This window comes from Ostrea edulis, chromosome 6 (assembly GCF_947568905.1).
Source record: "Ostrea edulis chromosome 6, xbOstEdul1.1, whole genome shotgun sequence".
Lineage (NCBI taxonomy): Eukaryota > Metazoa > Mollusca > Bivalvia > Ostreida > Ostreidae > Ostrea > Ostrea edulis.
In genome coordinates this window covers 9,827,192-9,971,370 of record NC_079169.1, presented here as the reverse complement: position 1 = coordinate 9,971,370, position 144,179 = coordinate 9,827,192, and the positions used below count along the sequence as shown (strand labels likewise).

Below are 144,179 nucleotides of genomic sequence, written 5' to 3'. Positions count from 1 at the left end.
TGAAACTAAAGAAAATTGTAATTGTTCACTTCATTGCATTTAGAAAACTATTACATATATATCAATATAATGCATTCATGGTGTTGTTTGGTCTTGAATAAAACATTGCTCTATTATGTGAAGAACGTAAATTAATTTTGTTTTGTAGTGCATAAATCTTCTCAACAAGTTGGGTCTTTGTTTGTCACCATCTGCTGCGGCAAAGAAGAAGTCTGATTTGATAGCAAGGCAAACTGACCACATACAACGACTGATGATTTCAGAAAAGAAAGCCCTCGAAGAAAATACAGGTGAGGATTGCGTGCCGTCTGAAATCATTGGAGATAATTTCGACATTATGAAAAGTCCATCTCATATGAGCAAAGAGAAGCAGCGACAAAGTTGGCATTGATTTTTAATGGTTGGTTTGCAGAGAAGGGTTTTAAACCCTAACTTAAGTACAGATGCCCCTGTTACATCCATATCAGAAGCTGAGAACAGCATATTCATTCCAAGTATTGAAAATTGCAGGTCCCTAGAAAATAATTTTGTTCACCATATTATGAAGGTGTTGGTGAAATATTTTCCCTGCTTTCAAAAATATGGTGCATATATTCCCAAGTGTATTGAACATTCTCACATGCAAGAATTATCCAAGAAATCTGACTTTGTGATAATAGATCTACTTGACAAAAGTGAAAATAAAAATGAAGATATGATCAGTATCTTGGAGCATATTCATGAGAATTATATCCCACATACAGCTGAGGAACACTCACATGTCATCCGAAAGAAAGTATTTGGGGGGATGTTCTTACAAATGAAAGAGCATATTCTGCACAGTTAGCTATGTTAAATGGAGCTACAGATTTTGAGCAGATAGCAGGTGTCATACATAGGCCAGAAGGACTGCATAGAATGATGAATCTATGTCTGGTAACAAATTAACTCCCTGTTGACGTTCAATTTGAAGTTACAGTTCAAGGTTTCAAATATGTCAGGTAGACATTTTTTTTTACAAGTTTTGTTTTACCATTGTATAGTGTCTTCTGGAGCTTTTAGTCCTTAAAAATTCATTGTTTTTTTTTAAAAACTAAATAGGAGATTTTTCTCAGCATTTGGGTGGGGGTGGTATTTTAGTATATTGCTTGGTTCTGAATGATTCAATTATGGCCATGTGACCTTTATCTTAACCAGAACAGTCAGTAAGGTCATATTGGTTTTGAGGCACATCTGTATTATGTGAATTCATTTTCAGTTATTTCGTGATCCTTTGGGACTAGGTTGGGGCCAAAAATCAGAGGTTAAAAATTTTTATGGGAAGAAATATTGATTAAAATTCTTTTAAAATTACAACTGCTTGCCAACGACAGGGCCAAGGTCACTCAAGTGAGTGATGTGGCCCCTTGTCCATTAATACAGTATAGCTACAGAGGACCAATGGTTTTATTGTTTGCTGTGGGACATGCTTACTTCTCAGCGCATAAACTAATATTTCAGTTTGAATTCACTTATATAATTTTATTGCATGATGTACATGTTACAATCTAATTAGAATTAGCTGATTTGAATTTTAAATCTGCTACTGCTTTGGTAGCAGATTCTAAGCAGCTATTTAGATTTTAATTAGATTGTAGATGTTCAATTTTATTGTTTTTATTGCATGTTGTATTACATTTGATTTTAGTTTTAATATAGTTAGGTTGTTTACTAGAATAACATGCATTGAATAAAATGCTGCATGTTCTCTTCTCAGATGTACTGTTAATGACCAACAACATTAATTTTTAAATTATGCCATTTAAATGATATTGATAATTATGTATTTTTGGATATTTAGATTATCGATTGTAAAATTAAGAATTATACATGTATTCGAATGAAGACAATGAAATGTTTTTTTATGAATAACCAACATTTTCAATTGTTTAATGCAGATTCTCTACCAGCAGTTTTACAAGGCTTCATCTACCAATGACCGGGGAACTCTTTCCCAGCTGAGAAACATTGTTCATCGAGTTGATGTTAAAGGAGCAGAAAGAGTTATCGAAAGTTACAGGTATGAAAAAATCTATGTTGAGGCATTCATCCCTTTCTGCATTTTCGCAAACCAAGCAGACACTTGGCTTGTGAAGATGCCCTTTCTGGTCAAATATTTCAAGTATTTATAGTATTTAATAATATATAATAGTATAAATTTATAGTATTTATACTACAACAGTATTTAAAAATTTTGTAAGAGTGCTGGTTTTTGAGGAGTTTCTGATTTGATATATTATGGATTTGATATATTATGGCTTAACCTATGCTGTGTATTTCCTTGATTGCTGTTTCAAACTATTTACAAAATAATAACTATGTACCCTGTGTATGTTTTAGAGCACACTCTGCTTTCATTGATGATTGCTTAGATGCTTTCATTGTTGGTGCCTGTATGCATCACTTGAAAATGGAGAGCATTGAATGTGAACCACAGTCCAAACAGATTCTCTTTGAGGCCATCTCATCAGAGGATAAGATGCAGTTCATTGCTAACATCGCATCAGAAATACAGAAAAAGTACATCAATCTGGAAAACGGTATGCTGCTCATTTTAATCCACAAACAAGGTCCACAGGCCTTGTTTATCATCTGAATATTTGTTAAAAGTATCACAGGACTATAAAATCTGGAAAAAATTCTAGTTCTGGATACTCTTATTCAAGAACAGTATAAAACAAGATATATTCTTTAAACTTAAATGCCCCTGAAAGTGCCTAAACTTATGAAAGACTACATTTACATAATATAAAATAAATAACATTAACACAATATGACTGATTTCGAACCATCTACCTCTACTCCAGGGATTATGAAATTTACAACTTTGGTAGAGGCCTCCCTGCTCTACATGAATATGCATTTAGTTTTTGTTAGCTCACCTGACCTGATAACTCAAGTGAGCTTTTCTGATCACCCCGTTGTCTTATAAGCTTTTTACATTCCCGACTTCTTCTCCAGAACCACTGGGCCAATTTCAACCAAACTTGGCAAAAAGCATCCTTGGATCAAGGGCTTTCAAGTTTGTTGAAATGAAGGGCCATGCCCCCCTCCAAAGGAAAGATAATCACAAAAATAGGGTGGGGTCATTTGAAAAATCTTCTCAAGAACCACTTGGCCAGAAGAGCTTAAACAGTAACTTACATGAAAGCTTCCCGACATAGTGCAAATTCAAGTTTGTTAAAATCATGGCCCCTGGGGGTAGGTTGGGACCACGATAGGGGATAGAAGTTTTACATGCAAATATATAGGGAAAATATTTAAAAAGAACCACTGGGCCAGAAAAGTTTATATGAAAGTGTCTTGAGATAGTGCAGAATCGTGTTTGTTAACCCAACCCCCCCCCCCCCCTCCTGAAATTTACAATTTATGTCCACCTTGTACCAAAAATGCTTCATACCAAATTTGAAAAAAATTGGATTAGTAGTTATCAAGAAGTTGAAAATGTTAAGATTATTAACACACAATGACAGATGCAGACCAATTGCAATATGTGACTCGACCACTCAGGTGACCTAAAAATGTTCTGGGTGACAAAGGTGATTTAAATTTGCATCTATTTCATTTTAGTTACTCTGAAAAGAGACCACTCTATTTCAGCTACATTACTATATTCAAATCTTCTGGTATCAAATTGAGAAGTGTGAAGGTGATTTATATCAGAATTTAAAGAAAAATTCCTTAAACTCATTGACAAGTTAATAAAGTGATTATGAACCCGAAGAGCCATTGTTAACTGCACAGGTCTTATAGGAATCAAATCATTTTGTTTAACAAATTTTGATGTCAATTTAAATTCTAATTGCATACTTAGTTTTCTACAAAACTAAAAGTTATTTGAGCATAGAAACAGTTTAAATAGTAAATACTGAACAGTCTCATGTTGTCAAACACAAGTCCATGTAACTATGGGCTTCTTTAATTTCTTTATTTTTCTAGAAACTTTGTTCATATGTAACCATGGTAACTAAGATTTTAAGTTGTTTTATAGATTTGCACACCTTGGAACATGCTTCTGAGAAACTGGATATGCAAGAGCAACAAATCAAAGATATGTTTGATGCCACTGAGGGATTATACCACTGTGTTGATTGTCGGCGCCCATACAAGAAGCAGGGACACCTTAAAAATCATCTTAAAAAAGAACATGATTGGGAATTTCATCATCAAGATCAAGAAGCTGGTGAAGATCATGATCGAGTGGCCCTTTACAGAGCATCATTTATGAAATGTGCTCTTCTACTTAGAGACACAAGTGACGCTTATAAATTGGGTGATGGAAATAGAATTATGGACAATTCCAAATTTCAAATGCTTCTCTCAGGGATTGCACATCATACAAAATACCAACTATGGCTATTCAGATTTCTAGCAAATTATCACTGCTTGCTAAGTCCAAGGGAAGCATTTGAGTACAAATGGAACTGCACAACAAATATGAAAGGTGGATGTGGGCATAACATTCCGAATGATAATTTGGTAGAGATTCTAGTCCATCAACTTAAATCAAAGTTGCAATCGCAGGGAGCAAATGTGACATTTTCAAGTGCGCGGAAGGCAGCTTTGACTCTTCAAATACAAGATGAGATCAAGGAAAATTTAATTGAGAAGTCTGGCATGAAGAAATCGGGGACCACTCGTTCAAGCACTTCAAAGGACAAAGACATTTTACTTATGGTGACTGAACTCTCTGCTGCCAGTGTGTTTGATTACATTCCTGGTAGAAAATATGACAATTTCAAAAACTTTAATGATCTGTTTTCCAGAATTAATATCCCAGAATTACACAAATGGTTAAGTAAACAAAAGGAGAGACTGTCTTATGAAGCCATTTAAATACTGTACATTGTATATGCAGTATAGATTGATGTAAGTCAAAGCAACCATAATGAAATGAAAAAAAAAAAGAGCAGTTCTCAATTTATTGCATTAACATATTAACAAAATGTTTTCTGACAGTGCTAAATAACAATTTGTGTACCAATCTAATTAAAATTAGATCCTATGATCCGCTCATCTACTATCGCTACACATGGGTAGATGAGCGGATCATAGGATCTAATTTTAATTAGATTGATTCGTGTACATACATGTACTTACATGTCATTCATTATAGTTACCTTCATCTTCGTCTTCAGTATCTAAAACACTGTACATAACATCATCTCCGAATATTTCATTGATAACATTTGAGATTTGGTTAGCAACATCATATGACCATACAGCACAGTTTTTCAAAATATCTTCAGGTGTAAAAATTTGATCAACATGCTGTACAACATAGTGTATAACATCATTAGACAAACCGTGAATTAATTCTGATTTCATCAGTGTTGAAAAATTTGACAGTTTAAATTGTAATGCATCTAGTTTCTGCTTTAATAGTACCCTGTCAGCTGAATTGACATCTCGGCTCATGTGATTCGTATTTTTCTTCTTGCAGTTCAAACAATAGTGCTGGATGGGTGTCCGTACAGTTAAGTTCACATTTGCAACTTTTTTCACAGACATCACAACACATATGCATTGGAATCACCTTCTCAAGTTTACATCCATAAGACGAACACAAAATTTCTCGTCTACACTTTGAATCTTTAGCCAATTGAACAAGTTCCTCTTCAACTCGTTTTAATTGTCCCTTGTGGAATTTGTAAATAATAAGTTCATGCGCAAATTCTCCATCCCTGCCTGCCCTACCCATCTGTTGAACAAAAGTGTCCATTTCTCTTGGGAGGCCATAATGAATAATATTATGTACTTTGTAGAAATTTACACCCATGCCTGCCGAATTGGTACATATCAAAATTCTAATGTTTCCATCTTTTGTCATATCTGACCTAATGTATTCTTTTCTGCCTTCTACAGTTTTGCTATGAAACATTTCATAATGTTCACTTTTTCCTATCCTTTTTCTAAATATTGCATAAATTTTAGACACATCACTTATTGATTCTGAAAATATTATATGTCTTGGAAGTGTTTCCTTTTTCTTTTCAAATTCATTCAACAACCAACCCATTACATCTTCAATTTCACTGTTGTTAGGGACACACATTGAGGATATTTTAATGTTTTTCCTATCGGGAGACTCTGATATGATCACAGTTTCAGATGTCCTGAAGCAAAGACTTCTCGTGATTTTGCGACGCTGTGCAGGACCTGATGTTGCGGTTAAGGCAGCTATAGGGACGTCTGGGCAAATTGCTCTCAACTCTCCTATTTGACTGAAATGTTCCCTAAAGGCCTTATGGTGATCATTTCCTTCACCCCTAAATTTAAAAAAAATACAGTTAAGTATATTTAAAATGTGTCCTTGATATGTCTCACTTAACTCTCTCAGATTATCAAGCCCCAAGACCATAAACTTGAATCAAAATTTTCATTATATTTCAAGATTTATCTTGCACAAATGTTTGTAAAACTGCAGGTTTATAGGGGGATCAAATGCAAACATATACTGAAAATATTATTTGTTTATGAAAATCATTACAAAAGGTAGCTGGATTTGAAATTTAGACTTAAGAATATATTCTCCGTTTATGGTCTTGACTTGAGGCCTGGTATATATGATGCAGGTAGATTGGAATAGTAAACAATGACTCATTTAAGGGTGACATTTTGTAAATATAGTTACACCTGTGTTTTAACAAAACATTTACTATCATGTTGGTGGGGAGGGGTGTCATAAACAAGCTTGATTACCATTGAACAACTGTGTGGGCCTCGTCCACGACGATGACTTTAATTTTCTCTCTTAATTTGGATACCATATCCCTCCACTTCTTCTCGCCAACCAGTGCCTCCGGACTGCCAAAAATAAACTGAAATCCCCCTTCCTGTAACACATCATCGTCGTCTGGGTCCTTTCCAATATATGTACAAGTGAAACCTAGCTTGCAGAGTCTTTCCGTTTGTTCTTTCATTATGGAAACAAAGGCTGTCACAACTATGACACAAGCGTCATGACAAATGACGGGAATGCTTTCGTAAATCATAGATTTCCCGCTACCCGTCTTCAATCCTACGAATACATCCTTTCCATTACAAACCGCTTTGATCCCATTTACTTGATTTCCCCTCAAACACTCTATGCTAAACCTGTCTTCAATCTGTTTTCTCTTTTCATCCGTCAACTCCATTTTGTAAACATACACATGTACCAGAATTTATAACGCGTTATCTGATTGGTTAGTATTTGGTTCCCTCAAGAACGATAACTCGCTCGATCCATTAGATGGCAGTTCAGTCGCGACTAAATCTGCCAAGGGGTAGATGAGAGTAAGCGAATCGGACACTTGGCTTGCGAAGATGGCAGGCGTCATGCTCAAGATGTCCTCTGTGTGCCTATCGCGGTAGCTCCCGCCACTTTTCCTATTCTTGGACATGGTCCACGTGCAGAGCTGGAGCACACTGAGGATTGTTCTGATGACGGGCCATTTTATACAGTGTAGGATTAAGGGGGATGGACATTTATAATTGAATGAAAGTAATTTAATATGAATAGTTTGGGGTGGAGCATTGACGTCAGACAATAAAATTGCACGAAATATGTTTTTTTAATTTCCGGCCACTGAAGGAAAAAGCTAAACAATAACGCATTCTGAAAGTTAAAATATAATTTAATTCTTAAAATATACATAGTTCTGTCTTAGTTGTATAGGTGTCTATCTTTTGACACGACCGTCTATGTATTCATACCGTCTAGCACTAACGTTCCATGCATACAGACTAATTTCTACCATTTGTGAATAATGTGAAAATTTGTACGAAAATGCCTAGTGATATAAAAGTAAAGACGAATAATTTTTAACGCATTACTTTTAATTAGCCTTACCTTAAAAAAAAAAAAAATGCATTAAAGTGGTTGAGAGCCGATGAATCCCTGGCCAATCCCATTAACGTAACCCATTCCATGAAAATCAATGGGTTTAATCCATTAATGAACACAAATGTGGAAATTAAAATCCGCTGCCATTGCTTCAGACACGGTGTCCAAAACCATCTCCTCTTAGAGAGGGACCATTCCTTGGGTGGTCCTATGATGTCCTGTATTAACATCCATTTTTCATGGATTACGGTGTTTCTGGGCGCCATTTCTTGTGACACACAACTTTTTCTCTCTCTTTTGTATAGAAGACAATAGAATTCTGCTGTGTAAGAGTTTCTTTTGTATGTTTTGATATGACATTTATTAAAAATATGAATGAAATCTTCTCTATTGCTGTTTTTCAGTATTGTAAGTTCTTGCAAATTTGTATTTTATTCCATTAAAAAGAGAATGCGCCACACAAAAAAAACCGCGAAAATTTATAGTAAAGAGTGATTGTAAGGTGCTCTGGTGGGTGAATGGAAGAATGATGGAAGGGAAATAAAGGGTTTGAAGTAAAGTTAAAGTAATTGAAGTATATTTGAAGGAATGTACCATTTAATCGGTATGTAATGTAAATTTCATTTTTTCAGAGCTAAATTTATATCCGGATAAATGTATTCACCCACCAAAAACATTCTGCAGAAATGTATCGTTTATTCTGTTATAGAGAAGGGGGGGGGGTGAAGCACTATAAATGATTTGGGAATACGAGTGTGCAGAAATGTACAGTTTGTCAAAAGCGATTGATTGATTGATGCTTTCCGCCACACTCAACAATTTTTCAGTTATCTGGTGACGCCCAGTTTTTATTGGTGGAAGAGAGAACCCAGATACAATCTACCTGGGAAGAGACCACCGACCTTCCGAAAGTAAACTGGGAAACTATCTCACTTACCGGTGCGAACGGGATTCGAACCCGCGCTGACAGAGGTGAGAGGCCGTGTGATATTGAGCGCGATCCTCTTACCACTCGGCCACACGATTGATTGATTGTATCTTGCTTAACGTCTCGCTCGAGAATATTTCACTCATATGGAGACGTCACGAAGACCGGTGAAGGGCTTTAAATTTAGGCCTATGCTCGGCGCTTACGGCCATTGAGCAGTGAAGGTTCTTTAGGGTGACCGCCCAGTATTCCGACGGTCAGGTAGTCCGAAACTCCGATAATTTGTGGCCACATATAAGAGATCGCTATGTAATAGGCAGCAGAAAACAGGATTAAGTGCCGTGTGCCAGAGCGATTTTTTACGTCACAAAAGCAAAACATCGCACAGTGGGAAAACTTTGAACGGATTCGACCTACATCGAGTACCTGTAAAGTGCGAAACAAAACGAAATCTACCGAAACGAGACGAAACAAATTCTATAACCGAACTCTATTAATTATAATAATTAAAAATGGTGTATAACCGAACTCTATTAATTACAATAATTAAAAATGGTATCTTAAGCCCCTGTTAAAGTCACCACATATAAATAAAATTTGTCTCCCCATTGTGGTAAGCTTTCGGCTTGAGGCCTACTTCAAATTTTAAGACTGAGCAGGGTGTAGGGATTCCTACCATTTTTAGCTTGTTATTTCAGGGGTTGGGGGTGATTATGTATGTTACCGTCGCCATCTTCATGACGTTTATATGGTAAATTTTGGAATTGAATCCCATTTTAGCATGTGCCCCAATCTAAGTTTTGTGCTCTCCTACCAACACTTTACGATGTTTGACTACGGCATTGGCGTTGCCTTATAGCTAATAACAAATTCGTCCGAACAAATTACTAATTTGTCCGAACAAATCGGTAATTCGTCCGAACGAATTACTAATTTGTCTGAACGAATTACTAATATGTCCGAACAAATAGCTAATTCGTCGGAACAAATTGCTAATTTGTCCGAAGAAATAGCTAATTCGTCCGAACAAATTGCTAATTTGTCCGAACGATTTTCTATTTCGTCCGAACGAATAATATATTTATATATGGCCTTTCTACGCCGCCGTAAGTTCACACTTGAATGATTTTGGTCAGAAATTGATTGTCTGATTTATAATCAGGCCGTGTCGATTTTGGCAGTTTCTGGTAATTTCCTTAAAATAATGCCTGACATGAATAAATTTTAACTCTATTAATTAACATTTTTGGTGATGGTCAACATGTCGGAATATTGAACCGTCGGACTACCGGACCGTTGGAATACTGGGGCTTGAACCGTTCTTTAGCGTGCCACACCTACTGTGATACAGTTCATCCGTTTTTAAGGTCATCTCCGAGGACCCGTGACATTCACATCTCATGCGGAGCGTTTGGCGATGGAACTGTCACTACCTGTTTTAACAACTTAGGTCTGTCGCGGTCGATGATGAGGAAATTAATAACGACTTAATATGAAGTAGTATCAAACTACTGAAATATTTTCAGATTTGCACACATGTATCTCCGAAACTAAACTTTTAACGGAATAAATGTATCCTGTATATTTTATTGAAAGTAGACATTAACGGCAAATTGACAACTCAACTGTATGATAAACGGGATGATTTCAGCTTCTCCATCGTCAACTTCCCATATTTATGTAGCAATATTCCATTATCACCTGCATATGGTGTTTATATCTTTTAACTGATTCGATACCGTAGACCTTGTTCTGCGTATGATCGGTTTTTAAATCAAGGCAAGCTACTGGCAAAGAAGTTGATGGTACAGGGGTGTCAACAGTCTTGATTAGAGTCAGCATTTAACAAATTCTGTGGTCGTTATATCGATCTAGTTCGTCAATACAACCTATCATCGAGTCAAATGCTGTCTGACGTGTTTCATACCGTTTGTTAGGCCGTTCTTGGCATACTGATTTTGACTACAGATAACTTCGTTTACCTCATCAGGATATAGGGCTCGCGGCGGGTGTGACTGGTCGACAGGGGATGCTTACTACTCCTAGGTACCTGATCCCCACCTCTGGTGTGTCAAGGGGTCCGTGTTTGCCCAACTATCTATTTTGTATTGCTTGTAGGATCTATGAGATTGATCACTGTCGTTATCTTCATCTTTCGTGCAGGTGATAATGGAATATTACTACATAAATATGGGAAGTTGACGATGGAGAAGTTAAAACCATTCCGTTTGTCATAAAGTTGAGTTGATAGTTTGCCGTTAATATCTATTTCCAATAAACATTTTGTAAACTTAAGTCACAAATGGTAATATTGCAAAATAAATTCGTTAGTAAAATTGTAACCTCCTTATATGTTTCTCTTTTAAGCACAATGTCTTTGTAGGTTTAAAAAATGCGGAAAGAGTTCGTAATGCAGAATTTGAAATCGAGGCTAAACCGTTCATTCCTCTCAAGGCGTTCCGTTTTCTACCTAAACTGTTCATTATCCATCTTCTAACGTTCTGTTCTCGAGAAGAACTGTTCCGTTGCTGGTTGTGTAACTTTGCTCGTATTGCGATGCGGAGGTACTTGTACTTCCGATTATTGTGAGTGATAATTGAACCTTCAAATATTTAATTACTGGCAGATTACATTGCATTTTGTTTGCTCTTGTGCATAAATATTGAGATTATTTTTTTCACGTTTTATTGATTGAGCACAAAAGTACAGTTGAAAAATTGCTGTCTTCCTTTGTCATCCAAACGAACCTTTAAAATAAATATACACATTTTTTTGTAAATAAACTATATATAATTAACCTTTTAACTAATGAAAGATATACACTGTACATCATAAACGTTTCACTCATTATTTATACCATTTTGACATATGAAAACGAATTGAATTGGAAAGAATATAACGTTTTGGCCAGTATCAAACGAAATACTGAACGTTCCAAACTGACTAACATAAGATATTTACCACGATTATGGATGCCTCCCCGTACTGACCCATACTTTTCCACCCTCTCCTAGTGCTCTAGCGCCCTCGCTATCTCCATAAATGTCATCCCCGTTGTCATCATTCTGGGGATTAGGACCATTTTGACCATCGACTTCAATTACGTTGGCAACCAAGAAAATAACAGCGAGCAAAAACAGGAATCTCTGCAAGAAAAACGAGATAGTTCTGCTGATCTGAAGAAATTATACTCAAGTAAAAATTGTAGTACTTATAATCCTATCACTATATGCATTCTTTCTCTACAAACTAGTTTCACAGGTTTGTTATATAAAAAACACCTCGAAAAAAAAAAGATAATGCAAACGACAGAAAGGGAAACTTCAATGATTTACTTTGAAATGGAAAACCAATTACACTGAGAAAATTAACACCAGTTAATGAAATGTGAAGATAACGAACAGTGACCAATCTCATAACTCCTATAAGCAATACAAAATAGAGAGGTTGGCAAACACGGACGCCTGGATATACCAGAGGTGGGATCAGGTACCTAGGAGGAGTAAGCATCCCCTGTTGACGGGTCACACTCGCCGTGATCCCTATATCTTGATCAGGTAAACGGAGTTATACGTAGTCAAAATCAGTGTACCCAGACGGGCCTATCAATCGTTATGAAACACGTTAAACAACATTTGACCCAATTATAGGTTGTTGATTGATTGATTGTATCTTGCTTATGCGCTTATGGCCATTGGGCAGTGAGGGTTCTTTAGCATGCCGCACCTACTGTGACACGGGACATCCGTTTTTAAGCTGATCTCCCGAGGACCCGTGACATTCACGGGTGTTGCTAAAACGCGGAACGGAACGGAATTTAAGAATTAGAATGATTAGTATAGATAAGATAATGCCAAATATCGGGGGGAAAGGATTCATTTTGATTAAAATCAACAATTTGGAATTTATTTTTAATTTTTTTTTCACAAGAGATGAAACAACTTTATCTTAAAAGGTTGCATCATCAATTGATTAAGCGAGTTAAGTTAAACGTTTGTATAAGAATTTACAAAGCGCTGTAAAAGAATTTTGAAATTTCGGCATTGACAGGTGTCAATTACAATTCTAGTCTTTTTCAGTATGTTTATCTAACTTTCTCACTTACCGGCGCGTGCGGGATTCCAACCAGCGCCTCTCACCTCTGGTCGGCGCGGATTCGAATCCCGCTCGCGCCGGTAAGTGAGAAAGTTTCCCAGTTTACTTTCGAAAGGTCGGTGGTCTCTTCCCAGTTACATTGTATCTGGGTTCTCTCTTCCACCAACAAAAACTGGGCGCCACTATATAACTGAAAAATTGTTGAATGTGGCTCAAAACAAACTGAACAAAACAAATCATTTGTGAAACAACATAGTCACAATATGGGGGGGGGGGGGGGTGACAAAGGTGGGGGAAAGGATGGTACCAACAGGCACTTGCTTAATATATTTATCAAAACTTATTATGCCAAATATTAAGCAAGCGCATGATAGTACATTCATCCATAAAATCCACCGTTTTAGAATACATAATGATGCCTTTGTATGAGGTATTGATATGAAATGGTGGATTCTGAGAATGACTTCATGTTCTCTCTGTAATTTCTGCCTCCCTTGTTCATAATAAGCCTTTTGATTTTACAAAATGCTGACATCCTCTTTACATTATTGCATAAAATATTTTCCGTTCCGTTCCGTCTTCCGTTCCGCGTTTTAGCAACACCCTGACATTCACACCTCTCACTACCTGTTTTAAGGTAGTACTCTACATCGTCATAATGACTGACTTCCTGTAAAAACATGGATGAAAAAATCGATATCAGCAATATTTAACTTTTCCTTTTCAATTTCAATACCTAGCCGAGTAGCTCAGTAGGTTTGAATACCAACTGCTTAACTGTAGGTCGCAGGTTCGAGTCCAGCAGGGGTTTTATTTTTTTTTTTCCAGATTATTTTCTACTAAAACTGTATTTGTTGACAAAAGAACGTAAATTTGAAAATTTTTAACTTCAAAATATTGTTGTACATATCCTCCACTTTTCATTTACATCAACTTTCTCTGGTGTAGCATACATCCTTAACGACTTAGGTCTGTCGCGGCCGAGATTCGAACCCCGGCCTTCCGCATGTGTGGCGAACGCCCTAACCTCTCGGCCAACTAGATTGTTATAACGACCATAGGATTTCTTATAACAACCGTCGAATTTACGAAATGTTGACTTACTATTAATGTTTTGAATACGTGCAAATTGTGTAAAGGAATTTTTTTAAAGCAGGTAACTTTCAAAAGAATGAGGAATCGTATATTACCGAAAAAATCAGTCAATTAAAGTGTTTAGTCTTATTTAATATAACTTCATTTAAAACGGATTCCTAATCTCAGAAATAATTGAGAAAATTATATAGACTTACCATATTCAGTTATCGCTTGGTGTATTGCATGAAAGATTGGTTATACAGGGGAAAATATCATCCTTTATATAGCGTATAAAGTCAACTACGTCATAAAGAATGTGTCGTGTGTGTATTTTGATTAGCTTGTTGAGAACGCCCATATGCTTTGTATTCTGTTTTAGAGAAACAAGCAATCATTAACAAAAGGCATTGTTATCGAAGTGACAAATCATAGAAACATTGTTTTCAAAGCCTCTTTTCTCTTGATGTTTTCTTTTCACCAATACCATTGATAGTTTTGTGAATATTCAAAATCGATATGAAGATTTGGAATTTGTGGCGGATGAAAAACATTCATGGCATTGGTATACAAACACTAGCTTCATGTTCTCTTTTATTTATGCTAGTTTTGAATTGTGTAAAACGAATTATAATAGAAATAAAATGATGTCCAACCCTGTTCCTGTTAAATACAATACTTGTGTACAGATATGACTGATGTTAATATTATCATAGTATAAAACTTGAACTGAACAATAGAAATATTCAGAGTAGACAGAAATTTTGAACCTTCTTTTACTTCAGCAATACGACTAATGTGAATTTTCCATCCAGGCCTGAACTTTAAGGAAAATATAAACCACGAAGGGACACGACAGTTGTCGTTATAAAGAGGGACTCTACAAGGAACATCTTTAAAAGATTGGGTTCCTTGGACAGCATCACGTATCGCATTCAATATAATTATGCAGATACAATAAAAACAATGCTATCGCAATACTTATAAAACATCTTGATGCAGTAAATAACAATGTTTTTCAATATTGAGGCAAACAATTTCCTCTACGTCTTTAATTTGCAAAACACTAAATCAGTAGTTCTTAGGATGACAACAGCCTGTGGAAGTTCAGGGGTTTTCTTAGATTCACGATGTGATGATACTTTTTTATTTTCTATTCGTCTTGCGGATGTCTAGGGCCCCGTCTTACTCTTGGTTTTGTATTCTTTATGGGAATTATGAGAGTGATCACTGTTCATTATTTTCACATGCATTCATAATCTTAAATTATTAAATGAACAACCATCATAAGTGCAACTTTTTATGAAACAATTACATTGTAGTTTTGTATCATTAGTGGACGACAATATGCATATTTCCTTTCATAACTTCCATTAATTATGAATGACTCAACTGACGTTTCCCATTAATAAATGAATTATTTTTAGTAGTAATGATGGTGCATCATTAGCGAAAGTTAGTGCACACTTAATTAGGGCCCGCATGAAATGCAGGAAGTCCTACAGTAATCACATTGTCCGGCCTTCCCTCTGTCCGTCAACACTTTCTTTGTGACACGATAACTCAAACAGTTTTTATCGTACAGTTTTCACATTTTGTACAGAAATAATTTATAATAAGAGGAAACAGTCTATTAATTTTGAGGTCATTTCACTTTGTCTGTCTGTCTGTATGGCATGATTTTTGTTATTATGAACACTTTATTGTGACACAATAACTCAACTGAAATAGTTTTTATTGTACAGTTTTCAAATTTTGTACAGAAATACTTTACAATAAGAGGAAGAAGCCTATATATTTTGGAGTGTCACTTTGTCTGTCTGTCTGTATGTGTGTCATCATCTTTGTTATGAGGAACAGTTTCTTTGTGACACGATAACTCAGTTTTCATTGCACAGTTTTCAAATTTTGTACAGAAATACTTTACAATAAGAGGAAGACACCTATAGATTTTGGAGTCATGTCACTTTGTCTGTCTGTTTGTATGTCATCTTTCTTATTATGACTGTATCTATTTACCACTGTCTAAGGGAGATAATTCAATTTGAATTATGATTTGCATTGTATTGATATATAGAAAATTTACAAGAAATAACTCTACAACATTGGATATATATATATATATATATATATATATATATATATATATATATATATATATATATTTAATGTGATATAAAAAATGCTTGATGTTACATGTATATTGAATTAATACGTCATTCCTAGTCAACAACTTTCGATCGGGATCGGAATACGAAATAAAATTTCTTACATCCGGTTGCAAAGTGAAACTGCTTCAAGAAATTGAATTATGTAGTAATTGCACGTTACACCTTAGAGAACTGTTCCTTTTAATAAAGAAAGTCACAAAATTGATACAATATGAGTGTACCTATTCATTACTGTTACCGAGCTTTCGTCGGTGAAAATCTCTAAATGGCGTGTTTCACTGCGCTTGTTGACGGTAAGGTCCACATTTTCTACGTGAGTATTTTGATATTAGCTTCTGAATTTTTTTTAGCGCCTACATGTTATGTCACGGCTAGGAATAATGGAAACTTTCTCACCTATGTATGTAAAGACATATTCTATAAATTTCTATTTTTAAAAATGTAGAACACTTATCAAATGACAATGTGTTTGAAAATGCTTAAAGCCCCGATGTCAGAATTTCCTTTTCCAAGACATCAATAAGTCAAATTCATAATCCTTTTCGAATAGTATGTACCGTATTTTGTACCAGTTATCCATTTGAAGGGATTTAGTTGCACTCTGTTGTCTGTGAGTGGATGAGTGTATGTCAAACAGATGTAATTTAAATTGCATAAGTCTCTCATAAATATGCTTCATGATTCCCTTTTCACAAATTTGCATTCCAATGTATCTTTGAATATTATTAATTCTAACATATATACCAGCCCCAAACATTGCTATATCAAATACACTTTCCTCTAATAACTCTAATAACCCTCAGCGGGGCCCTTGATGACCGTGTCAGTTTTCTAGTTTTCGGAGGATTCGTCGTTGCAGCAAATATGGCGAATGGCTCATTTTTAGTTCAAAATGTAAAAAAAAAAAAAAAGGTTAGATAGGGCCATTGGGATAATAGAGGATTACCAATTCCATTGTTTATTGCAGATTTCTATTTTATTTATGTATCCAAATGTAATCAGAGTTGGTTTTAACGTAGTTCCACCCTCCTGTGACGTCTTAAGATTTTGCAAAATCAATTATAAATATATTTAGATTTATACACGATAGGAACATACATTTGGTTGGAGTTTATTCCAATGGTTATTGTAAAAAATCTTGTTAAACATAAAAAATTTCAAAAGTCGAACGTAAACATAGGTAGTCAATAATGTTTAAAAATTTTGAATCCAAGGGAAATAACTTTTCATTGAATCCTTTATCAAGTTCATTATGCGATAAATTTTCTTGATTCTTTGTAGAAATTTTGAATAGTTTAGTAACGAAACAGTTTCATGGAATTATTATGAATACTATTAAGTATCGTTTTAAGCAGTTTTTGTGAAATTTTTATAATGCTGTTAAAGACAAATTGCAAGTTTCTGACATTGATATATGATTTTTTATATGTATGTCTCGCATCTTAAAAAGTGTGATGACCTATATATTTTCTTTGATAATTTATTAGTTTTAACTCTAATGAACTGAAATAAATAAAGATTTTAAACTTTTATCAGATAATACTGCGGGTATGGATTTACCTTAATTACAAGTATCATTAATCAACTTCCCTGCGCTGAGTGAGTGTGTTGTATGCGAGCATTACGTACCCATCGATATAGACAGACATGTATGTATGACCAGTTCTAACCCACGTCACGATCAGACACTCGCCTGGTACTTGCTGTACTAACAAGAGTGAGTTATTTTATGCCACCAAATTCATTTCTAAAAGTTTTTAATAGTATTGTTTTCTACATTTTACTAACTGCCGTACTACATGTATTTGTCTTTCTGTTCAAAGTATTAAACAACCAAATGCCAAATTACTTTTTTTAATATACAAGATATGTCAGTTGTCGCCAAACCAATTAGAATGATCATATGTCAAATTTATATTCACCAAGGGCTAAAATTGAACCTTATAAATCTTTATACAGTTATTCATCTGCAATTTTTGGGGAATAAACTGGCACAAAATGTCCAAAACTCTGGTTCGGCTGGCATTTCTAAATCTGTGTATCTAATGGGATAACAGAAGTAACATTTAAACACCGTGCGTTCTTTGTTTTTACTTTAGGTAATTGATAGTGTGCTTAAAATTCTTAAATGCAGTTGCGATATGACACTGTGTCTATATACATATCTTATGCTATGATTGTTTTTCATTTCTATCATGTATTCATATTCAGGAACTAATTTTAAATGTTAATTTTATGTAAGTGTATGTTTTAATGCAAGACCATAATGAAAACTACCTGTATGCTTTTTTGTGTCATTGTTATATTCAGCCAAAATTGACATTCATGCGTAGCAGTAATTCTGGTAGTTTAAGGCTTTAACATATCATTGCAATTCTTCTTAAATATTTTGCTTAAATATTCGTCAAAATATACATCAAAGTTTAAGAACGTTAATGTTTCGGTTTAATTGCATCTATCTTTGATTATAGACAAAGCCATATGTAAGTTAAACTTTGAAATTACAAAAAAAAAAATGTTTGGTGCAATAGCACACCGTAAGTGTAGATCACAATTTCATGTAATGATTTGAATTATAAAGATGAATTCAGGTCTTAATAGATATATACAATTCACTGAAAGCATTTCATATCTAATATATCAACCACTATCTCGTTTATATCATAGATGTATCCAAATGTAATTTATTTATATGGTTTAATTTTATGGGTAATTAGCTAATTTTAATGAAAATAAATATTAAAAAATCAATGAAAAATAAGAAACATAAAAATGAACGGTACACACCATAACTGATAAAATAGTACTAAATTACTAGTATGTTTGGAAGAGTTATCTCACGAAATCGAACTCTCCATTCAAGCACGGGAAGAAAATGACGAGCAGACGATGATTATGATCCTAGTTTAATACGATAGTACTTATTATACCCCCCGCAAACGAAGTGTTGCGGGAGTATACTGGAATCACTTTGTCCGTCCGTCTGTCTGTCCGTTTGTCCGTAGACACAATTTTTCCGAAGTTAATTTCTAATACCGCTAGACATATTTCATTCAAACTTTATGCACATCTTCTATATATTATGTAGTTGTGTATCCCCTATTTTCATTGAAATATTTTAACAGTTATAGAAGTTACGCACATTTTCTTTTCATTTTGGGGGTTGCGCACTTTGTCCAGAGTTTAATTCTAATACCGTTGAACAGATTTGATTCAAACTTTATTCTCATCTTATATATATAATGTAGTGGTGCATCTTTATTTTCATTGAAATATTTTAACAGTTATGGAAGTTACGGACATTTTCTGGTTTGGTTGTACTTGTAGTAATAGACACAATTTGTCCAGAGTTTATTTCTAATACCGTTTTACACTCATAAGTCAATCAGGAATTGAAGAAGTGGAAAGAAGTTCAACAATGAAGTTCAACTACATTTCTTCTCATCCGTCCGTCCGTCCGTTTGTCCGTAGACGCAATTTGTCCGAAGTTTATTTCTAATACCGCTGGACATATTTCATTCAAACTTTATGCACATCTTCTATATATACTAATGTCATTTATTTACTGACAAAATCAATGACAAAGTAAAGTTGGCATAACATAATGATCTTTAACAAAGTGAATATATAAACTTAAAGACTAGAAGAGTTGACCAGGGATTTGCAATCATACAGCCTAAAATGTGCCAAATAGTATTCATTGTTTATATTAAGCATATTTTTAATATTTCGTGTACTGCTGTACTGTAGAATATACACTTCTGCATTCACTTTGATTGCCCTGTAGATAATGTGAAAATATCCAATGTGATTGCATTAAATATTTCCCATAATCTTATATGCCCCGCGGGGGTATTAGTTCCATTAGGACAGTTCTAGTTGCATTTAGTATCTGTGATTTGAGCGGTTTTTCAAACACTGCGTGTAGTGATGACCATATATTTGAAATACCGGTACATGAATGCACTATGGATATGTCATGTCACGTGTGACTATCATAATGCTCTGAACGATATCTTGAACGGTATTGTAAATATGTGGACGGCCATGAGGCAGTCCTTGTGCTATTTACAATAGGAACAGTTGCACATTAAAATTCAGATTCTTTCAAAAGCATCGATTAGGTTACAATGGAGCAGAATTAAAACTAAGTGCTGTCATCTAGACCACAATGCAACGCACAAAGTAAAGCTAACCCAGCCCGAGTGATCCGAACACATATTTCATAAATCAAGAAGGATCACCATTGATTCAGCATACAGTATACATATTTTTGAAAAGGTGAAGATAACGATAAGTGATCAATGTCATAACTGCTAGAAGGTATACAAAATAAAGAGTTCGGCAAACGTGATCCCTGGATATACCAGAGGTGGGGTCAGGTGCCTAGGAGGAATAAGGAGTCCCATATCCACCGGTTAAATCCATCGTGAGTCCTGTATCTTCGCAGTGGGGTTAAGGTATCCCGGATAAAGTTAAAACAAAAGTCACAAAATGTACCTCAGTGCACTTAGCACTATATGACGTCACAATATAAAAGTACGTCACGGCGGACAGGTGTATAGTTGTATCGAGAGAAAATTGTAATATTTTGTTGTTATTTACTACCATGAATAAGTGTTCAAACTGCGTACCTGTTAATCAGATTTTTATAGTTCTCTTTGATATAATATGAGTCTCATGTTTTATATAAAAACATCACATTTTATAAAGACACCACTTCTGCTTCGTACTTAAATATTTTATTGATAGTAGATAACGAACAGTGATCAATCTCATAACTCCTATAAGCAATACAAAATAGAGAGTTGGGCAAACAGGGACCCCTGGATACACCAGAGGTGGGATCAGGTGGCTAGGAGGAGTAAGCATCCCCTGTCGATCGGTCACACCCGCCGGTCCGCATGTATTTGCATAAAGTAACTAGAATAGCACCTTCACATCATTATTTTCCTGATCCAGATACTATGGAATTAAAAGCAACACCTGCCGTGAGCCCTATATCCTGATCAGATAAACGGAGTTATCCGCAGTCAAAATCAGTGTACCAAGAATACAAATACATTGTACCTTAATGATGGCTGATAGTCAATAAGTCTGGATATCTACAGTATGAATGAGCTGCAATGGCATGCTACAGTTTAGACAGAGCTTTAAAGCATCTGCCAACACCCCTAATTCAACAGCTCTACTTCCATGTCTCCAATTATTAGATTACATACTTACATAATATAATACCAGCTCGTTAGAGTTATCCCGCTTTGATGATTCTTGTGCGTCATTGGTAAGAAAATGCACAAGTCTCGCGAGCAATTGCGAGATTACTGGGACATAAACGAAACGTTCATAGCACCCCCCCCCCATTTTTAAGAGTTAAAATATATGGTGTATTTTTAGGTTCCCTGAGTTTACTCAGGTGACCTATTGCAATCGGTTGTTGTCCGTCGTGCGTTAACAATTGAACACTTTTAACTTCTTCTTGATAACTACCATCCAATTCTTTTCAAATTTGGTATGAAGTATCTTTGGGACACGGGGAACATAAATCGTAAATTTCAGGTCTCCAGCACCCCTAAGGCCTTAGGGACAGGGCAAAAACTGCCCAAAATTGACCAATTTCCAAAAATCTTCTTCTTAAGAACCACACACGTGTTAGAAAAACTAAATGCATGGTGATGGAGAACAGGAAGGCCTTTACCAATATTGTAAATTTCATGATCCCTGGTGTAGAGGTTCTGACCTCAGGGCGGAGCCAAACTTGTTATATAGTGTTTATGTGTAAAACACTTAAATAACATCTTCTTTAGTGCTGTTGATACTATATTGAAACTAAATAGGGGCGGGGGAAAACTGCCCAAAATTGACCAATTTTCAAAAATCTTCTTCTCAAGAACTACACACGTGTAAGAAAAACTAAATGCATGGTGATGTAGAGCAGGAATGGCTCTACCAAAATTGTAAATCTCATGATCCTTGGGGTAGGGGTTCTGATTCCAGGGTGAGGCCAAACTTGGTATATTGTGTTTATGTGTAAAACACTAAAATAACATCTTCTTTAGTGCTGTTGATACTAAATTGAAAGTAAATGGATAGAGCAGGTAGTCTTTTACCAAAATTGTAATTTTGATGATCCCCGGAGTGAGGGTTCTGACCTTAGGGTGGTGCAACACTTTTATATGGTATTTATGCGTAAGTTTGCTGATACAGTATAAAATCTAAATGCAAACTTAGGAATAGCAGAAAAGGATGTACAAAAATGGTGAATTTCAATCAAAACTTAAGGATGAGTCCAAAATAGTCATATGTTTTGATGTTTTAATGTTAATGCACCTATTATTTAAAGCCTTTCGTCAGTGTATGCACTTTATAAGGCAGTAAAGATTTAAGACCACATCTTGTTTTATACTGTTGCTGAAAATTTAAGGAATGACTTTAATTCTGGGGCACGTTATACGAGTATAACCTGGTTTGGGTCAGTTTACGCTTTATAATCCGCTAATTCTGGGGCACGTTATACGAGTATAACCTGGTTTGGGTCAGTTTACGCTTTTTTATAATCCGCTTCGCGGATTATAAAGCATAAACTGACCCAAACCAGGTTATACTCGTATAACGTGCCCCAGAATTAAAGTCATTCCTTATAATTTAATGCAAGAGAAAAAGATGCTATCCTTCGTTTATCAAAATGTACATAAACTCGAAAAAATACAAGTCAACTAAGCCGCGCAATGATTTACTTAGCAACAGCGACACGAAACGTCGAGCTGCAAAGCCGAAGGTCGCCATCTTTAATCTTAGTTCTACGGAGCCTAGCCATTTATCAAAATATTGTATCGAAAGTGAAGTTTATCATGATAGAAAATATGTGTAGACTGTCCATATAATGCGTATTTCGCTGCCCTTTAGAGATAGAGATCGACTTTGAAGTCGCTCATCTCCGACAGATGAGAAAATACGGGAAATTTCATTGTTTAGGCCTACCCAAAATAAATCTTCAAATATTAGAAAATACAATAATCTACGGCTTTCAACTCTGTGAAAACTTATATAGATGAAAACTTAACCATTGTATGCAATATTGTCGCTAATAGTAAATTCGACACAAGAAAATATATAAGCAAGTAACAAATAGCGATCCACATGTCAATGTGTCTGACGTAATGTGATAAAATGTGACGTATGAATTTTTGTTTGCTTTGTTGAAGGACGGATCAAGGAATGAAACAACGCACCCCTCTCCCTTTTCCCAGTGAGAAATGTATTTCAAAATGAACAGGGTAATGTTTACTTGGCAAATCATGAATTCGAATATAATATCTTTGTTTTAATCTATATATATATAGTATTATTCGACCATACATATAGAGAACGATGTTTTACAAAAGTGATTTGCGTACAAGTAGGCCTAGATGCTAATATCGACAACGAGAAAACAACATGTGTATTTCAAAGTTCATTATGGATATTTTTATCACTTTAAAGGTTCGTTTGGATGGCATAGGATGACAACGATTCTTTTGTGCTCTTTTAAAATGAATAAAAACGTGAAAGAAAACAAAATGTCAATATTTTCCTCAGTATTTATGCACAAGAGCAAAAAAATTATCACGTTAAGAAATCTGTCAGTAATCAGATATTTGCAGGTTCCATTATCACCCATAATAATGGGAAACACAAATACCTCTCCGCATCGCAATACGAGAAAAGTTACAAAACCGTCAATGACAAATTTCTTGAGAACGGAACGCTTGAAAATGGACAATGAACAGTTTGGGTTGGGAACGGAACGTTTTGGGCCAAGGTGGGAAAGAACGGTTTGGCCTGGATTTCAAATTCTGCTTTTTGACTCCTTCCGCACTTTTACATACATAGCTATTGTGCTAAAAGAGAAAGAAATAAGGGGATTAAAGTTTTACCAAAGAATTTATTTGAACATATCATTTGTGACTTTTTTATTAGTTTCTCATTAACATCTATCTTCAATAGAATATCCAAGTACAAAGCAGTTGCGAAATACTCTATGGAGTCTTTTATTTTGGGGTTTCTAGAATATATCGAATAGCATATGAATGAAAAACAGTATCAGTAATACATAAAACGCCATCGCTTTATCTTAAATGTCGAGTGTTACTGCACAGCAAGACAGTTTTGCATATATAGAAACGTTGGAATAAATCATGCCTCAAAAGAACACAAAACAGGTCAGCTAATAAGAATGCAGAATGCGTGGAAAATCCCGCAGACTGTTGTAAGATCTGATCAATTTAGAATACGTAAAAATTATCAATGTGGAACTTCGGCATCTTTTTAATACCGATTTTCAGAATAGGTAGAAAGAGAGTTGTGTTTAGCAAAGCAATCTTTAGAATTGACTGCATATTTCTGTGTTGCATTTTTATTGACGAAGCAGTTTTCTATGATGTAAAAAGGCTGGAGTTGTATGCACAAATACTTCTCAAATATGTTAGTTTATTCTTGAATATGATTGATTAATTGAATATTGTTTATAGTTCCTCCCTATATTTGTTCCTCCCGAATTAAAGCTGCTGTGAAGGAGAATTGACATCATAGATAGTTGTTTCTCTAAAAAACTGGGAAAAGCAAATACGGTTAACAGGGGATGCTTACTCCTCCTAGGCACCTGATCCCACATCTGGGGTGTCCAGGGGTCCGTGTTTGCCCAACTATCTATTTTGTATTGCTTGTAGGAGTTATGAGATTGATCACTGTTCGTTATCTTCACCTTGCATATATTCATATCTTGTGGTCAGTGATATAACAAGCAGTATGAAGCAAGACAGACAGCATTTGACCTAATGATATGTTGTATTGGCAAACTTGATTGTTATAACGACCATAGAATTTGTGAAATGCTGACTTTAAAAGATACTGTTGAAACCTCTGCACCATTATCTTATTTGTCAGTAGCCTGCCTCGATTTAAAAACTAATCATACATAGAAGAAACTCTTGCGTATCGAATCAGTTGAAAAATATGTGCAGGTGATAATGAAATATTGCTATATTAAGTTGACAACGAAGAAGCTGACATCATCCCGTTTATCATAAAGTAGAGTTGCTATTTTGAAGTTAATATCTATTTTCGGTAAAATATCTAAGTATGAAGCAGAAGTGTCGTGTTGTATTTCGAGTTCAGAAGGATATATCGAAACGTCGTCGATATATCTAAATGTCGCATTCAAGGCCACAACAAGACATTTTTCACGTAAAAGTTTTTTTTAATAAATTCTGCTTCATATGAATATCAATACAGGCAGCTAACAAAGGAGCATAATTCTTGCCCATGGGAATTCCAACATACTGTTGGAAGACCTGATCCCCAAAGACTACGGAGATATTGTCGATGAAGAGCTCTATCATATTGTTCATTTCAACTTCAGAGTAGTTGTGCGTGGAATCAGAGTGATGTTTAATAAAGTAATTTTTTGGATGACTAATACTACATTGTAGATATGAATATTTCCGCTTTCCATTTTTTGTTGAGGAAGCAACTCTCTATAATGTCAACAAGAGTAACGCCAACAGTATAATAATCGCCCGTCGGACAGTGATATTCAACCTGGAACCATATTGTGCACTCTGAATTGATACAACACGCATTCTGAATAGAAAAGCCTTAAAGTAGTTCATGGTGCACCAATCCATGTGAACTGATTATGTACTTCTCCGAGAGTGAGGTTGAAACAAAATGTTGGTGCAATCTATCTATGATGATAAAAAGTCAATGAAACCATTTGATCTACTTTTAGTCCTGAAGTAGGTCATGGTGCACCAATTAAGTTGCAATGTTGGAAATGTGAACTGATTATGTATTCCTTTGAAAGGAGGGTTGTGACTAAATTTCAGAGAAATACCTGTGACCATACCAAAAACTGTTTGACCTACTTCTACCCCTAAAGTACTGTAGGTAATTGTGCGCCAATCCAGCTGAAATTTTAACTGCAGTTGTCTTCCTCCGAGAGGAAGCCTTTGACTAAATATCAGGGCAAAATATGTATCCGTAATGATAAAAAAGTCCGGAAAACTGTCTGACCTATTTTTAGTCCAAAAGAAGGTCAAAGATTGACCAATCCAGCTGAAATGCACACTGAACTTGTATTCCTTTGAGAGGAAGCCTTTGGCGAAATATCATGGCAATATCTATATCCATAATGGAAAAATGCCCTGAAAACTGTTTGATCTATTCTTTCCAAAAAGTAGGTCAAGGATGGAACAATCCAGCTGAAATGCATACTGAACTTGTATTCCTCCGACAGGACTGATTGATTGAATATTGTTTAACGTCCCGCTCGAGAATATTTTACTCATATGGAGACGTCACCACTGCCGGTGAAGGGCTGCAAAATTTAGGCCTATGCTCGGCGCTTATTGCCTTTGAGTAAGGGGGGATCTTTATCGTGCCACACCTGCTGTGACACGGGACCTCGGTTTTTGTGGTCTCATCCGAAGGACCGCCCCATTTAGTCGCCTTCTAAGACAAGCAAGGGGTACTGAGGAACTATTCTAACCCGGATCCCCATGGGGGCCTCCGAGAGGGAGCCTATGACTAAATATCCTCCGAGAGGAAGCATATGACTAAATATCAGGGCACTTTTTGTTTCCGTAATGAAAAAAGCCTGGAAAATTGCTTGACCTATTCTTAGCTGAAAAGTAGGTAATGGATGGACCAATCAAGCTGAAATGCAAAACTGAACTTGTATTCCTCCAAGAGGAAACCTATGACTAAATTTCAGGGCAATATCTTTACGCAGCTCAGTTAATTAACATAGCTGCGTATCCATAATGGAAAAAGCCCGGAAAATTGATTGACCTACTTTTAGTCCTAATGTAGGTCACGGACGGACGGACCAATCCAGCTTAAATGCAAACTGAACTTGCATTCCTCTGAAAGGAATCTTATGTGTATTTTTAGGGCAATATATGTATCTGTAACGAAAAAAGTCCGGAAAACTGTTTGACCTACTTATAGCCCTAAAGTAGGTCAAGGATGGACCAATCCAGCTGAAATGCAAACTCGCTCTTACAATTTCTGAGCGAGATATTGTGACCAAATGTCAAAGTTGTACATACATCCGTTACAGAAAAAAGTCCGGAAAACATGACCCTGGACGGACGGACAGCCAGCCGGACAGACGCATGTACAGCGCCATAACATAATAACGGGCGTATAAAAAGTATAGTCTTTAATTGATCGCGAGGAATGGTCGTGTAAAGTCTTGAAAAGTCAAATGTTTTGATGTTGATTTGAGAAAAGTTTTGAGGGATTTCAAATTTACTAAAAGTTCTTCAGAGGTTTTTAGAATTAACATTTATACCACTTCTGGCATATGTAGTACAACATGTGCGTGTGAAGTTTCTCCTTCACAGCTGTTAATATTTTCGTGAGGAGCAAAGACAGAGGCTTGATAGAACACTTACTAGATCCAGCAATGTATCTTTGTAAGCGTGTTATGAACTTTAGGAATCCAGTATAGGTACGGTAATTCATATTCATGAAAGGTGAAGATAACGAACAGTGATCAATCTCATAACTCCTACAAGCAATACAAAATAGATAGTTGGGCAAACACGGACCTCTGGACACACCAGAGGTGGGATCAGGTGCCTAGGAGGAGTAAGCATCCCCTGTCGACCGGTCACACCCGCCGTGAGCCCTATATCCTGATCATGTAAACGGAGTTATCCGCAGTCAATATCAGTGTGCCAAGAACGGCTTAAAAATCGGTATGAAACACGTCAGACAGCATTACCCAATGATAGGTTGTATTGACGCACTAAATCGTTATAACGGCCATAGAATTTGCGAAATGCTGACTTCAATCGAGACTCATTCACTGGGATATCAAATGTGTATAAAACTGAAGCATTGTTTTGAAGAATTTCATCTTTTGAAAAGGCATTTGGAGTATAAGTACGAATACCAAAAGTGGAATGAATGCCAGGTTCGTTTAAAATGTTGTAATAATGAGCCAAGCAAAGAGAAAGAATGTTGTTACAAGATTTGTCAGCTGGAACCAAAACATACTCCCCACGTAACCTATCTAATTCTTTTATCACTTCTTGTTTATAAAAACATCAGGATATATTGTACGTACTTTTGTTTTGATGTACCTAATGCGGGATTTAATATTCCTCTTATACTTTTAATCTATTCTGACAATGTATCAAGTTCTTTTTCATAATTTGCCAATCGTCTGGCATAATCTTTAACAGAATTCATATTTGAAATGAAGTTCTGTCGCCAATTGAAAGATCCAGGTTCTCTGTATTTAGGACCTTTTAGAATAAGTTATTTGAGGTCCTCATTTTCAACTATATCAAAATGACCAGTAATGACATGTCTAACTGGACTATATATCAACATGACCAGTAATGACATGTCTAACTGGACTATATATCAACATCACCAGTAATGACATGTTTAACTGGACTATATATCAACATCACCAGTAATGACATGTCTAACTGGACTATATATCAACATCACCAGTAATGACATGTCTAACTGGACTATATATCAACATCACCAGTAATGACATGTTTAACTGGACTATATATCAACATCACCAGTAATGACATGTCTAACTGGACTATATATCAACATCACCAGTAATGACATGTCTAACTGGACTATATATCAACATCACCAGTAATGACATGTCTAACTGGACTATATATCAACATATCAATACTATATACTAAGTTGGGTCCCACCCTGGTGTTAAAACCCTTATTCTGGGGAAAATCAAAGTTACAATTTTGGTAAAGGATTACCTGCTGTATCCATTTAGTTTCAGTTTAGTATCAAAAAGTATCAAAAGCACTAAAGAAAATGTTATTTAAGTGTTTTACACTATATAACAAAGTTTGGCCCGGCCCTGGGGTCAGAACCCCTACCCCGGGGATCATGAAATTTACAATTTTGGTAGAAGCCTGCCTGCTCTACATCACTATGCATTTAGTTTTCCTTACATGTGTGTGGGTCTTGAGAAGAGTTTTGAAAATTTGTCATTTTGGAGCAGTTTTTGCCCTGCCCCTAAGGCCCCAGGGGTGCAGGAATCCTGAAATTTACAATTTATGTTCCCTTTATTCCAAATATATTTTATTACTAAATTTGAAAAGAATTGGAATAATAGTTATCAAGAAGAAGTTAAAAATGTCTATTGTTCACACATTTAATAACTGAACATTTTGGCCCCACCCTGATACCAAAACCCCTACCCCTGGAATCATCAATTTTACAATTTTGGTAAAGGACTACCTGTTCTTTCGAAATATCTATTTACTTTCAATTTAGATTTAATAACACTAAAGAAAATGTTATTTAAGTGTTTTACACATAAACACTATATAACAAGTTTGGCCCCACCCTGGGGTCAGAACCCCTACCCCGGGGATCATGAAATTTACAATTTTGGTAGAGGCCTTCCTGCTCGACATTACTATGCATTTAGTTTTTCTTACATGTTTGTGGTTCTTGAGAAGAAGATTTTTGAATATTGGTCATTTTGGGGGCAGTTTTTGCCCTACCCCTAAGGCCCCAAGGGTGCAGGAATCCTTAAATTTACAATTGATGTTCCCCTTGTTCCAGATATGTTCCATACCAAATTTGAAAAGAATTGGAATCATAGTTATCAAGAAGTTAAAAATGTTCAATTGTTAACGCACCACGCACGACGACGGACGAAAACCAATTGCAATAGGTCCAATGACCTAAAAAAAAATTGATGTATGGATATTTCATATGCAAAATAAGAAAATTCGGTCACCTGAATACTGGTGAAAACGTATCACTACTTCCAAGGGCTATGAAATCGAGAAAAAAATCCTGTTCTGAATATCTAAGCTAAATTCTAATGTTCAGCAACGGTATAAAACAAGGTGTGTTCTTAAAACTTCACTGCCCTCAAAAGTGCATACACTGATGAAAGGCTTTAAATAATAGGTGTTTTAACTTTAAAACGTCAAAACATATGACGAATTTGGACTAATCCTAAAGTCATCACCCTGGGTTGTGAATTCACCATTTTTGTACATGTACATCCTTTTCTGCTATTCCTAAGTATGCATTTAGATTTTATACAGTATCAGCAAACTTACACATAAATACTATATACTAAGTTTGGCCCCACCCTGGGGTCAAAACCCTTACTCTTGGGAAAATCAAATTTACAATTTTGGTAAAAAACAACAACAAAAAACTACCTGCTGTATCCATTTAGTTTCAATTTAGTATCAAAAGCACTACAGAAAATGTTATTTAAGTGTCTTACACATAAACACTATATAACAAGTTTGGCCCCGCCCTGGAAGTCAGAACCCCTACCCCGGGGATCATGAAATTTACAATTTTGGTAGAGGCCTTCCTGCTTTACATCACTATGCATTTTGTTTGTCTTACATGTGTGTGGTTCTTGAGAAGAAGATTTTTGAAAATTGGTCATTTTGGGGCAGTTTTTGTCCCACCCCTAGGCTCCTAGAGGTGCTGGAGTCCTGAAATTTACAATTTATGTCCCCCGTGTCCCAATGATGCTTCATACAAATTTTAAAAAAAATGGACGAGTTATTTAGTTAAAAATGTTCAATTGCTTACGCACCACAAACGACTGACGACGGATGAAAACTAATTGCAATAGGTCACCTGTGTTTACTCAGGTGACCTAATAAAGTTGATCTTACTTTCCTTATTCTTTTAAGAAATGGCTGACCATATTTGATATATTTCTGCTTCATGAAGTATGCTGGTGGAAAGCGCAGCAGTTCATGCCCTCGTGTATTTTCAAAAATGAAAATAAGAGTTGTATTCCCCCCTAGCGATTGCCATTCTTATGTCACATAAATACATGTGGGTTTTTTTTATTACGAAACATTAACTACAAGAGGTTACCATAGCGTCATAGTTAGCCTGAAAACTATAGCGGATACTTTCACGATGTGTGTTTACTATTACCAGATACAGCATATTATAATGTTTTGTAAATTTTCAATGACACTTGGAGGCCCCGTCATAAAGCACCGCGACCCCGCGCTATCTATCTTGCGGACGTTCCTTGTAATCCCGGATATAAAAGTCAAATTATAACATCTACAAGTGATAAGAATGATAATATTATCCCATGATTTGATTTTGTCGCAGTGTTCTATCCCCCGCATTGGAGATCCCTATATATATCTAGAAAGTCGCCATTCATATCTAGTACTGCTTTATCAGAGAAAGGTAAGATCTGCGTATTGAAAGTTTGTCCCAATATAAGTTAGTATTGTGTCTGGTTTTCTCAAAGTTAGAGTTCTTAAATTGTGAAATGTACATAATTTGTTTATGAAAAATATTTACTAATCACACTTCTTCAAATTCCCTACATATTCTGTGGAAAGAATGCTGACGTCAGTGTTCTTTTACCAGTATGACAGTTAAATATAAACAACAGTATTTCGAAGATGAAGTGTTACCAACACACATTGTATTTTATTTCCCCTGTACATTTAGATACATTAAGTAAGGTTAGTGTTGTCTTTGTTGTTATGAGAATTATAAAATTCGTGGACGTAGGTTCAAATTCTAGGCCTTAGAGAAGTGCTCTGTGAACTCACTGAACCATATACTGAAAATGTAATTAAGTTGAGAAATATCTTCTTTAGTTCTGAACATCTTGCAGACAAACTGGGTATAGCTACATTGTATATTCTATTATGTAATTATGTAAATGGACGCCTTTATAAATATATCACGAGCCCCTCGTCATGATTAGTAGAAATAAAAGACACCACAGAGTCGTCCAAAACTAACAACTTAACTTTATGTCAAGCGAGATGATTTCAACTTCTCCATCGTCAACTTCCCATATTTATGTAGTAATATTCCATTATCACCTGCATATGGTGTTTACATCTCTCTACTGGTCAGTTTTTAAATCGAAGCAGGCTACTGATAAACAAGTTGATGGTGCAGGGGTTCCAACAGTCTCGTTTAAAATCAGCATTTCGCAAATTCTATGGTAATTGTTAATTTCATATATGTCAATTATACTGTAGGTAACATGCTGAAAGTATGCACGATTTTCAAGTTTTGCAAGATTGGTCCAAAAAAAGTACTTTTAAAAGTCTAGGATTTAAACAAAAGTTGTTTTCTTTTGTGCAAGAAAAATGTAGATGCACACGTAAAAGTAAATCTTTTTGGAAAACCTCGTCAAGTTTAGGATAAGCTGCAAAATAAAAATGTACTATAACTTACGTATACCGAGTTCATACGACCTTAACTTGAGTACGAATTGTTGTTTCAATATCGACATTAAAAAGTTAGGGAACTGCAACTTCATACAGCCAGAATGGTTACTGGCATTTCTACAATAGCATCATGAGAAAAACTTTATTATGAAACTATGTGGAAACCCTTTTGTGAAAGAAGGAAAATAACAGGTTATCGACTATGTTGAAAATGTGTGATAATTTAGTGCCTGCATAATTAGAAATCATGCGAAGCAATACACAAACATATTTCAAATGCAGATTGCAATCTTACAAGTCTTATTTTATCCCAACTGTAATCAATAATTGAAATTCTTCTCTATTCATATTAGAAATGATCATTTAATTTTAAATTTTAATCCTCACCCCGGAAATTAAATGTTCACTGTATTATCTTAGCTATATCGGACGCTTACATATTATAAATACTATACTTATATACTTCGTTATGATTGTGGGCTGAATAATTGTTAGCTGCTGGGGTTCCTCATTGTCAATATCTTCGTAGATTTTGGTGATCAGGTCTTCCAACATCTGTTGAAATTCACATGGGCACGAATTGTGCTTTTTTTTGTTTTTTTGTTAGCTGACCTGTTTTTTATTCTTGTGAAGCAGAGTGTATTTAAAAGCTTTTATATGATAAGAAAAAATGTCTTGCTGTGGCCTACAACTATATCGACGACGTTTAATGAAAGAAGAAGATAACGGACAGTTATCAATTTGATAACTCCTATAATCCCGTGGGGATCCGGGTTAGAATAGGTCCTCAGTACCCCTTGCTTGTCGTAAGAGGCGACTAAATGGGGCGGTCCTTTGGATGAAACCGCAAAAATAGAGTCCCGTGTCACAGCAGGTGTGGCACGATAAAGATCCCTCCCTGTTCAATGGTCATAAGCGTCGAGCACAGGCCTAAATTTTGCAACCCTTCACCAGCAGTGGTGACGTCTCCATAAGAGTGATATATTCTCGAACGGGACGTTAAACAATATTCAATCAAATCAATCATAACTCCTATAAGGAATACAAAATAGAGAGCTGAGCAAATATGGACCCCTGGATCTATTTACAATATTCAATTTCATTTATATGTCGCTTCAATAAACTCCAAATAAAAAACACCACAGAGTCCTTAACACCTGCTTCGTACTTAGATATTTTATTGAAAATAAATATTAACGACAATTTAACAACTGCTGAACTGGACGATTTTGGCTTCTCGTCAATTTCCCATATTTATGTAGCAATATTCCATTATCATCTGTGTATATATATATATATATATGCTGTTTATGTCTTTCAACTGATTCGATACACAAAAGGTTATTCGTATGATAGGTTTTTAAATCGAGACAATCTACTGACAAACAAGTTGATGTTATGGGGTTATCAACAGTCTTTTTCTATGTTAGTATTTCGCAAATTGTTTGTTCGTTATAACGATCTAGTTTGTTACTTTAACCCTTCATCGGGTAAAATGCTGTCTAACGTGTTTCACACCTATTGTTAGACCGTTATTTATACACTGATTTTGACTACCAATTATTCCGTTTACCTGACCGAGACATACAGTGTAGGACTCACAGCGGGTGTGACCGATTGACAGGGATACTTACCTCTCCTAGGCATCTGATTCCACCTCCGGTATAGTCAGGGGTCCGTGTTTTCCCAACTCTCTTTTATGTATTCCTTATAGGAGTTATAAGATTCATCCCTGTTTGTCATTGTCACCTTCCCATGGCTAAAATAAAGAAAATAATACTTTTACCGCCACTCAAAGTACATTGGTTATGGTGAATAGAATATTAGTGTATTCATACCTAGACATAGCACATGGGCTGTGATAAACTAAATATTAGTGTATTAATTACCTCTCATAGCACATTGGCTAAATATAGCATGTTGGCTGTGGTAAACTAAATATATTTATAAACATGTAGCATATCGGCTATGATGAACAACAATACAATGCGTTAACAATCAGTCGTAGAGCACCACGTCACATACATAGCCCAACCTTTAATAGGCTACTGACAAACAAGTTGATGGTGCAGGGTTTCCAACAATCTCGTTTAAAATAAGTATTTGGCAAATTCTAATGTCGTTATAACGATCTAGTTTGCAAATAGAACCTATCATTCGGTGAGATGCTGTCTGACGTGCTTCATGTCAATTGTTAGGCCGTTCTTGAACAGGATATAGGGCTCACAGTGGGTGTGACCAGTCGACAGGGGGTGTTTACTCCTCCTAAGCACCTGATTCCACCTTGGGAATATCCAGGGTCCAAATGGTTTTATGAATCTATCTTAGAGATACATACCAGCTGCTGCGGTGATCTAGAGGTAGAGCGTTCACCCTGCATGCGGAAGGTCGGAGTTCGAATCCCGGCCGCAACAGACCTAAGTCGTTAAAACAGGTTGTGACAGTTCCATCGCCAAACGCTCGGCATCAGGTGTGAATGTCACGGGTCTTGGTGACGTCTCTATATGAGTGGAAAATTCTTGAGAGAGATACGTTAAACCAAATACAATCAATCACACCACTGTAATATAAGCACATTGACAAATGAAACAAGCTTACATTGCAAGTTTTAAACAAAAGCAATGCCAAGAAATACCCACGAAACCTCTGTCTTCAATGTTTTTAAAAGTCTCTGGACATGGTGAGTAGAATTCCCCTAATCTGATGTAAAGTTTGTAATGTTAGCTGAGTTAGCTAAATACTTCAATAGTTGATTACTTTGTGTAACTCTGACATTATCATCGCAGACCAATTTTCCTACAATGTCAATACTTTAATTCTGGAAAGGTCAAAAGGACCACTAATTTGAGTTAGATAGGCTACCAGTGGGATAATAACACAATCTACTTATTCCATCGGGTCCAAATCGTCTCCGTCATGAGAGGATCCGGGTTAGAATATGCCCTCATTACTCCTTGCTTGTTGTAAGAGGCGATTATCTGGGGCGGTCCATCTAATGAGGCGCAAAAACAGGTGTGGCACGATGAAGATTCAGACCTGCTTATAGGCCGTAAGCACCGAGCATAGACCTAAATTTTGCAGCCCTTCACCAGCAATGTTGACGTTTCTATATGAGAGAAAGATTCCCAAGAGGGACGTTAAACAATATTCAATCAATCATGCAACCAAATCGTTTCCACCCAGATTCAGTATCATGTCATGTGGTCTGCATAAATCCCCCCACCGTATAGGATAATGCTTGTATGTCTTGATCATTGTTGATTGATGCACCAGTGATTAAAAAAAAATCAAATCTCATTCATTTTATCTATATTGAATCCGGTCGAGTAACCTTTAATAATTAAAACATGCTTGAACCTTCGAATATTAGAATCACCGATGATAAGCGTCATAACTGTTTTCACAATGCCTGTTGTCACCTAAGGGTCCAGCGAATCACGAAGGGACCTATTGACATTACAGTTAGATTCATACGTATATGGTTTTAAATACGTGTTAGAAATGTTCCGAATTTCACATTCTATGATGCTAGATCATTTACATTTGAGGGGAATCAATGATCCAGTATTGTTTCCGATAAGCCTGCTTCTGGGATGCAATGCAGACAGTGTTTCCAAATGCATAAACTGTAATGCGCAGGGAAGAGGAGAAAAAAATTCCAAACCATCAAGGCCCTGTACATAAGCAATGACTTCGATTCATTCTGAAATAGTTATCGATACAACCAACATAAACACTTTGTTCACATGAATCTGTTTTGTGATGATTGGATGACCTAAAAGGTCTAGATGTGCCTAAAGTTTTTTTTTCCATTTCTATTTTGTATTGACTGTTCTTTCCACTCCAACCAATTGTATCTCTTTGGCAGAAATACAAAGAATATCTTCGATGCTTAAGGAACTGATATTTCGTGTTTTTGTTCTGGGTGTGATCTTAGGACAATGCGCAGCTGGGAGGTTGGTATATATCAATATATATCTTATGAGATATAATCAATTATAATTTTAATAATCACCTGCCAATACATCAACTCTTTCTAACTAATCTATTTATTATGTCTGGCCTGGATTTCTCGTAATAAGTTTAAGTCAAAACTTGGACTTAAGTCTGAGATTTTTACTCAAATATTGACATTCTCTACCCAGAGTTCCGTGTGCTCTTCGCACTACACCTCTGTCAACGGCTTTTTACAGAAATCTTGTAAAAGTTTCTATTATCCAACATTTATGTTTTGGACTAAATATTTAGTCATGTTATGATACGTTTTTGGTGCAGTTAAATTGATGCTTACTGTAAATTGTTTAAAATCGCCGTTTTCTGATCATAAATTTGGAACTACTTCGTAATATGCGTATGAATGTAGGACAAACACGTGGTGGAGATTTAAATGTAAACATGGAATCAAAAGTAAGAAAGGCTGTAAAAATACGGAAAAACTTGTAAAATAAGAGGCAAACAGCTAAATGGTAAATATGTACTTATTAAAGTGTCAGTGGGCTATGAAAAGAGCCTGATGTATCACCTGTTGCCCGGACTTTTAAAGGGAAAGGAAACCGAGAATGATTGTTTATATCATGTGATTATATTGTCACGTGATTCCAAGCGTTGACAGAGGTGTATGTAAAGCTTGCGTAACGCGCCCTCTGGTGAGAGAATGAAATATTGACTGCTCAAATGAAAGAAAACTCAAACTTAATTAAGTTGAGATTTTAACGAGAAATCAAAACCTGGCATGGTATAGTCCTCTTGTTCAATCGTTGTATCTATGTTCTCCAAAACTTGTAAGCAATACAGTAAGCTTCACAGTTGATTCAAGGTTTACCTGAATCTTAGAGAAGTGGAACTGGCTTGGATTTCTCGAAAAAATCTCTCAAACAGGATAGAGTTTTATTTTATTTCAACAGTCAAAATTTTTAGCAGAATCTCAGACTTAAGTCCAAGTTTCGATTTACGTTTCGTTTGAGAAATCCATGCGTATTCTCCATTGATCTATGGGCTTATTATCCTTTTTTTCAGCTCGTACATAATTCTGACACCTAAGGTCATTCGGCCTGGTCTTGTGGAGAACATCACAGTCACAATAATCAAAAGTAACATCACTAATGCGATAATAAAGGCCACACTTGAGGACCATCATAGCAACATACTGTCGGAAACCAATGACACCTTCCAAAGTCGTAAGAAATTAATTTCTTCAAAAACGAAAATGATCAAACTGCAGTATTTGCAAATGCGGCAATTTTTGCGAAATAAAGTTATTCTTTACTTTTCAAAATGAGGTGATAGTTTACTTTGTACTAAAATATTTAATGACTTATAAAGTAATACAAAGAATGCCTATTGTAGATGTACCCAAAGCCCTGCAACTAAAGGTACGTACACATATGTATATAACTGTACATTTTGACATTGTCCGGTTTGATCCTCATGGTTCTCGTAGACATGTTTCTGATATCGAGACAATTAAAGAAGATTAAACAGTTGACATGTTTCTGATATCGAGACAATTAAAGAAGATTAAACAGTTGTGTATGAAAAGTTGATGCATTTTGAACAACTATGCACTACATAGTATCCTGTTTAACAGATTCCAGGAGAAATAAAACACCCAAATACAAACACCAGAAACTACAGGATCCGCCTCCAAGGAAGTGGTAGTCTTTCTTTTATGAACGCCACTGATGTCTTCGTACAGAGTCAAAATATCTCCATTTTTATCCAAACAGACAAGGGAACGTACAAGGCTGGACAAACACGTATGGAACATTTTGAGATTGAATTAGTCATTTTAAAAACAGCTATTTATAGTAATAACCTACTGTGTCCGATATCTAGATACATTGTATTGGTATTTCATTTTGGATACTTTACCCTAGCTTAAACCTAGCTTTAGTACATGTACTAGCGTACGCTGTCGACATTTGGTTCAATATCTGCATTGTAGAATGTTCGTAATATAAAGTTAATTCTACAAAGTAAGTATAGAAATTGATCTTGTAAGATGCATACAATTACAATATATATATAATGTTAATGTCGTTGTAGTTCAGATCCGTTGTTTTGCACTACATCCCAACAACTCGATTTATACGGGAAACTTCACATTAGATGTACAGGTAGGAGCAAATGGGATTCCTAAATGATATGCAGGACTTCTGTATTTCATTATTTATCTAATTTTTTTTACAAATAGAGATTTCGAGACTTATCAAATGTCAATCTTTTATTCAATGTTTCCGGTTTAAGCCTATGGTTGATACTGAGAGTTATTTTTTCATCAATAAGATAAAGGATGAGCATTTTCAACATAGGTAGTAATTACTCTTCCTTCTCCAAACGTCCAGCATTAGAAATGATATATAAAAGCCACATGTCTTTCTAATATGCACTGAAAAAAGAATATAAAACCCTCTCTGTTACGGCTTTGAGCTCCATACATAGGTTAAACTTTGTGCCACTTCACCTACAGTCATGAAAAAATAAAACAGATCAGTAGGAGTTATGCCCCTTGGGACTCTTCATGTCCAGATATTTCTTATTTAAAGGACCCAAAGGCCAACATTATCAAGCACTGGAGCAACCTACGGAATGAAAGCTATGGAGTGATAGTGAAATCTCTGGATTTGGACAGTCAACCTGTACTTGGAAACTGGGTCATAAAGGCCACAGTCATGGGGGTCACAAAAAGGACAGAGGTTAAAGTGGACGAATATGGTATATATGTTTTATTGTTTAATACAATTGAAATATCCGTATCTGGTTTGGTTCACTCATAACCGTTCTAGATTGTCACCTGAGGATCAGTAAATGTCGATACCCCTAACATGTGGACAAAGATGCAAACGTTTAATGATGTACTGGCATGATGCACGCATTGTTTACGCATTTTGAGTTCTATATGATGAAAGGGTGATGACAGTGAACAGTGATGTTTGTAATGTTATTTATCCGGTCTTAATACTCCCTACTTGATATACATTGATTTACAAAACAGTTATTTCTAGCAACAATAAACATGTCATTGATACATGATACAAGTATTTGAATTATAAAAATGGGAATCTGAATATTTGCATGCAGATAAAATACTACATGTATGTCATTAAAACGGATAGTAATTGTTCCATCACCAGACGGGTGACATTTAATGTTAACGTCACGGGTCTTTAATGCGAATATCACTTTCACAATTGACGTGCCTTGTTGCAGTAGGTGTTACAAGTTTACAGGGGTTTCAAGGCTCTATATTAAAGTAAGCATTTCGCAAATTCTATGGTCGTTATAACGATCTAGTTTGCCAATACCACCTATAATTGAGTCAAATGCTGTCTGACGTGTTTCATACCGATTGTTAGACCGTTCTTGGCACACTGATTTTGATCACGGATAACTCCGTTTACCTGATCAGGATATAGGGCTCACGGTGGGTGTGACCGGTCGACAGGGGATGCCTAGTCCTCCTAGGCACCTGATCCCACCTCTGATGTGTCCAGGGGTCCGTGTTTGCCCAACTATCTATTTTGTATTGCTTATAGGAGTTATGAGATTGATCACTGTTCGTTACCTTCACCTTGCATATGCAAATATAGGTGGATGTAACCATTCGACAGGGGATGCTTACTCATCCTAGGCTTCTCGTCCTACCTCTGGTGTGTCCAGGGGCGCATGTTTGCCCAACTATATATTTTGTATTACTTGAAGGAGTTAGGAGATTGGTCACCGTTCGTTATCTTCATCTTTTCATCGTAACCTTTCAAAATCTGGAGAGAAAAACAAATAAACAAATTCGTAGTGGTAGGTCTGCCTTAAAGGTCTTCAGAATCAAAATTGGTACTTAGATGGAGAAAATGCTGTTTATGTCAACTTTAATTTCAACATTTTAGATACCACATTATAGATGAAAATGTTTACAATTCATATATATGTGCGACAGAATATAACTAAAGAAATTTGATTTTCCCCGGAAAATTATTCTCCTCCCTAGGTTTTGTCTTTTGTTTTCCCGAATTGATCCTTTGTATGAGATGAAATATGACAAACAAGTTGATGGTACAGGGATTTCAACAGTCTCGATTGAAGTCAGCATTTCGCAAATTCTGTGGTCGTTATAACGATCTAGTTCGTCAATACAACCTCGCATTGGGTCAAATGCTGTCTGACGTGTTTCATACCGATTGTTAAGCCGTTCTTGGCACACTGATTTGACTGCGGATAACTCCGTTTACCTGATCAGGATATGGGGCTCACGGCGGGTGTGACCGGTCAACAGGGGATGCTTACTCCTCCTAGGCACCTGATCCCACCTCTGATGTGTCCAGGGGCCCGTGTTTGCCCAACTATATATTTTGTATTGCTTATAGGAGTTATGAGATTGATCACTGTTCGTTACCTTCACCTTGCATATGCAAATATAGGTAGCACCACGTGGTTTGTTAAACATGTGGATTTTAAAATTTACGATTTTCGTTCAACAGTACTCCCTAAATTCAAGTTGGAAGTAACTTTTCCCCAGTCTGCTCTGGTCAGTGATAGAGAGGTTTCTGGCTCGGTGGTCGCAACTTACACTTATGGACGCCCCGTCTCAGGACGTGTCAACATTTCTGTGACGATTCCATCATTATCTGCAAGTTTCAAGCCTTGGAGTGGGGACATGTTCACGGACTCTAGACACGTGAGGATCCCAATTCATTGTTACAATATTTTCGTTGTTCTTGTTTCTTTTAATTTTATCTTTTCAACACTTTGTAAATGTATGATGCAGTAAAAACACTTTTATAATGAACAAGCTTATGACGAATTGAATTCGCACTTACTGCGAAGTAATTTTTTTTCCGACTTGGAAGGAAAATAACGAACATTTTAATGGATATTACGAAGATTGATTATGGTTTTTTTTTTTTTCGTTAGCTCTGAAGATTCGCTATAATCGTATTTTATTTTAGTATCTTTATATCTACACTAATGAATTACATTTACGAAAGTAAAATGGTGCACACGCTTTGGCGGATCTAAGATACTTCGATTTTGTTAAACAACTTAAAATAATACGATATTAATTAAATCCGTAAATAGTGGTTATGTTCATTGATGGTTTATTGTGATTTTACATAGGAAATAAGTTTTGAGTATTCATTGTTAAATAAATAAAATTTGTCTGTTTGTTTCTTCAATCGTGATTTTAGTCTTGAATTAACTGTATGGAAATTTCCTAAACAAAACTCTCAGAACGTAGGTACATTCTCGGGACTCTCTAAAATGCAGACAAACAACCCGAGAAATTACGATTGGTCAATAGCATGATTACTATAGTTTGTAGGTGTTCAGAGTTATTGTTATACTAATTTTGACTAGGCCTATATTTATCATTTTATGAAGATTTATAATTGTCTTAATCATATACATCTCATTCACCGGAGAAAAATCCATTATACCAATGGTCTGACTCGTTGATAAATTTGTAAATAGTTAGATACATGTATGTACGAACGCCGGCATTTTTGAAATAGTGAAATGAAATCCAACTCGTTATAACGAGTTAGTTATTATGTTTTAAAGGACGCATCGCATGTTTTTAAAGTTTTTATTTTTTTCAGCAAAATTAATTCATTTCATGCCTAAAACTACTTTACGTGTGTTTTAAAGGAAACAGTTTGCGTAGTTTTCGAGTTTGAAAGCGATGAAATTCAAATCTTGCGATATGCATATTTTCTTCGATATTTTACGCGCCATTATCTGTGACGTCATATGCGACCGCGAGCGAGACGATTTGAAAACAGTTGTTAGCCATTTCATAAACAGATTAGATTTAATTGACAAACAAACAATTATCACATTAACGGCTTGTAAATAACACTGCATTAGGGTGCTTTGTGCCGTTTAAGGGTGTACTTGCTGTCAGTAGAGAGGATTTGGACTGTGTTTTCTTCAATTTTCGAAGGAAGGTATGAGTGACAAGACGTGAATATTTTTTGTGGTCACAACGATTTTGCCATTAAAAAACCGAGTAGAATTGGTCCCTGTACTTTTTCAAACAAGCACTTGGACAAAGACGTAGATAAACTGCGAGAAAATGGTTCTATCGAAGCTACGCACTGTTACATAAAGGCCTACGGCATATGCTTTCCGTTCTGCTCTCAAATTCAATACACACTCGTTCCAACTGACCTTCACCTTGTAACAACATATAGGCAGAACTTTGCTAGCCGTGTCTACCAACTGGTAGTTTAAAAATAGAAATTTAAATATAAAAAATAATTGAACTTTCAATTATAAATAATAAAATATGATATTTCCCAACTTTGAATTGAATTATAATGCTTTCATTTTTTAAAGGAACGCGTGTACGTGTTTACAACAACAGCATGCCGCGCTCCCACTTCCTAAGTAACAACGTGTAGATAAAAAATAATGATTAATAAAATTGCTTGAATAAATAATTTAAAAGTATTGTGATTTTCACAATAAGTTTGATCATTTTTTTCCGAAATGCGCCCGTGACAGTAGCTAGTTGCCAATGATACGTAATCGTATCATAATTTAGGCCTATCGAACTTCTCCAAAAATAAATTTAATAATAATTGCACTGTTTATTTTAGAGAAGCAACAACTCTAATTACAGTTGTTTACAGAAATGATATTACCAAATAGTGTTTAGACAGTGATCCCATGTAAACATCATTTACTCGCAAAATGCAGATTTCATACCCGCTTTCCTCGCTACATTTGGGTCGTTATTTGTATGCACTGGTGGCTAAAAGGTATAAGACTCAGGAAATTTGTCAACATCGAAATAAATGTTATCCATGATAAATAAATTAGGCCCCTAAAACCCGAGCTTTTAAACATATCTAACAATACTTTTACAACAAGTTGATCGACGAAGGTCGCATATGACGTCACTGTACCACGTGACTACCTATCTAATTAACTAGGCTTTTTGAAATCAGGGCTTAGATTTAAGTCCGTATTGTGGCTAATTATGGCAATACTTCAGCGAACGAACTATTTCAATTAATTTCTATAAGCATAAGGAAGACAAAATACATATAATTCTGTATACTTTGAAAACACAAGATATATTCAGGGCCTTCTCCTGTTCCCGAAATTCATGATTAGTTCTTAAATAAGGTGTACAAGTAGTTATAGTATAACCACATGTACATCAACTAATTTAAAAAATCATCAGTAAAAGAAATTGAACTTTTCTTCTTAATCAACTTGTAGTTCTTAACTCCATCTTCATATTGGTTTTGATTGTTTTTGAAAATACACGTTATAAAAGCCATCAACATATATTTTGAAGAAAATCGTTGACGTAGCTGAAGTCGAACATGTGATAATATTTTCATAAATGTTGGGGTTTTCTGTTAAGATTTTCTGTGCCTTTTTTTTAACAAAACCAAGGTGAAGCTTTGTGCTAGGTTGGTCGATTCACTTTTTCATTCGAAGGAAATTTAAAATTCAAAATCAGGCACGTAGAATTAAAAGGGGGAAGGGGGCTAACCCCCCCCCCCCCTTGTTGACAATGAACATTACCTGTTAATTTAATATTATGCAAATAAAGATATACTGGGTGACAGCCCTCGCCAATTATTTTTTATAGCAGTAGTGAATGAGAAGACTGGAAGCTTGAAATTTATAAATTGAAGCCCTATAGCGAAGGATGAGCGCCCCAACGGGTACCTGTAAAGTGCGAAACGAAACGAAATCTACCGAAACGAAACCCACCGAAACGAAACAGATTGTATAACCGAACTCTTTTAATTATAATAATTAAAAATGGTATCTTAGACCCCAGTGGAAGTTACCACATATAAATAAAATTCGCCTCCCCTTTGATGTAGGCTTTCGGCTTGACTGTTACAAAGTTTTAAAAGTTGGAAAGGGGGGGGGGGGTAAGCACAAAGTACATATCCGTAGTTGATTAAATACCATGTACAATTAGTTTCGGATTCATAAATTTCAGAACCATGGGTTCCAGTCTCAGAGATCTGGGGAAACACACTATACGAGGGGTGGGGTCGCCGACGTTGGACCCGCCTTTGGGCATAAATACATTGTTTGAAGAAGCTGGTGTCTGAGAAAATTGAAAGCAGGAAGAGCTCTTAACCTCTTATTTTATCTTTAACTGCTGAGGTGCGAGTACTTTAAATAATAGAAAAACTCTATACATTTGGGGTGTTGCTAAGACGGGGACTTGTAAACGGGACGGAAAACGGAATTTTTTTAATGCAATAGTATTAGGAGGAGGTCGGCATTTTGTAAACTGAAAAGGCTTAAGAACAAGGGAATTTTAAGCACAAATAACAAAGAGAACGGGAGGACATATTCAGAATCCACCGTTTGATATACTACAAACAAATACACAATATCCACATGTATACATATATGTGTCTTTAGAGCAATAAATACTAAAACATGTATTTATACCCAAAAGCGGATCAAACGCCGACGACCCCATCCCTCGTTTAGTGTGTTTCCCCACACCTCTGACCTGTAACCTTCCGTTCTGAAATTTATGGATCCGAAACTAATTGCACATGGTATTTAATCAACTTCGGATATGTACTTTGTGCTTACTCACCCCCTTCCAACTTTTAAAACTTTGTATCAGTCAAGCCGAAAGCCTACATCAAAGGGGAGGCGAATTTTATTTACATGTGTAAACTTTCACAGGGGCCTAAGATACCATTTTTAATGAATATGATTAATCTGTTTCGTTTCGTTTCGGTAGGTTTCGTTTCGGTGGTTTTAGCTGAGATAATAACTTAGTACATAAATATTGCATGTAGTTGAGGGAAACACTGAAAATTTTCACCCCGAGAAAAACATTGCCAACCGAGGTGTAGCCGAGGTTGACAATGGTTTCTCGAGTGGTGAACATTTTCAATGTTACCCTTAACTACATGTACATTTGTTTTTTATATTGAAATTTATTTACAACAAAGCAGAAGAAACTTACGTCTGTTGACATTTGATCAATCACTGTCATGCGATGTTTTGCATATCAATGCACGTATTCGCGTTTATTACAAAAGCCCAATCGACTTCGTCTAACAATCTACGGCAAAACATGCGTGCATAAATTTGATGCATTTGATTTTTTTATGATATCACCCATTGTCAAGTAATGTTACCCGTTGCTAGATACCATCACCCCGGAGCGCGTGCTTTGTATTCTCAGAGGGACCTGTTATGTTTTTCAAATGCTTCTCGACCAATCAGATTCGAGTATTTTACATAGAAGTATGATAAAACGAGATAACTAGTTCTTTATATTAATAACGAGATAACTTAATTGTTATAAAGAAATAACTAGCTCGTTATAACGAGATATGACTTCGTTATAATGAGATACTAACTCGTTATAACGAGATAATTAATTCGTTATAACGAGATAACTAGCTCGTTCTAATGAGATACTACATGTAACTCTAACGAGTTAAATTTTGTTTTAAAAATGAGCCTATTTGCTTTTCGTAGCCCGACATGTCAAACAGTTAAAGTTAAACAATATACCGAATTTAGCTTGTTACGCTTCAATTGCATTACGTACAAGCAATCAGACCAACGCTTACAATGTAGTTGTATTCTGTTTGTCATTCTTATAGTGCATTATATATCTTGTTTTCGATTATTGCGTTTGAGGAGAAGAAACGACGTGAATTCATAATTCTACCCTTAAAATCGTCGTACTGGGTAAAAACTACCTTTATGTGTACATTCGTAAAAATGAGTTTTAAATTTTCTCGAATCATGAAGGATCTTTCAATTTGTCTTTGGTGGATTACGACTACATTTGTAGAATTATTATCTAATTTTCAATACGGATATGAATAATTAATGCAAGGTGAAGATAACGAACAGTGATCAATCTCATAACTCCTACAAGCAATGCAAAATAGATAGTTGGGCAAACACGGACCCCTGGACACACCAGAGGTGGGATCAGGTGCCTAGGAGGAGTAAGCATCCCCTGTTGACCGGTCACACCCGCCGTGAGCCTGATTAAGACTAACAATTGGAGCTCCGAGTGACTTCTTAATAATCACGAATAATTTACTGTATATGGTATCAATAGCATAATTAATGCACGCAATATTTCAAATATCTATTCAACTCATGTGTGCAACAAATGAAACATGCATTTAAAACATCTTTCCACTTAATTGTTTGTATATTGTAAATTTCCAGCGTTTGCATGGGTGTTTATTTAGTCTATATAGTGTGCGGTACTTTGTAAGAATAATTGTTTTCTACATCAGATAACAAAACAAGAAAAGTTCACCATCCCAATGCGCCATCTCAGAGATCACGTGTTACACGGGGACCGAGTTTCCGATCATGTTAATGGAGCCCAGCTGAAAGTTGATGTGTCATTTACTGAAGACAACACTGATAAAACCGTGTCTGAAACATCATACATTACACTACAGAGTAAAGCCATACAGTTTTCCATAAGCCATAAAGGTTCTAATAGATACATCCCAGGATTTGATTTCCCAATTCAGGTAAGGAAATATATACTAGTAATGTACATACATGTACATGTAGAGTATCGATATTTTGTTTGCTTGTTGTTTTAAGTCCAAGTTCAGAATTTTTATTCATATTAAGACGTAACCTGGTTTAGGTAGCGTGCCACAATTTTGCCGTTAAAGACACTATGGCAGTGAACGTTCTCCATCGTGCCAAATACTACTTGACATTGGTTCTCCGTTTTCAAGGCCATATACGAAAGACCCGCTTAGCGAATAAACAGTCACTATCTAAGATAAACGTCTTAGGTTTGATGTGGGCCCCATGATCGAGAAAGGAGCCCGTGATATCCCTGTTGCGAAGCAAACGTCCCAACTATAGTAACTAAATTGTCAGTGAATGAATTTTATATTCTCATGTTCTTTTACGGGTTGTTTATTAAATTGTAACTTCATTCAAAAACCTTTAAAAAGTATCAGCCTTACGCATTAACCAAAATTAGATTAAGTTTTTAAAGAAAGTTCAGGTACATGTATATTCTTTTTACCCTGATCCGTCCGTCTGTCAAATGTTCTTCCTCAAACTCCTCTTTTTTAAATGTAATAGCCAATCAATCTTTTGGAATATTATAGGTGATGTCCTGTAGATATGAAATAATGATTACTTGAGGACAAATTGGGGGCCAAAAGCGATGTTTACCAAAACCCAAGTTCCCAGAACTCATACATTTTACGCAATAGTGAAATCACCTTTTGGAATATGATTGTGCCGTCCTGTAGATGTAGGTTTCGGAATTTTCATTGTTACCCTGGGGGTAAATGGGAGTCAAAAACGACGTTTTTTCTTACAAACACCTATCTTCCAGAGCTCTTACATTTTTTAAAAACAGTACCAAAACAATCTGTCTGGAAGATGGTTGATGGTGTCCTGAATATGTGCAATACGTTTTCGGAATTTACTTTTACACCCTGTGATGGAAAAAGAGAAACAAAAATCTGGTGCACAGTACACTGTGTCATGTGGTGGTAGTAGGGACGTTTTTAAAAACAAAAATCTTCCTTCCACAACACCTATTCAAACATAATTTATTATTCATTAAGTTATGAATTTATCCGTAATTAAGTTATGAGTTAAGTATATGAAATGCTAACACCTAGGTTGGAACAGGTTCTCAGTTCCCTTGCTTGTCACAAGAAGCAACTAAATGGGGCAGACCTTTGGACGAGACCGCAAAAACCGAGGTCCCGTGTCACAGCAGATATGACACGATAAAGATCCATCCATATTAATAATAATAATTATTAATTTGTATTCACCTGAGGATGGATGTTAAAATCCAGAAAGCGCTAGTGATTGAAATATATTTTGGAACTGTATATTTTCTTGCTTTTTATTGAATTATATATATATATATATATATATATATATCATACAAGAGGTGATGAAATTCTAGATTGAAATTGGGATAAATATTGATAATGATTGAAATTATGTATATATAACTTGAGTATTTAGTGTGTATACTTTATCAAACAAAAAAACATGCAATAACTTTCGAATCACCAACACTACAATTACTATATTACTGATAATCTTTATTAGGTAGCATTTTCGGACAACGAAGGTAGACTGCCAAGCAAACATCTTCACCCATTGCACCTGACTGTTAACTCCTACAACACTGCTGACGCTACTGTAGAGGAAGATCGACACATTTCTATTCCTTCCAATGGGATTGTGGAAATAATTCTAGATACTCCAAATAAAACGGAAATTAACAGATTGGAAATAAAGGTAACCAATTTAGTTTTTTAAAATGGTAAGTTTACTTCATAAGGCTTAGGTATTGAAAATAAATGTTCGATAATGAAGGTACATATTTATTACATGTGAATACAGGTATAATGATTAGATTAGCAGTGTTTGATGACAAAATATCTGAAAATTCTCACTGGACTAATCTAAAAAGGTAACAAGAAACATGTTGTGGTGATTTGTTTTTACTTTGACGATTTACCTTTGATATACATGTACCTCCGTATATATAGTTGGAGTATAATGAAATTACTCAGTGCGATTGTAGAAATGTTTTGTTCGGGCATTTTTAGTTCAATTCTTGTAATTTTGATGAAGTCTATTTTTAAAGAAATTTCGTTTGCACCAAAATAAATTCCTTCTATCCAGCGGTCCATTTTACCGTTAATTCAGAAACACAATGTTTGACCTCTCATTTCGACCAATTTACAAATAATAGCATATTTTCTTTAACCAGGGTCAATTACGGGGAACGTTCGTACAAATATAGTTTTTTTTCACTCAGCTACTGCTATCAGATATGCTAAACTTAATTTTTGCTCGGAACAACTGCAGGAATGTTGATTTCTCATCAGAATATACATAATGGCTTAATATATTATGAAAAAGTGTAGATAAAGAACAGTGATCAATCTCATAACTCTTATAAGAGATACAAAATCACGAACCGTGCAAATGCGAACTCTTAGACATATCAGAAGTGGGATCAGGTGCCTAGGAGGAGAAAGTATCCCCTGTCAACTGGTCACACCCGCCGTGAACCCTATATCGTGATCAGGTAAACGAAGTAATCTGTAGTCAAAATCCGTGTGTAAAGAACGGTCTAACAATTGGTATGAAACACGTCAGACATTTCAATTAATGTCAGGTTATGTAATTAAATGAGTTTGAGAAAGGCAATAAAGCAGAAACTGGTTCGGTTTTCTACTTTACAGTTGATATATATCAGCCAAATATTAATTATACCTACTCTTTTTAAAGAAAGTTCTGGCATACTGCTGTTACACGTATGCTGGTCCATCTATTCATCTGTCACAATTTTTCTTCCTCAAACTGCTTTATTATTTTAGGCAGTAATCAACTAATATTTTGGAATATGATAGGTAGGGTCCTTTAGATGTGCAATAAAGTTTCGGAAATTTGAATTTTGTGGAGAAAAGGGAGTAAAATATGTTTAGACCCTGGTTCTCAGAACTCCTTCATTTTAGGCAGTAGCCAAATCCTATATTGGAAAGATGATTGGAGGTGACCTGTAGATGTGAAATAAGAATTTTCAATCTTACCCTGGGGCCAAAATGGGGGGAAAAACCGAGGATTTTTGACAATGAACCCCTGGTTCCCAGCCTTCTCATTATTTGCAAAGTAACTTACCCATTTTGAAAGTTATTTAGTGGTGTCCTATAAATGTGCAATAAGGTTTCAGAATTTTCATTTTCAACTTGGCGGTCGATTGGAAGATAATACATATAAAACGTTTTGAGGAAACCCCTATTATTTTTCATGCAGTTGCGAAATCACCTTTTGGGAGATGAGCGGTGGTGTCCTTTAGATGCGTAATAGCAATAATTTTTCTTTTCCTTTTTCACCTTGAGAGGTAAATGGAGTGGGAAAACGATGATCTGGTGCTCAGTGCAATATGTCATGTGCAACAAGAATACATTTGCTTTAAAGGATGAAATCTAAATCAATTTAAAGATATCAGTTATTGGAGTTGGAATGACCCTGGGGCACCAGTCCATCAGAATAATCAGTGGATCTTGATATGTGGAAAAAGAATACATATATTGTTTAGTTGTCAGGACCTCAATTGTTTTAAACATATCTTAACTATTATGAAATAGGGTTTGGGATGATCTCAGGGCATTTGTCCAACAGAATACTTAATGCAGATTGACACATGCAACAAAAATTTGAAAGGTGAACATAACTTACAGCGATCACAGATATAACCAGTACTGAGTTGACAAGGTTCTTAGATAAGGCCAGTACTGAGTTGACAAGGTTCTTAGGTATGACCAGTACTGAGTTGACAAGGTTCTTAGGTATGGCCAGTACTGAGTTGACAAGGTTCTTAGATATGGCCAGTACTCAGCAGACAAGGTTTTTAGATATGACCAGTACTCAGTAGACAAGGTTCTTAGGTATGGCCAGAACTGAGTTGACAAGGTTCTTAGGTACGGGCAGTACTGAGTTGACAAGGTTCTTAGATATGGCCAGTACTGAGTTGACAAGGTTCTTAGATATGGCCAGTACTGAGTTGACAAGGTTCTTAGGTATGGCCAGAACTGAGTTGACAAGGTTCTTAGATATGGCCAGTACTGAGTTGACAAGGTTCTTCGATGTGGACAGTACACAGTAGAGAAGATTCTTAGACATGACCAGTGCAATATGAAAGGTGAAGATAACGAACAGTGATCAATCTCATAACTCCTATAAGCAATACAAATTAGAGAGTTGAGCAAATACGGACCCCTGCACATACCAGGTGGGATCATGTGCATAGGAGAAGTAAGCATCCCCTGTCGATCGTTCACACCTACCATGAGCCCTATTTTTTGATCAGGTAAACGGAGTTATTCGTAGTCAAAATCAGTGTGCCAAGAACGGCTTAATAATCGGTATGAAACACGTCAGACGGTATTACAACCAATGATAGGTTGTATTGGCACAAACTAGATCGTTATAAAGACCATACAATTTGCGAAATGCTGACTTTAAACAAGACTGTTGGAACCCCTGCACCATTAACTTGTTTGTCAGTAGCCTGCCTCCGTGGCCGAGTGGTTAGAGCATCGCGCTCAAAATCACAAGGCCTCTCGCCTTTGGTCGGTGCTGGTTCGAATCCCGCTCCCGCCGGTAAGTGAGAAAGTTTCTCAGTTTACTTTCGGAGGGTCGATGATCTCCTCCCAGGTAGATTGTATCTGAGTTCTCTAAGTTGAGTGTTGCGGAAAACAGCAAAACAATCAATCAGTAGCCTGCTTCGATTTAAAAACTTACCATAAGCAGAACAAACTCTTGCGTATCGAATCAGTTAAGAGATATAAACCCCATATGCAGGTGATGATGGAATATTACTACATAGATACGGGAAATTGACGATGGAGAAGCTGAATTCATCCCGTTTGTCATAAAGTTCAGTTGATTTAAATTGTGGTATATCGTATGTTATATGGTAACTATGGTGGCCTCTTTGTAAATTTCACAAGTACGACGGAGAATATATTTAAAGGCAATTATTTGTGTGCGGGTATTACTGTTGTATGGCAGCATCTAGTTATTTAGAACGTATTTTCTTTAGGTTACACACGACAATGTAGTCAAAACACTCATCCTGTACCCATATGCCAATAATCAAACCCACATTAAGTTACGAGTAACATCGTCCCACTACAAGGTAAGAGTTTTCTTCATTTTGTTCCGATTGAAAGGGACTAACTTTGTTCAGATTATTTGTTTGTGTGTATGTTTTAAGTTTTAATACTCGTAAAGAAATGGATAAAAGCGATTTAAGTTTTTATCTTTGACAAGTTGACTTTGTTTCTTTGAATTAGAAATGGTAGATAATTTCTTGCTCTAACTGTAGGTTCCTTATTCCCCATACGCGAGATCGAATGTTGCACATACTTTACAAGTGTGCCGACAGAATATACATTCCCAATTGTTGCCATCGTTTGTCTTATTTTATATTTGATGTATATTGTTTACGTTTTAGCTATAACCAATCTAAGTCCCATCATGTATTTTATTGTTTAGGTTGGGGAAGCTGCTAAATTACAAATACAGGCAAACAAACCGATAACGGAAGTGTATTACCAGGTAGGTTGGGGGAAGCTGCTAAATTACAAATACAGGCAAACAAACCGATAACGAAAGTTATTACCAGGTAGGTTGGGGAAGCTGCTAAATTACAAATACAGGCAAACAAACCGATAACGAAAGTTATTACCAGGTAGGTTGGGGAAGCTGCTAAATTACAAATACAGGCAAACAAACCGATAACGAAAGTTATTACCAGGAAACGCAAACTAGAAGTTCTCAGACTCCGTGTTGTATACAATATTTCATGTAAAGCGGGTTTTCTACAAAATAGCACTAAAAGAACATTATTTAATCAATTGATCATTATTTAAAGTTTCCCTTATATTATAATGTAATTGCTCTACAGTTTGTCGCCAGGGGAGTTCAAGTGTTCTCAGGGAGGTATGACATGAACGGCATGATGAACTCCAGCTTCGATGTTCAATTGAACGACGAGATGACACCGGAGACATCGATCCTTGTTTACAATGTCGATTCGGACACCGACAATATATATGCCGACCAGACTTCTATTTCTGTCAATGGAATGTTGAAGAATACGGTCAGTAGTCTTTTCAAATAATGGACGTTTATAGCCGAATATTTTATGACAATATTGTGGTGTTTCAATAAACATTGAGGAATAGTACTTGCGTATGGTAGAATTAAAATGATGTTATCTTATGTATTACTAAGCTGCAGTGGGGAAAAAACCCATTTGTTTAAGACAGATTCGTGCTAGTGACAATCTAGTTAGAGTTTTAAAGTAAACTATATTATATTGGAAAGTACGTCTCTTGTCTCTGTCCATTTTCTAGAATATTCATTTGATTGAAATGAAAATTTAACACACACCCATACAAATAAAAATCTAAACAAAATGGTGTTGAAAGAAGCTAGCTTTTTTCAGAAAGGATTTTCTAGGGAGAAATAATAAAATATCTTTTTTTAAAACCTGCAATTACATTTTTATATGATATTGTCCAATTGTTCTGCTGAATTAAATCATATAGCAAATATCAATATTTTGTGAATTTCAAACTTTTATCTACGTTTTCGGCTTTTCCTTAAAAATGAAAAAAATGTACCACTATGATGAAGACTCCCAAACATTATTGTACAAAACTGATATCTGAATGAACAAATTAGACTATTATTTCCTTCTTTGTAGCTGAAATTTATTCAAACTGTACAAATTTACTTGTGTGTAAAATATTGTAAAATTACAAGTTGTATGTATTTTAGGTTTCTGTCACTTTTGGACAGACACAAGTACAACCCGGAGACAAAGTTAATCTGAATGTTCACACACTTCCACAGTCGATGGTCTACTTATCTGCTGTTGATTCGTCATCGTTGATATTGGGCAATGATAACGTCATAACGGAACAATCGGTAACGAGAGAGAGAGAGAGAGAGAGAGATTCTACGATATATAAAATATATTTCGGGTTCGGAAAGATTAACCCACTAAGATGATGTGTACATAACCGATCCTTTGCAGACAAAACACAATAACCATAGTTATTATATACTTTCAATTTCATCTCTTCTTTTTTCTTTAAAAGTCTGCGGGCACATATCACACGATATATGCCCGGAAACATTCCGGCCCGCAAACATTACGTCACAATCAAATTTCTACGCCGTTAATTTTCAAATTTTTCGTGTTTTTCATCTTTTACTCAGTTAAACCGATAAAGTTATTGTTAAAAATAAAATTATTGTTAGTTTCTAAATGAAATTGAAAGTATATAATAAAAAGGTTATAGACTTTGTATGGGAAATATGACGACCTCGTTTTTTGTCGCGGACGGACCTCGCAAGCTCGGTCCGTCTACGCGCCAAAAAACTCGGTCGTCATATTTTCCCATACAAAGTCTATAACCTATAACTATTGGTGGTGAATTATCACCGACTTCACTTCCAGAAACACTCAATCAATCCAAAAACGTGTTCACAACATTGCACGATTACATAGTCCGAATCAGACAATGTATTGAAATTATGAAATGTTGAAGTATTCATTTTACATGTTTTATTTTCTAATTATCTACCATTAAATTGTGAAAATGCAATGAAATGATTGACGAGGACAGATATTTGTAATATTTGCTTTTATTGTAGATTGTGGATAGTATGGGGGAGTACAAACCCAGTATTCAACAAAAACTTTATTTCTATAAAACGAATTGTATTTCCCCATCCGCAGTTAAAGTGGACCATGACAACACATACTCAGCTTACAGATTTGAAGTGAGTGCAATGTGGCTGTTGTTGTTTGTGGTTCGATTTATTAAGGACTATATCATTATAAGTTGCAGAACGTGGTAATTAATCTTGTAAAACAGAATTTAAGGACTATATGAAATGTATATTGTTGAACTAAAATACTCAACTTTTTGGTATGAAAAACCTCTACTTGCCTTGGCTAAAATGAGTTTGTACAATTTGCAATGAGCAATCTTGCAATATGATATCACGTAATCAAATTCCAGATTCAGTAATGGCTCATGTTTGTATATTCGTTGTTCTCGTTCAAAAATATTTGGTTAAAATGAGTAAGAAAATTCTTACTAAAGATTGTTATTCATATGTTATGCTATGAAGATATGAGAAACAAGGAAGCATATTATTACAGATAGTACGCATTAATACGTAATTCCATTGCTCGTATCAAAGCATCGATGACTCGATGTTTAGAAAAGCATAGTTGAAGCAATATGAAATGTAATGAGCGGAATTTTTTAAAAGTTTAAATTCAAGTCCACACCATTATACTCAATCAAGAAAATGACATTAAAGATGAAATAACAAAATTTCACTCTTTGCAACATTTGTTTTCGAAAGAAAAATAATGACTTTTTTTCAAGGTCTTTATGACATAAACGTGGTATACAATGACCTTAGGTCAAGCGTTCGGAGAAGTTTTGTGCGTGCACAAGTTGTTGACGTTGAAACACTCACCGGAAAAACTAACTATGACGACATAATATAAAGTATAAATCCCAAGTTTCGAGGACTTACACAATTTATATTGGGTATCAGTACTTTATGAAAGGTGAAGATAACGAACAGTGATCAATCTCATAACTCGCATAAGGAATATAAAATAGATAGTTGGGCAAACACGGACCCCTGGATATACCATACCAGGGGTGGGATCAGGTGCCTAGGAGGAATAAGCATCCCCTGCTAACTGTTCACATCCACTGTGAGCCCTACATTTTGTTCAGGTAAACTGAGACAAAATCAATGAGCGAAGAGACGGCCTAACAATCGGTATGAAAACCGTCAGACAGCATTTGACCCAATGATAGGTTGTATTGGCAAACTAGATCGATCATTCCAACGACCATACATGTAGAGTTTACGAAATTCTGACTTTAAACGAGAACTCCTCCTCGACACCTGATCCCACCTCTGGTGTGTCCAGGGGTTCGTGTTTGCCCAACTCTCTATTTTGTATTGCTTATAGTAGTTATCATATTGATCACTGTTTCGTTAGCTTTACCTGCCAATGTTGAAACCTCTGTAACGTCAACCTATTTGTCAGTAGCCTGCCTCGATTAAAAAATCGATAATACGCTGAATAAGCCCATGCGTATCGAATCAGTTGAGAGATATAAACGCCATATGCAAGTGAAAATAGAAATTTGTTACACGAGTATGGAAAGTTGACAGTGGGGAAGCTTAGATCATCCTGTGTGTCATAAAGTTGAGTTGTTAGTTTGTCGTTGGTAATTATTTTCAATAAAATATCCAAGTACAAAGCAGATGTGTAGGACTCTGTGGTGCCTTTTATTTTGAGTTGACAGGGATATATCGAATCAATATATGAATGAAAATTATTATCATTAATACATACAGCATCGTCGATATATCTAAATGTCGAGTTGAAGGCCACAGTAAGATATTTTTCTCCTGTAGAAGCTTGTTAATAAACTTTTCTTCATAAGAATATAAAATACAGATCAGCCAATAAAGAAGCACAATTCACTCCCATGGAAATTTATCTATAATTTTATATGATTTAGCAAAATTTTGTACACACAAAAGATACAAAAAAACAAACAACGTATGTTACCCTCTGATTCTATCGTCGATACCAATTTATTGTAGCATCTCGCACATGCTTGCTTGACGATCCGCTATATTTGTAACACTCGTCGAAAGAAAATGAATGATTGTATATTCGAATTAGCGGACATTACAGGGTTGTATTTGGCCAGTTTACACTAATTATATGCGGAGTAAAATTTCGTAACCATCAGATTACTTCTTCCCAATGAACATAGAGCAGCGGATTGCATAAAAGCCGCATTAGAATGTCACTGATAACAGCTCATATTGCTTTAAGAAAGGAATTCCATTTCTGAAATATACATCAATGTATGAACTACGACGCTTCACGCCTGTACACTGCATGGGGCGAGTTAGCGTTCTTTTAGTTTATCTTACAATATATATTTATTCATTATCTGTTGATGTTTAAACTATTTGCAATTGATTTGTTTTCCAGGAGGCTGGAACAATGGTGATTACTGATGTGAACAACTATGACCCAGCTTCGTATAAGTTCCATCCCTGTGAGCTTACTTAACTAATATTTTCAATATATTATAGCAACTCGATTAAGCTCATGTATTTTGCCCAAAGTTTATTTTTATGCAAATATATTCAGTGTCAAATCTTCAAAACACCGGCACAATGTGTTACAGATATAGATTGCTTATAGAAATTAACAAATCCCTTCCTTTTGAAGAAAAAAGTAAACTTTGAAAATTCTTTAATGATAGATATCTTGATACAATTTGCTGCACATGTACATGCATGTGTATGCATAGAATCGTTATTGTGAGAGGGTTAACCGTCTTTAAACTTGTAGAATAATGACGTATTTAAGCAATCTAACTTTATTCTATTTAGATTATGATCTTCCTAAAGTGTGGAAAACATGGCAGGATTCCTGTGGTGGATGTTGTGGTAACAAATTGGTTTTTTCTTACACAGATTGCCTTAACTCATAATAGCATCATGTCAAACGGTCAATAACGTATTTAGTCACTTGTTGCTCTGAAACATAGGCTACATTTTCATTGAACTCTAACCTGTAGAATATTTTCTGAACAGATATTACATTGTGTAGAGATTTCACCGTACCATTTGCATGGTACATATGTTATTGCAAACAATTTTTGAATTTTGTAATTATCGAAGATTTTCTGATTGATGTAGATATTTTTTATACAAATAATTCATAAAATTGTTTCGATCAGAATGTTTCTTTTCCGTTAATCGTCAACACTACCCCCTATTCATATTTCTTATCAATTTGAAGATTAGAATTCCTGGTTATATGACAATATCATAAAAATCACGAATCGGGATTCATCGTTCTCATAGCGGTAATAATGTGTTTTAATGAATGTATAATTTTTAGGAGCTTACCCCACTACGACTTCCACAACGCTGCCGATACCATTTTACACCAGTAAGTATGAATGTTCAGAACACATAACTACAGCCATAGGAGAAAATTATTTTGCTAACAAAAATTCAAGATTCGAATTTCTGGATATATGACAATACGATAAAACTCACGAATCGGGATTCATCTTACTTATAGCGGCTAGAATGTGTATTAATTACGGTATCATTTACAGAGCCTTATCCCACTATGCCTCCTACAACGCTGGCGACACCATATAATGGCGGAGGTATGAAAGAATTCATGTTCAGTACATGCCACTACAGTAAAAGGAGAAAATTATTCTGAAAGAAAATGAACATAATACGATAAACCGCCAACTGAACTTTTCCCCCGTAAAAGTGTGTATTGAGAAAGAATGGGAAGATATGAACGGTGATCAATCTCATAAATCCTATAAACAATACAAAATTAAGAGTAGGCAACCACGGACCGCTGAACGTACCAGAGGTGGGATATGGTGCCTGGGGGGAGTAAGCATTCCTTGTTGACCGGTCACACCCACCGTGAGCAGTATATCTTGATCAGGGGTTCCAACAGTCTCGTTTGAAATCAGCATTTCGCAAATTCTATGGTCTTTATAAGATCTAGTTTGCCAATACAACCTATCATTGGGTCAAATGCTGTATGACGTGTTAGGCCGTTCTTGGCACACTGATTTTAACTACGGATAACTCCGTTTACCTGATCAAGATAAATGGCTCACCGCGGGTATGACCTCCTCCTAGGCACCTGAGCCCATCTCTGGTATATCCAGGGATCTGTGTTTGCCCAACTCTGTTTTGTATTCCTTATAGGAGTTATGAAATTGATCACTGTTCGTTGTCTTCGCCTTTCATCAGGTAAACGGCGTAATCTGTAGTAAAAATCAGTAGGTAAAGAATAACTTATGATAAGTCAGTATGAAGCCTGTTTATCAATATATAAATCACAGCGTTTCTTTACGAAGTTGGTTTTATTATCTTGTCTGAGAAGAGTTATTGTTTTTACGATTCAATTATTGATATATTAACATAAACCTGCATTAGTTGACATTTATAATTTTCTTTTTTTGTTTGTTTCTAAAGTGAGTTGTCATTATTCTTTCGTTCACGTGTGTATCAAATAAAGATTTCACTACTTGGTATAAATTACAGTTGCAGATGAACATAGGGTTAGGGTGAGATGTAATTCATAAATGTTGATACAACTTTTATTCGTAATCACTTTACGGATTACCAGAAATGAATTTACGTTGGAACAAAGCAAAACTGACATGAAAATATTTGAGTAAAGATAACAATGAAAATTCAAATTCCCACGCCGTAGTTTTAGAATGATAAGTCGTTAAACAGTCGAACAAATATGAAAAATATTATGCAGTAAGAACTCCTCGGAAACATATGCAATCAATTACACATTTTGTCGCATTGATATGTAATAGTCTTTATGGAGTGTTGTTTCCAGTTTGACCATATCGTGACTCCAGGAGTCAGCACAGGGCCATATAAGGAATTCAAAGTTTTCAACAGGAACATCAGGGCCGTAAATTACATGGAGGCGGAGGAGGCAGCTGCCTCCTCCAACTTTTGAGCCAAAAAAAATTAAAATTTAAAGTTCATTAGAATTTATATTGTTTCCAATAACTAAGAACATGATACCTCCCTTAAAAAGCATTCCAAATCTTTCTTTTAGAATGAGTTAGTCAAGTAACATCTTAGAAGGCCCTAGAATCAAGGATTTTGCACGAAACGTGTTCAGTGTGCACAAAATGTGCTCAGCGTCTGGGGGCCTGGGCGACCCCCAGACCCCCACCTAATTTCCTGCCTCCTCCAAATTGAAGGTTAATTTACGGCCCTGAACATCCACACAAATACGAACTGTCTAAAGAATAGTTTTCTCAAACCTGCAAGGATAAAAGCCTGTCAAATGAAAATGTAAATATTTTCATACGTTGAAGATTCAAGTTTGTTCACTCCAAGATCCATGGGGACACGGTGGGATGCGAGACGGTTCACATTATTTTATGATCAGACAAAATTTATTAAACCGATATTAGTAGTAATTATACGATTAAAGATATAGCATCACTATAATAATTATATCTCTATTGGTGATTCGGTAGCGTAGTGTTGATTATGTGCAAAAGGATTGGATTAAATGGCACATGGTTCTTTGATACGAGTAGATATACAATTTTTTTCTCTCTATTTTTTTTATATATAAATTATCACAAATGTGCATGTACGTGCATTCGTTGATATCAAGCTATACTTTGCATGTTTATTTTTCGAAGAGAACGACTTCTCATTAAGGGTATTATGTTTTTTTGTGTTTGTACACGTTTTGTAATGAAAAATATTTTTTATAATTTTAAACTTTTTTCAATTATTGAATTGGAGACAGAGAGGGGTGATATAAGATATGTAGTGAGCCAGGTATCAACTCTGACCTTCTTATACTCACAGGAGTAGTAAAGTTTGTATATCAAATTTCTGTTTCATTGTAAAAAGGATTTGAAAAATCATGTTATTAACTTTATTATATTTTAGAATGAAAAAAAAAAGACAAACTAAAAAATTAATGAAATTCATTTTGAAAGGATCATGGAGGCAAGGAACTGTAAGGGAAGTCTCTGGCTGAAATTCTGCTCTAAGTTTATCTTTACGTTTGAAAAATAATTAGATCCTTTTCCAAACTCGCTATGTTCCAGTAAATTCAAGATGAAAGACATCGCGGAGTCTTACCGATTTCTTTTCCATATATACATATAGTGTAGATGCTTTATTGAAGATAGATGTTAATATCAAACAAAAAATCAAGTTTATAACAAACGAATAAGCCTTTCCTTCGTCAACTTCCGTATTTACGTAGCAATATTCCATCAGGAGCTGCACAATGTGTTTATGTCTATTAACTTATTTGATATGCCAGATCATGCCCTGCATGTGATTATTTATTTTTAAGTTAATTCAGGTTAATGAAAAATTAGAAAATGTTACAGGGGTTTCAACAGTGCTCCATTGAAAGGGGATATACTTAGCATATGTTAGGTTAGGATGGGGTAATTAAAAAACTTTTCAAGACCCACTGTGCCAGAATAGACAACACTTATGCGAAAGCTTCCTTAAAGAGTGCAAATTGTTAAAATCACGCCCCTTAGGGGGATCAAAGTTTTCAATTGGGGTACGTACAAAAATTCGTTAAAAACCTTTCTCAAGTACATTAGGGCCTTAATAATCTATATTAATATGCTACATCCTATATTTGTTCCTCGCGAAAATATTAACAGCTGTAAAGGAGAAACTTCAACGTACTGATCCACAGTATGCCAGAAATGGTATAAATCAAATGTGGATTCTAAACATTTCTAAAGAACGTTTGGTAATTTTGAAACCGCAAACCTTCTTTTTCAAATCAACAACATCAAAATATATGACTATTCAACACTCTACCTGACCACCCCTCACTAATTAAAGGTTTTACTTTCTGAAATCATTGACAGTTGCTTCGTCGAAAAAAATGGAAAAAGAAAACAGATCTAGTTATCAGCCATCCAAAAATTACTCCGTTAAACATTTTACTAAACATAGACGTTAACTGCACAACTCGACATTATGACATACGGGATTACTCGTCAACTTCCCATATTTATGTAACAGTATTCCATGATCATCTCCATATTATGTCTTTCAACTGGTTCTATACGCAATAACATATTCTGTATATGATCAATTTCTAATTGTAGTCACTTCTGATAAATGATATTATGTTACTGAAATTTTTAGTCTCAGCATCAATTCAGAATTTCGCAAATCATATGGTCATTGCATAATGATCTCATTTGCATATACAAGTGATTATTAGGTTATACGATATCTGACGCCAATTGGTAGGCCGTCTCTTCATACTGATTTTGACTACACATTCCTCCTTGTATCAACATTTCATTGCAGCATCACATAAAACTTGATCCACACAGTATGATATCATATGAATAACATATTCCAGCAAATAATTTACTGGACGATAGCAGTCATATAAAATCATATAGTACGGAGAAGTGGATTTTTCCATGATGCTAAAATGAAATTCTGATAAACAGCATTTCCTGTTGCTTTGTTTTTCCTGTCTGTTTAAATAGATTAATGACCCAATTTGACTTGCTCGGTTTTCTTTGAGAGACCCTTCTTCACTAATTCATCGAATTCTGCTTGGTTAAGTGGTTTTAAAAATCGCTCTACATACACAACACTTTGGCTAGCTTCTACTGATATCAGAACAAATCCAGATTTACATCAAATTGTGGCTTGGTCCACTATTTTCTTTTTCCATGTCCAATATATCGCTTAAAATCCCGTCTGTATTTACGTTATCCTCGGTATCCCTGTATTTTGATTGCTTTAGAAATAAACTCTCTCCATCTGATGATGACATGTTCACTATGACAGTTTGCATGGGAAGTAGTCAGAAATCAAGTGAGATACCATTATCTTCACTTTTCATGCGATACTTCATGAGAGTACTACTCACAGACGATTTGAAAGAAGACACTATACTGAGTATCAAATTAGGATTAACGTAAGAGTTTGGGATTCATTGAGTTGATCATGTGACCAACTGCACACCACTGCATTTAACTATAGTGAATGTGCTTTGTAAATGTACTTAATAAGTATAATAAATGTTGTTTAAAGTAACAGTACTGATCAAGATATAGGGATCACGGCGGGTTTAACCGGTCGACAGGGGATCCTTACTCCTCCTAGGCACCTGATCCCACCTCTGGTGTGTCCAGGGGTCCGTGTTTGCCCGACTCTCTATTGTGTATTGCTTATAGGAGTTATGAGATTGATCACTGTTCGTTATCTTCACCTTCAAAAGATATAACCCAGGTTTAAGATTTTTCCTAAAAGTGTGACGACACCGAGGTTATGATAATAGCTCTCTGGACATTTGTCCCGAGACATCTTTCCTTTTCCTTTTAAGGAGTTATAAGATTCGTCACTCGTCGTTATCTTCGCATTTTCATACTGACGATCAGGTAAACGGGTTATCCGTAGTCATAATCAGTGTGCCAAGAACGTTATGCTGTTGTGAACTATGCCAATTTCTATTCATTGAAGTAAAAACCAATGAAGCATGGATATGACTAATATTGAATAATTTTGTTATTTTACAGGAAACCCAGTCCGTATGTATTTCTTACAACTCTATTCTTAATTTTAACTTCATTTATCTGTTTGGTTGAAAGCTTTACACTTTTATTATAATTTTAAACAGCCTTTGTCATATTTGCTAAGTGTATTTGGAGAGTACCTACACCATTGTTACATGCAGTTGCGTGTATGTACGTTTAACATCATGTAAACGGTGTTGTGCAGGTAGTCACATCATCAACTCATATATGTGACATTTTTAAAGCTTCACCTCAAGAACCACACGTCCAATGTTAATCAAACTTAGTACAAATCATTCTTGGATAATGGAAATGAAGGATCATGTTTCCATCAAATTGGAGATAGAATGGAGGCATTTCAAAATCTTTTCAAAAACTATGGGGTTAAAAAAGTTAAAAACTTAAAGCCTTCTGGCATAAGGTAGATGTAAGTTTGTTTAACCACGTCCCCCGGAATAAGGTCGGTGCATAATAGTGGTCAGAGTTTTACGATATCTATCTATCTATCTATCTATCTATCTATATATAAGTTATATATATAACTTTTAGAATATCCTTCTCAAGAACAATGTTATAGATAATGATATTGATAGGTACACATCTCCTTATTGTGCAGATTCATGTAGGTTCAAATCAAGAACCTTGGATGTAGGTTGGGTCCACAATAGGAGACAAAAGTTTTACATCCGAATTTGTGAAAAATATTTTTAAAGACTGTCATGTGAACAGCAAAACGGCCATGATTAGTTATATCAATATACGAAACAACTGCACAAATATTGCAACGAACTCTTAGATAAACAGTCCTGGGCTAAGTGATATTTTAATATAAAGCAGAGAAATTCACTACTATATGTATACCCACTTCCACCCCTGCCCAGGATTGAATACACAAGCCGCAAAACCAATCTCCTAGCAGCGTGTGATCACAGTAAAACACTTCCTTTCAATGACGATGGAATTCCCGCCACACTGGCACGTCATTTGACGTAAATTTAAGAAGAGCATACAAGATACACACATTGCATTTTATATATTACTAATATTGAATACTTTGGCTTATTTTACAGGTCCGTTTCTAACACCTGGTATGTATCTCTTCCTATTCTATTTCTGATTGGAATAACGCCCGTTTCTCTTTATTGTTTCAAAATGTAAACTTTTTATTTTCTACTTTAAACAATCTTTGCCACACTTACCTAATATATTTTCAAAGCGTCAACACTATTGTTACATGCAGTTGCGTATATCTACGTTTAACATCATAAAGCACGTGTGAAAACATATCTCGCCGGGAAGCATGACTCTTCTTAACCTATCACTTTAGTCCAAAAGGGAAACGGTTTTGAAAAATAGGTCAAAGTCCTAAGTTACTAGGTCAAAAGTTTTGATACCATATCAAAGGCCTTGTCATGAGGCATCTAAATATGAAATAACAAATCCCTATCACATTGGTTCAAAAGATATAGCCAAGGCCAATGTTTTTGAAAAGTAGGTGAATGTCCAAGGTCAATAGTTATGGTAACAAAAGAAATGTCTTCTAATGAGACATCAATATTTGAAACATCAAAGCCCTATTCTCTTGCTTTAAAAATATAACCTAGGTTAAAGTTTTTGAAAAGTAAGTCAAAGTCCAAGAAACAAAGGTTTCTTCATTAGGTATCTACATGTGAATTATCAAAACCCTATCCTCCTTGGTTCAAAGTATATCCCCCAAGTTAAAGTTTCCAAAAAGTAGGTCAAAGTCCACAGTAAAGGTCCCTAGGTCAAACGTCGTGGTACAAAAAGAAAGGTCTCTTCATGAGATATCTACATGTGAAATTATAACTCTATCCCCCTTGGTTCAAAAGAAATGATAAAATTGCACTCCAAGTAACATAATATAATGGTTTCTTTTGCGAGACAAAACATCGTATAAATGATTCGACAGAGAAAAACGGAAAAAGGAAGCAAAGTTAAAGCTACTTCAATATACAATTTACAATATGGATTCGTCCTGTAACTATAACTGTAAAGATGGTGTGCAGGCATAAGATCTAAAAACGAACTATTACCGATACTTCCATCTTCAATAGCAATTTGTTTGCAGCATCTTCGTTAACGATCGGCTATATTCGTAACACTCGCTGAAAGGTAATGAGCAATTTCAAATTTTAAATGGTCACCACAGGGTTGTACCTGGCAAATGTCCGCGAATTGGTTGAAGAGTAAAATATTGTATCCATCAGATAGCCTCTTTCTAAATAGCATAGCAGAATGAATTTCATAAATCTGCCTACAAATTGCCATCAGTTACAGCTCTTATTGCCTTTAGATTACTATTGCTCTACAAGTGATCTTGATTGCTGTGAATATATTGCTGATACAAACTATATGTATATCCATATATTTTTTTCTTTTCAATGTAATATACCTACTGAGCTAATTAAAGTATTTTCTATATAACAATCATACAATAATACATCACTATAGGTTAGTTGTATATTGACGATTTCGTAGTCTACACTTGAGTGTTATGTGAATCCCTACTAACTGAATTAAGAAAAATGGAAACAGGAAAATATCACATTACTAATATATTTTTGTGATTTTACAGTTACAGGATCATATGGTAAGTATCGCTTCCTACATGTATATATATTCCTGAGTTCAACAGCGTTCATTTCTCTTTACTGTTTTAGACTTTAACTGTTTATAGTTACTTTAAACAACATTTTGATATACTTATTAGGTACATTTACAAAGCACCTTCACTATAGTTAAATGCAGTTGCGTATATGTACGTTTGATAACATGTAATGCGTGGTGTGCAGTTGGTCACATGATCAACTCAATGAATCCTTAATCCTAAAACCTTAATCCTAATCTGATAGTCGGTAGGATTTCTTCTTTTAAATCGTCTATGAGTAATACTGTCATGAAGTATCGCATGAATTCAATAAATCAGGTTTTTCTTTGCCCTTGACATCACTTTTCTATTGTAGATTTCAGATTGGTCACACATTGACCTATTTAAATGTTTGATGCACATATTATGAAATTAATCACTCTTCGTTATCTTCAACTTTCATGTAACTGGCCAGTACAGTCTTCGAGTCCCTTAGTCTTTCTTACTCGCGAATATACACACCATATATGTACATAACTGTAAAAATTATGAATATGATAAAATACTCTGTATATTTTTGCATCATTACTTTTCATCGCAAACCATTTAACGCTAGCAATGGTAACGTCTCCATATGAGTGAAACATTCTCGAGAGGGACGTTAAACAATATATAATCAATCAAGCGAACCATTTGATCGAAACATTCTATATATTGTACTACAACACCACATGGTAATTTATGGAGGGATCATATAAAAAGATTTAATATATATTCACAATTTCCTCTTCAATCTTAATGTTCTATACTTGCTACATGTACTGTTTTCTATCGCCACATAGTGAAACCCTCTGTACTTGATCTCACTAAATCTAGATTCCTCAGAAAAACATGTATCTAGAAAGACTAATTATTTCTTTAAAAGAATATTACCCTTCTATCAGTCATTAAACAAGAGTTGTCAGAAGAAAACATAGCTCGCCGGGAAGCATGGCTCTACTTAACCTATACCTTTAGTTCAAAAGGGAAAGGTTTTGAAATATATGTCAGAGTCCTGCGTTACCAGGTCAAAAGTTTTGATACCATTTCAAAGGCCTTGTAATGTCGCATCTAAATATAAAATATCAAATCCATGTCACCTTGGTTCAAAAGATATTGGCAAGGTCAATGTTTTTGAAAGTAGGTGAATGTCCAAGGTCCTAAAAGTGTGACGACACCGAGGTTATGATAATAGCTCTCTGGACATTTGTCCCGAGACATCTTTCCTTTTCCTTTTAAGGAGTTATAAGATTCGTCACTCGTCGTTATCTTCGCATTTTCATACTGACGATCAGGTAAACGGGTTATCCGTAGTCATAATCAGTGTGCCAAGAACGTTATGCTGTTGTGAACTATGCCAATTTCTATTCATTGAAGTAAAAACCAATGAAGCATGGATATGACTAATATTGAATAATTTTGTTATTTTACAGGAAAACCAGTCCGTATGTATTTCTTACAACTCTATTCTTAATTTTAACTTCATTTATCTGTTTGGTTGAAAGCTTTACACTTTTATTATAATTTTAAACAGCCTTTGTCATATTTGCTAAGTGTATTTGGAGAGTACCTACACCATTGTTACATGCAGTTGCGTGTATGTACGTTTAACATCATGTAAACGGTGTTGTGCAGGTAGTCACATCATCAACTCATATATGTGACATTTTTAAAGCTTCACCTCAAGAACCACACGTCCAATGTTAATCAAACTTAGTACAAATCATTCTTGGATAATGGAAATGAAGGATCATGTTTCCATCAAATTGGAGATAGAATGGAGGCATTTCAAAATCTTTTCAAAAACTATGGGGTTAAAAAAGTTAAAAACTTAAAGCCTTCTGGCATAAGGTAGATGTAAGTTTGTTTAACCACGTCCCCCGGAATAAGGTCGGTGCATAATAGTGGTCAGAGTTTTACGATATCTATCTATCTATCTATCTATATATAAGTTATATATATAACTTTTAGAATATCCTTCTCAAGAACAATGTTATAGATAATGATATTGATAGGTACACATCTCCTTATTGTGCAGATTCATGTAGGTTCAAATCAAGAACCTTGGATGTAGGTTGGGTCCACAATAGGAGACAAAAGTTTTACATCCGAATTTGTGAAAAATATTTTTAAAAACTGTCATGTGAACAGCAAAACGGCCATGATTAGTTATATCAATATACGAAACAACTGCACAAATATTGCAACGAACTCTTAGATAAACAGTCCTGGGCTAAGTGATATTTTAATATAAAGCAGAGAAATTCACTACTATATGTATACCCACTTCCACCCCTGCCCAGGATTGAATACACAAGCCGCAAAACCAATCTCCTAGCAGCGTGTGATCACAGTAAAACACTTCCTTTCAATGACGATGGAATTCCCGCCACACTGGCACGTCATTTGACGTAAATTTAAGAAGAGCATACAAGATACACACATTGCATTTTATATATTACTAATATTGAATACTTTGGCTTATTTTACAGGTCCGTTTCTAACACCTGGTATGTATCTCTTCCTATTCTATTTCTGATTGGAATAACGCCCGTTTCTCTTTATTGTTTCAAAATGTAAACTTTTTATTTTCTACTTTAAACAATCTTTGCCACACTTACCTAATATATTTTCAAAGCGTCAACACTATTGTTACATGCAGTTGCGTATATCTACGTTTAACATCATAAAGCACGTGTGAAAACATATCTCGCCGGGAAGCATGACTCTTCTTAACCTATCACTTTAGTCCAAAAGGGAAACGGTTTTGAAAAATAGGTCAAAGTCCTAAGTTACTAGGTCAAAAGTTTTGATACCATATCAAAGGCCTTGTCATGAGGCATCTAAATATGAAATAACAAATCCCTATCACATTGGTTCAAAAGATATAGCCAAGGCCAATGTTTTTGAAAAGTAGGTGAATGTCCAAGGTCAATAGTTATGGTAACAAAAGAAATGTCTTCTAATGAGACATCAATATTTGAAACATCAAAGCCCTATTCTCTTGCTTTAAAAATATAACCTAGGTTAAAGTTTTTGAAAAGTAAGTCAAAGTCCAAGAAACAAAGGTTTCTTCATTAGGTATCTACATGTGAATTATCAAAACCCTATCCTCCTTGGTTCAAAGTATATCCCCCAAGTTAAAGTTTCCAAAAAGTAGGTCAAAGTCCACAGTAAAGGTCCCTAGGTCAAACGTCGTGGTACAAAAAGAAAGGTCTCTTCATGAGATATCTACATGTGAAATTATAACTCTATCCCCCTTGGTTCAAAAGAAATGATAAAATTGCACTCCAAGTAACATAATATAATGGTTTCTTTTGCGAGACAAAACATCGTATAAATGATTCGACAGAGAAAAACGGAAAAAGGAAGCAAAGTTAAAGCTACTTCAATATACAATTTACAATATGGATTCGTCCTGTAACTATAACTGTAAAGATGGTGTGCAGGCATAAGATCTAAAAACGAACTATTACCGATACTTCCATCTTCAATAGCAATTTGTTTGCAGCATCTTCGTTAACGATCGGCTATATTCGTAACACTCGCTGAAAGGTAATGAGCAATTTCAAATTTTAAATGGTCACCACAGGGTTGTACCTGGCAAATGTCCGCGAATTGGTTGAAGAGTAAAATATTGTATCCATCAGATAGCCTCTTTCTAAATAGCATAGCAGAATGAATTTCATAAATCTGCCTACAAATTGCCATCAGTTACAGCTCTTATTGCCTTTAGATTACTATTGCTCTACAAGTGATCTTGATTGCTGTGAATATATTGCTGATACAAACTATATGTATATCCATATATTTTTTTCTTTTCAATGTAATATACCTACTGAGCTAATTAAAGTATTTTCTATATAACAATCATACAATAATACATCACTATAGGTTAGTTGTATATTGACGATTTCGTAGTCTACACTTGAGTGTTATGTGAATCCCTACTAACTGAATTAAGAAAAATGGAAACAGGAAAATATCACATTACTAATATATTTTTGTGATTTTACAGTTGCAGGATCATATGGTAAGTATCGCTTCCTACATGTATATATATTCCTGAGTTCAACAGCGTTCATTTCTCTTTACTGTTTTAGACTTTAACTGTTTATAGTTACTTTAAACAACATTTTGATATACTTATTAGGTACATTTACAAAGCACCTTCACTATAGTTAAATGCAGTTGCGTATATGTACGTTTGATAACATGTAATGCGTGGTGTGCAGTTGGTCACATGATCAACTCAATGAATCCTTAATCCTAAAACCTTAATCCTAATCTGATAGTCGGTAGGATTTCTTCTTTTAAATCGTCTATGAGTAATACTGTCATGAAGTATCGCATGAATTCAATAAATCAGGTTTTTCTTTGCCCTTGACATCACTTTTCTATTGTAGATTTCAGATTGGTCACACATTGACCTATTTAAATGTTTGATGCACATATTATGAAATTAATCACTCTTCGTTATCTTCAACTTTCATGTAACTGGCCAGTACAGTCTTCGAGTCCCTTAGTCTTTCTTACTCGCGAATATACACACCATATATGTACATAACTGTAAAAATTATGAATATGATAAAATACTCTGTATATTTTTGCATCATTACTTTTCATCGCAAACCATTTAACGCTAGCAATGGTAACGTCTCCATATGAGTGAAACATTCTCGAGAGGGACGTTAAACAATATATAATCAATCAAGCGAACCATTTGATCGAAACATTCTATATATTGTACTACAACACCACATGGTAATTTATGGAGGGATCATATAAAAAGATTTAATATATATTCACAATTTCCTCTTCAATCTTAATGTTCTATACTTGCTACATGTACTGTTTTCTATCGCCACATAGTGAAACCCTCTGTACTTGATCTCACTAAATCTAGATTCCTCAGAAAAACATGTATCTAGAAAGACTAATTATTTCTTTAAAAGAATATTACCCTTCTATCAGTCATTAAACAAGAGTTGTCAGAAGAAAACATAGCTCGCCGGGAAGCATGGCTCTACTTAACCTATACCTTTAGTTCAAAAGGGAAAGGTTTTGAAATATATGTCAGAGTCCTGCGTTACCAGGTCAAAAGTTTTGATACCATTTCAAAGGCCTTGTAATGTCGCATCTAAATATAAAATATCAAATCCATGTCACCTTGGTTCAAAAGATATTGGCAAGGTCAATGTTTTTGAAAGTAGGTGAATGTCCAAGGTCTATAGTTATGGTAACAAAAGAAATGTCTTCTAATGAGACATCTATATTTGAAACATCAAAGCCCTATTCTCTTGCTTTAAAAAGATGACCAAAGTTAAAGTTTTTGAAAAGTAAGTCAAAGTCCAAGAAACAAAGGTTTCTTCATTAGGTATCTATATGTGAAATATCAAAACCCTATCACCCTTTGTTCAAAATATATCCCACAGGTTAAAGTTTTCAAAAACTAGGTCAAAGTCCACAGCAATAATCCCTAAGTCAAAAGTCTTGGTACAAAAGGAAAGGTCTCTTCATGAGATATCTTCTTGTAAAATATCAAAACCCTATCCTCCTTTGTTCAACGTATATCCCCCAAGTGAAAGTTTTAAAAAAGTAGGTCAAAGTCCACAGTAAAGGTCCCTAGGTCAAACGTCTTGGTACAAAAAGAAAGGTCTTTTCATGAAATATCTTCATGTGAAATATCAAAACCATATCCCCTTTGGTTCAAAAGAAATGATAAAATTGCACTCCAAGTAACATAATATAATGGTTTCTTTTGCGAGAAATAACATCGTATAAATGATTCGAACAGAAAAGACGGAAAAGGGGAGCAAAGTTGAAGCTACTTCAGTGTACAATTTACAATATAGATTCGTTCTGTAACTGTAACTGTAAAGATGTTGTGCAGGCATAGGATCTAAAAACCAACCATTACCGCTACTTCCATCTTCAATAGCAATTTGTTTGCAGCATCTTCCTTAATGATCGGCTATTTTCGTAACACTCGCTGAAAGGTAATGTAGCAATTTCAAATTTTAAATGGTCACCACAGGGTTGTACCTGGCAAATGTCCGCGAATTGGTTGAAGAGTAAAATATTGTATCCATCAGATAGCCTCTTTCTAAATAGCATAGCAGAATGAATTTCATAAATCTGCCTACAAATTGCCATCAGTTACAGCTCTTATTGCCTTTAGATTACTATTGCTCTACAAGTGATCTTGATTGCTGTGAATATATTGCTGATACAAACTATATGTATATCCATATATTTTTTCTTTTCAATGTAATAAAGCTACTGAGCTAATTAAAGTATTTTCTATATAACAATCATACAATAATACATCACTATAGGTTAGTTGTATATTGACGATTCCGTAGCCTACACTTGAGTGTTATGTGAATCCCTACTAACTGAATTAAGAAACAATGGAAACAGGAAAATATCACATTTCTAATATATTTTTGTGATTTTACAGCTGGAGCAACATATCGTAAGTATCGCTTCTACATGTATATATATTCCTGATTTCAACAGCGTTCATTTCTCTTTACTGTCTTAGACTTTAAATTCTTCTCGTTACTTTAAACAACATTTTGATATACTTATTAAGTACATTTACAAAGCACCTTCAATATAGTTAAATGCAGTTGCATATATGTACGTTTGATAACACGTAATGCGTGGTGTGCAGTTGGTCACATGATCAACTCAATGAATCCCTAATTCTAAAACCTTAATCCTAATCTGATACTCCGTACAATTTCTTCTTTCAAATCGTCTATGAGTAATACTGTCATGAAGTGTCGCAAGAATTCAATAAATCAGGTTTTTCTTTTTGCCTTGATATCATTTTTCCATTGTAAATTTCAGTGTGGCCACACGTTGACTTATTTAAATATTTTATGCACATATTATGAGATTGGTCACTCTTTGTTATCTTCAATTTTCATGTAACTGGCCAGTGCAGTCTTCGGGTCCCTTAGTCTTTCTTACTCGCGAATATACACACCATATATGTACATAACTGTTAAAATGATGAATATGATAAACTGCTCTGTATATTTTTGTATCACTACATTTCATCGCAAACCATTTAACACCGGCAATGGTAACGTCTCCATATGAGTGAAACATTCTCGAGAGGGACGTTAAACAATATATAATCAATCAAGCGAACCATTTAATCAAACGATTCCATATATTGTATTACAACGCTACATGCTAATTTATGGAGGAGTCATATAAAAGATTTAATATATCCACAATTTCCCCTTCAATATTAGTGTCCTATACTTGCTACATGTACTTTTTTCTATCGCCACATAGTGAAACCCTCTGTACTTGATCCCACTATGTCTAGATTCCTCAGAAAAACATGTATCTAGAAAGACTAATTATTTCTTTAAAAGACTATTACCCTTCTATCAGTCATTAAACAAGAGTTGTCAGAAGAAAACAGAGCTCGCTGGGAAGCATGGCTCTACTTAACCTATACCTTTAGTTGAAAAGGGAAAGGTTTTGAAAAATAGGTTAAAGTCCTACGTTACCAGGTCAAAAGTTTTGATACCATTTCAAAGGCCTTGTCATGAGTCATCTAAATATAAAATATCAAAATCCACATCACCTTGGTTCAAAAGATATAGCCAATGTCAATGTTTTTGAAAGTAGTTGAAAGTGCAAGGTCAATAGTTATGGTAACAAAAGAAATTACTTATAATGAGACATCTATATTTGGAACATCAAAGCCCTATTCTCTTGCTTTAAAAATATATCCAAGGTTAAAGTTTTTGAAAAGTAAGTCGAAGGCCAAGAAACAAAGGTTTCTTCATTAGGTATCTATATGTGAAATATCAAAACCATATCACCCTTGGTTCAAAAGATATCCCAGAGGTTAAAGTTTTCAAAAACTAGGTCCTAGTCCACAGTAAAGATCCCTAGGTCAAACGTCGTGGTACAAAAGGAAGGGTCTCTTCATGAGATATCTTCAAGTGAAATATGAAAACCCTATCCCGCTTGGTTCAAAGTATATCCCCCAAATTAAAGTTTTCAAAAAGTGGGTAAAAGTCCACAGTAAAGGTCCCTAGGTCAAACGTCTTGGTACAGAAAGAAAGGTCTCTTCATGACATATCTTCATGTGAAATATCAAAACCCTATCCCCCTTGGTTCAAAAGAAATGATGAAATTGCACTCCAAGTAACATAATATAATGGTTTCTTTTGCGAGACAAAACATCGTATAAATGATTCGACAGAGAAAAACGGGAAAAGGAAGCAAAGTTAAAGCTACTTCAGTATACAATTTAGAATATGGATTCGTCCTGTAACTATAACTGTAAAGATGGTGTGCAGGCATAAGATCTAAAAACGAACTATTACAGCTGCTTCCATCTTCAATAGCAATTTGTTTGCAGCATCTTCCTTAACGATCGGCTATTTTCATAGCACTCGCTGAAAGGTAATGAGGAATTTCAAATTTGAAATGGCCACCACAGAGTTGTACTTGGGAAATGTCCGCGAATTGGTTGAGGAGCAAAATATTGTATCCACCAGATAGCCTCTTTCTAAATAACATAGCAGAAGGAATTGCATAAATCTGCATACAAATTGTCGTCGGTTGCAGCTCTTATTGCTTTTATATCACTATTGGTTTACAAGTGATCTTGATTGCTGTGAATACATAGCTGATACAAACTACATGTATATCCATATATTTTTTTCTTTTCAATGTAATATAGTTACTGAGCTAAATAAAGTATTTTCTATATAAAAATCATACAATAATACATCACTATAGGTTAGTTGTATATTGACGATTTCGTAGTCTACGCTTGAGTGTTATGTGAATCCCTACTAACTGAATTAAGAAAAATGGAAACAGGAAAATAGCACATTACTAATATATTTTTCTTTTATTGTACAGCTCCAGCAGTAACACCATATCGTACGTATCGCTTCCGACATGTATATATATTCCTGATTTCAACAGCGTTCATTTCTCTTTACTGTTTTAGACTTTAAGTTTTTATCGTTACTTTAAAGAACATTTGATATACTTATTAAGTACATTTACAAAGCACCTTCACTATTGTTGAATGCAGTTGCGTATATGTACGTTTGATAACATGTAATGCGTGGTGAGCGGTTGGTCACATGATCAACTCAATGAATCCCTAATCCTAAAACCTTAATCCTAATCTGATAGTCGTTACGTTTTCTTTTTTTAAAATCGTCTGTGAGTAATACTCTCATGAAGTATCATATGAATTCAATTAATCAGTGTTTTTTTTTTTTTGCATTGACATCACTTTTGCATTGTACATTTCAGTTTGGTCACACCTTGACCTATTTAAATGTTTTATGCACATATTATCAGATTGATCACTCTTCGTTATCTTCAACTTTCATGTAACTGGCCAGTGCAGTCTTCGAGTCCCTTAGTCTTTCTTACTCACGAATATACACACCATATATGTACATAACTGTAAAAAATGATGAATATGATGAACTGCTCTGTATATGTTTGTATCAGTACTTTTCATCGCAAACCATTTAAGGTAATTTCCCATACCACATCTTAGTATTGAAAACCCTACATATTTCTATCAAAATTTGCATGTATTTTGTTGAGGATGTATATTGACCAAATTCCCGAAGAAAAAGATGTTTAGCGGCCTTTCCCAGAGTACAACCACTTCTAAAAATAGAACATATGACTTTAAAACAAGCAGTGTTAATATACATACATTTTAAGGCACTGTCTTTATTTAAACGATAGAAATATGTTTCTTTCATATGAATTGAAGAAAATGTATTGCATTTGACAGTTTTCAATAATGTTTCATTTACCGAACCATGTTCTTGGTTTCAAGGTGATGAAAATGCACGTATAGTAGTCAAATTTTGACTAATCATAGCCTACTCTATCCGGGAAATTGTGTTTTAGAAAACCTTCAGATGTTTTAAAGATTTCAATATGTTACCTTTACACTCCAGCAATCATTTGACATAAGAAGTAGATAGGGTATCGGATAATTTGAGAGCCCAATGACCCCCTCTAGGTTAAAAACCTTGTAAAAACGGATATTGGAAAATGGTGTCTAAAATTCCTATCTCTGCAAACATGTTTCATTCATCATTTACATTACTAAATTACCATTTCAAGAAATATTACAGGGTGGTTTTTGAAAAACAGTTTAAAACATTAAAGCTTCAAATAGCTAAAAACCACTTTCATTGATTGCCGTAAGCTTTAGGGATCGGGCTTGAAGTTAGAAAAATCCTAACTTTACTATGGAGCTTACTAAATCCATAGCTTACGTCACATGAACACTGACATGACGTCACAATAGATGAAAAAATTAAATTATGTCGCCAGATCTAGTTGGAACAAAGTGATGTAGATCAGAATGATTTTTACATTTTTAACGCACATTCAGAAAATGCTAACCTATGCTCAAGTTAAATTTTGGGAAATTCGAATATTTTAAAACACCCAAATTCTGCATTCCTCACCCACTTGGTAATTTTTAGTTCCTGCTAGTTTTTAACAATACGATACAGCCATGTGATGTTAGTGTTAACAACATGTAACTACCGCGTACATTCCGAGTCGTTTTAATCAAAACATCAGTAAGGGTCATGTCTGGCCAGAACACCCATGATCCATACTGTACGTACAAGAACACAAACGTACGACACCTAGGCCTAGAAATAGGGCCTAATATGTAACAAATCTGTCAGCGTATGATCTAAATTGAACACCCTGAAATCATTAGACATAACAGAGATATGCACATACATTGTACATGTACATGTATATGCACGTTTATTATGGATTCGGTGGGCCTCGAAAGTGATTTTTGTCGGGTAAATAAATATTTTAAAAAATTTGCAAGGAGGGGGGGGATTACAATGTCAGTATAGCTTTAGATTATGCATATATTTTATTTAGATCATGACAACATCGATCGTATTCTTTCAGGTTTAGATAAATTATAGGGAAAACAAAACAAAAATATGTGACTGTCAGTACATGTAGCACACAAAAATTAGCATTTTGTGAAGGAGATTCGATATTTCTACCCATCATTGATGATCAGAAATCACACAAAAGAAATGGCCTACAATAGATACATTGAAAGTTGGCAACACGATTTAACATCATAATCTGTAATATTTGCAGAAATCTCACGGGAATTATTGAACGACTATGTGTCATAACGCAATGTGTATGGAGAGTTTACGACATCGCGATGTATAGGGTATAACTATAAGCATTTTCTCTCCCGAGCGTTATCTTATATAAAACCGGCTTGTTTGTATTATTGCGATTCGTATGTTGTTGTTTTTTTAATTCTAAATTTTTGTTGTTTGCTTTCAAACAATCAGTCCTAATACGGTCTATAAAATTCACCAAAATGCCATCGGGTTCGTTGAATGTGTGATAACATTCCTGACTCGTGAATAACGTTTCTAACGTTATTTGACTTGGTCTGGGGAATTACTTTAACACCAACAATGGTAACGTCTCCATATGATTGAAACATTCTCGAGAGGGACGTTAAACAAGATATAATCAATCAATCGAACCATTTAATCGAACCATTCCATATATTGTATTACAACGCTACATGCTAATTTATGGAGGAGTCATATAAAAGATTTAATATATCCACAATTTCCCCTTCAATATTAGTGTCCTATACTTGCTACATGTACTTTTTTCTATCGCCACATAGTGAAACCCTCTGTACTTGATCCCACTATGTCTAGATTCCTCAGAAAAACATGTATCTAGAAAGACTAATTATTTCTTTAAAAGACTATTACCCTTCTATCAGTCATTAAACAAGAGTTGTCAGAAGAAAACATAGCTCGCCGGAAAGCATAACTCTATTTAACATATCCCTTTAGTTCAAAAGGGAAAGGTTTTGATATATAGGTCAGAGTCCTACGCTACTAGGTCAAAAGTTTTGATACCATATCAAAGTCCTTGGCATGAGTCATCTAAATATACAATATCAAATCCATATCACCTTGGTTCAAAAGATATAGCCATGGTCAATGTTTTTGAAAAGTAGATGAATTTCCAAGGTCAATAGTTATGTTAACAAAAGAAATGTCTTCTAATGAGACATCTATATTTGAAACATCAAAGCCTTATTCTCTTGCTTTAAAAATATAACCTAGGTTAAAGTTTTTGAAAAGTAAGTCAAAGTCCAAGAAACAAAGGTCTCTTCATTAGGTATCTACAGGTGAATTATTAAAACCCTATCCCCCTTAGTTCAAAGTATATCCCCCAAGTTTAAGTTTCGAAAAAGTAGGTCAAAGTCCAAAGTAAAGGTCCCTAGGTCAAACGTCGTGGTACAAAAAGAAAGGTCTCTTCATGAGATATCTTCATGTGAAATATCAAAACCATATACCCCTTGGTTTAAAAGAAATGATAAAATTGCACTGCAAGTAACATAATATAATGGTTTCTTTTGCGAGACAGAACATCGTATAAATGATTCGACACAGAAAAGACGGAAAAGGGAAGCAAAGTTAAAGCTACTTCAATATACAATTTACAATATGGATTCGTCCTGTAACTATAACTGTAAAGATGTTGTGAAGGCATGAGATCTAAAAACGAACTATTACCGCTACTGCCATCTTCAATAGCAATTTGTTTGCAGCATCTTCGTTAACGATCGGCTATTTTCGTAACACTCGCTGAAAGTTAATGAACAATTTCAAATTTTCAATGGACATCACAAGGTTTTACTTGGCAAATGTCTGCGAATTGGTTGAAGAGTAAAATATTGTATCCATCAGATAGCCTCTTTCTAAATAGCATAGCAGAATGAATTTCATAAATCTGCCTACAAATTGCCATCAGTTACAGCTCTTATTGCCTTTAGATTACTATTGCTCTACAAGTGATCTTGATTGCTGTGAATATATTGCTGATACAAACTATATGTATATCCATATATTTTTTCTTTTCAATGTAATAAAGCTACTGAGCTAATTAAAGTATTTTCTATATAACAATCATACAATAATACATCACTATAGGTTAGTTGTATATTGACGATTTCGTAGTCTACACTTGAGTGTTATGTGAATCCCTACTAACTGAATTAAGAAAAATGGAAACAGGAAAATAGCATATTACTGATATATTTTCGTTGTTTTACAGCTGCAGGAACATATGGTAAGTATCGCTTCCTACATGTATATATATTCCTGATTTCAACAGCGTTCATTTCTCTTTATTGTTTTAGACTTTAATTTTTTATCGTTACTTTAAAGAACATTTGATATACTTATTAAGTACATTTACAAAGCACCTTCACTATAGTTAAATGCAGTTGCGTATATGTACGTTTGATAACATGCAATGCGTGGTGTGCAGTTGGTCACATGATCAACTCAATGAATCCCTAATCCTAATCTGATAATCGGTACAATTTCTTCTTTCAAATCATCTATGAGTAATACTCTCATGAAGTATCGCATGAATTCAATTTTTTGCATTGACATCACTTTTGCATTGTACCTTTTCAGTTTGGTCACATCTTCACCTATTTAGATGTTTTATGCACATATTATTAGATTGATCACTCTTCGTTATCTTCACCTTTCATGTAACTGGCCAGTGCAGTCTTTGAGTCCCTTAGTCTTTCTTACTCGCGAATATACACACCATATATGTACATAACTGTAAAAATTATGAATATGATAAACTGCTCTGTATATGTTTGCATCATTACTTTTCATCGCAAACCATTTAACACCGGCAATGGTAACGTCTCCATATGAGTGAAACATTCTCGAGAGGGACGTTAAACAATATATAATCAATCAATCGAACCATTTAATCGAACCATTCCATATATGGTACTACAACGCTACATGCTAATTTATGGAGGAGTCATATAAAAGATTTAATATATCCACAATTTCCCCTTCAATATTAGTGTCCTATACTTGCTACATGTACTTTTTTCTATCGCCACATAGTGAAACCCTCTGTACTTGATCCCACTATGTCTAGATTCCTCAGAAAAACATGTATCTAGAAAGACTAATTATTTCTTTAAAAGACTATTACCCTTCTATCAGTCATTAAACAAGAGTTGTCAGAAGAAAACAGAGCTCGCTGGGAAGCATGGCTCTACTTAACCTATCCCTTTAGTTCAAAAGGGAAAGGTGTTGAAAAATAGGTCAAAGTCCTAAGTTACTAGGTCAAAAGTTTTGATACCATATCAAAGGCCTTATCATGAGTCATTTAAATATGAAATATTGAATTTCTATCACCTTGGTTCAAAAGATATAGCCAAGGTCAATGTTTCTGAAAAGTAGATGAAAGTCCAAGGTCAATAGTTATGGTAACAAAAGAAATGACTTATAATGAGACATCTATATTTGAAACATCAAAGCCCTATTCTCTTGCTTTAAAAATATAACCTAGGTTAAAGTTTTTGAAAAGTAAGTCAAAGTCCAAGAAGCAAAAGTTTCTTCATTAGATATCTATATGTGAAATATCAAAACTCTATCCCCTTTGGTTCAAAAGATATCCCCCAGGTTAAAGATTTGAAAAAGTATGTGAAATTCCATAGTAAAGGTCAGGAGGTCAAAAATCTTGGTACAAAAAGAAAGGTCTCGCTATGAGACATCTACATGTAAAATATTAAAACCCTATCTCCCTTGGTTCAAAGTATATCCCCCAAGTTAAAGTTTTCAAAAAGTAGGTAAAAGTCCACAGTAAAGGTCACTAGGTCAAACGTCTTGGTACAAAAAGGAAGGTCTCTTCATGAGATATCTACATGTTAAATATCAAAACCCTATCCCCTTGGTTCAAAAGAAATGATAAAATTGCACTCCAAGTAACATAATATAATGGACAGAACATCGTATAAATGATTCGACACAGAAAAGACGGAAAAGGGAAGCAAAGTTAAAGGTACTTCAATATACAATTTACAATATGGATTCGTCCTGTAATTATAACTGTAAAGATGTTGTGCAGGCATAAGATCTAAAAACGAACTATTACCGCTGATTCCATCTTCAATAGCAATTTGTTTGCAGCATCTTTGTTAACGATCGGCTATTTTCGTAACACTCGCTGAAAGGTAATGAGCAATTTCAAAGTTTGAATGGACATCACAGGGTTGTACTTGGCAAATGTCCGCGAATTGGTTGAAGAGTAAAATAGTGTATCCATCAGATAACCTCTTTCTAAATAGCATAGCAGAATGAATTTCATAAATCTGCCTACAAATTGTCGTCGGTAACAGCTCTTATTGCCTTTAGATTACTGTTGCTCTACAAGTGATCTTGATTGCTGTGAATACATAGCTGATACAAACTATATCCATATATTTTTCTTTTCAATGTAATATAGCTACTGAGCTAATTAAAGTATTTTCTATATAAAAATCATACAAAAACACATCACTATACATTAGTTGTATACTGACGATTTCGTAGTCTACACAGGCATTGTTTTTATGTGAATTCCTGTTAAGTGAATCAAGGAACAATGGAGAGCTGGGAATGACATAGTACTAATATTGAATACTTTTGCTATTTTACAGCCGCATTTCCAGCAAATGGTATGTATCTCTTTCTATTTTATTTCTGATTTGAATAACGCCCATTCCTCTTTATTGTTTCAAATTGTAAACAATCTTTGCCACACTCACCGAGTATATTTTCAAAGCGCCGACACTATTGTTACATGCAGTTGCATACATGTACGTTTAAGATGTAACACGTGTCGTGCAGGTAGTCGCATAATCAACTCAACGAATTCCTGAATCTAACATAAGATTTTTATGTGTAACCACCCTAATAATTTTACACGTAATAGATATTTTGATTGGTTCATTTGAATTTATCGACATTCTTTATCATTCTTTACCCATAGTTCCGTGCGCTACTTGCACTATGCTTATGTCAACGGCTTTCTATAGAAATATTGTAAAAGTTTCTAATATCCAACATTTATTGTTTGGAGTACATATTTCGTCATATCATGAATTGTCTTTGGTGCAATTAAATTGATGCTTACTGTGAATTGTTTAAAATCTGTTTTCTGATCCTAAATTTGAAACTACTTCGTAATATGCGTATGAATGTAGGACATTCAAGTGGTGGAGATTTAATGTAAACATGGAATCAAAAGTAAGACAGGCTTTAAAAATACGATAAAACTTGTAAAATAAGGGAAAACAGCTAAATGGTAAAAATGTACTTAATAAAGTGTCAGTGGGCTATAAAGGAACCCGATGTATCACTTGTTGCCAGAACTTTTAAAGGGAAAGAAAACGAGAATGACTGTTTACATCATGTGATTATATTGTCACATGATTCCAAGCGTTAACAGAGGTGTAAGTGAAGCTTGCGTAACGCGCATTCTGGTGAGAAAATGCATTCTTTATATCGTATAAACAAATTTGCCGTTAAGTCCCTCTAAATGACGTTCTAGAAATGACGTTACAATACGTATGGCTGTTCAGTTTCCATTTTGTTGCTACGGTTATATTGGTCCGCATCATATAAAATTCATGTTTTCTTTAGATTTATTCATCAAATAATATCAAACGCGATTTATTAAATTACAATGTAAATTATATAAGGAATAAAACTACTTTTTACTCATTTCATATGTTATCAAAGTACGTTGGGACAGATTGCGCTATTTTATATTTTCCCGCTCCGCTTCACTGTTTATAATGCGTAAACTGTCCCTACTTACTTTATGTCACCTGATCCCACCTCTGGTATATCCAGGGTTCGTGTATGCCAAACTCTATATTTTGTATTGCTTATATGAGTTATGAGATTGATCACTGTTCGTTATCTTCACCTTTCATAGTATAAAATGATAAAAATGACTTTCAATCCTTAAGAGTCTGTTTAGCAAAAAATCATGCACTACTGTCCAAATCGTAGGTTACCACATCTTGATGAAATTTGGTGTGTAGGTAGACATCCAACAAAGTAATTGAAAAATACTCCCCAAAAATTGCTATTTTCAACATGGCCGCCATACGCAGCGCCATCTGTATTTTGCACATATTCATCAATATTATATATAAAAATCCAGAAAAAGGGTAAAAATCAAATGTAATTTATTTCACTAAAAAATTAAATTTATTTTTTTCAAAAGTATTTCAAAGTTCCAACAGATACTCCTCTTCCAAAAACGGCATAATCAAACATGAAACACATCAAAGGACAGACAACTCCTAAAAATTGGCATATTGCCAACTTTTCAGAAATGAAGAAAACGTACAAATTGGAAGGGTCAGATCTTCCAAGAGCAGGCTCGGAAATAATTCATTCTTATACTACTGTCAAAATAGACTACTAAACATCATTAAATCATATTATTGAGCTTGGCATTTAAAAATCATATGAGATATTAGGGTTTAGATAATGCCTGTTTTTTAAAAAAAATCTAGAAACAGTTATGTGTATACATGTATCTATATTTTTCAGCCAAAATTAAATTTAAACATCATGGAATGAATTGCATAACAACAGCAGACAATAGTCTTCCAAAATTGATATACGTCATAATCAAACATGCAAACATATCAAAGGGCAGAAAACTCTTAAAAATTGCCATATTACCAATTTCTCAGAAATGAAGAAAAAGTAGATATTTGAAGGGTCAAATCTTTCAAGAGGAGGTTAGGAAATAATTTTTTTTACAGTTATGTCAAAATAGACTACTAAACATCATTAAAGCATATTATTGAGCTTGGCTTTTAAAAATCAAGTGAGATACTAGGGGTTAGATAATGCCTTTTTTTTTTTAAGTATTCACAAAATGTTATGTGTACATTTATGCTATTAAACTCAAATTTAAAATTATACATCATGCAATGAATTTCATAGTTATAACTGACAATAGCCTTCCAAAATGACAATAGCCTTCCAAAATGGCATAAGTCATAATCAAACATACAACACATCAAAGGGTAGACAACTCTTAAAAATTGGCAATATGCCAATCTTTCAGAAATGAAGAAAAGGTACATATTAGAAGGGTTAAATCTTTCAAGAGCAGGCTAGGAAATAATGCATTTTCACACTACTGTCAAAATGGACTACTAAACATCATTAAAGCATATTATTGAGCTTGGCATCTAAAAATCAAATGAGATATTAAGGGTTTAAATAATGCCCTTTTCTTCAATAACATCTACATAAAAGGTTAAATTAATGTACCTATACATTTAGGTTATTGGACTAAAATTAAATTCATACTTCATTCAATGAATTTCATAGTTACAAATGACAATGGTCTTCAAAAAGTAACATTAGTCAGTATTAAACATACAAGACAATATAATACAAAGGGCAGACAAGTCTTAAAAATTGTCAATTTTGTACAATGACTGTACTTCACATTAACAGCCATTTTTTTAATTACAAGCTGGGTAATAGATGTTTCAAATAGTACGTTTAAAATAATACATTTAATATTACTGATACAATTAGTAAGTTTGGCTTAAAGTTTAAAAATCAAGTGATACATTAGATAATTTAATTCTTCAAAATTGTTCAATTCACATAAATTCATTGACTACAATTATATTTGTAATTTTACAACAGATTTCAAAGCTATAACTGACAATGACCTTAAATATTGACAAGTCAAAATTACATATGTAAAACATAAATGGTAGACATTATGCCACAACCAGTTTTAAAACAGGTCAAATAATCAAAAACACAGTCACTCCCATTTTCAAGTTCCCAATCAGAATATGATCCTTGAGTTAACTCAGTTGAAAGGGTAGGTTGGGTGGTACATGTAGTACTTTCCTGAGAGAAATCCTGTTACACATAATCTGCAAAAGAGAGGACAAAGATTATATAACACAATACTATTTTTGAATAATTCTAGATATAAAACCCCAGAAAGTGAAACCTAAATGGAGAAAAAATGAGATAATACTGCATGTGTGATCTTCAATTGCCCGGGGTAGGGGGTAGAGTTCACAAATTAACAATATTATGTAGGAAGTTTCTCCCATCTAGGAGCTTTCTACAATCGAAGGGGAAAATGTTTTACCTGTAAAAGGGGTACCAGTAGTATAAAGAACCTTGATAATGATATATACCAATCACTACATATTATCATATGACATTCACAAATGACGTCAAACATACATTACATTTTTAAGTTATACAACAAATTCAGCAAATGTTCGACTTTCACAATAAAGATACCAGAAATTACAGTTGATATCATAAATAATCATTCATAAAAATTATAGCCTATTCATATTCTGTTATGTGTAAATTGATTACGAATAATATGATGTCACATAATGAATGCAATCAAAATCATCTATCCTAACTCGCTGACAGACGTAAATTATTGTATGTGTGAAATGCTACATGTAGTACATAGTTTTCAATATACATCACTTGTTAAGGTGGGTCCTTAGTCCTGGATTTTTGGGGTTTAGGTAGCATTTTTTTTGTTTGGAATCAATAAATTAACATTCAGAGTAATGAAAAAAGGCAAAACAGTTAAGGATTTCCATATTAATTTTCATTACATACACCACTAAAGTCATGTACCCCGATGTAGATTTTTATGAAATTCATTGGAAACAGTTATTTGTTTTTATTTTAATATAAAAACAACAAAATGCTTTTTGAATTGCATCTATTTATCGGGAAACATGTCAATAACTAAAACACATGTCATTTTCAATATGTTCATCAAGTTTTAGAATAATATGTGCAAAATTATTGAATTAGCGTTATTCTCCAAAATGTTAAAAAACAAACAAATGTGGACGCACTTTCCTTATAGCATGGTTTACATATCATTTTTTCTGTTTATATTATTAGAGTTACATCTGTTATAGTTAATCATGGGGGAAAATCCATACCTTTCCTTAATAATTTCAAATCTATAGCTTCCAGATTATTTATACCCCCATCAAAAACTGAAGTATGGCACCATAAAACTGAGCTATTTAAAATCATTCGGGATTAAAAAATTTATGTAATTTCATGAAAAGACACAGATAATCATTCCTTATCACCTTGGTAAAATGTGTGTCAAAAATAAAGGAAATCTATCGCATTATGGACTTGATAAATAATTTAATGAGAACAGAGTTATTGTCCTTGGATTCAATATTTTGAAACATATCATTGACTATTCAAATATAACTAAGACTTTTGAAATATTTTATGGCTAGCAAGATTTTTTACAATAACTATTGAAAAAGATTCCAACAAAATTTATGTTCCTATCATTTGCAAAATCCTATGACGTCACACGAGTGTGGAACTACGTTAAGCATTATAAAATACAATGTGCATGACTTTGTCTTGTGTATCTCCGTCATTGATGACCTTTCAGTAAACTGCAAGGATTGTGTTTCTTTATTTCTCATTGTACTCAGTTATACTAATTTATAGAGTTGAAAATTAAATTCCTCACTGTTTTGAATATGAAATACCATTAGTAAACTTAGTGTTAAAAAAATAGAATATAAACCATAGTTCTCATGGAATAATTGAACACACTTTATTGATGTTAAAACAATGTTATTGACTGTCAGATGTAGACTGGTAAAATACATTTCTCAAAATGTTGTGAAAAAAGTTATGTATGATATAAGCAAAACAAATCTATGTTGTGTGATGTAAGAATATCAAATATGTAGCCCTAACAAAAATTTCAATATATGTAAGAGTTGACATGTCAGGTTGTGACAGTATATTTGTTCAGTGTGTGCCCTGCTGCTAACAATTGTAACAAAACCCAACCCTTTCTATTTTCGAGAAATATATGGGCTTTATAACATGAGTACTGTAGTCATTTATCAGAGACCTGCACAATGCCATGAATGCATATTTCATTTGTAAATAAACATGCAGCCTATCAATTCGTATTACATTTAAAATCCAACTCATATGATATTAGCATTTTCTGTAAAATTCTGTTTTTATGTCTTACCGGTTCCCACTGTAATTAGTTGTCTTTTATGCAGTCTGGCAGTATTCTTTGCATGGGGATGGCTGTGTACTTCTGCTCGCTTTCGCCTTACTGATTTTGGAATGGCCTTCACATTGGCATATTACTTTGTTGACTCTCCAGTAAATATGGAACTCATCACGATGTTAAGTTTTAAACAAGTAAACTGTCTATCGTAAATATTCCACTTTGGTACTGTAAACAAAAAATGCTGTGTCGCCGAAATTTCCAGACCTGTTTGAGTGTCTTAAATGAGTTGTGGTTTCTTTAGAACACTCATATATCTTTAACACACCATTTTCACTTTCGTAGTGCAGCGATGTTCCACAACAACTCCCGTAAGTTGAAAAATAACATGAAATATTGAGATTACCTCCTTGCATCGTTTGTACTACCGCTTTTTTCACCAAACAATATTGAAGAGTTCTAACAAGGGGAGATAACAACGCCCAAACCCTCAATAATACATTTTTTGTAGATTTTTCAAAACAGCGCTTTACAAAATCCAAAAATCAATTATATTTTAATGTATTTTAATGGGAAAAGTGAATAAGGTTCTAAAAAATATTTTCCAGCAAAATGATAAGCAGAGGAAACATTATTTTTACAATCATCTTTAATAATCAAAACATACTAAATTGTAGCTATATACATAGTATTACTAATTCAATTTTCGCCATGTAGATATTATATAAATTGAAAGGAATTGATGTCTAGTTTTTATAGATGCAATCACTGAAAAGATGATTTCTACATGCAAATCGCACCATGTTTCCATACTGCTATTTCTTACCAACCAATACACAGTAGATAGGCTACTCACTCTGTCAGATATTTCACCAAATTTTCAATCCTCTAAAATACGCTTTCGATATTCAAAAGCAGACGACAGGAAGCAAACAAAGTAAAAGTGGAGTTGATGTATCACTACTATTCCCCTTATTTACATAATATGACTTTTATTTGCAACACAAGTACATATGTGATATAATGTTTGATGTGGATATATCTACCTCTCTATCGGAGAGAACTGAAAACGTTTTAAAGACTGGTTTATTTGAGCCAATCGTACCTTATATATATAAGCTGTACCGACTGCTGCAATGGTTTACACGCTGTTTTCAACACCATCGCCTGTACATCCTTTGGTTACGGCTAAACATGTCCGCTCGGAATTTCCAGAAACTTGGTTATGGACAAGTCAACATGTTGGGTGAGTTACATGCATTTATCTATATGTACACATTTAAGCATGTATTTACAAAAGTAGTATCTACATTCAATCGTTAAATTACACATACATACAAAAATTTATGATTTGCATGATTTTTTACGATAAAATTTTCATTTGAAGAGCTCGGAAACTGATCGTCACATTCTGTCTATCATATTTTAGGGATTCCGGAAATGCAACTATTTCTTCTAATGCCCCTGATTCAATAACGTCATGGGTAGCTAGTGCTTTTTCTATGAACAAGGGTGCAGGTATTGGAGTGGCACATTCCGCTTCAGAGGCAAGTTCTTTATTCTTTACCGGTCGCGGTAGCTTAGTGGTTGAATGCTCGTTTAGTAACGGGGAGGACATAAATAAGCTATAAAAGAAGAAAGATTGGTTGATTATTTCATGTCCCTTTAGATACTGATAATGAGACGTCACAAGCTGTAGCTGAAGCACTACAAATGCAGGTCTGTGTTTAGTGATCAGGGTATGTTAACGTGCTAACGCCAGTTGAGACACGGGAACTCCGTTTTGAAGGTCATATCCCAAAGACCCTTGATTTTCACTTTTGAATATCAAGGGTTAAACGTTTGGCGAAGGAGCGATCACTACGTATGTTTTCATCTTATTTTTGACCCAGCAATGACACGAGCGGGGCTCGAACTCACGACCTCCCCGTTATAAAACGAACGATTTAACACTGAGCTACCTGTTTGACCTATGTGTGTGCATTTAAAAGATGTTACGCAAGGGAAAGAAATCCATTGTTCAAATGCAAATCTACTGCTTATATAGGCATTTCATTGCTTTGCAGTTGAATGTTTTTAGACCTTTCTTCATCAACATCAATCTGCCATTTTCTGTCATCCATGGCGAGGAGGTAGTTTTACAAGTAAACGTCTTTAACTATATGACGGAAAATCTTACGGTAAGCATCTTTATATGAAATTGTGTTCAATAGGTAATTTTGTTCTGCATGATGCATGTATATATAAAGCATGACTACGGATTACTCAGTTTAAATGATCAAGATGTAAGGCTCAGGGCGGGTGTGGACGTCAACATGGGGGTGCTTACTTCTCCTAGGTACCTGATCCCACCCCTGTTGTGTCCAAGGGTCCGTGTTTGTCCTACTTTTAATTTCGTATTCTTATACAGGATGTATTAAATTGATCACTATTCTTTACTTTTTTACATTTTAGGTATTAGTGACCCTTGATCAGAACTCGGACTTTCAAAACATAGTAGTTGACAACCTGGGATATACACATTATGAATCCATCACGAAGGCAACAAATGTGCAGGTAATCAGATGTAATACATGTGCATACCTTTGCCTTCGATCGAGTGGTTCAACAAACTTACATGAACGTTGATCAGGGCTTACTAGGATATGCTTTAAAGTTTCACTAGACGGACAGATCCACGTTTTTTGTCAGAACTAGAACCACGCACTGATATATATTGAATGCGCAGAGATTATTCAAAACAAACTTTCACGATTACAAATACAAGATTGTGTGTAAGTGCACACATACATCCATGTCCTAAACGTCTTTAATGCATATAGTGTTTGTTATACTATTTACATTTCATTTAACCAGTAACACAGGCACATCTCACCGCGTTATAAGATTTATCTTTTTTTCAATCTTCAAACATAAGTTTCACTGCATAACATATAAATTATGAATCAAGACTACTGCAGATATTGAATAGTGTTAACCTTTTACATGGATATAGCTTTTTTTGGCAATAGCAAGATTGTTGAAAATCAGGTTTGTGCAACCTGTCACAATCTTGATAAAAATGGAGAGAGAAAAAAAACGGATACGAAAGCAGATATTTTATCTATGGGAGCGCAGGGATTTGGTTGGGATAGCTCTCTCTTTCTCTCTATCTATCTCTACAATTAACTCAATTAGACATCAGACTAGACTTTCCCTAAATCCCATTGGATCATAACAAGCAAGTAGATTTGTTTTCAAAGTCAATGCATAAGTTTCGTTGGTTCGGAAACGCGAAAACGAAAGTAAAAATTCATTAAGTGACAAAAAAGATTAACACTTTCAAAATATATTTCTATAAGCATTAAACGAAAATTGAAATCATCATTTACAGGTTCCCTCAGGTCAGTCAGAATCGGTGTTTTTCCCGATTATTCCCAACGTCATCGGCGATATCGATATATCCGTCAAAGCGCAATCCATCATTGCGGCAGATGCAGTGAGAAGGAAACTGAAAGTAGAGGTAATATTAAAGAGTGAATGTTAGATATGAAAATACAGTTCCACCATTACAATTGTATGAGTCACCCTGCCGTCTTAACGTCATGGAAAATGTGGCGTTAGGTTTGCATGGATATTATTTAATATTTAAAGCAAATTTAGTTTTCATAAACTATTTGAAAAAGGTGGAAACATACTTTTGAAATTGGAATTCCTCTATTACATTTAGGCAGAAGGAGTTCAGAAGGAATACAATGTTCCTTTGATCATTGACACGACCAACAAAAGCTCACAATCTTTCAGTGTTCCTATTGAGTTTCCCAGTTCACTGGTACAAGGGTCACAAAGAGTGCAGGTTTTAGCAATTGGTAAGAATTTTCTTTCTATAATCGTGAACAGAATAACAGATTGTCACAAAAGGAAGTGTGTCACAAATTACCGGAGATTCAAGGATGCAGGTTGCAATCCCTGTCTGGATCGTTATATATTCTTCCTTTCGTTGCACTTTGTTTCATAAACTGCTCTTGAAGAATCGCAAATGCCTGCCTACATGTAGTTATCTTCAGGCACAATAACAAGTAAAGAAGATGAAATGTAACAGTCAGATAGCATAGCTTGATAGTGCATCTTACCGGGTATACTGGTGCCCCGAGTACAAAGCAGGTCTTGTGCGTTGAAATTTCCTTCCTTCCGACTACATTAGCTCTGTAAAATTAAAGGGACACTACAGCTCATAATTGGCAAACGGACAGTATCTAATTCGAATTGATTTACATTTGCGGAAGGTTTTGATTTGTTATTGATTTAGATACATCATACCAACTTTGATAATATTGTAAGGAAACGATAGAACTGTGATTGATCTTTTATAACGAGCTGTTATTATATTCGTCTCATGTTGTTCAATTCTTTGTAGGGGACTACATGGGTCCATCTGTCTCCGGTCTGGACAAACTTCTGACATTACCCACTGGGTGCGGAGAGCAGACGATGATCGGTTTTGCCCCTGATGTGTCTATTTACAACTATCTCCATAAAACTGGACAACTTACAGATCAGGTCAAAGATAGAGCTCTCACATTCATGGAGAAAGGTAATTCTACAGAAATATTCTCCATCTGAATGTCCTTCCCTTCTCAGCAAAAGCAGGTTGTCTATTGTCATTGAGGTATAACATTAAGATTCAATTTCAAAACATCCACCTGTTCACAAGCTAGTCTTAATCTTATGTTGGGAAAAGTATTCTGTATATAATCAGAAAAATTATAAGACAGGTCTTGAATGTGTTTGTTTGAAATATCATCGATAATGAATCAGGAGGGGGGGGGGGGGGGGGGGCATGTCTTTATCATCACTGCCGTTAGGATTGATTGATTGATTGTATCTTGCTAAACGTCTCTCGAGAGAATTTTTCACTCATATGGAGACGTCTCTGCCGTTAGGAAAATTCTAGAAACAAAATTTGTTTTACAATGAGGATAAATAATACTGAGGAATCGTATAGACAAGAAATAACTTTATCTAGTGAGTATTTATACAAGTCTTTCTGGGACTACAGGTTATCAGAGAGAGCTCAAGTTTCAACATACTGACGGATCGTTTAGTGTTTGGGGATCAGAAGACTACTCTGGCAGTACTTGGTTTGTATTTTAGATTTATTGTAGATGGAAAAACATTTTTTCATTACGTCAAATTATGTTTGGAGACTTCTCAAATTGTGGAAAATGTGCTATCATCTAACAGAACCAAATGAAATATTGAAAATTTTATTTTTCTGTGACATTACATTAGAATATCATGTAATAACGTATTTTTCTGTGACATTACATTAGAATGAAAGGTAACGAACAGTGATCAATCTCATAACTCCTATAAGCAATACAAAATAGATAGTTGGACAAACATGGACCCCTGGACACACCCTGTTGACCGATATTATATTTGAATACCATGTAATAACTTATCTTAATCGGGTGATTGGATTTATAGATAATGAAATTTTCTTTACTATACGTTAATTCACCTTCTCTTTGTTAGAAATATAAATTTATAGACGCAAAGCTTCACAGCAAGAGGAGTATCAATATTATAAGCCCTCATAAAATTTAGCCATACAGTAGTATTACAATATTGTAAACTGTAAAACCAGGACAATATCATATCCAGCACGAATACATTATGTTGAAATATGCGATAGTATAAGCACTATGGATGATCATGATTTTGACCTATTAAGACAATTGTTTCTATCTCCAAATCGTTCTTACTAAAACAATATACTGTAACATATTGCGTTATATATGCAGTAAAACACGTTTGTATATATAACAAATTCACGCTAATTACGAAATAATATATAATTCCTCATGAGAGGAAAATGAAAAGTGAAGATAACAAACAGTGATCAATCTCATAAATACCATAAAGAATACAAAATTAAGAGTAGGACAAACACGGACCACCGGAGACACCAGAAATGAGAACAGATGTCTAGGAGGAGTACAAATTCCCGGTTGATTGGTCACACCAGCGGTGAGCCCTATATCTTAACAAGGTAAACGGAATAATCTGTAGTGAAAATCAGAATGGAAAGAACGGCCGAAGAATTGGTATGAAACACGTCAGACAGCATTTGCCCTAACGATAAGTTGTATTTCCAAACAAGATCATGCATTGTAAAGATCCTAGGATATGTGAAATGCTGACCACAAACGAGACTTTTGAAAGTCCCGTAGCATCAACTTACTTGTCTGTAGCTTGCATCGATTTAGAATTTGATCATATCACATACTCTCGCGTATCGAATCAGTTGAGAGACAGATAAGCACCATAGGCAGGTACTTATGGATATTGTTACATCAATCTGGAAGATTGACGATGGAGAAGATGAAGTCATCCTGTTTGTTGAAGGTTGCCGTTAACATCTTTGTTCAAAACAATATCGAGATATTGAGCAGATATGGAATACCTTTAAGTTTCATGGATATAACGAAGGTTGGTTACCGGTATAGCAAAATGTTTTTCACAGGGTCTGGACATTCGCTATACCCGTGTTATATTGTAGTAGACAACATGTAGTAAAATAGTCTGATGTATTATCATCGCATGAATACCAAATTAAACGAACCACTACATGTAAGAATATGCCTCTATGTTCTAGGTTGACTGCTTTTGTTTTAAAATCATTTGCTCACGCGACGGCGTACGTTGACATCAGCAGCGATGTTTTGGAAAAAGCACAACGGTGGCTTATTCAACGTCAGAACTACAGAAGCGGATTCTTCACAGAATACCAAGGAGTCAACTCCATGTCCCTCCAGGTTTGTTTCTTACAGTTCTTGTAATGTGGTGGCTAAGAAAGAAAAAGTTGTTTCATATATATATATATATTAGCGGGTACTTGGACGCCAACTGTCACCATAACTAGCTTTACAAAACCTTTATACAAGGTATATTATCTAACATTAAACGGATAAGACATCCTAGGATATCCAAGGTTGAGTCCGTCTTCCTACTCATTCCCCGTGGACCCGTTCGTGAAGCAAGGCTCTAATGGTAAAACGTATGTTAAAAAAAAAAAAGAAGAGAAAAATCAGCAAAGGAATAGAGATAATCTATGCATACGCCCACTGAAAATATTGCGATCCATATGGGCGCCGCCATTTTGTTTTGTTCATTAGCTGCTTCTACAGTTTAATTTTGAATGCCAAAAATACAAGACTGACGTGCAATTTGTACTTCAAACACTTAGTTTGTTAAAAATGAATTGGATAATTATTATTGTTACAGGATTTAGGCAATCATCAAATAGAAAAACAGTAATACAACTAAATAGATGAACGATTTCATGAGTTTGTTTAAATAAAAATATACGATATATTTACGCTTACGTTTTTACCACTTTGAATTTGTTGTTTAGTTTTAACTGTCATTTAAATTGCAAACGGAGTGTGATGTTGTTTATAATTGTTTGATTTGAAAGAGAAAAAAGGCTAAATATGACGTCACAGTGCACGCTTTACTTCGCCTGGCGGTATATTCCCCGCGTTAAATGAATAGGCGGATCCTGTAGCTATCCTGATACGTCCCCCTTCTTACTGGGCGTTTAGCGCAAGGGGAATTTCATAAATAAGAAATATTTCTAAACGAATTATAATTTATCGCACTTAACGAAATTACGATTATCACTTGGACACGCCAACGACCATTTCATGCTTCGCTCGGTCCAACGGTCACACCGTATACATATTAGTCAAGAAATAATTTCATTTTGAAAATACACAAGGCCAAGGACTGTAATGCTTTATGGCGACATACTTTTCTGTCCGAATTTCCAGCCGCTAAAATAGACTGATATATTTATCACGATTCCTTCGCGCATTTTAACAACTGCAACACATTCATGAGGAAATGACTATCGTTGTAATTTATAGAGATAACAAAGTTAAGTTTTTTTGAAAATGTAAATATATGTACATATATGTATCTAAATCTCAATAAATCTGACCACGTGCAGTAAGTAGTGAGAGGGAATCATCTGTCGATACATGCATCTCACAGCGGTTATGAATTTCAAAGATCGTCTTTTTACTACTAATATTAAAATCATCTAATACAAGATTGAAATTGAGTAAATTCAAGTTCCTTTTTTGTGCAGGTACTCTTGGACATACATATGTTTTACATCTTTTTTAAATTTTGTTTTTTAGGGTGGATCTCACAAGCAAATATCTTTGACTGCGTTTGTCACCATTGCATTGGCTGAGACTAAAGATATTGTCAGCGTGAGTAGATATGTACAGTGTATCATCCCAAATAAAATGTTGGTTAGAGAATGAAAGGCGAAGATACCGAAGTGATTGATCTCATAACTCTTACATGTATACATGTAAGCAATACAAAATAGAGAGTTGGGCAAACACGGACCCCTTGATATACCAGAGGTGGGATCAGAATAAAAGAAACTTCTAAAGTTAAAAAAATTAAAGGGCGATTAACAAACAAGTTCTATAACTTGTATTGATGCTTCTCGTCGGAAGTTAAGTTATTACATTGATTGAATTAGCGAACCCTTAAACAAGCACAGCGATTCAATACTTTTTGATGTAATTTGAAGGAGCATTAGATATCATTTTCGAATCCCCCCTTTTTGAATTTGTTTAGGTGGCATTAAAATCATTGAAGGTGTGACTAAATGAGTTCTTGATATAATTATGTATCTATTTGTATATGATACATTCATATGATACCTTAAATTTAAGAATTCAGACGAGATTAATTTCAGGTCATCAGATTGGCGTAATACAAGTACATGTATAATTAAATTTAAGATATTTGTGTGTGTTTTAAATGAAATGTTTTATGATGAAAGAGCTTGTGTAAGGTGTATCTGCTATTAAATCATTCCCACCAATTGTAAACTTTCCAAAAATATATCCTGACCTCAAGTAAAATTATACAGATGGACCATGTTATACAAATGTAATTTTTTTTTTGGTTGTTGTTGCGTTTACACTGTATCAATGATAAATAGAAAGTTTCTGAAAATATTTATATGATGAAACATTTCCACTCAGAATACACAGTTGGACAGTGTGTTGCTCAAATCTAGAGGATATTTAGAACAACGTGCAGACTATTTACGTGATCCATATGATATAGCCATTGTCTGTTATGCTTTACAACTGACTGGAAGTCCCAAGGCTGCGGAAGTAATTAAAAAACTAGAACCTAAACCTTGTAAGTGTAACTTATTTCAGTCTATATTCATATTAAATACTGTTTAGCTTTCACATTTAACTGAATAAGCAATCAGCGTATTTGTTCAAAAGAGTTACATATCCTTTAGAAAAATGTTTGATTTGTAAGACACCTCGTTTGCAATTCATTCTACTTGCATTTAAACTATAAATCTTCCTTATAAATGCTATATTTAATTGCAGTAAAACATACCTCGCATTTAGATAAATTGTGAACAGGTGTCTTGATTTTGGTTGTAATTTGTATAATTTCATAGCTGTATTTTCAGCATCAGGACCAATTACAACGACGACTCCAAAACCTTGTAAGTACTTGTTTAATGAGTACATACTCATTTGCATATTTAATATAGAGAATGTGTGATGATCGTGATATATGGTATACATTCACCTGTATGCAGTTCAATATAACGATGTATAATAGGCATGGGTTTTTTTTATTAGTAGACAAACGCAAGTATTTTGTGTAAAATCATTATAAAGTATTAATGTCCCAGACTCCTCATGAATTACATGTATGTCATTTTGTCCGGAGTCCATCTGTAAGCTTGACACATTTTTTAATTTCCTCTCCAAAACCACAGGACCAATTTCAACCAAACCTGCCATTAAGATACTTCGGTAAAGGCAGCGTGGGTATGTTAAGACTGGTTATATAAATATTGCAGTCTTTAATACCCATCCTAAACAAGAAAGGAAGCTACTGAACATTTTAAAACTATTTTGAATGTCTACATGAGAGCATTTTATATCATAACAGGTTGACAAATATGTGCTTCGATATGACGTTATCACAGGTTGTTATAGAGATTGAAAGTACTTTAACAAAAAATTAAAAAAAAGTATAACACTATCCGAATGTTTAAACATTGAACTGATTGGCGATAACAATGTTCAAATACCACAGTTTGTCGGAAGTACTGCTGCAGTCATACTGCGTTCAGTTAGAAATAATTGTTAGATATAAAATAATAATAATAATAATAATAAAAAACGAAACTACCTCAGTTTATGTTTACATTTTACACTGATTTTTCAGTTTTCTTTGAAAGTCTTAACAGACGATTCTAACAGCAATTTCCAATTACCTTTTATTCAGTGTATATTAAGACTGTTGAAGTATGCGGTGTAATGTTATACTTATTGCACTTTTATCCTCTCACCTGTTTTAAAGCTAAAGGAGCTATTCTGACTGATTTTGACGGAAATCCGTCTACCCGTCTCTCCGTCCGTCCATAAAATTCTAATATTTTCAACTTTGTCGTAAAGGCCACTGGCCCAGTTTCAATCAAACTTGGCACAAATCATTCTTGGGTAAACGGGGTTCCAGTTTAATGAACGAAAGAGTTATACTCCCTTCAAATACGTGAGAGTAATCAAGAAAATGCAAAAATAGAGTGAAGTCATTAAAAACAATTCAAGAACCTCTGGGCACAAGAAACTGAAATATACCTGAAAGTTTCCTAACATGCATGTGTAGTATGGATTTAAACAGGATAGCTCACAATGGGGGGAGGGGGGGGGGGCTTCTCCTCACGAACAACAGAGCTATGATTAGTCAAGTTAATATGCAAGAATCCCAAACTAATGTAGATTAAAGTTTGTTCAAGTCATGGTCCCCGGGGTAGGGTGAGGCACAATAGGGCAGGGCCGTAAATTACATGGAGGCGGAGGAGGCAGCTGCCTCCTCCAACTTTTGAGCCAAAAAAAAATTTAAATTTAAAGTTCATTAGAATTTATGTTGTTTCCAATAACTAAGAACATGATACTTCTCTTAAAAAGCATTCCAAATCTTTCTTTTAGAATGAGTTAGTCAAGTAACATCTTAGAAGGCCCTAGAATCAAGGATTTTGCACGAAACGTGTTCAGTGTGCACAAAATGTGCTCAGCATCTGGGGGCCTGGGCGGCCCCCAGACCCCCGCCTAATTTCCTGCCTCCTCCAAATTGAAGGTTAATTTACGGGCCTGTAGGGGATCAAAGTTTTACATGGGAATATATAGAATTCATCCCAAGAAAAGCAGAGCCATGACCTAGACAATATCTACTAAACTATTTAAAGTAGAGCTTTCATATTCTGTATATACTATAGATTCCTTTTTGCAAGACCTTACTTTTCATATCATGATAACCGCCGCGGTGACCGAGAGGTTAGAGCGTTCGCCCCGCATGCGGAAGGCCGGGGTTCGAATCCCGGTCGCGACAGACCAAAGTCGTTAAAATAGGTAGTGACAATTCCATCGCCAAAACGCTCGGCATCAGGTGTGAATGTCACGGGTCCTCGAAGATGACTTTAAAAATGGATGACCCGTGTCACAGTAGGTGTGGCACGCTAAAGAACTCCCACTGCTCAATGGCCGTAAGCACCGAGCATAGGCCTAACTTTGAAGCCTTTCACCGGTTTTGGTGACGTCTCCATATGAGTGAAAAATTCTTGAGCGAGACGTTAAGCAAGATGCAATCAATCAATCAATCAATCAACCATATCATGATCCCTGACCTTGCAGTTTGACCCAAATTTCAAAAGTTTAACTTTGCTCATAAGTTTTGAATGGGGAGTGATATTTCTTTCATATTTCATGTATGCATTCGTTATATATATTTCATGCATGCATTCCTTGTCACAGAACATAATCTTTGTTTTGGTACAGATGTTTTGACCCTGTAACTTTTACCTTAGATTTCTATTTTAAAGAAAAGCTAACCTCTCCTGAACTGTTCAAGCTTGAGCTTTCATATTTTACATATATATTGTGTATGGAATGGCCTTAAATTTCATACCATGATTGTTGACCTTGTATCCTGATTATGTTTTGACCTGTGGGGCTAGCTTATGGCCATGGTCTCGTACTAAAAATGTCATGGAAACACAGTTAAAAAAATTCATAAACCCCAAGTATTTTGTGAATTAAAGTTGTTTTTGGTTTTTGTTTGGGGTTTGTTGTTATTTTATGTGGTTAACCTGCAGTTTATTGGGTTAGAATGAGGCTAGAATCTGGAATGAAATTTTACGTGATACATGACTATAAGGAAGAGGTGAAGATGACGAACAGTGATCAATCGCATAACTTCCCCAGAACATCAAGCTTAAAGCAATACAAGCTGTAACTGACGGTAAATTAATTTAAAAAAATTAAAGAAGAAATATTTAACATTTGTGATTGAATAATATATAACTACTTAGAATCAGAGTGAATCTGAAGCAATACACCCGTCAAATCAGCAGAAAATGTCTGCTCGTGAATCATTGTTACAATGTCAGTGATTACCGCTCGTAATCTCCGATGTGCATTGACCTAGGAGTTCACCAGTTCGGGAAAAAGCGAAAGAGACACAATGAGCGCGTGTCAGATTTGACATGCCAATTTTATATAAAATTCACTATCAAAATTTCATTTGAGTGGCACATTTTCGTAATTATTTCTTTTTTACATTTACAGTACTTCTTGTCATTCATGAAATGATGTAATATTTAAAGCTGCTGTTTTTGCTTTGTATATATTATTCGATGAATTTTGGATATTTTATTTTGTCAAGTTTTTAATTTTAGTTGTATAACAGAGGAGATCACTTTATCATATTCAGGGATTTTTATAGAAGCAACTTGTGCTGTCAGTATTGTCTAGATCTCCCCCTTACCTGTTTTTGTTATCATTTTTTAGAATGATAATATTTGTTTAATGTCTATTGTCATCTAATCAATGACAGTGATTCACACAATACTGGTGTTATGTTATGTTCGTATTCAATCATTATATGAAGCTTTGTCAGAGCACCAATATTACATAAAAGGAAGCGAAACGTGTAGTTACTCATGTCAGTTTCCATCTATAGATGTGACCTCGGTCTCAGCAACCCAATTATGTTCGGCAATTATCGTTCCTATGTCCGTGCATACCACGCAATGGCGGTTTATAGGAAGCGCTCATTGTAGATATGCTCACAAACTATATTCCCTTGTTTATTTTGTTGAATTTTCTTCAGATCTTGGGGATTATATTAATTATACCGATAGGTGTTACATGTATTTGGCGCATATTTGGATAGTTGAAAAATAGTGTCAGTTACAGCTTGTATTGCTTTAATGCCATGCTAGTAATATTGATAATGAAACATCCTTATGCTGATTAAATTTCAGTAAAGTCAAGACCCATGGGTCTAGGATGAGATCATTTTATACAATGTATTGTTAAAATGTCCGATGACAATAAAAAGGGTTAAACAATGTTTTTAAAAACAGCAGGATCAAGGTCATTCAGGTGAGCATTGTGGTCTATGGGCCTCTTATTTTTCTTTTCGAATGCCTTAAAGCATTTGTAGGTGTACTGTTTTAGCTCTCCCAAATACTACATGTACATATGCATATTCGTTGCGCACGCATCTTTCGTCTCGTCTCATTATTACTGACACATTTTGCATACAGAGAATTCAAGTATGGAAATAAAGAGCAGTTTAAAATTATATTAACATATGAAATCGATACAATGTTTTGCATTTTTCGAATGTGCATGCCGGGCTTTCTTAAATATCAGTATACCAATGAAAGCACATAACTTGGATAACTTTTTTATATGTAAATGCAGTATTCAAATAAAAAGTTTTCAAACATCACTGATGTGTTTAACGCAGAAGCTCTCGTTGAATGATTATATATTAATCAAGCTGTTTATAAATAATCTAATGTTTATCTGTAATTTGCTTTTCGAACCTTTATTGTATTAAAACACCTTTCGTTTTCGTATTATGAACAAATAGATATACTCCTTCTTTCCTTTTCACAAAGCTTGCACAGATTCGGCCGCGGACATCGTATTTGTTCTTGACTCCAGTGGAAGTATCGGTTCAGGAAACTTTCAGAGAATACTGACCTTCGTTCGTGACATGTCCAGTTCATTTGATTTTGGCAATGGAAAAACACAAATGTCTGTCATCACCTTCAGTTCATCCGTTTACGAAGCATTCCCCTTGAACGCGTACAGTAATGCTAAGGTCATAGGAGATGCTGTTTCTAGAGTTCCTTACTATGCTGGCGGTACAGACACAGCAGCTGCCCTTCGATATGTAAAGCAGAACAGCTTTATCTCCTCAAAAGGAGCCAGGACAAATTCTACCAAGATTGTTATTGTAATCACCGACGGTCAGTCGAATGATGCGCGTGCGACTAAGGCAGCCGCTGAGGAGTTACGAGTTTCTGGAGTCACTACTTATTCCATTGGAGTTGGAAATGGGATTGGTGAACAAGAATTGGAAAATATTGCGACAGACATAAATCATGTATTTAGAGTGTCTGATTACAATGCCTTGCAGCAGGTTCAGTTGTCGCTTGGCGTTGAAAATTGTCAAGGTAAGCACATACACACATATATATTGTAGGTAAGTACAAATACATATAGTTGTGTTATATGAATTACTGTCAATGTAAAGCTGTATGTGTCCAATTTCTGTTATCCAGAGTTATATATTTTGGAGAAAGTACATGCAGTTCAGTTGGTTTTTGCTAGAGTAAATCCTTCTCATACTAGATATGTTTATGACACGACAATGCATCAAAATACATGAACATGTTTCGTCAACCAATTACAGTGGTCGATATTAACTTACCTTGGGAATCATCTGGAAAGTCTCCCAATATTCTGTGGAACAGTCCAAACACTCGTGCAACACCGGTGGATATAGAAACATCTGCGTACACCATGCTTTACTACACAAAGAGTCAACAATTTGTTCAGGCACAGAACATTCTTAAATGGACTCTCAAACAGAGAAATGCTAATGGAGGTTTTGCTTCGACACAGGTAATAGTATTGGGAATTCATGTAAAACTAATTGGAAATTGTACATGAATTTAAGCTAATAATTTGAAGGGGAGAAAATCGGAGGAGACTGTTTAACTGTTAATCAGATTCGGCGTTTTATTCTCCAGACCACCTTAAAATAAAGCGATAGACATTTTCCTTCAGCTTTTTATGTTACTTTTCACATCATTCTTGTTCATTATGACACTGTATGTATTGCAATAACGTGGGAGTTTCCCCTCCTCTTGATATCTACCATCTTTAACCATATGGGAGCGTCTTCAGGTTTAGATGTGTCTTTATAAAAGGACAATTAGAAATTTTAAAGATGACCTGTGTATCGGATATTGAGGAAGAACTACCAGGAATGCATCAAATTCATCGTATACTTTTGAATCTGCTGAAAATGTAATATATATTATTCAAATAGCACAGTACAGACAGATGGATGTTATATTTATTTTCATTTGAATTCCAAAGGATACAGTTTTGGCCCTGCAAGCTTTATCCGAATTAGCCCATTCCACTCCCGGCATTTCAACTCAAAATTTGAATATAAACGTGAATACCCATAATGAAAGTCACACTTTCAACGTCAACGAAAGAAACAAAATGGTTCTTCAAAAATTTCAGGTAACCTTTTTTCAAAGTACTTTGACAAGTGTCTATTTTCATTTTAGAATAGCATAAGTTATTTAGAACTAATCGAAACGTGTCTCATTTAACTAGAGCATAATATAAATGGCAGATCAGTACACACAGCACATTAAAGTTAACGTTTGAATTCATATCCAAGAACTTCTAAATCCAAATGATTTCCATATCATTTTTTTAGACTTAAAAGCATATTGAATATTCTTTTAGATTTATTTACTGTATTTTACAGCCCTCAGGTACACCACAAATCGTAAATGTGACAGGAATTGGTCAGGGAGTAGCTTTAGTTCAGGTACTGTTTTATCTATTCATTTATCTATTGACCAGAGCCACTCGGGTAATCTAATGTGATCGGTAGTTGTTCGTCATCTATCATGCGTTAACATTTAATTCAATGGCCATTTTTCATCAAATGTGGAGGGAAGCGGTTGGGGTATAGTGGATCCCGTGGTCACTACACCTTTGCAGTTGGAGCCTGAAAGATGGGGTCAAAATTCAAAACCTTGAAAATGATATAATCTTTAAACATCGTATTTTACTTACATGTATCTAGCAAACATACTATGTATATAGTCATGGTGAACAAGGGTGAGCAGGTGTGTCTCTACCAGAATAGGCAATTTATGGTTTCAGGGTTAGGGCTTCTGATAGAACGACAGATCTCTATAGCTCATGTAGCGAAAATGTATTTTTACAAATATTTTTAACCCATCTACAGCTTGTATGCATGGCTATGAAGAACGTATCAGAAGCTGCAAAATTTGGCGTTCCGAGAGTCCGACATGGTTGGCAATTTCGGAGAAATTACGTTTTAAAATATGTACACAAATCATGATTACGTAGAGAGACTCGCGCGCCATCAAGCGTTAATACAGATAATGTCTGTATTTTTTCGCACGCCATCTAACGTAAATTCTGTTAATGACTGTTGGTTTTGCATCGGTGATTTTGCAACGTAGTCTATTGGTTTTATTTTAAATTGGTCTGATTTAAATTTCAGTATTTAAAAAAAGAAGATACATTGTACATGTATTTGTTCGTTATGCATTAACGTATATTTACCATTTCCGTCTCCCATCGAATAGGGTTAAGAAATAAACGTATATGTTTGCACCAATGAGATCAGTATTGAACAAGTGCATACAATGTTATATCATCCTGTGCAGTTGTGCTCAGAATCTAAGGAACTAACTTCCTTAAGTCCAAAAATATAATTTTCATTGCCATCTTGCGTACATGACCATTCTTCGTAAGTTTAAGGTGGGGTTTTTTTTTTGGATTTTGTAAGTCGTCATAAGTAAACATAATCTTGATAGATAAATATTTTGCAAAACAAATCTAAATTCCATTCTTAGAAACCACCATCCTTAAACATGCTGAAATGTGACGTGGGTAATAGATAATGAAATTTACGTACAATTGTTTGTTCAACCGCTTCAGTGAAAATAAATACTGTTTATTTTTTATACCTTTTTTATTTCGTTCAAATTATTGTTGTTTCTGAGAAAGCTGTAAATTCAACTGTATATTTTCTGCTATTCAATGATATTTGGTTAGTTGTGGATGTCACTAGCTCATAAATCATCATAGGATGCAGGTCAAGGGTTTGGTCCTTTGTCGCAATTTAATTTACTTATCTAGCGATTTCGTCAGCTTTAAATGAAAATGACACAAATGTTGTTCTATGCATGACTCTCAGGGCCACAACAGTGAGTGTTCTTTTATCTTCAGTTTAAATCTAAAGATCGGGCGCTTGGTAAAGAAAAAAATCGCTACCAATGTTAAACGTTGTAAGATGCTGATTCTGTAAAGACAAGGGATGTTGAACTCCTTGTTCAATACAAGAACGTGCCAGTACATGTATATTCCATATCCTCACGGAATTCAAGTTATAACTACTTGTAAACGTGTGAATAATGATGCTGAAATGACATCTTGTACATTGAAAGACATATTCTCATACGTCGTTACACTTCAAGTAATCAATACAAACACCTCTCTAAGTAAATTAAATGTTAGATACAGATATAGGGCTTACGGCGACAGGGAATGCTTACTCCTCCTAGGCACCTGATCCCACCTCTGGTATATCCAGGGGTCCGTGTTTACCCTACTCTCTATTTTGTATTCCTTATATGAGTTATGAGATTAGTCACTGTTCGTTATCTTCACCTTTTCATCTGATTTAACTAGATTGTACAAGCATGATTTTATAAAGTTTAGACGAAAAGGAAATTTTCATATAGGTGCTAAACTATAAATTCCTTAAAATTCAGGTGGCTGTGAATTACAATATCAAAGAACAAATTGAGAGACCGGCCTTTGTGATCAGTGTTACTAGCTTGTCAGAAACGATGGAAACTATATCTACAAGGATTTGTACAAGGTAAACAAAAGTTTGTAGACGTGTGCCCTAGTAAGAGACATGCATACACACAATTTAAATGCATTAATTCGGTACATGTAATGCGAAATTTCTATCTAGATACAACAGTTCTAATGCTGTTGAAAGCGGCATGGCCATTCTAGAATACGGTGTTCCATCAGGATTCGAAGCCGACATGGAAAGTATTAGTTACCATCCAGATCTGAAAAAATCGGAAGTAGATGAGAGAAATGTCGTTCTCTACTTTAATAAGGTTAGTACATTCTAACTTATACAAAATTATTCTGCAGTGAATTTCATGGTTTGATTAGATGAATAATCAGTTTATCAAATTTTGTTAAGAATAATAACGATAATGAATTATTTCATTTAGACAGGATAGGACAATTAGTATCAAATGACTCGTTTACATTGTGGTCCTATTAACAGCCAAATAAAGGAGAGAATAGAAAATTGGTAGTTTGATGAAAATATTTACATACAATATATATAAATTCATATGCATGCATGTGTCCTCTACTGGTTTATACAATTCCACTGTGGTATAATGGATTAAAAAAGGTTCAACAGAGCCTAAAGTTCGGCTCGAATTGCTGAATTCCGTTTACCTGATAATTATATGTTCTTGGCACACTCATTTTGACTACGGATAACTCCATTTACCTGATCAGGATATATGGTTCACGGCGGGTGTGACCGGTCGACAGGGGATGCTTACTCCTCCTGGGCACCTGTTCCCACCTCTGGTATGTCCAGGGGTCCGTGTTTGTTCGACTATCTGTTTTGTATTGCTTGTGGGAATTGTGAGATTGATCACTGTTCGTTATCTTCGCCTTTTATGATAGAGCTCACGGCTAGTGTGACTGATGCTTCTTACTAAACACCTGATCCTACCTTTTGTTTACCCTTCTCTTAATTTTGTATTCTTTATAGTGTATGTGTTTGTGTGTGTCCAGTAATGAAATTGTATTTTGATAATGTGTATGATTACTCACTCTACAGATAACTCAAAACGAGGCTTGTATCACAGTAAACGTAGAGAGAAGCACCATGGTCGCCAACGTTAAACCCTCGCCTGTCCGTGTGTACGAGTACTACAATCCAGGTAATTTAGTTATAGAGTACTACAACCCAGGTAATGTAGTTATAGAGTACTACAATCCAGGTAATGTAGTTATAGAGTACTACAATCCAGGTAATGTAACTATTGAGTACTACAATCCAGGTAATGTAGTTATAGAGTACTATAATCCAGGTAATGTAGTTATAGAGTACTACAATCCAGGTAATGTAGTTATAGAGTACTACAATCCAGGTAATGTAGTTATAGAGTACTATAATCCAGGTAATGTAACTATAGAGTACTACAATCCAGGTAATATAGTTATATAGTACTATAATCCAGGTGGTGTAGTTATAGAGTACTACAATTCAGGTAATATAACTATAGAGTACTACAATCCAGGTAATGTTACTATAGAGTACTACAATCCAGGTAATGTAACTATAGAGTACTACAATCCAGGTAATGTAACTGTAGAGTACTACAATCCAGGTGATATAGTTATAGAGTACTATAATCCAGGTAGTGTAGTTATAGAGTACTACGATCCAGGTAATGTAGTTATAGAGTACTACAATCCAGGTAATGTAGTTATAGAGTACTACGATCCAGGTAATGTAACTATAGAGTACTACAATTCAGGTAATGTAGTTATAGATTGATACAATCCAGGTAATGTAACTATAGAGTACTACAATCCAGGTAATGTAGTTATAGAGTACTACAATCCAGGTAATGTAGTTATAGAGTACTATAATCCAGGCAGTGTAGTTATAGAGTACTACGATCCAGGTAATGTAGTTATAGAGTACTACAATCCACGTAATGTAGTTATAGAGTACTACGATCCAGGTAATGTAACTATAGAGTACTACAATTCAGGTAATGTAGTTATAGATTGATACAATCCAGGTAATGTATTATAGAGTACTACAATCCAGGTAATGTAACTGTAGAGTACTACAATCCAGGTGATATAGTTATAGAGTACTACAATCCAGGTGATGTAGTTATAGAGTACTACAATCCAGGTAATGTATTATAGAGTGCTACAATCCAGGTAATGAAACTATAGAGTACTACAATCCAGGTAATGTAACTATAGAGTACTATAATCCAGGTAATGTAACTATAGAGTACTATAATCCAGGTAATGTAGTTATAGAGTACTACAATCCAGGTAATGTAGCTATATAGTACTACAATCCAGGCGATGTAGTTATAGAGTACTACAATCCAGGTAATGTAGTTATAGAGTACTACAATCCAGGTAATGTAGTTATAAAGTACTATAATCCAGGTAATGTAGTTATATAGTACTATAATTCAGGTAATGTAGTTATAGAGTACTACAATCCAGGTAATGTAACTATTGAGTACTACAATCCAGGTAATGTAACTATAGAGTACTATAATCCAAGTAATGTAGTTATAGATTGATACAATCTAGGTAATGTAGTTATATAGTACTATAATCCAGGTAGTGTAGTTATAGAGTACTGCAATCCAGGTAATGTAACTATAGAGTACTACAATTCAAGTAATGTAGTTATAGAGTACTACAATCCAGGTAATGTATTATAGAGTACTACAATCCAGGTGATGTAGTTATGATAATTCGTGTGAAGTAATGTAATTGTATATATCTGACATGACAAAACTTACTGTAAAATATAGACGAACTGCATGACTTTTAATGTTGAACTACATAATTTGAAAAATGTTGCCATCTGTGAGGAGTTTTGATGTCATAACGTACGAATAGCATAAAATAGAATAAGAATACATTCTCTGAATTGAAGGATAGTTGTTTCGTTCATATCGCATAAAAGATATTTCGTTTGTAGTTTAGCTTTCTTATATAAGGCATATACCGTTACAGGGTAGAAGTTGTCATTTTGTTTATTTCAATGAAATGTACACAAAGCAAGGGAGATGACCCTGATGATATTTTCCCTTAAAAATATTAATTTCCCGATGTTGTTAATCATAACTGATATAAATAATTAGTTCTTAGAACTACAAATATTTGATGTATCGATAGGAAATTAACGACGAAGGCTGGTTCTGCGATCCAATTTGCTCAGTATTTGTACATACGAACGCAAGCGCTGTCAGCAGACAATCCGATTTTAATAAAGATCTGAATATCAACAATGAATAAATGTGTAAGCTGCTATGGAATTTGATAAAGTTCGTTTACTCCACTGAACAAATGGCAACGCATACGCCCGATGATTAAAAATAATACAAAAGGTGCAAACATTCATTAAAACTGCTTTCTGATAGGTCTCAAGAAATATTTCATATCAATTACCGGTGTAGTGATAATTCGCAGGCCCACTATATAATCGGGAGCACACAATTCAGTCCAGATTTGTATCCATGTATTCAGTATTTCCTTCCATTTGTAAACGTCCATTAGGCCCAGTTTGTTGTGGCGCTACTTTCATCACATAAACTAAAGTAAATTTTATTTAAAGTCGGTACTATACGATTAACAATCACATAATGTAGACGAATTCAAGGATCTAGTAGAATAGCATTGTATCATTCTATTTTAAATTCCTCGTCACAAACCATGTAAGTAGGATGCACACATATCTCAAACGTGCAATACAAATCTCGTCCATTCGTGGCATACAAATGTAAAACGTGGGCATGAAATGAGATTTAGTGACATTTTTTCCGGTAGTGGTCTCCCTAATACATGTAAATGGACATTTGCACAAAGACATTCTATTCTAATGAAGGACTTGAATATAAGGTGCATAATCGTAAAAGGCAGGCATTGGATTAGTTTCAGTGACTTTGATAACTTTTTCACTAAACCCTTTGCCTTTTCTTTACCTTTGATGAAAGGTGAAAATAACGAATAGTGATCAATCTCATAACTCCTATATGCAATACAAAATAGATAGTTGGGCAAACACGGACCACTGGACACACCAGAGGTGTACAATAAAAACAATGGATTTTCGGGTCAATCTGTCCTTTCTCTAGGACAAACCAAAAATGTTACATAAATGGCAAAATATAGTAAAAGACCGTATTAAGAATTATCTCCCTCATGCATAGCTCTTATCCTTGGACGAATTTGGCTCCACTTGTTTGGCACGCTGTTTTTGGCTATATTTAGATCTAAAACTTCATAGTTATTTCGGATTTCAAACATTTCGGTTACGCATCACCGAAGATACATTATTTGTCGAAATGCACATCTGGTGCATCAAAATTGGTACCGTACAAGTTTTACATTTAACTACAATTGTACATGTTTATCGTTTTTGGCTTGGAATTCAATGTGTTTTCTGAGGAGCGAATTAGGGCGCATCCTATTCGTCTATTAAACTGACCCACAATTCCTGGTTCCCTCGAAATGACAGATCACCCCGAAAATTTGACATACGTTTATTATATTGCTCTCTCTCTCTCTCTCTCTCTCTCTCTCTCTCTCTCTATATATATATATATATATATATATATATACTCAACAACCTTGTGCAATTGTCCATAAAACGAGTAAGCATTCGTTCGGGAAATAATAATCGATTATCTTCTTATTGTAATATACAAAATATATCACATCAAATACAGTGTATTGTGACCTATAAGATAATTAATGTTGGCTATCATACCCATGCATACACTGTACAATATGTCCTAATCCAGTCAATAAATAGAAATAATGACAACAGTTGTATATTTCTAATATACATAGAACTACATCTTGTTATGTAAAAGGATATATTTTGTTGTTGTATGTGTTATTGTCTCTCCAGATAACCAAGTCACAACTTTCTATACACCCTCCATTTTGCAACAAACCAGCTACTGCGACGTATGTCCTAACTGCGCATGTGTAAGTAAAAAAAACTGCCACTGTAATATCGATGAAACACGTTGAATATTTCCTGTCTAGATTATACTGATATAATTCTGAAATTCGTTGAATACATGCTTATGCAATATATGTTAAAAGCGGAAGGAAAAAATGATCAGAATTGTGCTGATAATGATGCGATGAATTAACATAGTAGATTTCATTGCATTACTTTATTCATCCGTGTTTTGCAGGGAACACAGACGAAATGAAATGATAGGTGGTGCCACTTACATATCCCAGTACTCAACTGAAAGGATGTATATTAAGATTAAATTCAAATTAAACACTTTGCTGATTTTTAAAAGACCCATTGCGAGTTTGTATATCAATGACAGTGTTGTCAAGTTTCAAACTCAATAACGAAATATACAACACGAGTTAATATAATATAGGGTTTTTCTTATCAGTGGTGAAGCGACATTATTCGTCCATATGCCTGCTTTGCGTTTACAGTACCTTTTCACACAAATAATGTTCTCCGTTTCCGGTATTTGTGTCTCGGAGTTTCCAAGTACTGTGCCACAATAAATCTCCTTGGTACGAATTTACGTCGGTGTCTGTTTTATTAAGGTGATCAGAATCGAATACAGAGTTCCCGTTGATCCAGAGCCATTCTGCTCTTTCAGAGTTCCACTGACCACCTATTCTGTACTTGTTGTTTGTCAAATACCCAGCATTCCATTCTGAAATATTCAAGGAGATAGATTTATAATTATTTCTTAAGGAAAAGAGTTACGTAATTTGGAGAAAATAATATGACAATCGCAATTCATACAACAGACATTGGAGAAGAAGTAAGAGGAATAGTATATATATATATATATATATATATATATATATATATATATATATATACTCAATAAATTCTTTTCTTGGTATCGGGGTAAAAGAAAGCCAAAAAATGAAATCCAATACTCCAACTTTTATCTATAGCGCTTTCGCCCTGCGGGCTCGTTAGTAGATTTTTAAACAATGTAAACGAGTTCCATCATGACATCATCCTCGTGACGTTATGTGGGCAACGTTAAACATAATACAGTCATGATTGTGACGTCAGAACATTATACAATGTTAATGTTATGCACTTTTAAAAATACAGACATATTTTAAACAGTTCAGTATAAGTTTTAAACGCCTCTAAATTCCTGTACATTAAAGGAGACATTCTATGTAAAATGTACATGTTAAATAACATGAAGTAAAAATATTAACAGTTTAGTTTCGGCTTAAACAGATTTATGAAATAGTATTCCTTGGCTTTCCGTAATTATTCATTTTCCTCATTTACTTTGTAAAATGGGAAAATATAAAAACTGCCTTCCCCGCACGAATCAAAATGTACGCTACACGGTGTGTTTCTTATTGTAGGATCTCTGATCTGTTGTTTGTGTACACGAACACGGTCAGCCAATTTGTTCCTGTTTGTCCTATATAGTTTTCTCCACATGTAGGGCAGTAAGGGCACGTCATAAAATAAAGTAGATTTTTAGATTTACACGTCATAGTTGAATTTACATTGAAGTTCATTCCGTTTTTGAAAGTTATGGAGTGGCCGGTTTGTATAAATTGGCCAGTACCGCATCGTGAATCCTCGCATTTGAAGACTGCTGGTTTTTCGGGGTTTGATAAAAATTTGGCTTTAGAGAGAATTTTTTAAATCTGTTATGATTTTCACCCCTTTACAATCATGGTGTCTAAAATTGGTAATTCATTTTCGTTAATTTCCGTTGTAAATCGTATGTTATTGTGTAAGCGATTCAGCATGTTGTGGAAATGTTGTAGATCTTGTAAAGATTTGGTCCAAAAAATAAAGCAATCATCCAAAATGAGGGGGTGAAAATCATAACAAATCTCTACTACAAAAATACAGATTCCCATCAATATCTGATGTTTATTTCATGCCATTCATCTCACACCAAACGAAACATCCCTTTTAACATGGCCCGGAGAATATATGAGGATCGCAAAAATACAAGATTATCTGAACATAAAACATGTTTATGTAGACAGAAATATCCACCACAATTAATTGAAACAGCTATATAAAAGGCTAAAGAAACTCCCATCACAGAATTGAGAACTACTAAACACCATGAAGAAACCAACAAAATTCCTTTCGTTCTTGCACACAACCCAAGAAATCACAACATATTCAAAACAGCCAAGCAGTTATTCCCTATTCTTCCACAATCAGAAACATTAAATGACCTCATTCAGCCCACGGATATACTCCACAGCAGACGTCAACCACCAAATTTGAAAAAAAAAAATCTCACTAAAGCCAAATTCACATCAAACCCCGAAAAACCAGCAGTCTTCAAAGGCGATGGATTCACGATGCGGTACTGGCCAATTTATACAAACCGGCCACTCCATAACGTTCAAAAACGGAATGAACTTCAATGTAAATTCAACTATGACGTGTAAATCGAAAAATCTACATTAAAGACTAGACATTTTGACATCATAGACAGTTTCTTCTTCAATCTGATTAAAACCAGATCCTGAGATCCGCTCACTTAGATCGCTACACTAGGATCTGGCGTAACCCCATAGGGGGTCATGTCCGCATGGCCTTTCGCTTGGAATATTCATGAGAACTATCAGCCAGTCAGATTGCGCCATACAGACAATGATGGCTATTTAGGCGGTTCCTGGCAATTCGTAAACAAATTGCTGTAATCTGTCTCCCACGAAGTTTATTCCACACTGTAAAGTTGTATATTCTCGCATAACGAATTTTAAACTTTCGCAATAATACCTAATCTATTCCGTTCATTCAAACAACAAAACGTACGATATGAAATATACCCAAATTGAATTAATTGTGAATTCAGATTTATGTATGAATAGGGACGGGTACGAATTGAATAGTTTTCAAGATGGTCTACTTAAATAACGCGAGGAATATAACGCCAGTCGACGTAAACGGTGCATTGTGACGTCGCATCTAGCTGCGATACGTTTTCTTTCAAACCAAACAATCGTAGCCATTTTCCTTGAATTGTGAACTCCATTGGGATTTTTTAGCGTTTGAATGAAAGAAAACCCGCAGAGAATACAGACGTTGTTTAAATCGCATGTTCTGACAGGTGTGCAGTCGTCTGTCATTTTTTTTTTTTTTTTTTTTTTTTTTGCATCTCTAACGTAAATTACGCAAAGGTTCATGGGAGAAAAATTATCGTTGGTATAAATCGACAGGGTGAATTTGATTGGCTTAACGAAAGGTCATGTGGACGTGACCCTATATGGGGTTACGTCAGATTCTAGTGCAGCGATTTAAGTGAGCGGATCTCAGGATCTGGTTTTAATCAGATTGGTTTCTTCTTCAGCAAAAATGGAAAACCCAAATATTCCAATCTAGAGATCAGTCATCCAAAAAATTACTTTGTTAAACGCCACTCTGATTACACGCACAAGTACTCTGAAGTTGAAATCAAAAATATGCTAGAGTTCCTCATTGACAATATCTTCGTAATCTTTGGTGATCAGGTCTTCCAACAGTCTATTGGAATCCCCATGGGCATGAATTGTGCTCCTTTGTTAATAGACCTGTTTTTATATTCCTATGAAGCAGCATTTATTTAAAAAAAAACTTCTACGTGAGAAGAAAAATCTCTTGTTGTGTCCTTCAATTCAACATTTAGATACATTGACGGTGTATTATCTATTAACAATAATAATTTTCATTCATATGCCGATTCAATGTATCCTATTGAAATCAAAATAAAAGACACCAAAGAGTCGTCCACTTCTGCTTTGGTATTTTATTGAAAGTAGATATTAACGACAAACTAACAACTCAACTTTATGACAAACGGGATGATTTCAGCTTCTTCATCGTCAACTTTCCATATTTATGTACACTTGTAGCAATATTCCATTATACCTTGCATATGGAGTTTAAATCTCTTAACTGGATACGATAGAGCTTGTTCTGCGTATGGTTGGTTTTTAAATCGAGCCAAGCTACTGACAAATAAGTTGATGGTACAGGGGTTTTAACAGTCCCGTTCAAAGTCAGCATTTCCCAAACTATATGGTCGTTATAACGATCTGGTTTGCCAATACAACCTATCATTGGGTCAACTGCTGTGTGACTTGTTTCATACCGATTGTTCGACCGTTCGTGACGCACTGCTTTTGACTATGGATAACTCCGTTTATCTGACTAAGATAGAGGGTTCACGGCGGGCGTGACCGGTAGACAGGGGTTGCTTACTCTTCCTAGGCAACTGATCCCATCTCTGCTGTGTCCAGTGATCCGTGTTTGTCCAAATGTCTATTTTGTATTGCTGATGGGATTTATGAGATTGATCACTATTCGTTATTTTCACCTTTCATTTAATTGTATACATTAATTATCATAGGATTGCAGTTTCCTTTCTGATTTCTACTAGACATTAGCTTACCTTTGGTGTAAATTCACTTACCTGAAATTAAAAACATTATGTGATCCATGGTTAGAAGAACAGCTAGACGACATCCTATGCTCTTGCAATGAGCCTGTGCGCCATCGAATTCATCGCTATTATCGACTTTTATGTAGCAAAAGTTTAAGGTACTGGAGTATCGGAAACTCAGAGGACAGTCTTTCACTGAAAAGATAACTATCGCTAATAATCCACCAAGAGAACTGCAATTGCAAAATTGACACATCTGACCTTTACCTGTAAGAATTAAAAATTCAAGTTGTAAAAGTTTTATACAAAGCGTTTGTAGATCATACATTACCAACATACAGAGACTGTTACTACAGTATGCCATCATAGTTAATTATCAATTTGCTAAATATTCATCTTAAAATATAATCAAGTTTCCGCCTAACATTTTGTACACCTTACCAAATTCCATCTTCACTTTTTAAGAGATATTTTTATTTAATCTGTTTATAAACAAAATAAAAGGGGTGAAGACATCCTGCTTAGCACACTTGTCACAGATCAGATATTAATAGCTTGTGGTCATTAGACAACTTACTTAGCACACTTTTCACGGATCAGATAGTTTGTGGTCAGTAAACAAGAGATACATGTATCTGTAATCTTTCAACAAAATTGCAGTGTAAGGTTTAATACACAAAAAGCAGATTCTGTAAGTGTTCTAACAAGCCTCTAACTTGGCTCCTCGCGAAAATATTAACAGTTGTGAAGGAGAAACTTCAAACGTACTGTTCTACTACATATAAATCAAATGTGAAATCTACAAAATTCAAAAGAACTTTTAGCAAATTTGAAATAGCAAAGCTTTTCTCAAATGAACAACGTTAAAACGCATGACTTTTCAACACTTTAAATGACCATTCCTCATGGTATATTAAAGACAAGACTTTTTGACATTATAGACAGAAATATCCAAATCTAGTGATTAGTCATCCAAAAAAAAATATTTTGTTACACACCACTCTGATTCCATGCACAAGTACTTTGAAGATGAAATTAAAGATATGTTGGAGGTCCTCACTGACAATATCTTCGTAGTCGTAGGTGATCAGGTCGTCCAACAGTCTGTTGGAATTCTCATGGGCCGAATTGTGCTCCTTTGTCAACCGACCTGTTTCTATATGCATTATGAAGCAGAATTTATTCAAAAACGTCTACTTGAGAAGAAAAAATCTCTTGCTGTGGCCTTCAATGCGACATTTAGATATATCAACGACGTTTGACCTATTACAATGCTAATTTTCATTCATATGTATATTCGATATATCACAATCAATTCGAAATAAAAGGCACCAAAGAGGCATTTACTTCTCTTTCATACTTAGATATGTTATTGAAAATAGATATTAACGGCAAACTAACAACTTGCCTTTATGATAAACGGGTTCAATTCATTAGAAGACATGCATAGGATTCTTTTAGAACTTTCTACAGAAAGCGTTCTTAATTTTGATTGTTTGACGTCCTTTCCAGACCATTTACGCATATTGAGGTGTTACCAACAATAGATAATTAGCACTAGTTCTAGATATATGCTTATAGGAGTTTTGAGATTGATCACTGTTCGTTATTTTCACCTTTGTCAACGCTTGAGATTTTAATGTCATTTCTAAATGTGTAATGCTTGGCTTTTACGTCGTACATGTATGTTTGACGCTAGTATGGCACGAACAGGTCTATAACTTACGAACTCCAGGTCTTTTTTCTCATTGACATGTGTTTTGACGATTTTATCCGTAGATGTAAAAAATATTAGCAAATAACGTTTTCAATAGTCATAAATATTTTTTTATTTAAAAATGAGATTATCTATCTGAGTCGTGTTGGTAGTTTTTCTTAGATATTCATATTATGCATCAAATCACAGCGACATTTGACTCTAGAGTATCTTATTTGCAAAGAAAGAACAGTTTTATCATTCCGGGATAAATCACAAAAAAATTATATAAAATAATTGAGAACTTGCATCACTCTTTCGATAGTGCAATCATACTTCATGAGAGGTGCTTTAACGAGCCATTAAATAAACATTTTATGTAATGAGCTACCGTAACATTTGAAATATCCTTAATAATTGTGAATTCTCAAACATTTGGCAAAATGATATCCGTAATCCAAATTTCCTTTCGTCAAAGGAAAAATTTCCTTTATTCCATTATTCAAACAAAAATGGAATTCCAACCTTCTAACTTTATCAAAAACTACGAATTATTGAGTGCATAAGGAGGAACTAAAATTCGAAAAAGAATTGAACATCCTTACCGAAACAAATACGTTTTTAAACTATTATCACATCTAAAGATGTATTAAATTCAAACAATCTTCTCTAAAAAAAAAAAAAAAAAAAAAGTGCGACTTTATAATAAATATTAATAAAACGCATTCACTGATAAAACTGGAGAATCTTAGAATTGCAACATGTGGTCAGCCTTCATACCAACGCATGCTTTAAAAAACATTTAACGATTTGTAACCACCACGTTTATGTAAAATATACAATAGCGCAATTATGATGAGATACATGTAGATAAAATTCAGTTCGGTCCAATTGCATAGCAACCGAGGTATAACGGCTTTATCAGTTTCATGGTGCATTACATTTATACTATGTTGTATCATTGATTGATCGATTGTATATTGTTTAACGTCTCTCTCGAGAATTTTTCACTCATATGGAGACGTCACCAATACCGGTGAGGGGCTTCAAATTTAGGCCTTTGCTCGGCGCTTACGGCCAATGAGTAGTGGTGGTTCTTTAGCGTTCCACAAGTACTGACACGAGAAATTCGTTTTTAAAGTCATCGTCGAAGACCCGTGACATTCACACCTGATGGCGAGCGTTTGGCGATGGTTGATTGATTGGTTGATGTTTTCCGCCACACTCAACAATTTTTCAGTTATCTGGTGGCGCCCAGTTTTTATTGGTGGAAAAGAGAACCCAGATACAATGTATCTGGGAAGAGACCACCGACCTTCCGAAAGTAAACTGGGAAACTTTCTCACTTAACGGCGCGAGCGGGATTCGAACCGCGCCGAGCAGAAGTGGGAGGCCGTGTGATTTTGAGCGCGATGCTCTAACCACTTGGTCACGGAGACCCTTGTTTGGCGATGGAACTGTCACTATCTGTTTTAACGACTAAGGTCTGTCGCGGCCGAGATTCCAACCCTGGTCTTCCGCATGCAGGGCGAACGATCCAACCTCTAGGCCACCGCGGTGGTTACATTGTACAAGAGCTAGTCAATAAGTAACCAGCCTATCCCATATCCGATTGACCGAGACGGTCACGGTTTTGATGCCTTGTTTCAAAACATGTTTTATGCCTAAAGTTGAGTACCGTGCTATAATTTGTTACTTGTATCTAAAAGGTAAAACAGGCAAGGACTTACATGGCAAGTTCGCAGTAGAACGTCTTCAGAAGATGAAGCCAGGTCTGGACGCCCACTGGATGCCACCAACGAAGAAATGTGTAAGAATGTTCGGGATCTGGTATACTCTGATAGGCGAATGCAGGTTGAAGAAATAGTGCAGGCATTAAGCATTTCACATGTTAGCGTTTCAACAATCTTGAATGATGGTTTAGGTATGCGCAAGCTAACAGTCTGTTGGGTCCCAAAATTCCTTAGCGATGAGCACATGGCAACCAAGGAATCAGTATGCAACACCTTGTTAAAGCGTTTGAGGTAAAAAGATGATTTTCTTTTGCGTCTGGTGACTGTAGATGAGACGTGGGTCCATTATTATGAGTCAAAGAATAACGCTCAGAGTCGTCAGTGGGTATAGGGCCTGGGTCCCCGAGGCCTAAGACGTTCAGACGCAACCATCTGCTGGCAAGCTAAGGTAATGGCCACAGTATTTTTGGACGCAAAAGGCGTTATCATGTTGGACCCAAGAGAAGTACAATTGAGAACCGCCATCCGTGAAAAACGACGTGATAAACTCTCTAAAAGTGTTTTGCTGCAACGGGACAACGCGAGAGTCCACACAATGGATGCTATAAAGCGAAACGAGTATGTATTGATACCAAAACCTGCCTATTCGTTTGACTTAGCTTCTAACGACTTCTTCCTATTCCCAAACTTGAAAAGGGATATCCATGGACGTCATTTCCGGTGTGACGAAGAAGTCGTGACGGCAGTTGAGGAGTGGGTCACTGAAAAGGGTCCTGCCCTTTTCAGTTCTGGCCTGATAGCACTAAACAAAATTGGTCTAAGTGCATTAAACTAGAGGGCAATTACATCGAAAAAGAGGAGGTGGGTCTCAACCGGAAATAAGTTAGTCTGGTTACTTATTGACTCGTCCTCGTATCATTGTGTGAACTTTGAAGAAATTATGTGATCATCGTGCCAAAAACGGTTAAGTTGTTACATAGAGTGGATGTTAAAACGTGACATGACACTATGTATTTCTACTTTTCTACTATACCTGCGCAGAAATCCATCCCAGATGAAAGCTTCACGCAAACTCCACCAATACAAGGTGTACTGCATGTCGAAATGCTCTAAAGAAAAAGAAAATACTGCAAATATACAGGTGTGATAACGTACTGATTTGGAGCAGTTTCATGTCAATAACTCTCTGAAATGAAATGTTTAAACATTATATGATTTTTGTTATTAATCATGGTGATGCGAAATGAATCTCAACGTCCTATTGGCCTTGATAGAATTCTAACCTTTTTCCTACGTCTGAATTCTTTTGCACATTTACGCGTTGAATAAGTCCCGAAACTTTGCCAGGAGGAACATTTAATGGCGATGTATATCAGACAAATACGAATGCTTTAAAATCGCCTGTATGAATACCCTCTTCGGACAGTGACCAAGACATAGTTTGATGATTAACTGTACTTAGAAAAATATACGGATGGCAAAGTCAAGCAACACGTAACACTCTTTCCAATTGTTACAACGCGATAGAGTATGTACTGTGTAGTGATATTTGTTCATGTAATTATTGTGATTACTAATTTTATATACATACATACATGCCGGTGTTAATATTTCCCGAGCCTTGGCGAAATATCTAAACCCGGTAACAAATTTCATATGCTATAAGCACGTCTGTAAGATTCTATTTATCATGCAACTATCAATAAACACATACTTTCGTTGCTTTCCACTCCATGTGATTTTCATTTCGAGATCAGCATAGCTTCAATGCATTGTCTGAAAAATGTCCTTGAGCCCAAGAAATAATGCGTCTACGTGATAGATAAATTGAGATTTTAAGATTAATTTTATTCTTAAAATATTAATACTAAGTGATGTCATTATATTATAACAACTGAAACAGGAATAATTATGAGATTTGAATAACGTTTGTAAAAATAGAAATTTGACAAATTTTGTATAGATATGTCAGCACGCGCAATTTTGCGTTTTTAACATTGTTATTTTTTGACGTCATCATAATGACAATAGTTTATATGAAATATAATTTACACGCATTTCATGGGGAAAAACAGTTATATAAATATGTAAGACTCTAAAGTGCGATGGTCACGCCAAAGTGCGATGGTCTAAATCAAAGTGCGATGGTTTGTTAACGTTATGGACGTCAAAGTGCGATGGTCACGCCAAAGTCCGATGGTGAGGGGTTCAGTAACGTTTGTGACATCACGTCGTTGTGACGTCATATTGGTGTATTTGCCTCACATCATTGCACTTTGGCGCATGAGTGTGGACCATCGCACTTAGGCGTGTCACATCATCGGGGTTTAACGCAAACCATTGCACTTTGGTGTGACCATCGCACTTTGGAGTCCTACATATACACGCAGATGTCGTTATTGTTCGATGTCCCGTGTTACATAAATTATTCATACGCTTTATTCACACATTAATAAAATGATAGATTTTGGGCCAAACAACGTAAAAATTGGTGTATGATTGTGACGTTCTTATCTAAAAATGAAAAACACTGTTGCTTGTAAACAATTACGTAATGATTTTCACGCCGTAAGGAAATTTAAATATACCTGAGGAATAAATCAAACTTTCTAAAAAGTATTCAACTATACGAGGAATAAAGGTATCTAGGTTATTTGTATTGTGTGATGGGCATATAAATATGAATATCAGACGAGTGGGCTAATTTGCATAATCGAGGAAGCCTCCATTATGCAGATATTACTACTATACTTCATGGTGCCCTCATGGCAAAATCAAGCAAGGTTTATTAAGAAATGAAGTTCACATTTTCGTGTATATTGCAGGATAACCTCCTAGGTCATGAAATATTAGCCGAGATTTTTATGTTTCAAACAACATTTAGAGGCCGAAGAGGTTAATCGGTATTATCCACGAAAACAAGAACTTTATGTCTACGGTACTGTAGCTCTGGTTTTGAGTCCAGTGGGTGCACATTTTTTCAAGATTATTTTCTACTAAAACAGCATTTTATGTACTAAATAAAGTGCATTTGAATGTTTTCGTTTACCAAGTATCGTACGCAGCCTCTACTTCGGGGCACCACGTTTCCGCAAAATGATATTACGTTTTCGCAATACAAATGTTGCGATTCCGTAAATCTTTTTTACTATTCCGCAAAAAAATATGGCATTCCAATTCCGCAAATATCGTACCTGGATTACAGGTAAAAACAAAGTATTCTTACCTGGATTACACGTGAAAACATAACATTTCTTCGTCATGTTCATTTTAAAATTCTGACATTACAACATACAACACTGCATTAAATACTAGCTTTCGTTCTTGATTCTAAGCAATGGCACTACATAAAATGTTCTAAACTTTGCAGGTCTGTTCGGGCACCAAATTTATACCCGACGATCCTTAAAAATCAATTCAGGGAATATTTGCGTTTCATATATTTCGCATATATATTCTATACACAAAAAGTCAGGATTTTCTTTGTCAGTTTTGCGTACTGTTGTTGTGCTGTCAGAGACCTGCTTTTTTCTCAATGACATTCAAATTGTTGTTTAGAGATTTTGCAACACGTCCTTGAATACAAATATATTTGGGTGTGGGGAGTAGAATTGAAAATTGAAATGGGCATGGGAAAACTCTGGCCCATTTGCAGTGGGCTTTTCCCCAATGTCTTGAGTTACCAAATTTGAGGTGGAAACCTAGTCTTAGATTCTACAGACACAAAAGATCTTGGAACTTATCGCCACAGGTAAATTGTACGGAAACGTAATACTTTGGTACAGGAATATTTTTTGTATTTTTTTTGCAGAAATATATATATTAATAAATTTCAATAGACAAATTCATTCAAGAGTGGAAAAGTAATATTTATCTTTCTCCAAAATGTTTAAATTACAGACTTTTCAAAGGTTCCCTGATATTCGAGAATCCTCTCACTATTCTACCTCGAACATACGCACTACTTTTATGTTAATTTAGATGTAATAATTTCAAACTACCCATTGAGTGTGGAAGATGGAATAATACTCCTAGAAGTCAACGTTTCTGTTATTTATATAATCAAAACAAAGTAGAGACGATTGTCATTACATTTTAGAGTGTACACAACATAATTTAACATATGCCAGAAAATCTTTATTATGAAAGGTAAAGATAACGAACAGTGATCAATCTCATAACTCCTATAAGCGATACAAAATAGATAGTTTGGGCAAACACGTACCCCTGGACACATCAGAGGTGGGATTAGGTGTCTAGGAGGAGTAAGCATCCTATGTCGTTAATACAAAATAGATAGTTGGGCAAACACGGAAAAATTAACAAAAAATCCAAATATCATAAAATTCCACAAACTATTTACATCAACAAATTTTGCACTGCTTAAAAGTTTATGTAAATCTTTATTTTTTGTGAAGAAAAATATGTTGATCTTACGTAGCTTTAATAATTTCAATGGGATTAAACTTGGTTCCGTGGCAATGCTCATTTGCTTAATTAATATTTTCTACTTTATACATAGTATTATAAAACTTTAAACCTGTACATGTATATGCAGTATTCTGTATTTTTTAACCTCCTCTCTGTATAATGTTGATCTCGGAATATCTATTCCTGTACATGTTGTGTATGCAATATTTAGTATTGTCCAACCTCCTTGGAGATCCGGGTTAGAATAGGTCTTCAGTACCCCCTTGCTTGTCGTAAGAGGCGACTAAATGGAGGCGGTCCTTCGGATGAGACCGCAAAAACAGTATGGCACAATAAAGATCCCTCCCTGCTCAAAAGCCATTAGCGCCGAGCATAGGCCTAAATTGTCCAGCCCTTCACCGACAATGGTGACGTCTCCGTATGAGTGAAATATTCTCGAAAGGGACGTTAAGCAACATTCAATCAATCAATCAACCTCCTCTCTGTAATGTATGGCTGTACATCTATGAGAAGAAAGCATTGATTGATTGATTGAAACGTTACAACACTTTTTGCGGAAAAGGAATAATAACATTTTGCGGAAAAGTAATACGCCCCTCCAATTTTCATCATTATCAAATTTCTCTGGTGCAGCATTCCTACTTAGCTGTTGGATTAACGCGTTCAAGATATACAATTTTGAAAAATAGATTATTTAGATGAAATTCAACTTGCATCGAGCTTGTATGAATCATCACAAAATTAGCATTATTTAAAAGGTTGATCGCAGGAAAATAATTACATTCAATGTATACATACTGTCGTCTGCAAATCCATGTCTACAAATACATAACTGTCGTTTTCCTCAAGTTCCGAGATATTCGTGATAGATTCCCGTAGAAGTTCGCATTGAAGGTTCGTCCGGCAATGATTGACGGCCTTACATCGCCCTCTTCTTTCGCATTCTCTTATACATTGTTTCAAGCCTTTCAGATCCAGGGTCTCATCTATGTTCCTTACTAAACGTTTTCCATAAGCTGTGATGGAAACTTGTCCACAACTTATCAATTTATATGTCACAAATGAAAATATTACAATGGAATAAAACAATGTCATGATTTTCGTTAATATAGCTTTTTTCATGTGTTTCATAAAATGCCGTTTTGTTGGCCGATCGCGTCCTTTAAAACGTACATTGGCTTGGAACGGTAAACAATGCAGTTTTATGTATAGATTTAATGATTTCTTTATCTTACATTATTCCAAACATCTTGTTCTGCATGCACAACACCAGAAGACTAATTATCACTTTGAATTGATTTCTAATGCAAATTCAGACCGTCAATCATATTTTAATATATATACGTTGCCATACAATGATGTATCATAAATAAAATATGTTTAAAAGTAATCGGTAATTGAGGTAATATTACAACTTTAAAAAAAATAGGATAAAAGCGTTGATGAGCGCATTCGGCATCAAGTACCGAAACCTAAATTACATTAAAGCACAAAAAATATCTGCGAGAGTTGCGAACACTTCTTCGTCCTGAAAAATAGTCGCTGCATGACACGCGGCTATAAATTTTATATTGTAGCATGTGTTGCCTTAATCGCGAATAATGCTAACCGCACACGAGTGCCCAATGAGCATTTTACAAATAAGTATATCCACCAATAAAGGTACTCGATGATAAACACGGGTTTACAGTTGTCATCATTTTCTAAGAAATGTTTTCAATGAAAACTGAATCACTGGCACACAAAAAGCAACAAGAGTACCATTAACATTACCTAATACGCCTGTGAAAAACCAATATAAAGTGTTTTTTACACCATGATTTGTAGAACTTGGCTTCAAATAGTATCAGCAATCATCAGGATGTGACAAAATTTCTATGCATCGTAAAAACAGACAAATCATGTACTCCCTGTGTAATATTTTTACTTGGCATAAGATGTAAGTGTACCGAGTTTGATGGTCCTATCCCCAAAGGTTCAGTATATTATCCTGCTACTCCGACCTTGACCTTGATAAAGCACTTGGCATAAAATGTATGTGTACTAGCCCAATACATGTAGTTTGACCTTGAAAAATAATAGGCCTCTTCCTCTCCTCTCATCGTGGTGATAAAATGTACCAAGTTGTAATATCCTGGATCTTACGGTTCGGTTTTCATCCTGCCTACAACAGTTTCTTACTAAGTGATACTACGACCTTGACCTTTGACTCTCAAAAGTAAAAGGCTTTCACCACTTTACATGAGGAATGTGTGTACCAAGTTTGACAGTCCTAGCCCTAATAGTGCAAGATTTATTTATTAATTGATACTACAACCTTGACTTTTGCCCTATGACCTGGAAAAAATGATAAGCATCCTTCTCTCATTATGGTGATCAAATGCACCGAGTTGTGATATCCTAGAGCTTACGGTTTGGTCTGATCCTGCCTAAAAGGTATCCCTACTAAAACTATACTGCGACCTTTGACCTTGAAAATAGATAGGAATCTTCCTCTTATCATGGTGATTAAATATACATGGAGTTTACGGTTTGGTCTGTATCCTGCCCTCAAGGTTTTCCTACTAGGTGATACATTGTACTACGACCTTGACCTTTGATCTTGAAAAATAATAGGCATCTCCCTCTTATCATAGTGATCAAACATACTTTGAGCTATAGGAGCCTTGTACGTGTAGGCCAGGAAAAACATGCAGCATTCAATTATTTCTTAACACATTTTGTCGATGATTTTATTTTAAAAGTACCATAGGGGCTTCCGTGACCGAGTGGTTAGAGCATCGCGCTCAAATTCACACGGCCTCTCATCTCTGTCGGCGCGGGTTCGAGTCCCACTCGCGCCGGTAATTGAGAAAGTTTCCCAGTTTACTTTTGGAAGGTCGGTGGTCTCTTCCCAGATTCATTGTATCTGGGTTCTCTCTTCCACCAATAAAACCTGGGCGCCACCAGATAACTGAAAATTGTTGAGTGTGGCAGAAAACATCAATTAATCAATCAATCAATAGTACCATATGGTTTGAATCATGATTTTAATAGTACTACATTGTTTTCATGCATTGTCGAATTAATTCAATAATGTTGGGGTTCATACAAAATTCTTTTTCTGCCATTTGAAAAATGGGTATATGCCATGATAGAATAAAATACACCTGATCCCACCTCTGGTATATCGAGGACTCTGTGTTTGTCCAACTCTCTATTTTGTATTGCTTATCGGAGTTATGAGATTGATCACTGTTCGTTATATTCGCCTTTCATTTATAACCAATACTATGATTGCAATTATACACATTGTAGGCCTACATGTACTGCTTCTTAAACTTCTTTCAATATTATTCCTTCTATCAGATTCTATTTTAAGATGATTACAATGTCGGATATTAGGAAATGTGATCCTTAAATTTCTAGGCATTTTCGAGACTTAAGTTACCTTCCTCTCTCAGTGTGTATTGTAGAAAGTCTCAACTTCAATATTGTGTAGCTGTAGATATACATTTGATTGTGTGTGTTAGCGCAATGCAATGACAACTCATCCTCTGACTATTTAGTCCTGTTCATCTTTAATTACTAAAGTTATATTTTTAAGATTTGTTGAGCTTTTACATAACAACTTATTAGAGTAGATCGATCCTCGTGTGATGTCATAGGTTTTTACAAAAAATGTTATCAAATTAAACTTTACGCATAATAAAAGTCTATCTATCAGAGGAATTTCATTCGACATTTATTTGTCGAAATGCGCATCTGGTGCATCAAAATTGGTACCGTATAAGTTTTACATTATGACCCCTGGGTCGAGGCCTCTGCTGGTGGACTGTTAGTCCCCGAGGGTCTCTACAGCCCAGTAGCTAAGTACTTCGTTACTAGCTTGAAAATACGGATGTATATTGAATTGCTGTTATAAAATTTAGAAATTCATTTCAAAATTAAGGATTATCTCCCTCATGCATAGCTCTTATCTTTGGACGAATTTGGCTCCACTTTTTTGGCACGCTGTTTTTGGCTATATTTAGCCCTAAAACTTCATAGTTATTTCGGATTTCAAACACTTCGGTTGAGCATCACTGAAGAGGCATTATTTGTCGAAATGCGCATCTGGTGCATTAAAATTGGTACCGTATAAGTTTTACATTCACTGAATAAAATAACAAAAAATTGGTAGACTATTGAAGTTGAAAAAGGTTTTATTTTCTATAGATAGTCCATCATTTATAACGGAAAAAAAATGTTGTCAAGGGTGATAATTCATATGCTACATGTAGTATTTCCTCTATTGTATGTCTATTATACAATGGTTTCCCTAGTATTCACAATTAATTTATACATATTTTATATACTAGCATTTTCTCTAAGCTGTTGAAATTAAAAATTTGTCATTTTAACAAGTTTTTATTTTATTTTTATTTTTTTTATTATTCTGTTTTATGAAAATGTGTGATTTTCTTATGTTGATCTATACTTCTCTTTTTCCACTTTCAACTATTAATATTGATGAGTCACATGAGGGTGGATGTGCCTTAAATACAACTGCAGAATGTTTTTTTTTTCAAAATAAGTAGCATTTAAAAAAAATAGTTTATGGTTTTATTCCTTATGTTCGCTGATCCATGAATTTTACAAATTCATTCTCTTTTGGCTTTTATTAAAGAATCGTTCCATGCATTTTCGTACTCGAAGAGATTATTAGTTGTTGTGCGATGTGTTTTGTGGCTGGGGACAGTTGTTTTGGTTCTGAAACGTGTGGGAAGGTGGTATACATCAGAGTCAGACTATGACAGACTAATGAAAAATTATATTGCCCTTTTATGTCAATATTTGTTTTTCATATAGGTGATGTTAATGAATTACATGTATGACCCTACATTACATGTAATCTATACATGCTGGTGCTAGTGCAAAAAATACTCTGAGCGGGTGCCCTTTTTTCGCTTTCATGAAGGCTAAATCCGCACCACCCAAACCCCATCAGAGTACCGTGTGAGGGAATGTAGACACTCTATACAATCAATAATTCTTATCTGCCTTTCCCATGAATCTACCTGTCATCTCATGAAAATCTGCCCTTCATAAGGGGCTATCCATCTTCCCTCTCAGCTACAGATCTTTTACTGGACCATGCATGTTTCCTCCTGAATTTCTTTAGCAGCTGACCACATGTCTTGGTTTCGTTTACGGACGATCTTCATTCAGCCAAAAGAGATCGTCGGAGGGCTGAACGGATGATAAGACGAACAAAACTGTCCGTCCACAAGGAAATTCTCAAGGAGAAGTGTATGCAGGTCACTGAACTCTTGCAACATTTTGAAATACAATAAAGTATACTACACTAACGACATTCAAGAATCAGGGAGCAAATCAAAACAACTATTTGAGCTTACAAACAAACTTACGGGAAATACAATGTGACAGTTTTGCTTGTGCATGATAACGAGATCAGTATTCCATCCAAATTCGGTGAATATATTTTGTGCTCCTTACAAAACTTTTGACAGCTCTGAAGGAAAAACTTCAAACGTAATGTACCACTACATATGCCAGAAGTGGCGTAAATCAAATGTGAATTCTAAATATTTTTAAAGAACTTTTAGCAAACTTGAAATCGGAAAGCCTGTCTCAAATCAACGATGTCAGAATGTATCACGTTTCAACACTTTTCACGACCATTCGTCACGATGAATTAGATAATTTTGACATTATAGACAGTTGCTTTTTCAACAAAAGGGAAATATTCATATCTAGTGATCAGTCATCCAAAAATGCATGTACTTTGTTAAGCGTCACTCTGATTCCATGCACAAGTACTCTGAAGTTGAAATTTAAAATACGCTGGAGTTCCTCACTGACAATATCTTCATAGTCTTTGTTGATAAAGTCTTCCAACAGTCTGTTCGAATTCCCCTGGGCACGAATTGTGCTCCTTTGTTATCTGACCTGTTTTTATATTCTTATTGAACAGAATTTATTCAAAAGAAAATTCTACGTGAGAAGAAAAAGTCTCTTGCTGAGGCCTTTAATTTGACATTTAGCTATATCGACGACGTTTTATCTAATAGCATTCCTAATTATCATCCCTATGTCGATTCAATATATCCCAGTTAACTCGAAATACAAAACACCACAGAGTCGTCCACTTCTGATTCATACTTAGATATTTTATTGAAAATAGATATTAACGACAAACTAACAACTTCATGATAAACGGGATGATTTCAGCTTCTCCATCGTCAACTTCCAAATTTATGTAGGAATATCCATTATTATACTTTCATGTAAAATACTCGAACCTGATTGGTCGAGAAGCATTTGAAAAAACATTGTTACCCTCTGAGAACAGAAAGTACGCGCCCCAGGGTGATAGTATCTAGCAACGGGTAACAGTACTTGACAACGGGTGATATTATAAAAAAAAATATCACATGCGTCAAATTTACGGTTCGCCGTAGATTGCTAGACGACGTTGTTTGAGCGTTTGTAATAAACGCGAGTACCCGCATCGAAATACGAAATATCGCATGACAGTGATTGATCAAATATCAACAGACGTAAGTTTCTCAGCTTTCCAGTTTACATAACATTCGGCTACGCCTCGGTTGGCAATGGTTTTCTCGGGGTGAAAATTTTCAATGTTACCCTCAACTACATGCAATATTTATATATTATCACCTGCATATGGTGTTTATATCTCTTAACTGATTCGATCCGCAACAGCTTGTTCAGCGTATGATCAGTTTTCAAATCGAGGCAGGTTACTGACAAACAAGTTGGTGCAGGAGTTTCAACAGTCTCGTTTAAAGTCAGTATTTCAAAAATTCTATGGTCGTTATAACAATCTAGTTTGCCAATACAATATATCATTTGGTCAAATGCTGTTTGACTTGTCTCATACCGTTCTTAGCTCATTAATTATGACGTTTACCTGATCAAGATATAAGTCTCATGACGGGTGTGACTGATCGACAGGAGATCTCTGCCTGACTATCTATTTTGTATTGCTTGTAGGAGTTCGTTATCTTAACTTTTTATTGGAAGAATTCAGAAAATTGGTGATTTATGTTTTCCGAGCCTATCCCTTTAAATGTTGCACCAACAAAGTTCTGCGAATTAGACTCAATACCCACGAAAGTTCTCAATCAATGCTTAAAGGGTGTTTTGCCAATCACTACTGAAATTATCAACAAATCTTTTTTTTTTGGAATGGAACGTGCCATTGGCTTTCAAAAAACCATATATTACCATTGATTAAGCGCCAAGGATTTGACAAGGATGAGTTAAAACATTATAGACTTGTATCAAACTTACCTTTTCTATCTGTTGGAATTCCCATGGGCACAAATTGTGCTCCTTCGTTGGCTGACCTGTTTTTATATTCTTATGAAGCAGAATTTATTCAAAAGCTTCTACATGAACAGAAAAATTCTCTTCCTGAGGCCTTCAACTCGACTTCTAGATATTTACCTATTCACAATCATCAGTTCCATTCATATGTTGATTCGATATATCCCTGTAACCTCGACAAAGGACACCACAGAGTCCTCCACATCTGCTTCGTACTTAAATATTTCTATTGAAACTATATATTAACCGTGTTTAAAACATATATCCTATCTTTGGTTTCTGTCATTAATAAACAAACATATCACGTGTTTGCTCCGTCAATCAGTGTCAACCTGTTTGACATTCAATATTTACTTTAGAGCAAAATATTTGACAACAAAAGAAAATATGCTATGTGATTATCTTTCTCGTTCGAAGGTACAATAGTTCTTACACCTGGTGCCTTGAGCAAACAAATATGCAGTCGACATACCTCCTCTTCCCCATATCCGAATTAACAATGACTAGATAAGGATTAATGGACGCCAGTCTGAGCAATTCATCAGCCCCCCACTCCTATGCATGGAAATTATCCCTAATTCTGCCGAGAAGTATGAACTATCTGGTGACATTTTAGTTAAACAACACATTTGGGCAAGTTTGTTACATATTAGTTTTCTCAAGGCTATGCCGCTTCAACTATAACATCCTATCTCTTGGCCATCATGAGGATCCGGAATAGAATAGGTCCTCAGTACCCCTTGCTTGTCGTAAGAGGCGACTGAATGGGGCGGTCCTTCGGATGAGACTGTAAAAGGACTGTAAATTCTGCAGCCCTTCACCGACAATAGTAACTTCTCAATATGAGTGAAATATTCTCGAGAGAGACGTTAAAATATTACTAGTAGCAGCTCGACAGTTTACACATCGATTACAGGATGTTAGACTACCCATTACAAAGGTCATCATGAATAAAATATAAAATGCATTAACATATCGAGGGGTATTTGCCAGAACGTCGTAAGTGCATATTTTGAGTTTTTGAGAAAAATGCATTTAAAGGTTTTGATAACCTGTATTTTTTAAACTGTAGCACGTGTACACAACCTTAACACATATAACATTGGATATGATTTATTACATATATGTAAGAAAAATAATTTCTAGATATGCATCATAAAGGCCAGTTTTGGTCATTTTAATCACTTACGTCCTTCTGGCATAACACACATTCGAGTATAAATGCTGTGCTAGATTGTTGTATGTGCACTTGAGATGTTTTGGCACACCAACTTTAGCCTTACAGTATCGTACATGATTGATGTTAAGCGCACTTATGCCTATTTAGCATATTAAAAATAATTTAAAATAATTCATTGAAAAAATCACGAATGCCAAAATGGAATATAACCATGCAGTATAAGGGCCACATACACACTGTTTCACAAATTTACATTCAACTGTTCTTTGTCAAGTCACCAAATCATTCAATATCGGAGTCTTTATCATTTTCTGTTTGGTCTGGCACCGGAAGAATATCTTTATGACTACAGTTTGATGGAAACGATTCGTAAAATCCGTGACAATCTGTTGGTATTATGCCCTCTGAACACAACGACAAAAGATCTTTTTTCTTCATTTCAGAAATTGCTATTTTTTCTGTGTAGCAATAAGGAATGTTTTGATTGATGGCAAATGATCCTCGGCGTTTTGAAGGTTGTTTAAGCTTGATTTGGTGAAATTCGTCTTCATCAAAATCGTATTTGAAGTAAATTGATGTAGTATCTCGTTTCCTGTACTGAAACCATTTTATTTTCAACCACTGAACTTTCCTACCATTCGTGGCTACTGGATTTGACGGCAAGAACTGCTGTGTGATTGGCTTGATATTGAGAAAATCTTGAGAATTTCAAAGGAATAACAGTATATGGCTTTTTACGTCTAGCCATTCTTATCACTGTGTCCCAGTGTGATGTTAAGAAAACAGACGTACTCTTCTTTGCTCGTTCAACAGCAGAATGTATAGAATCGCATTCCATTTGCGAATGACCAGATTCAAGAAAGTTTTGATCAGCAACTGAAATATTAGGAATTGTACGTACAGCATCCAAAAGTGCAATGCTCATAAACCTGTTTCGATTTTGGCCTCCGCAAGAATCCGAATAAAGACATACGTGAGATATTTGTGACGATAAAGACTTGAGGTCAAGCTGTAAACAAGTTGCTATTTCACAGGACCCTCTTTTCCCTTCTGTTTCGTTCCATAGAAAACAACTGGCATTACCATCTTTTAAGCTGTACACAGACAAATTGTAACAGCATAATTTTCTTTTGTAATAAACCTGACTTACAAGGGAACATGGAACTTGTAAAACCGCTTCCATATCAAAGGTAGCCGTATGATAACTTTTTTTTTCCTTAGAGAATTGTTTGTCTAATTCCTTTTCTGCTCTGGCACGAATTTTACGTTGAATATGTATATCAAATAGTTCTTGCTGTTGATTGGAAATAGTATCTGCTTCACGTGCTTGTTGATACGCATTGCATGTTTGGCATTAATCTTTTTTTGGAACATGAAACGATAGATTGTACTCACTATTGAAAATATTTCTGTACTTAACATGGGAGACACATTTTGTTTTCAATGATTTGCATTGTTCCTTGTAGAGTGAATATATTTTGCTTATATTTAAGTCGCAACCAAGAAATTGTCGTGTTGTATCCTTTCTAGTGTAGTGGGCCTCCACAACTGGGAATGATTCAATGTGTTGCCTCACAAACTGAAAGGTTTCTTTCGGTGTTTTGTTGTGTGGGGAATGTCTTCTTCGTTTATCTTTTTCCTTGAACATGCCGGCAATTTTGCCTCTCATTGCAGATTCCACAACTCTTTCTCCTAGATCGAGTGTTTTCAGAAAAAAAGATTTGCAAACTCGAACTTTAGATCCTTCAATTTCAAAATAAAATTCCCTTGAACACTTTTTTCTATATTTTGAATCAACAGAGATTCCGGCAGGACTCTTTTGTATGATGTGACTACACAGAAAATCCTTTTGTCGTTCATAGGAAGAAAGAGAGTAAAAAGAATGAAATATCTCTCCTCTATTCTTTTTACATACCTTCAAAGAACATTTGAACCTGCACTTAGAACAGTCCATGTCCTTAACCGATTTTGCTGCTACCGTTTTTCCACCTGAACTCAATTGTTCTTGCCCTGCAAGTTTTAAGGTTTTTCGAATATTCTTTTTCCAGAGATGCGGGTTCGCTTTTCTCTTCCTGGTTTTCAGCTTTTTCGTGGGACTGCGATATTTTGCTTGCTTGCGTGGTGTGATATCTCTCTCAACATTCTTAATGGGACTTGTTTCCTCTTCAGAACCCTGACAAGTGCATGGAATGCATGCGTCGTAATGTTCAAATCCTCTCAGTGAAATAAATGCCAAATGGATATTTTCTTCGAACTGAACTTCTTTAAGTCTTGGCTTGATATTTAAAACAGGTTTTGCCCTATTGCTTGAGAATATTGTGATTTCACGTCCAAGTATATTTGCAACTGACAATGGAAGAACATCTGCTAGTTCCACTAACCACTGTCCATTTCCCCTTAAAATTTCAACTTGTTTCTGGTAATTCAGTTTTGCGTCATCACTGGTGTTATTTCCATTTGTTAGAAAGTTTGCATATTCTTTGTAGTTTTCTAAAAGATGATCGCATGTCATTTGTCTCAAATCGCATACTGACTTCTTTTCTTTTAAATAATGACTTGCTGCAGCAAAGAAACAATTTCCATCTCCTTTACTTTCAATTCTCTTAAACCCATTGCTAACCAGTAATGCTTTTAACGTTTTGTCATGGTAACGCTTTACAATTTCCTTAGCTTTATGTTGGCGAAGACTTTCGGACTTTGCCTTTTGAAGAAGAGTATGCAATGAATTTTTTGTGAAGTTGACTGATTTTCCAGGTCTTCCTGGGACATTTCTTTTCCTTCTACTAAGGTTTGTTGGCTTTTTTCTCCAAGACTTTTCTCTATTATCATGAATGTGTACTTCTGATATAACTCCCTGTTTCCTTTTCAGTTTTGGTTTCAGTTTTCTTACATTTAATTCAAATTCTGAATCAGATGAATCTAAATCTCATTTTTCTAACTTAAAGTTAGGGTCTTTTGCTGAATCATCACTCAGCCCACTTTCGCTGTCTTGTAAATTTAGTTGTTGTTTTTCACTGTGTTTTTTATTCTTTTTAGTAAAAGTCTTTGCTAGTGGTAGGTCATAATCACTATCTGAGTCAGATATTTTTGACTGGTGGGACATAGCATCATTTCTATGTGATGAGAAAAGAGATTTTCTTATCTTTTCCCTCACCTTCATGCTTTTAGCTAACGGTACATCATAATCACTGTCAGAATCAGATACAACATGGTCTCGCTTCCCACTATTAATTGTTTTCTTTCTTTTATTGAAACTATTTTGATCATTTTCTCTCTCAGGTTTTTCCGTATCTGTTTCAGTTTTATCTGCAACAGTTTGGTTCTGGAATGCTATATTTTCCTCCTCAGAGATATGCTTCTTAGATGCAGGTGTATATGCATTTGCTCCATTTTTGATTGCAATTTGGATATCTTCATTAGTTGAATCTAATTTATTGCTTTCTTCCTCACACTCAGAAACAGTTTGTGTCTTAGTACCATGTTCTGAGAATTCACCAGCATCTGAAAATTGCTTTGACTTGTCCACTTCAGTTGCATTTGTATTTCCTGTTTCAGTTGTTGTCGTCTCCCCATTATTTTCATCAGAAGAAAACTTACTATTCATTAACTTGGAAATTTCATTCCAGTCATCAGAATGTAGAGAATCATTATACACTAAAAGTATGCAGGACACTTGGTTCTGAAAAGTATAAAAGAAAACCTTAATGAACTATAGCTATATGAACAGATTACACACATAATATTGCATTGACCATGTTATTTCAAAATTATCAGAAGAGTAATAATACTTACTATTCAGGACTTTGTGCATTATATTCCAGGGTAATCAGACAAGTTGCCTTCTTGATGTCGCATGTAACCGATGATGTTTGAAATGCAGCGAATGTATTACTCAGAAAAAAATCTAATCTCAGCATACGTTTCTAACATTGATTTATTGTTTCCGTGTCACCCAATTAGTTTTCAATTTTGCTGGCCCTCATCATTGTTTTTAAAATAAAAATGTCAGCCTCTGATAAGAATTGGTAATTCTGCACATGAGTCGATCTGACTCTGATATCAAATTTCAATTACCACAAAACTCTGCTGCCAGGAGGTCTTAAGTGCACATACCTCAAATTTCCACACATATTATACTATATACCTTGTTATTCTAAAATGTTGTAAGTGTACTTGCTACATTCTGGCTCATAAAACTGGGATAAAACTAATATGAAAGTTTTGTGCCAAAATGTCGCAAGTGCTTTTACGGCCTTTTGGCTCTATCATATTTTCACTTACGACATTCTGGCACAAGCTCTTGCATTTCATAAGGTCATGAATGAATAACTTTTTGGTTTTACAAGGTTCAAGTGCCATTGTTAAACTGAAATGCAGAGCATCATTTTAGCTACTTATTTTTCTGAAAATCTCAATTTTGACCAAAACTGCACTTACAACGTTCTGGCAAATACCCCTCGATATACCGTCTCCAATTCATTTGAAAGAGTTATGTTTAAATCAATGTTTTGCTGACCTTTTATGACTTTTTAAGAACTGCAGTCTGGTAAATAACATCTGGCCAAAAAAATTATAAAACAAAAACTTCACTATCCTTCAAGTTTGCATAAAAAACATAGATTAAAACTAAATGTCTCATGTACAAACATCACAAGGTCAAATCAGCTTTTCATATAGTCTATTCAATAAAGTACTCAGCAAAAGACTCTAATTATTGTCCAGTGCAGTGTATCCAGGACTAGAGCATTTGCGGAGTGCAAGATGACCCACTTTTCTGTTATGTCCCGGACATTCCAGTGTTCAGGATTACGTTTGCGACAGTATTAAAGAATTCATCAGGTTCTTTTTGTCATCACCGCCGCGATGGTCTAGAGGTAGAGCGTTCGCCCTGTGGGCGCAAGGTCGGAATTCAAATCTCAGCCGCGACAGACCCAAGTCGTTAAAACAAATAGTGAAAGTTCCATCGCCAAACGCTCGGTATCAGGTCTGAATGTCACGGGTCCTCAGAGATGACCTTAAAAATGGATGTCCCGTATCACAGTAGGTGTGGAACGCTAAAGAACCCTCACTGCTCAATGGCTATTAGCGCCAAGCACAGGCCTAAATTTGAAGCCTTTCCTTATGAGTGAAAAAATCTCAAGAAGGACGTTACACAATATTCAATCAATCAATCTGATCATCATTAAAAAAAATCACTAGTCAATCATTAAGGATTGGTAATGGCATCTCAGTGTGCAGACGTTGGCATGGAGTTCAGTAAAATCAGACTTTAGGTCGCTGGAAATCTGACGCCTTCAAACTGTACAGCAGACCATTACGGTCATGCTGATGGCAATTATGAAGGATTTTCTTGCGCTGTTTGCCAAAGTTTCGATCACATTGTTCAGAAACATATTATTTATTTCCTTATACCGTGAACAATTTCCTGAAATGCGGGATATATGTTCCTGCTTTCAGATATGTTATACAAACATGACATATCTTTATCCCTGTGCTATCCCCATTTCACTCGTACCAGGAAGATATGTAGATTTCCTGGTTGTCATCTCGTCTTTATCAGTAAAATATTGGTGTCGATCATCATTTGGATGTGGCATTACTTATGATCAATATCTACTTCTTATGATTACATATAAATGGATGTGTATGCATATGTACTGTATATGTGTGTATTAAATTTTGGGTAACCCATATATGTGTATATGTAAGGTATTATTTTGCAGCTAACTTTTTTCTCTTCCCTCTTTTTCTTGGGGTCTAAATTTCTTTTAAAAAGTTTCATAGTCCATGGCGGTTTCGGACCACATGGGGTATGATTTTTTTTTATCTCAGGTAATGATTACGTCATGTACTAATTAATCTATTTAATTAGTAAGTGATAATCATATCCATTTAAGAAATTAATTTCATTTGATGAACTGTGATTCTCTACACCAACATACTACAGTATAGTCTGTCTAAACCGGCTATGTGTGGTTCCAAAGAAATTGGCCGGTTTGCACAGAGTCCGGAGTGCAGAATGTTGACAAGAATGAGAGTTGCTTCCTTTGTATTCACTATCTATGCATACGTGTGTAATGATTGCTAACGTTTTATTATATCACAAAAGAATTCAAAATGTAAAAATATAAATGTCAGTGTTTTATTGTCGTGCTCATTTGAAAAAGTTTCAATTTTTATTAAACAGTTTAAAATCTGGGAATTATTCGCGCACTTTTCTGTTGGTAAATTGTCGATTTCGTCTACATCATAGCCGTTATCAAGTGCTACATTATGTACGTTCGTCAAGTTTGTGTTGTGTTTGTTTAAAATTTGTCTTTTCCAGCTTTCATTGTAAATGTATCGCTTTCAATTGTCTCAAATAGTGAAACAGAAACTAATGTAATGCCGAGTGATCGACCGGACATGGCGAGTTGTGCTAACTAACTGCATATCATCACTGTCTGACTCGCCGTAGAGCTCCGAGAAGTCCACGAGGGGAAACCCTGCTTTTGGAAAACATAACAGGATTGTTGCCGATTTTGTTTCATTCCAAGAATGTATCGAATTCATCGATTAATTGAACTTTGTATTTTAATATCAGTTCTCGTCTCTGTCGTTAGGGGGAGGGCGCCATTACCTCGTGCGTGGTGCTGTCATAATTGAAAAGTGCACCCTCTAAAAATCAGGTTTTATTTTAAACTGATCGCGACTCATCGCCAGTTGAACTCTTTTACTTACCTGTGGCTTCCCTTGAGACACCCTTTGTGTACACCGCGTGTGATCGACCGAATACCGAGAGGTTGGTCATCGTGGGGTGGCTGGTTTAAATGCGATAATTAGAGCTAATTACGAGCAGTTGGGACCTCGTGTACACAGAATACAATCGACCGCAACAATTAGGGTGGTGTATCATCGAGGGGCCAGTTTACACAGGATAATTAAAGTTAATTGATAGCAGTTGGGACTGTGTAAGCCGGCCGATATACAGAATACGCAGTATCCGGAGTACAGGGAATTATTAATAAAGGATTTGTTAAAGAAATGTTAGGGACTATATTTTGTGGCCGGAATTGACAGAGGCCGGTTTGGACAAATTATACTGTACATACTTTATGATGCGGATTATCGCTTCATGAAAAGTATGCTGGCTTGAATGCTGTCCATACCTTACATTCTCAAACATTGAAATTTGATTTTCATATTTAGATTTTCTTTCATTTCTAACAGTATATTCCAAGCCGATAAAATATTGGAAATGTAAATATAATGTAGTAGTCTTTAATTATTTTAATTTCTCCTTTTGAAATATAAAAATTGCATTGTAATCAATATTATTTATCAAAAAGGTTTTCTTTGGCAACCCAATTCCAAAATTTCTTTCAGTGTAGACGAAAAATTCAATTTGATTTACCCCCATATCTCTTCCCGGGAGACGCTTCATGTGCATAGTTATGATTGCCTATATACTTCAAGCATGAATGTACACTGCCTGTGGCGCATCCAAACTGTATGTAGAGGTGTCATCTTCCCGCGTCAGTCTCGTGAATCTCATCCAAACTGTATACGGATGTGTCATCTTCCCGCGTCAATCTCGTGAAGCTCATCCAAACTGTATGCAGAGATATCATCTTCCCGCGTCAATCTCGTGAAGCTCATCCAAACTGTATGCAGAGGTGTCATCTTCCCATGTCAGTCTCGTGAAGCTCATCCAAACTGTATTCATATGTGTCATCTTCCCGCGTCAGTCTCGTGAAGCTCATCCAAACTGTATGTAGAGATGTCATCTTCCCGCGTCAGTCTCGTGAAGCTCATCCAAACTGTATGAAGAGGTGTCATTTTCCCACATCAGTCTCGTGAAACTCATTCAAATTGCATGCAGAAATGTTATCTTCCCACGTCAGTCTCGCGAATGTTCAAGATAAAGGTACATCTTAGTGTTCACACCTCTATGGAAATTCAAACTCTTCACATTTTAATTTATTGATTTTCTTTTTGCCAAGTACTATATGCTCGTCGATAATTTTCCACATAAAGCGAAAAAAAAAATCCCCATTATGAAATCCACCAAATGACATGACAATTATGAAACAATGACAGAAAGCATATATATGAATATCATATGTTGGATTAATATTTCTTTTGCCCACCTTTTCATGACCGGCAGGATTGTTTGTAGATATGTATAATGATTCGTTTTGTGGTGGTCAGATAGCATAATTTGTTTTCATGATGTTTAGTCTATTTTAAAGCTGTCATTAGTTATCACTGATCCCATAATTAATGTTTTGGTGATGTTTAGTCTGTTTTATAGCTGCCAGTAATTATCACTGATCCCATAATTAATGTTTTGGTGATATTTAGTCTGTTTTAAAGCTGTCATTAGTTATCATTGATCTCAAAGTTAATGTTTTGGTGATGTTTAGTCTGTTTTATAGCTGCCAGTAATTATCACTGATCCCATAATTAATGTTTTGGTGATGTTTAGTCTGTTTTAAAGCTGTCATTAGTTATCATTGATCTCAAAGTTAATGTTTTGGTGATGTTTAGTCTGTTTTATAGCTGCCAGTAATTATCACTGATCCCATAATTAATGTTTTGGTGATGTTTAGTCTGTTTTGAAGGTGTCAGTAGTTATCACTGATCCCATATTTTATACAATTCATACCTGCTGTATGAAGCAAATTTTAAAAACAAAACACCAAATAACTTTGATATCATCGTATCATAAAGAACATACAGTTTGTAAATATTTTTTGAATGAATATAAGTAATGATAATGATATAATGGTGCGTCGACGAGGGTCTTCTTGGAACCGAGTTTAAGCCTCAGTGTTATTATATATTAGTAGATTGACCGCCAACTTGTCCTTCAATATTCCAATGTGAATTATCTTTACAAACCCACATATAGATTATCAAGCAATTATTTGTTTTATCTGTACTAGTTTTAGTGTATATAATCGAAGTAACTAGGTTTTAGGTGGTGATTTTGATACACATTGTACCGAGAAAAGTGTATAGAAACTTGATGAGCTATTGATGTATGCAAATATACTACAGTATTGATTGAGATTATAATTCCGCCCAACAGCATTCATTTCTTTTATTTGTCTTATTTCGGGTTCCATCCTTCCGCAACATGTCAGTATCGCATGTTTTACTTTTAAAATATTGGCAAAAGAAACAAAAGATTTGAGATTTGTAAAACTGGTTTAAGACAATTGAAAAAAATCTAGACAAAGAGACAGACTTAAGCTTCTGTGAAAGTTTTGTTTTATTTTAGGTGTCACTAGTTTTAAGACAATTGAGAAAGTTTTTCCAAACAAAGTAACAGTTAACGTTTGTGAATTTTTTTTTTTTTTTTTCATTTTAATTAAAAAATCAAGATTGTATCTATCATATACGCGGGCTTGTTTAAGGCAGGTGGAAGATTTTTTTTTTTAATTTGTTCATACAAAATGAACAAGGTGAACATTTCAAACAGTGATTAAACTCCTATAAAGAATTAAAAATTACTAGTAGAGCAAACACGGGACTCCTGGACATACATGTACATGTACCAAAGGTGGGATGAGGTGCCTAAGACAATCATACCGTCAACCGATATATATATATATATATAGAGAGAGAGAGAGAGAGAGAGAGAGAGAGAGAGAGAGAGATTTGTGTGTGTATATATTATATATTTACTACCGGAAAAAAGAACTGTAATTTTATTTTCGATAGTTAATAATTTACATGATCATTGATGATTAGTTCTTTCTTCGAATTTCTCGATTATTCCATTGTTACTGAATACATTTTGATGATTTTTGTTGTCCTATCACAGACAGCTTTTACGTGAATAGCGTGAAAACAAGGGTACCCTATGCCGATATCCGATCGAAATCAGTGGCATGTGTGCCCGCCTCTAGCTTCAGTCGCTGCTTTTACTCTCCTTAACATTGGTCCCATCAAGGTGTTAATAGTCCTTTGAGGAATATCATTCCACTCCTGAATAAGGGCCTGCGTGACTTGAGCTACATTATAGGGAATAGTGTCGCGTTTTCTAACCCTCCTGTCCAGTTCGTCCCATGATTGGGGACAAATCTGGATCTGGACTGTATGGTGGCCAATCAAGAACTGGGACGTTGTTTTGAGCCAGAAAGTCACAACCCCTCGCAACATGGGGCCTTGCGTTGTCTTGCTGTAACATAAGGTTACATTGATGGATAAGAGGAAGGACGTGTGGTCTCAAGACCTGATCCCGATATACTACTGCTGTAAGACTGTCATGGATAACCACGGGAGGTGTTTTCATGCCTTGAAATATCCCTGCCCAAACCATAACAGACCCTCCCCCCGAACCTGTCGCTTTCCGTCACGCAAGCGTCAGGATATCGCTCACCACGGCGTCGATAGACACGTTGTCGTCCTTCTGACCTGTAAAGTAAAACATGAAGCGAGACACGTCAGTGAACAAGGGACCAAACGAAACCGACCACGTGCATGTGCAAACAGTCACTTCATTCTACATTGGCGTCACCTCTGTAAGTAGCGGATTAACATCGTGACCTTAAATGGAACTCCTGCAACTGAATCATAACCGTTTTTAGGCACACTGGGCGACCACGAGTGCCGACAACTTGGCGTGTCGTCTCAAATCGGTTATGGATATACGGGAGATGCATGACTCTACGTATCTGCACGTCGCGACTTGATGCCCTGGCGTCCGTTCCTGGGATGGTCACTTAATCTCCCTGTGGCTTTGAGACGCCCAGCTAAATGGGATATTGCTATCTCATGTACACCATATTGCAGGGCTATATGACGTTGCGAATGCCCCTGCATTATCAGGTCAATGGCCCTACCATTATTAACTTCATTCATTCGAGGTATTTCGCTCTACAATCGCTTCAAAAAGAAATGTGTAGCTGATCTGTACTGTTCCAATGTTCGATTTAATTATTCACATGCAGGAGTACACCCGATACTGGCTTTTTTGAAAATATTTCTGCTGAAAGCATGCAGCGTCGAGTGGGGCTAGGGTCGGCTGAATTTGAACTGAAGAACATTTTCTCAGTGCATGGAGGTATCCAAGTGTCAAAATTAATAAAAAGTTCGTCCACATGTCCAAATGTTATCTTACAAAAACCGAACTTGCGTTTTTCTTCCGCTAGTATATATAGAATAAAGTACCTAACCTTGCTACAAATTAGCATAACATAGCGTGTGGTAAGTACGTTTACTTAATATCGATTAAGTCGACCGTGACCGTTTGGTTATGCATTGATTCAACCAGAAGTAATGGAAGTTAATGTAAATATATAGCCTGTTTTTGAAAATTCAAGGAAACATTTTATTTCGAGAGAACGAAATCAATTTCATGGGAACGAGTTTTACTTCGTGGGAACAAATTTTATTTCATGCGAACGAATTTGTAAAAATATATATATATATATCCACCTATTCATACAATACATTAACAGAATTAAACTTGTTTGTGTACAGTCTTCTAAATCAAAATAAATTATCTCTAAGAACCAAAACCACACACACTGAGAATATCAAACTTAATTGCTTTAGCACCGCAAGGGATAATGGTTGCATTTACTCTTGTAATCAGATTATCGCCAAGTTCTGTGTTTTTCTTTTCTTTACTTGGTTCTTTGCTTTTTCTCACTCAATGCTGCAAATTCATCAATATTTTCGATTTTATTTGGGCAAACACTACATAAGTTCCACACCTGCCACCACATAAACATGTCTGATATCTTTAGTCTTGCATCGTTGTCTCAAAAAGATATTTATGAAAGTTGAAGATAACGAACAATGATCAATCTCATAACTCCTATAAGGAATACTAAATGTAGAGTTGGGCAACACGGACCCCTGTTACACCAGATGTGGGATCAGGTACCTATAGGTGGAGTAGGCATCCCCTGTCGACCTGTCACACTCGCTGTGAGCCTTCTATCTTGATCAAGCAAGAAAGCAGAGTAATCCGTAGTCAGAATTATTGTGTAAAGAACGGTCTAACAATTGGACAATTGGTATGAAACACGTCAGACAGCATTTGACCCAATGGCAGGTTATATTGGCAAACTAGATCGTTATAACAACCATAGTTTTTGAGAAACGTTGACTTGAAAAGAGACTGTTGAAACCCCTGTTACATCCACGTATTTGGCAGCAGCCTGCCTCGATTTAAAAAAAACCCTGACCATAAGCAGAACACATGTAAGATGGCAAGCGTTGATAGATAAAGAAAAGGTTCTCTTACGTGTCTCAGTGAATCGTGTATAAGGACGCAGTGTGCAGTCACATGTTGCCCTAGGGTGTCAACTTTTTGGGGTTTTAGACCATACAAAAATGTTCTTGGGGACCTAATTTCGCGGTGGAAGAGTTGTCGTTCTTTATTGCAGTTCAGTTTCTCTTGCTGGAGGAGGATTTCAATTCTGGGGAATATCCATACCATGAAATTAACGCAAATTAACCGTCTCAAATTTTATTTTACTGTGTGCCCCACTGTCCTACATGTATGTCCTTGTTATCTTGCTTAAATATTTATCCCAAAACCTTTTCACACAAAAACTCCTCAATGTTTGAAATATCTAAATCCATCAGTCGGTATTTATTCTCCCAAGCAATGATGCCGATATTGTTAGATATACGACATGCTGATATATCGATTGCATCAAATATTGCGCTACCGTCCAACCATCGCCATGTCCCGGATGTAGTATCCCATTGACCACCAACCATATACTTCAGTCTAGTCAGGTAGCCATTTGTACGTTCTGCAAGTGAACAGAGATTCACAAATTAGGTTACGCTAATTTTCTGGTAATTGTATATACCACCGAATGACCAAAATTTATTTATTTTCATATTTTGTTTGAACCCTTGTGGTATAACGATAAAATAAAGATTCAAAATAATTAATACATATTTTGCTCGCCACTATATAACAAAGAGTTTCACTTAGTCCGTGACGTATTAGATACACACGGTAATTTTATCAGCTACCTGGGCTGATTACTTGATTCAGATTCTATTCACTACATATGAGGAAATGAAATAAGCAATTGTGCATTAAAGGCCAAATACAAACTGTTAACATATGATACAACTTTTAAACAATATGAACATGCATTCATTAAAATTCTGTGTAAATACAAAAAGGATCTAAAAATATTGTTTATTAATGTTAAAATCACAGCATCGACCTATTTGCGAAAACAAAAGGGTTAATGATTTAAACTTGCAACTAATTTCAAATTGGATGCATGTATGTAAAACCTGTGATAAGAGATTAAGATATGAATTAACAGATATGTTCCAATTATAGAATTATTCATAAAATACAAGGTACTAACAATATCCTACACGTGTCAAAATTAAAAGATCTTCACTTCACTCAATATGTGCACTAGAACTAGGAACAGTGAACCATTTTTATTGTCCGTCTGTCTCTTAGACTGTGGATAACATTATTAGATAGGATTTTTGGAAAATCTCGTAAAGATTGGAATTTAATGTACAAATTGTTATGTTTGGTTTTCCAGAAAAGGAACACATGGTTTTAAACTTTATAGTCCTCTTAGTGAATAGATACAAATTCCAACATTTTAAAAAATGTCATTATTGCTTTTGATGATGTTTTGAAATGTCTATATAACTAAAACAATTAAAAGAAAGATTTAT

General features: G+C 35.2%; 7 protein-coding genes and 1 long non-coding RNA gene across 8 annotated transcripts in view; 3 read left to right on the top strand and 5 right to left on the bottom strand.

The window, feature by feature from the left end:
- Nucleotides 1-968: 968 nt before the first annotated feature.
- On the top strand, nt 969-4,854 carry LOC125645504 (uncharacterized; the record flags this gene model as incomplete). The annotated part of the gene is made up of 4 exons (XM_056141786.1): nt 969-980; nt 1,917-2,038; nt 2,359-2,558; nt 4,010-4,854. Coding segments are annotated over 4 exons (1,179 nt in total), but the record flags the coding sequence as incomplete, so codon positions are not given.
- Nucleotides 4,751-8,304, bottom strand: LOC125646966 (uncharacterized). Its single transcript, XM_048873635.2, has 2 exons — nt 6,721-8,304; nt 4,751-6,287 (listed from the first exon to the last, which is right to left on the bottom strand). The coding sequence occupies exons 1-2, from the start codon at nt 7,155-7,157 to the stop codon at nt 5,411-5,413; spliced, it is 1,314 nt and encodes a 437-aa protein (XP_048729592.2). The 5' UTR covers nt 7,158-8,304; the 3' UTR covers nt 4,751-5,410.
- Nucleotides 8,305-11,442: 3,138 nt separating this feature from the next.
- LOC125646723 (uncharacterized) lies at nt 11,443-14,253 on the bottom strand. Its single transcript, XR_007359806.2, has 3 exons — nt 14,162-14,253; nt 11,736-11,920; nt 11,443-11,521 (listed from the first exon to the last, which is right to left on the bottom strand). It is a non-coding gene; the product is annotated as an uncharacterized LOC125646723 (long non-coding RNA).
- A 17,049-nt stretch (nt 14,254-31,302) lies between these two features.
- Nucleotides 31,303-67,219, top strand: LOC125645708 (CD109 antigen-like). Its single transcript, XM_048871483.2, has 23 exons — nt 31,303-31,351; nt 36,227-36,314; nt 37,375-37,535; nt 37,705-37,730; nt 37,946-38,114; nt 38,404-38,474; nt 38,904-39,072; nt 40,833-41,029; nt 46,623-46,868; nt 48,439-48,630; nt 51,950-52,045; nt 52,405-52,467; nt 52,817-53,011; nt 53,695-53,844; nt 54,577-54,705; nt 56,972-57,038; nt 57,379-57,435; nt 57,893-57,943; nt 58,116-58,169; nt 63,102-63,113; nt 64,169-64,186; nt 65,695-65,709; nt 67,179-67,219. Exons 2-23 carry the CDS (start codon nt 36,247-36,249, stop codon nt 67,217-67,219), a joined length of 2,247 nt encoding a protein of 748 aa, XP_048727440.2. The 5' UTR covers nt 31,303-31,351; nt 36,227-36,246.
- LOC130047122 (CD109 antigen-like) lies at nt 67,184-110,020 on the top strand. Its single transcript, XM_056141511.1, has 28 exons — nt 67,184-67,190; nt 68,238-68,255; nt 69,764-69,778; nt 72,209-72,223; nt 74,653-74,673; nt 78,916-78,930; nt 81,320-81,337; nt 87,829-87,955; nt 88,139-88,256; nt 88,776-88,889; nt 89,164-89,265; nt 90,083-90,211; nt 90,419-90,557; nt 91,106-91,282; nt 91,748-91,829; nt 93,350-93,509; nt 94,899-94,973; nt 95,766-95,928; nt 96,218-96,253; nt 100,730-101,290; nt 101,530-101,741; nt 102,222-102,374; nt 102,628-102,690; nt 104,675-104,784; nt 104,884-105,037; nt 105,787-105,889; nt 109,630-109,709; nt 109,925-110,020. The coding sequence occupies exons 8-28, from the start codon at nt 87,846-87,848 to the stop codon at nt 109,940-109,942; spliced, it is 2,859 nt and encodes a 952-aa protein (XP_055997486.1). The 5' UTR covers nt 67,184-67,190; nt 68,238-68,255; nt 69,764-69,778; nt 72,209-72,223; nt 74,653-74,673; nt 78,916-78,930; nt 81,320-81,337; nt 87,829-87,845; the 3' UTR covers nt 109,943-110,020.
- A 134-nt stretch (nt 110,021-110,154) lies between these two features.
- On the bottom strand, nt 110,155-124,688 carry LOC125645503 (uncharacterized). Its single transcript, XM_056141785.1, has 4 exons — nt 124,646-124,688; nt 122,791-123,012; nt 114,167-114,403; nt 110,155-110,416 (listed from the first exon to the last, which is right to left on the bottom strand). The coding sequence occupies exons 1-4, from the start codon at nt 124,686-124,688 to the stop codon at nt 110,181-110,183; spliced, it is 738 nt and encodes a 245-aa protein (XP_055997760.1). The 3' UTR covers nt 110,155-110,180.
- An 8,749-nt stretch (nt 124,689-133,437) lies between these two features.
- On the bottom strand, nt 133,438-134,115 carry LOC130047188 (uncharacterized). Its single transcript, XM_056141784.1, has one exon. It carries the CDS (start codon nt 134,113-134,115, stop codon nt 133,438-133,440), a length of 678 nt encoding a protein of 225 aa, XP_055997759.1.
- An 8,059-nt stretch (nt 134,116-142,174) lies between these two features.
- The window catches only part of LOC125646409 (uncharacterized), an 8,507-nt gene continuing 6,502 nt past the window's right edge, over nt 142,175-144,179 (bottom strand). Inside the window, exon 4 of the mRNA XM_048872658.2 lies at nt 142,175-143,272. Coding sequence (XP_048728615.1) covers nt 143,040-143,272 — 233 coding nt within the window. The 3' untranslated portion in view covers nt 142,175-143,039. The remainder of the gene's footprint in view (nt 143,273-144,179) is intronic.

Coding starts and splice junctions, on each gene's coding strand:
- LOC125646966 (XM_048873635.2), bottom strand. CDS start 7,157: ATGGAGTTGACGGATGAAAAGAGAAAACAGATTGAAGACAGGTTTAGC. Junction 6,288..6,720: donor GCCCACACAGTTGTTCAATG/GTAATCAAGCTT, acceptor TTTTAAATTTAG/GGGTGAAGGAAATGATCACC.
- LOC125645708 (XM_048871483.2), top strand. CDS start 36,247: ATGCTTAAGGAACTGATATTTCGTGTTTTTGTTCTGGGTGTGATCTTA. Junction 37,536..37,704: donor CAATGACACCTTCCAAAGTC/GTAAGAAATTAA, acceptor TGCCTATTGTAG/ATGTACCCAAAGCCCTGCAA. Junction 38,475..38,903: donor ACTTCACATTAGATGTACAG/GTAGGAGCAAAT, acceptor TCTTATTTAAAG/GACCCAAAGGCCAACATTAT.
- LOC130047122 (XM_056141511.1), top strand. CDS start 87,846: ATGGTTTACACGCTGTTTTCAACACCATCGCCTGTACATCCTTTGGTT. Junction 88,257..88,775: donor TGGCACATTCCGCTTCAGAG/GCAAGTTCTTTA, acceptor ATTGCTTTGCAG/TTGAATGTTTTTAGACCTTT. Junction 105,890..109,629: donor GTACGAGTACTACAATCCAG/GTAATTTAGTTA, acceptor TTGTCTCTCCAG/ATAACCAAGTCACAACTTTC.
- LOC125645503 (XM_056141785.1), bottom strand. CDS start 124,688: ATGTTTTTCCTGGCCTACACGTACAAGGCTCCTATAGCTCAAA. Junction 114,404..122,790: donor GGATTTGCAGACGACAGTAT/GTATACATTGAA, acceptor TAATTCTTACAG/GTAAAGGTCAGATGTGTCAA. Junction 110,417..114,166: donor CATAATGTTTTTAATTTCAG/GTAAGTGAATTT, acceptor TGAATATTTCAG/AATGGAATGCTGGGTATTTG.
- LOC130047188 (XM_056141784.1), bottom strand. CDS start 134,115: ATGAATAGTAAGTTTTCTTCTGATGAAAATAATGGGGAGACGACAACA.